The 144179-nt window shown below is 39.3% G+C and overlaps 4 protein-coding genes across 8 annotated transcripts in view; all 4 read left to right on the top strand.

Moving 5' to 3' along the window:
- YBX3 (Y-box binding protein 3) overlaps positions 1-24971 on the top strand; it is a 25950-nt gene extending 979 nt beyond the window's left edge. Inside the window, exons 2-10 of one of the 2 annotated variants that reach the window (XM_059402608.1) lie at positions 3505-3568; positions 4608-4641; positions 7299-7388; positions 10482-10604; positions 14566-14769; positions 20131-20228; positions 22079-22250; positions 22919-23018; positions 24401-24971. In XM_059402608.1, coding sequence (XP_059258591.1) covers positions 3505-3568; positions 4608-4641; positions 7299-7388; positions 10482-10604; positions 14566-14769; positions 20131-20228; positions 22079-22250; positions 22919-22984 — 851 coding nt within the window. In that variant the 3' untranslated portion in view covers positions 22985-23018; positions 24401-24971. The remainder of the gene's footprint in view (positions 1-3504; positions 3569-4607; positions 4642-7298; positions 7389-10481; positions 10605-14565; positions 14770-20130; positions 20229-22078; positions 22251-22918; positions 23019-24400) is intronic. The other variant, XM_059402609.1, reaches the window with a different exon arrangement.
- A 14153-nt stretch (positions 24972-39124) lies between these two features.
- Positions 39125-78868, top strand: STYK1 (serine/threonine/tyrosine kinase 1). Of its 3 annotated transcripts, none has more exons than XM_059404742.1 (11): positions 39125-39235; positions 60242-60395; positions 64124-64271; positions 64725-64859; positions 67601-67867; positions 68551-68732; positions 70328-70411; positions 72591-72799; positions 74335-74375; positions 74985-75081; positions 77668-78868. In XM_059404742.1, the coding sequence occupies exons 3-11, from the start codon at positions 64226-64228 to the stop codon at positions 77870-77872; spliced, it is 1266 nt and encodes a 421-aa protein (XP_059260725.1). In that variant the 5' UTR covers positions 39125-39235; positions 60242-60395; positions 64124-64225; the 3' UTR covers positions 77873-78868. The 3 variants fall into 3 exon arrangements, with proteins under 3 accessions (XP_059260725.1, XP_059260728.1, XP_059260726.1); XM_059404743.1 differs by lacking the exon at positions 39125-39235 and adding an exon at positions 42439-42491; XM_059404745.1 differs by lacking the exon at positions 60242-60395.
- Positions 78869-85939: 7071 nt separating this feature from the next.
- On the top strand, positions 85940-93708 carry MAGOHB (mago homolog B, exon junction complex subunit). 2 transcript variants are annotated; one of them, XM_059402607.1, is made up of 5 exons: positions 85940-86104; positions 88124-88182; positions 89117-89227; positions 91609-91691; positions 93360-93708. In XM_059402607.1, the coding sequence occupies exons 1-5, from the start codon at positions 86011-86013 to the stop codon at positions 93457-93459; spliced, it is 447 nt and encodes a 148-aa protein (XP_059258590.1). In that variant the 5' UTR covers positions 85940-86010; the 3' UTR covers positions 93460-93708. The 2 variants fall into 2 exon arrangements, with proteins under 2 accessions (XP_059258590.1, XP_059258589.1); XM_059402606.1 differs by having other exon boundaries at positions 88080-88182.
- A 9093-nt stretch (positions 93709-102801) lies between these two features.
- LOC132019487 (killer cell lectin-like receptor 2) lies at positions 102802-123286 on the top strand. Its single transcript, XM_059402605.1, has 8 exons — positions 102802-103021; positions 104491-104607; positions 106227-106316; positions 107422-107634; positions 109312-109454; positions 111252-111358; positions 120731-120888; positions 123039-123286. Exons 2-8 carry the CDS (start codon positions 104493-104495, stop codon positions 123044-123046), a joined length of 834 nt encoding a protein of 277 aa, XP_059258588.1. The 5' UTR covers positions 102802-103021; positions 104491-104492; the 3' UTR covers positions 123047-123286.
- Positions 123287-144179: the final 20893 nt, after the last annotated feature.

The raw sequence follows: 144179 nt of genomic DNA, 5'->3' as shown, positions 1-144179 counted from the left end.
TCAGGTGTCTGTCCCGGATGCCCTTCCCACATGGGCACGGGAAAGACGCCATGCTTCTGGCGGCCACATGCCGGCTCGGAGGTGTTGCAATCCTCTCCGGGAAACTTAGGTCTTGATCCTATGTCCTCCCTCTGCCCGTTGCTGCAAGAAAACCATTCTGTGTTTGCCAGTCGCTTACGCGTTTTCTTCTCCCCGGACTGTGGGAATGCGCTTGGGGCAGCAGCTGAAAAAACTTCGTCGATAGGGTGGGTATGACGTTTGTTCAGAATTTCCTTATCTAGGGACTTGTAACTTAGCAAAACAGATGGGAAGATGAGACGTTCGGGTTGGTGGGGCACAGCAGTGGAAAGGGTTTGTGCGGTCATTGTTGGTTTTGTCGCTTATTCAGCCTTCTGGAGGCTGAACGAACTCCCAGTGCAAGGCTTTAAGCAGGTGGGTGGTGAATAAACTGAAGGGTGTGTGCTTATGTCATTCACTCTTTTTTAAAACAGGAAAGTTAGGAGTTGGTGTAGGATGCTTCAGAGCAATTTCCAGTATTTTGGGGTGGGGCATGTTTGATCTCTCTGAGTCTTGCCTACCCAATTTCCTAGGAAGAAAATTGAAGGACTAAGGTGAAGAAAGTGTAATACAATTCCATGCCCCGCCTCCCCCCTCCCCCAGGCCCGTTTTCTTGTTCTTCCAGGGCTTTTACTCAGTTACTGGGGGACAACATGCTAAATGTAACCTGTGTAGGTTAAGAAACAAAATTGCCCTAGTTTTGCTGGACTGAAACTTAACTCCAGTCTAGTCACTGTTGTATTGAGATATTGTTTCCAACAAGTGTTTCTTGGAACATGTCCATGTACAATGTCTGAGACAGACAACCTTGGGGTTATACAAAGCAGTGTTAAGGTATATTCTTAATATTCACAACTTGTTTTTATATATAGGAACGTTTGCAGGTTTTCACTTGATCCTTGCATCCTTTTGAATCGAAACTAAACTGCTGGATTTCAGATGGAAGCAGTTATCTTTAAAGATGAAAGGAACAGATAAATTAATCGTTTTTTCTTAACTACCAACTGCTCAAGCCTCTACCACATCCCAGGTGATCATTCTGGAGGTTTTTCATGTTTCCATTGTAACTCCAACTCTTAAAATGAAGAACAGCCTTCCACATGACATTTCAGCACTGTTTGTCCCTGTCCAGTGTGTTCTGCCATCTCCTCTCCTTTGCCAGGCAAACACATGGGTGCCTAAAATGTGCCAGGCACAGTGCTGACTGAAATGGATTCTGGTTTTGGATTCTCTCATTCTACTTCCTGCAAACAGTCTTTAACTTCAGTGGATAGCCATCCATAGGCCAGAGAAAGTAGTTTACCTGAGTGAAAGAAAACTAATAAATATCCTGGAAGCCATATGGCCTTCCTCGGTACATGCCCCCCTCCCTGCCTTCTCTCTTTGGGTATGTGAAGTGAGTTTATGGTTATAAAGCAAGAGGTGTGCATGGATGTTGGATCCCATGATGTTGGGAATATTTGTGGAATTAGGACATTTTAAAAAACTACTTTGAGTAGTAAAAATGGCCTTCAGCTTGGATTGAAGTTAGATTTGAAAATTTCATCTTTTTTTCCCATAAACATTGCCTTTCTAATCAAGATCATTCCTTTGACAGTGTTAGACATTAAATACGAAAATGAATCAAACAGTTCCTGTCTTTATATTTTTCCAGGTCATTAATTTTTGGGCAAATGAAAGGAGGCACAAAAAGCCTATTATTTGAAATAATGTGGAACTTAAAAGCATATGATTTATCAAAAATGAGCCTCTTCTGTGTACAGTTAGATCTAATACATTTTTTTTCTTTGACCTGTTGCTCTAATTAGAATGCCCTAAAACTGAAGATTCCAATGGTTCAATCTCTGCATTGGAGAGATCTTTGTTACTTGGACATAGAGCTGGAGATTTCTCATCAGTGGTGGGCTGAATGACTTTGGAGGCATAATGAGTTTTTTTTTCTTTTCTGTTTCTTTCTTTCTTTCTTTCTTTCTTTTTTTTTTTTTTTTTTACAAAGAAAGCTGACATACTTCTTTAGGCAAATCAATATAGCAAAACTGGACAGCATTTGGCCCACAACAAAGCAAAGCACTAATTACTATTTTAGTCTTGAATTTAAAAACCAAATCCTTATTGTTTATCCTTGGAAATTATCAACTTTGTATCTCAGTGTAGATTGTTGTTACTTTCATTCTCTACTAAACTTTTTTTTTAACCATACTCTTATTGTCATATTTCCTGTTTCATTGAGTCTTGATAACTGCTCTATGTATTTCCTGAACGTAGGCGTTTCCTAGACATTCTGAATTTAGCATTCACAGTTGATTCAAAGGAGTCTTCTCAAATCGTGCTTGAGGGCTGACAGATGAATCTCTCTGAAGGACAAGTTATATGACCATAGTATTTGTTTAGATTCTCTTGAATTCTGTTGAGTTCTGGTGTGTTGTACAGAAGTTGTCCTCATGATGGAAAGTGGAGGTAATCAGGTTAAAGAGGGGGATTTTGTAAAAAATGCTGAGTTTGACTCTCACCAACTGCAGAGAGTAGGGTAAACAATGAAACAGAAGCCCAAATTCATCACTCTGGTTTGGAAAGGCCTGTTACATCATGTCTCGGGGTGGTGAGTACAGACTGGGATTGAGACAGCATTGGTTCTATTATTACTCTTGACTCCTCTGATAGGCCCCCAGCTGGCAACTACACGAGATACTTTCTATCTTTGTAGATTAGCTACAAAACAGTAGCTTTGTAGGAACTACCGGATTCACTTACTCAAGTTTGCTTTATATGTCAAAGCTTTATATGTCAAAATGTGAAAGTGCTGTGTTGGAGTCCTTGGTACTTACTTTAACCTTGTTCATCCGTCTGCCTTATCTTTCATTGTGACCTTCTTTTGCACTTAAAAAATTTTTTCAGCATTGGGGCGCCTGGGTGGTTCAGTGGGTTAAAGCCTCTCCCTTTGGCTTGGGTCATGCTCTCAGGGTCCTGGGATCGAGCCCCTGCATCGGGCTCTCCACTCTGCGGGGAGCCTGCTCCTTCCCTTTCTGCCTGCCTTTCTGCCTACTTGTGATCTCTCTCTGTCAAATAAATAAATAAAATCTTTAAAAAATTTTTTTCAGCATTAAAACTTGGAGTTTTAAAACTTAGAATATTTTTTGTTTGGGTTTTTCCCTTAAATAATGCTTTCCAGTTTTAATTACTACGGAATTGTATAGACTTATGACCACTCTTTATCTTATGACTTTACTGAAAAGTTTAACGAGGAAGAGAGGTTTAGTCTTCTAAAAAGTGTTTTCCTGTGGTAGCTTCCCTTGCTCCATTTTCTTTTCCAAATATATTTTAGATTTAAGCCTTTAATGGTTTCCTCAGGTATGTTTAGGCTTTATATAATGCTATCAAGACCTTAGTGATATGAGCTTTATCTCTTTGTAGGTCAGATACTAATTTATCTGCTTAATCTTATTTTAGCCACCAAAGTCCTTGGCACTGTCAAATGGTTCAACGTCAGAAATGGATATGGATTTATAAATCGGTATGTGTGTATATCTCCGTACATGTTTTAAATGCATGTTTACTTTATGGCACCAGGAGTTTATAAATCTTTACCATACTTTTTAAAAGGCTTATGTAAGTTTGTTTTGTTTTATTTTTAACTGATGTCTGGAGTAAGTTTTAAGATTTGTAAGTACTGTCAACATTCTCATTTGTAAGCTACTGGTGTTGAATATTAATTAAAATACATTTCCAGAATACTGATAAGTAACGTTTTATAAAATTCCGTCATTAAAAGAAAAAAGGTGAGGGAGATAAATGAGAAACAGGTAGGGACTTAGGATAATTGGGACCATATCCATAACTTCACAGCTGGAGAAATGGAGTCTTAGACTGGTTAAGCAACTTTCCTAAGGTCACACAACTAGTGAGTAATTGAGCTGGATCTGTAACTCAGGTCTGGCCTGAGTCCTGTGTAGAAAGCGTAGTGTTTTCTTTAAAGTGATTGTAGCTTCTAACCACATAAAAACGAGAACACAGCTGTAGGCTGTTGGGAGTATGAGGCTATTTTACATGATATTGTCATTTTTTTTTGCCCCTGCCCCCGCCCTTAAAAAATTCCTTAATTTCTTCCTTATCTGATTTGGTGGGGTGGGGGGTGAGTTAGGGCATGAAGGATGTAGGGGTGCTGTTTTAGGTTTCAGTGTAAGGAGAGCCTAGTTCACAGCTGTGCCCTGTCCTTTTAACTGTCTTACTTTGCTTTACTGGGAGGGAAATCGCAGGCTCTGATTACATTCCACGTGATTTAGGAGGAGATGAGAGGGAAGGGATGTTTCTGTAGAATCTGCACATTTGGATCTGAGCACTCTGGTAGTATGGAGGAGTAAGACAGGTATCTTGCAGGTTTGAAAGCTTTTCACAAGGGCTGATTCCAGGCATCTGAGTTAAGTTGAGAGATTAAACAAAAATTTATGTTGTCTTTTTGAAGTCTTGGAATCAAAACCCATAAAAACATCTGTTCTTTTAAGTATTTCCATATACCTAGTACTTTTATTTGTGAATTTTTTGTCTCCCAACAGAAATGACACCAAAGAAGATGTATTTGTACATCAGGTAAGAAGAATAATAAATGTTATATTTGCTGTGTGAGGGGAGGGGTGTCTGTGATCTGCCCTTGTCTTTTTTCCAAAATGAAGTCCTATAAACTATTATTCTACTCTAAACTCTTACTGTGACTTTTATTTTTTTCAAGGGAGCTCATTTCCACATTTTTAAGATTGGCAGGTAAACTCTTCTATCCCACAATATTAACTGTTTTTAGTTTTTATGTTTGCAGTAATATTCAAATGGAGTAATAATCAGTGAAGACCAGTTTCTAATTTTAAAGCCTTTGAGGCCTTAACAAAGTTGTTTCCATGTTAGCATCTTATTTTGCTGACTTTGTGGTTCCTCAGTGTTTGGCTGGAACTGATCTGACTTTTGCCTGGGTGGGTCTTGGTTAAAGCCCTTCTACCGGAGGAACTCTGACTTGAGGTAAATAAAAGCACAGTGAAGCAGATGGTTAGAGTGTGTGTATCCAAGACATGAGAAAACTCCCCAATTCCCAGAATAGTCCTCACTCCTGTTAAAATGAGGCATGGTTGGGGCACCTGGGTGGCTCAGTGGGTTAAAACCTCTACCTTCAGCTCCGGTCATGATCCCAGGGTCCTGGGATCAAGCCCCGCATCGGGCTCTCTGCTTAGCAGGGAGCCTGCTTCCTCCTCTCTCTTTGCCTGCCTCTCTGCCTACTTGTGATCTCTCTCTGTCAAATAAATAAATAAAATCTTAAAAAAAAAAATGAGGCATGGTTAGCACATCTCCAGGTCAAAAGTTCCACATTCCTTTGGATTCAAAGGAAATGTAGAAAACGGGTAAAATATGTGAGAACCGCAGGCTTCTCTCCTACTGGTATCTTTGTCTGTCCTTACATTCCTGGCCTGGGATGCTATTTATTTCATCATGTATCCTGGACTTGTTTTATAATGTTGGTTCAAAGAAGATATGCCTCCCCTTGTTCTTTTTATATATTTAATTTTCAGTGACTTGTTTCAAATATGTGGGAGCTCTTAGCATATAACAGGAAGGTATAGAGCCAGGTACCAGCACATGGACCCGCAGGGCTGTCAAGTGGCTGGTTTTCTGTTTTTGTTTCCTTCTGTTTGGTGTTGTGGGTGGCTTTGAGGTGGGTGTGGTGACGGGAGCTGGGGATATCTAAGATTAAGCTCTCTAGTTGTGGTTTCTCTTGTTTACATTTCTGCTTGACTGGATATGTATCAGTCGTACCTAGATAAGGTGAATAGATTTTGTTGTTGTTGAGATATAGTGACTTTTGAAATCATAACGGACTGAAAGTATTGCATTTAATACCTATAAGCTAATAAATAGACTCTTTGGGTAAAGAACTCTTGTGTCTGGTGACTGCTGTAGTAGAAGGACCTCCCAAGTTTCTGTACTGGTGGCCAGCATCACTAGCCTGCAAGCATCTGACCTGATTCCAGCCCCCATGAGGTTGTGTGAGTCACCTCAATGTGTTGAGGCCTGCCCAGTTTAACAGGAAAAAGGGAAGGAGCCGGCAGGGAGGGGCTGTTTTTGGAATGGCTGAATGTTCTAACCGCGGGTACATGTATCCTGTCCTGAGCTGCCTTTCTTCCTCTGTGGGTGAGGTCTCTGCCCTATTGGCTCAATTTTTTCCCTCCTCCCTCCCACTCGAGTAAGGGAAGGGCTGGATTACACATGCCTAATCGCTTTATAAAATAAGGTTGACCTAGTTCCACAGAAACTCCGAGCCCCTTTAACTATTTAGAGATACCAGCTAAAGAAATGGAAATTCATTGCAGAATTGTTCTCTCCCCTCCACGGACCTGAGATAGGGAGAAAGGGAGGCCTTTTAACAGGCAGGTGTCTCCTGCCGCAGAACAGCTTCGTGAACCTTTTAATGCATCATCAGGGAATATATGTGTAGGGATGAGTGAGAGATGAATGGTGTGATGGGGAAAATGCTGAATAAAGATCATACAGTACAGGGGTATGCATTTCCACCACCCACTCCCCCTATACTTTCCCCCACCAGGCTCTATCTTTTAGGCATTCTGCTAAATCACTAACCAGGCTTGTGTCTTCTTATCCATAAAGTGACGGGGGTGGGGGCGGGTGGGGGGGAAGGAAGAGGCCAGATTATGATGATTAGTAATGTTTCATTCTTGAGATAATTTTGTGTATTCTGTCAGAAAATGATCCCTTTGGCATTTTTAAATTCCTTTTTTCTATTCTTCATCATCCCTCCTTTCTTATGTTTTACAGTTCCTCTTGAAGTTAGCAGTATCTCTTGTCTGTAGAAACCTCTCTACCTGCAATATGTATTTGTGTGTTCCTCATCACAGCACCTACCCCACCCCCTGCCCCCAAATGATGGATGTTCAGTCTGAATCTTAGATGCTTAATAGTTTGAGGGAACTAATAGTATCCAGTATCACAATCGGGTTGTAACAGAAGTGTGTGGTAACTAAACACTCTGTTTAATCCATCTATCAAGAAAAATTTCAGAAGATAGCATGAATCCAGAAAATAATGTGTAACATAGTTTTATAATGCTTTTGTTGGTTTTGGAGATCCAGGTTAGTGGGAGAATAATTTTAAAAAATAATTAATAATACAAACAGTAAACTTGAAAGATGAAATCTGTGGCCAGTATTGATGTATACTTCATTTAGAATTTTATGTTCTCTTGACAGACTGCCATCAAGAAGAATAACCCACGGAAATATCTGCGCAGTGTAGGCGATGGAGAGACTGTAGAATTTGATGTGGTTGAAGGAGAGAAGGTGAGAAAATATTGTGGCTGGGTATCCCAGAGTGTGCAGGCCTGTGCTTTTCTTGCATAATAAATGGTGCCTCAGCTCCTTTTGAATTAACATTCCTTTGGATTTTTGACAGGAAGAAGTGACATTTAAGTAGAAAAAAATTTATTTTAAAGATTTTATTTATTTGACAGACAGAGATCACAAGTAGGCAGAGGCAGCCAGAGAGAAGGGGGGGCGGAATGCAGGCTTCCTACTGATCGGAGAGCCCAATGTGGGGCTCAATCCCTGGACCCGGAGATCATGACCTGAGCTGAAGGCAGGGGCTTAACCCACTGAGTCACCCAGGTGCCCCTAAGTAGAAAATTTTTGATTATTGAATATCATTATAAATGTTCTTTGACTTGTTATAAAAGGGCATTTTAATTTCTCATTTAATAAATGATGAACCCTGTTCAGTTATGGAGGGAGAAGCTAATTTTTCAAAATTTAAAGGAAATATTTTGTTTTGCTACCAAATACATACTCAAGTGTAGATTAAAATTTAACTTTAATCTCTGTACTCAACATGGGCTCAAACTGACAGCCCCAAGATCAAGAGTTGCATGCTTTGCCAGCAGAAACAGCCAGGTACTCATAATTTTCATAGTATTCAAAATAGATAAAAGTTGCTTTGGGGAGAAAGATTTCTTTTTTATAAGTATAAAATTTTCATACTCTGATTTATAAGCACTTCTGCAGAAATAGTACACATTCAAGAATGCTTTATCCTCAATAAAAGAAGATTCAAAAAGTTATTTTAAAGATTTATTTATTTGAGAGAGAGTGTGTGTGTGTGTATACACAGAAGGAAAGGGAGAAGCAGACTCCCAGCTAAGCAGGGAGTCTGATAGGGAGTTCGATCCCAGGACCCTGGGATCATCAGATCATGACCTGAGCCAAAGGCAGACACTTAAGTGGCTGAGCCACCCCAGCACCCCAAGAAGATTCAAATTTTTAAAAAAGATTTCTTTCTTTATTTGAGAGAGAGAGCATGTGCATGAACACACCTGGGGCTGGGGGCAGGACAGGGAGGGGGAGGGAAAGAATCTCAAGCAAGAGACTCCCCACTGAGTCTGGAGCCCGTTGTGGGTGGGGCTCGGTCTCATAAACCTGAGAGTGTGTCCTGAGCCCAAATCAAGAGTCAGACTCTTGACCAACTGAGCCACTCAGGCACCCCAAAAAAGATTCAAATTTAACGTAATCACTCTGTTTTCTCTTTGGCTTGGATTTTGGAAAGCCAGAAGCATCTCCGTAGACTGTGTAACAGTTTTGGTCAGATTAGGAACCATACGAGAAGCTAATGGATCATCTTGAAATGTATCTACAGAACTTTTTTTATACTGTTACATATTTGTTCCAATATTAGTAATGTCCTTTATGCTTTGTTTTTAATCAACAGTCTATTACAGATATCAGTAAAATAATCTAGAATCAGAAAATATTTTAAAACCATATGTGGGGGGCTCCTGGGTAGCTCAGTGGGTTAAAGCCTCTGCCTTCTGCTCAGGTCATGATCCCAGGGTCCTGGGATCGAGCCCCGCATCAGGCTCTCTGCTCGGCAGGGAGCTTGCTTCCCTCTCTCTCTGCCTACTTGTGATCTCTGTCCAAAAAAAAAAAAAAATAAAAAATAAAAAAAGAACCATATGTGGTATACCTGCCATGGTCGCTTGTGACAGCTGAATTAGAAACCGAGAGAATGACTAGTGAAGTACTGTGCAAGTGTTCTTTCCACTTACATGCACATCATTTTGTGGTCCACATTCTTAACAGCTCTCAAGCTGTTTTGCTGAAAGAGCAAAAGTTACTGCATTTAATAGAGAAATTTAAATGATTCAAGTCATCCACCAGTGAATGCTGACCTGTAGTGATTTCTGTTACCTCACTGAATCCTTAAAACTGTGTTGCCAGGTTATTTTTACCTTGTATGTTTTCAGAATGTGAGGTTTTACAAATTGATGTAGAGAGTGAAATAGACTGTTTTGAATAGCTTGTCTGAATTTTTTATGTTTTTGAAGCATTATTTTATCTGCCCATTTGAGAAGGAGAATGTTAAGTCTGTTTCAAGGATAATAAGGAGGGCTAAAGTGGCATTACATTTGTGGAAAACTATGTCTTGCTAAATCAAGGACCCTTTTCTGTTGCTGCCAAGATGGGAGAAGTTTCTCTCTCAAACACTCTGTGCTGGACAGAGCCATCTGAGCCCATGAATAGCTATTCTCCTAGTGCCTCTTAGAATCATGCAGGTTTCAACATTTTTCTTTTTTTCCTTTTTAAAATAAATACCTTTTTTATTTGAGACCGAGAGAGAGAGCGCGCGAGAGCACGTGCACGAGGCATGGGGAGGGGCAGAGAGAGAGGGAGAAGTAGACTCCTCACTCAGGGCTGGATCCCAGGACTCTGGGATAACGACCTGAGCCAAAGGCAGACAACTTAACTAACTGACTGAGCCACCCAGGCGTCTGGTTTCAATATTATTCTAAGAAGATAATGTTTCAGTTATTTTCCTTTGAGCAACATTCTTCCTGGCCTGGCATTATTTCTCTTATAATCGTATTATATTTACCAGTTTATGTTCTTAAAGAGGTACATCCTGTCTTGAACTTAGTATGCCGAACAGGAAGGAAAAGTTGAGGTTGTGTGAGCAAAGAAACTACATTCTAATTAGTACACCAAGCACCTTGCTCACCTTTTTAATACCTGGGTGTATTTTATTGAGGTTCTGATAGGAATTGTGAGTATGTTCTGCCAGTCTTTAACATTCTGACTGTCCCAGGCTGTTTTTTTGGGAGGTTGGAGGGGGATGGTGTTCAGCATCTTTTAATTTTGAGGCCATCTTTGTTTATTTTCTTTCCTTTTTTTTTTTTTTTTTAAAGATTTTATTTATTTGACAGAGATCACAAGCAGGCAGAGAGGCAGGCAGAGAGAGAGAGTGGAGGAAGCAGGCTCCCCGCTGAGCAGAGAGCCCGATGTGGGGCTCTATCCCAGGACCCTGAGATCATGACCTGAGCCGAAGGCAGAGGCTTTAACCCACTGAGCCACCCAGGCGCCCCCATCTTTGTTTATTTTCTTATGCAGGGTGCAGAAGCAGCCAATGTGACTGGACCAGATGGAGTTCCCGTGGAAGGGAGCCGTTATGCTGCTGATCGGCGCCGTTACAGACGCGGCTACTATGGCAGGCGCCGTGGACCTCCCCGTAATGTATGTTGTCTCTCCTCTTAAATGGTGATGAAAAAAATTTTCATGTCTGAAATTAAGTGTGCATCCTTGGAGCAGATAGATGTATCTTTTCTTGGAGGCACAAAATGATTTTTTTTTGGGGGGGGTGGGAAAATTTTTTTTTTTTTAAAGATTCTATTTATTTATTTATTTGACAGAGAGAGAGATCACAAGTAGACAGAGAGGCAGGCAGAGAGAGAGAGAGTGAGGGAAGCAGGCTCCCTGCTAAGCAGAGAGCCCGATGCGGGACTCAATCTCAGGACCCTGAGATCATGACCTGAACCGAAGGCAGCGGCTTAACCCACTGAGCCACCCAGGCGCCCCTGGGTGGGAAATTTTTAATGTCCAGCATTTTTCCATAGCCAAAGGTCTCTTTGGATACCTGCCATGCAGAAGTTGTATCAGTTTGTACAAATTTGGCTGCAAGTAACAGACAATTATCCTTTAACAAGAAGGCTTAATTAAGATAAGCTGTGCCAGGGTTGTCCAAAGGGCTTTCTCTTTATTTGGCTCTTTTATCTGGCCAGAACCTAGTCATGTGGCATTTACTGGCAAAGGGGAATGGGATTTCCATGATTGGTACAAACCTGTTGTTCATCTCTTGGCACTAGCACTGTTGACCTCTAAGAAAATAAGTGTTGGTTGGCAAGGGAGAATGACTGAATAGCTTGGGAATAGGCAAAAAAACTCTACTGACCACAGAAATACTAATTTGCTTTGACCAAGTAACTATTTTATTTAGCTTAGCATTTCCCCATTATTTTTAAGTGAAGAAGCAGTAAGTAATTCTCCAGATTTTTAATTCTTTAGATTGGTACCAATCCAGGTGAAAGGGTTTACAACCAAGTGTTGTCTGCAGTTTACCTTAGAAGGCTCTATTTAAAGTACTTTCAAGGATCTGAAAAGAATCCCATTCGTTTGTACTCAATGAGGATCCCATTAGATTTGAGTTATTTTTGATGTTTTAAAAATTATGACATGGGATTGGCACTACAGAATAAAACTGAAGATGCTTTGTGAGCACTAGATTGTGGCTGTGTATATTATCCAAGAAAAGCTTTTGAAAAATCTCACCAGAATAAAATGTCTGCAGAATGAGAATGATTTATCCCCATGCTTTGGTAGGTTTACAGCTTTCTGCTTACCTTAATGCTTTCCCCCTTCATTCTGTCATCTTAACACCCTGCCCAAATTGGTTTTTATCAGACACTTGTTACTTAGTTTTCTGTTTCTGTTTTCTTTTAAATTTTATTTTACTGTTCTCTAGGTTTTTTGTTCATTTGTTTGTTTTACGTTTTTAAATTCCAGTTAGTTAACATAGAGTGCTGCATAAGTTTCAGGTGTATAATACAGTTATTCAACACTTATACGTACATCCCCAGTGCTAAACCTGACCAGTACCCTCCTTAATCACCATCACCTGTTTCACCCACCCATCGCCCCCATCCTCCTGCCTAGTTCTGTTATTTTCTTACACATATCTTGCTTATCCTATTCAATTTTTAGTAAAAACCCGTGCAGGGGTAGAGATAGGAATGAGATTACTATAACATTGATTATATCGAGTTAACTCTGTCACGTTCATCAGATTCACAGAACTCTAGTTTTGATGGCAGTTGACCCTTGGATAACAAGTGTTTGAATTGTGTGGGTCCACTTACCTGCCAACTTTTTTGGTGAATACAGTACAGTAATGTAAATGTATTTCCCTTATGATTTTCTTAAAAATACTACTTATTCTCATCCATATAAAGTGGGTATTAATTGACTCTGTTATCATTAGGCTTCCAGGCAACCATAGGCCTTTAGTTAAGTTTTGGGGAAGTTAAAAGTTTTGGGGTTTTTGACTGCATGGGGTTGGCACCCCTAACCTTCACATTGTTCAAGGGCCAACTGTATTTTGATTAGTAGGTTAATTCAGAAGTAAAAATGGTAGACAAACTTTTTAGTGAGAAATTTTTGTTTTCTTTCTTTCTTTCTTTCTTTTTTTTTTAAGATTTTATTTATTTATTTGTCAGAGAGCAAGAGCCCAAGCAGGGGGAGTGGCAGGCAGAGGGAGAAGCAGGTTCCCTGCTGAGCAAGGAGCCAGATGTGAGGCTCTATCCCAGGACCTGGTGATTGTGCCCTGAGCCGATGGCAGCCGCTGAACCGACTGAGCCACCAGGTGTCCCAAGAAATTCTTCTTCAAAGACTTTTCTCCTTAGCTGGAAAGAACGTGTTTGGCAATGGCAGTGCCATTATTCTTATTTTATAAAACTCTTAATGAAAGATTTGGCTGTAATAAATAATGTTTTATGCAGTCTCACACTGAACTATTTTGGTGTATATTTTCTATGCTAGTATGTTCTTTTTTTTTTTTTTAAAGATTTTATTTATTTATTTGACAGAGAGAAATTACAAGTACACTGAGAGGCAGGCAGAGAGAGAGAGAGAAGGAAGCAGGCTCCCTGCTGAGCAGAGAGCCCCATGCGGGACTCGATCCCAGGACCCTGAGATCATGACCTGAGCCGAAGGCAGCGGCTTAACCCACTGAGCCACCCAGGCGCCCCTATGCTAGTATGTTCTTATATAGCTGGGCATTGTGTCTGATACAGGTTTTGCGAAGTGTAGAATGGCTTGATTTTTCTGAAATTAGACTACAGTTGAGACTTTTCCTCTTTGGGAATTTAGTTGCCCATGTGGTGGTTCTGGAGGGTTCTAAATCTTAAAAAAATGGGTCATTATTTTGTTAGTTTTTAATTTATTCATTTTTGAAAACTATAAATTTCTCTTGACTACCTTTGGCATTTGCATATCTTTATCCTTTAAGATTTGAGGTAAATTCTTTGAGGGATGTTTGGCTGTTTGTTTTTAAATATAAAACATTAGTATTTGATACGGTAGCTTAAATAATGGGAAAAAAATATAAGGTCTAGTTTCCTTTTTTAATAAGGTTTATATATAGAAACTGCCCATATCTGTTACTACTATAAAAGTACAATTAAAACTTTATTCCAAACACATGAAGAGAATCATGCCATAAGTCAGTGGTTCTCAAACTTTTTGGTTTTTAGACCCATTTATATGCTTAAATGTTATGGACAATCCCAGAGTTTTTGTTTATGTGTGTTTATATGTATCAATATTATATTAGCAATTAGAGCAGCTATTTCAAAGATATTTAATTGATTTAAACTCATTACACAAATATAAATAACATTTTTAATGAAAACTGTTCTTAAATTGAGTAAGAAGCGTGATGTTGCTTATATTTTTAAAAATCTCTGATATTTGGTTTAATAGAAGCCAGCTGGATTTTCATATCTCGTTCTGCATTTAGTCAGCTAAGAGGTTTTATGTCATTGTAGCTTTTTGGCACCCCTCCACATACCCATGAGAGAATAAGAGGGGAAAAGGCAAATATTGTCTTAGTAGTGTTATGAGAATGTTTGAATTCAGTGCCTGTCTCCCACTTGGGAAGGTTTCGAGACCCTGTGCACACTTTGAGAACTGCTGTGGGATGGTTAGACTCTTAGGACAAACCTATTGAGAACACCACAAAGTACTTTATTTCTTCTTGCTTTGTCCTGACTTCACCCCAGTGGATGGCAAATGTTGGGAAATACTCATTTGGCAGAGCTAATTAGTACCAACCTTGTAGTTGTTTTTTGGGGGGTGGTTGATCAACAAATAGTCAGTGACCAATTCTAATTAGATGACTGCTAAAGTCATTATAGATTGCTCTCGCTTCTCTGCTGCTTGGTATTTTATCTGCACAGACCTGCTTTGATCTCAATGTTTATCCCTGGTAATCCCTTGAAAACCTGGGTTAAATGAATAGAAGGAATTATTCTTTTGGGGGGGGATTTTTTTTTTTTCTTTTGGTGATACTCAACCTAAGTGGTATTCTGTGGTTCTGTCCTTGCCGAAACTTCTTCTGAATCTCTGTTTCTTTGCTTGCTAGTACGCTGGGGAGGAGGAGGAGGAAGGGAGCGGCAGCAGTGAAGGATTTGAGCCCCCTGCCACTGACGGGCAGTTCTCTGGGGCCCGGAGTCAGCTGCGCCGCCCCCAGTATCGCCCTCAGTACCGGAGGCGATTCCCGCCTTACCACGTGGGACAGACCTTTGACCGTCGCTCACGGGTCTTTCCCCATCCCAACAGAATGCAGGTAAAATGCACCTGGGACTTGTCTTCAGCAGTCCTCACCCCTCCGTCCTTCCTCTGCCTCCTCTTCCTCCTCCTCCTCCAACGTCAGCCGCCGGGAATCAAACCTTGCCTGTGGCTTCCTGATGCTGCAGAAGCTGGGGCAAGGCCTTTAGTGTACGTTTCCAGAGCAGCCGGGCTAGTAATGGTACCACAAGCATAGCCACGGGAGCCATGCCTGTACTTGGGCAGCCTGGTGAATAGCGTGTAGTAAAGTTAGAGACATAGATGGGAATGCATTAAGAGCTTGAAATCTGAAGTCGGCAGACCTGGATTGGAGTCTTGTCTCTGCTGTGAGAATCTGTGAGCTTTCAAGAAAACCAGTTTAATCCTCATCCATTAAATGGGGGTTAATAAGGTACCTCTTCCATGGATTTATGATGATTAAATCAAGGGTAAAGATTTTAGTGCACTGCCTCAGGATAGATAAAATCTCTAAATAAATATTAATATTGTGAGATGGCATTGATTATTAAGAAAATCTAATGTAGACGTGGAGATTGTTGATTAGTTATTGATTCTCCTTTTTTACTGAAAAATACTGATACAGCTATTGTGAACTTGACCTATAATTAATAAACTTGTACCAATTTCACAGTCCCCAGGAAATTTGGAAGACTTGGGATAGGATATCATTTTTGCTATCACTCATTATAACGTCTTCCTCTTCGTGTCCTTGTTTTTTGTTTTCTGTTTTTCCACTAAGTGTTTTGACTGAACACTATGTTCAGTCTGTTCTTTGCTGCCCATCTCCTATCCCATCACGCATGACTGTTCTTTCTACATTGCTTCTTGTTATTTCCCTTCCACTCTCTAACAGCTGTCCCTGACGAATGTGCTAAAAATAATGACTAGACTTGCATATATGGAGAGATTGGGTCCACGAGGCATAGTAGGTTTCTTTAGAGCAGCACTCAGGGCTTCTAGGAAATGAGAACAGGAAGAGTTAGTGAGATTGTAATACACATTTATTTTTAGGGCATTAGTTGTACTTTACTGAAATAATCTTTCTTAGTATTTAGCACGTCTGTATGTGTCATTTTTTTTTTAGAACATGTTGGTTCTTTTTTCTGTGTTTTTAAAATAAATCATATTTCATCTTAGGAATTGAAGATTGAGAGCAAAATGATTCTTCAGTGCTAGGGGGAGCAGCATTTGCACAAGCTGGCTGAAAATGAATTTTGAGAAATGTATGCTTATTCTGATAATTGCATGGAGTTGTTTTAACTTGAGCTGAACCTCTCATCCATTCCATATATGAAATAAAGACTGTGCTTAGATTCCTTTAACATCTTTTCCTTAACAGTCTTTCTAATACTAATCTGCTTAAGGCAATCAGCAGCATCAGATGAAAATCCCTAAAACTCTTCCATACAGCTAGGCTACCTCCAGGCTGTTAATGTAATGGCTTAAAAGTGTAGAAACCCCTCAAAAAAAAAAAAAAAAACAACTGTATCACCCCTCAAAAAAAAAAAAAAAGTGTAGAGAGATCTCTAGGGTGTTAAAATTCTTGAGGTCAGATAGAAAAGTGTTTGCAAACATTTTCTACTACATAAATACTGAAATTTATTGGATGCAACAGGGAAAAATGATAATATACAGGACAATAGTGTTTCCCTTATGTACAAAGGACATGTATAGCATGATACATCAGTGACTAAATGACTTCTGTTTTTTTTAAAGATAATATTCTAGCTTGATTTTAATTTAATTTGCACTTGGAAGTTAAGTAGGACTGGTTACTGAGCGAAGAGCAGCTATTTGTGGTCTTTGAGAAAAGAAGTGTATGAGGAAAGGGCATATAAATTATTTGGCCTTGACCAGGTGACAGATGTTTGAAATCAGTGCTCATTCAGTCTTCCCTGTAGCTTTATAAAATTGGCAGTGGTTTCCATATTTTTAACTGGTGGTGTTACAAATGAAGAGATTTGAGTATTTTTTAAAACTGGCAACTTTTACTTAAGGTTGCGTGGGCAAGAAGTTGTAGAGCTTGATTTAAACTCAGTTTCTGCTGATGCTCTTCCCATCTTACCATTCTAGTAAATTCTAATCCTTCATACATGTTAATTGCTGCTTCTGTCTGTTTTTTGTGAATCAGAGTTCCTGGGGGAGAAGCAGCTTGGCTTGTTAAGAGCACTACAGGGAGGCTTGTGTGGTTAGGACCGCTGTGAGGGAGGCTGCAGGGGGTGGCTGGGAGGGGAGATTAGGGTTGTGTTTTAGAGCAGCTCCAGCCTGCCAGGTAGACTGGTGAGGACTGCTGACCTGCTCTAGATGTGACAAAAAGCCAGTAAAGGGATATAGACAGGGAAGACCCATATTGAAGAGCTCATGGGACTATTTGTGGAAGCTAGACCACAGGAGGCGGGAGTGGAAGTAGGGAGGCCAGCTGCTGTAATCTCCCCGTGCTGAGCTGGTGACGGCATGGATAGGAATGCTAGCGGTGGAGGTGGGCTAAGGGGCCAGGTTTAGAAAATGTTTTAAACCCAGAAGCGACGGCATTTGATAATGGAGTGAATGTGTGTTGTAAAGAGTAAAGGATACCTCTGTGGCTTTTGATTTAAACAGATAGAGTAAGACCGAAGAAAGATCAGGTTTGGAGGAAAGGTAGAATTCATCTAGAGATCTCCCCCTACCATCCCTTCTCCGTATTAGTTTTCCCTGGAGATGTGAAGTAGGCAGAAAAGGAAAGCACAGTCAAGAGGGATAACGTGGCTTAAGTTAGGAAGGTGTCATTTTAGATTAGGTGTTTGTCAAAGCCTTTGGGGTCATAAATAAAGGGAGGGGATGAGTCTTTCAGGTATTGGGAAAGGCTGGGATTGGCAGGGACAGAGGCCTAAGGGAGTCCAGGAGTTGTGGGGGGTCTAGGTAGAACTTCAGAGACATAAGGACTTATTAAAAGGCCTGGCCTGGGATGGTATTAACTATCAAATGAGTGTTGGTTGAAAATTGATCCTTGGACTGAGTCCTGGGGCACACTGACAAGGCAAGACGAGGAAGATGAAGAAGAACCAGATAGGGAGCACATATTTCAAGGAGGAAATGCTGTGTTAAATGCTGTTAAGCATAGGAAGTTGGGCTGAGAATTGATTACTGGGTTTGGTAACTTGGAGGTTAGTGGTCTGGTAAGAGCAAAAGTCTGGTTAGAATGCATTGAAGAGTACAGAGGCTGAGGAAGAAAAGGTATTAGATTCTCCCTTGAGGTTTCTGTGGCGGTAGCGTTAATGGTTTTCTTTTGTGTGTGTGTCTGTAGAGGAACTCCAGTGGGGCAGCCGCTGGAGGAGGATATGGGATCACGGCAAGGTTTTGTTTGCTTTTTGTTTTGACATTTAGTGAATTCTTTCCTGGCCTCCCTAGCCCTTCCCTCCCCGACCGCTTACTCCTAAAGCCATTATAGAGGGGCGAGTCTAATGTGCTCTACATTGACGTCCCCGCACACACACGTATAGATGTGCAGCTCATACTGTGTATGTATCGGTATGTATTACCGTGTGTGTCCCTTGTTTCTGTCTACAGAGATGGCCTGAAAACACAGACTCCTTAATAACACTGAGCGTACCTGATCCCAATTTTTTCATTTCTAAGTACCATGCTGCAATAAAAAGAAGCTCTCTTGGAGAAATGGCTGATTTCAGAGCTGGGCCAGAGAAAGTACAATATGAGCCCGGAACATCTTGTTGTGCCAAAAAGCAAGAAAGTACTCAAAAGAATGTTGGAGACATGTCAGAGGGACATGAGCCAGCTTGAAAGGCTTCCCATTGGCCAGTAATGATAGTAACAGATATAACTCATTGAATAAAATAGAAAACCATGAGCCTATACAGATAGAAATACATAAATGAATATGTTGAGGATTTGATGAGGAGGGAAGTACTTAGAGACTTTGGAAGTACTTCTCCAAATCCTCATTAAGGACAAAGAGAGAAAGAGTAAATTTACCACGAAGTAGCCTTGGCAGATACGACCTTAACTACTTCTGAAAATGAACATTGTCAGTAACGGTACAAATTGAAACCATATGGCTTCCAGCAGGATGCAGTGAGAAGAATGCAGTATGACTTCTGTGGCTTCTCTGCCAAAGATGCACAAGCTAAATCATGAGGAAACACCAAACAGCCCCATATTGAATAAAATAACTGGCCTGTAATCTTTAAAAGTGTCAAGGTCATGAAAACCAAGTAAAAATGGAAGAACTGTTCCAGGCAAAGAGACAGCTAAATTCATTGCATGTCCTGCATGGGTCTTTTTTGCTGTCAAGGATGTTATTAGAACAACTCATGAAGCTTGAATGGGGCCTGGGGATTAGGTTCTGTCCTTCCAACTTTTCTGTAAGTTTGTGATTATTTTTTTAAGCATTGCCAAGTATGGGTGCTATTTTCAGCCTGTTTTGTGTGCCTGGATAAAATGAGGGTGTAGAGAAGAGGGAAAATTATACAGTGAAGGGGAGGAGGGATAGCGAGTCAGAGTGTTCGAGGTAAGAGAGGAGTTGGCTTTGGACCTCAGCATGGACCAGTCACCCAGGGTTGGGAGAGAGGAGAAAATTACAGCAAACGCAGGTTTGTGGGCAGATTGGAGAATGAAAGAATGTGGAAATTCTTTGCCAGCTGCTTCTCTTTTCTTAGTGAAATATGGAGCAGGAAGGGTTGTTAGTGTGGAGGAAAAGAAAGTGGAGATGTGGGTGTATTATAAAGAATTCCAGAGATGTCTCTTGGGTTTTGTTACTAGTTTTTAGTCATTCCTTTCTCTGGGAGTTCTACAGTAAACTAATTTTATATCCCCAACCTAAAATAAATTTACCATCAAGAAAGTGTAATTTTATTATTTTTTGAAGGGTATACTTAAATAACACAAAGAGATGAAAGGAGGAAATTAGAGGTGAAGGTGTAGTTAAGAGGTGTGGGAAAACCTTTGAATATAGAAACCATGAATGGTTGAAGGGATACCCTGTTCATAGAATCAGTGGGTCTGAATTGAAAAATGGAAAATGTTCTCATAGGTCAAATGTGGCGTATCATTGTCTTTCTTTTATAAAGTAGAGGGGGTTTTTTTGTAAGAGATGAATGGGGCACTTCAAAATGTTAAGTTAGTATTATAAAGTAAGGTGATCTGTGATAGGCAAAGGACTGTTCTAGTGGAAATAAGTTTTTCTTTGCTATCATTCATGAAGATCTAAATCAGTAAACAGTTCACTGGTAAAGTTGATGGTTCTTGGCTTTATAATGAAGCCTCTTTTTACTTAAAAAAAAAAATTCTGAATTAACTGGAGGCTCTATGTCTCTTATATCTGGTAGTATGATATTCATTTTCAGCTCTCACTGCCTTCTTGTAGGCTGGTGAGATTGGAGAGATGAAGGAGGGAGTTCCAGAGGGGGCACAGCTTCAGGGACCGGTTCATCGAAATCCAACTTACCGCCCGAGATACCGGAGGTATGTGACGTTTTTCACTAACGACCAGTTGAAGCACTTGTGAGTACGGTGGATGAGAGTGTTGTGGGTCTGTTTTATGGATCTCATATATCTAGAAGAAGTGGCTGCATCCTAACTTTTCGGGGAACTCTGCAATAAGCTTTCAGATGGCCGTGGGACATTTCCCCCTAATCTAACAAAGTATTTAGGTGCCTCTTTACCAAATGTTATTTGTATTTGTTAACCTTCATTGCTTCTTGGCCTTTTGGCTAAGATCAAGTGTTATTTGATAACTTTCATGTGGTATGAATTAATACTTAATTTTTTATTACATTTAATGATATAAGCAGTAAATTAATTGATGGGTAATTACTGGTAGAGCTACAAATGGAAGAAGAAGTGTGTGCCAGGAAAGTATTTGGGATGTTGAATTCAGATAACCAAGGCAGTGTAGGTATTAAGTCAGGCTACAGATCAGGCTGTGTTTAAATTCCCATCTTGCTGGCAATTAGGACCTGTGTCTCCTTTCGAGATTCCTGAACACTTCAGACTTATACCAGGTCTCTTAAGATGGAGATTTAAGAATATTTTACAATTTTTAAAAGTATGAATGAATCTCAGATAACGGTACCTGGTCTATAGTAAGCCCTCAGTGAGCACGAGACATTGTTACTACCAGTGATGTTCATATTAGTGAAGGAGTAGGTTGTTTGTGTTTTATCCCTTGTGAAGACTGAGTTGGGCTAGACTCCTTAAGATCCTTGTAAAGCTCTTTATATCAGAAGCCTTCCTGTTCCTCTCCCTGGTCCTTGATGTGAGTGAAAAAAGTAGACCTTCACTCCTGATCGACATTGACACCATCTTGAGGTTTGGCAATATGGGTTTATTGAAAGGAGAGTAAGTCTGTCATTTTGAGATAGGATTTGTACCACTGTGTGTCCTTTATCCTTGCAAGATTCATTCCCGTTTTAGAATAATCACTCCTAATGATTAATCACTAAGGACTTTCAAAAATAAGAGACTTAATGGAGGTGTCTTAAGGAAAACAGAAAGGAGACAGTGGTAATGTCGGCTCCAGCTCTGTTGATCCCTGGCTGTGTGTGATCTTGTGAAAATTCCATTTGACCTTTGTCGACCTATAAAAAGCAGCATTCCTTAGGGTTCAACCAAATACTTGCCCTCTCTACACTACTCTTGGTATTCTCACCATAAATCCAGTTTCAACTGCATTGAATCCACCTGGATTCAGTTGGCATTGAAATGAAATATTTAACACCAAATTATCCAGACCAGGGTCTGGCACATGGTCATATGAGTTTTCCTCCATGTGTAATTCCCATGCCTCCACTAAAGTGTTCAAGGAGGGCAGATACCAGACACCACTTTTCTTTATAAATCTTCTTGTCCTTGGGGCCTGGCCAGTGCCTGGTGGGGTCCTGGTATATGTCCAGTGTAGCTTTGGTCACTACAAATTGGTATTCAGAAGAAAAGGGAAAATAGTGGAAAAACAGGTTTTTTTTTCACAAAACTCTCAATTCTGTTTGCTGCATTAGCCTGTGTGTAATTCTTGCAATGAATACTGAATCATTGACTTAATCTTTTTTTTTTTTAAAGATTTTATTTATTTGACAGAGATCACAAGTAAGCAGAGAGGCAGGCAGAGAGAGGGTGAGCAGAGAGCCCAATGTGGGGCTCGATCCCAGGACCCTGAGATCGTGACCTGAGCCGAAGGCAGAGGCTTTAACCCACTGAGCCACCAAGGCGCCTCTCATTGACTTAATCTTAATTTAATCTTAAAAAAATAAAGATTGTACTCAAGGCCTCCTATCCTTCGCACCTGTGCTCTTTTCCTTTTGTGTTTTCTGCTGTAGAGGCCCTCCTCGGCCCCGACCTGCCCCAGCTGTTGGCGAGGCTGAAGACAAGGAGAACCAACAAGCAGCCAATGGGCCAAACCAGCCATCTGTTCGCCGTGGATACCGACGCCCATACAACTACCGGCGTCGCCCCCGTCCTCCTAATGCTCCTTCCCAAGATGGCAAAGAGGTAGATTGAGACAGCCGGAAGGGGTGGTGCCAGGTCATCCTTAATCACGTCAGACCCTAGTTTGTCTTCCAGCCTAACAGTGGTTTCATAACCTGGTAACTGATGATTAGCATTTTTTATAAAATGTTATTTCTAACAACATTTATAGGAATTTCATATCCAGCACTCTATATCTCATATAGATGATAATATATTGTTAATATATAATATTTTGCTTAAACCTATATCTATATAATATATGTTATGGAGAGAGAATGGCCTGTACATAACACAAACAAAATGGGATTTGAATTCAGCTAATTAACATTCTCTGAAACAATTATGCATACGAATGGAGAATCAGAATTAGTATGTTTAGGGCCCTCTGTACAAAGGACAGCATTTAGGGAAGAGCCTTTCTTAAGTATGGATTGAAAACAGTTGGGTATCAGGGACTTTTTGTTGTGGACAGTGGTGGTGCTCTGTTGTCATTTATGGGCCTTTCTTCTGTGGTACTGGTTTTTGACTCCTACTTAAGAACAGTTAATTTTGCATGGTGATTTACTCTCATAAGCAGCAAGATGCCAAATTTTGAGACCTTTTAGTCTTAAACTTTGTCATTGGACAAATTGTCCAGTTATCATGTGGACAGATTGATTCCTGACCTGTGGTTTTGTTTTGTGTTTGAGACCAAGGCAGGCGAAGCGCCGTCTGAGAACCCCGCTCCAGCCACCGAGCAGAGCAGTGCTGAGTGACACCAGGCTCCCCAAGCACCTTCACCATCACCAGGTAGGAGCCCCCAGGCTTCTGGCCTGGACCAGCTCTGTGGCTCCTCTGGGCCCACCTTTTGTCTCCTTGAGGGTTCTGGAGAAAGAGGATTTGTAGTGGTTAAATACGGGATTTGACCTTAATTTGCTAGGCCCTTGGGGGTGTTAGCATTCTGAGAGTTAGTGAGAATATATATATATAGGACAATTTTTAATACTAATACCTCTTAAGAAAACTTTGGAAGTTTTACCTTTGTGACACCTACTGGCCAGTTTGAACGAGACTGATTTGCAGAATAAACGTAGAGTGTTTTTTTCCTTCTCTTTCATAACCAACAGAATTTATTTTGAGGCTGTGCAGTAGACTGTGTGAGGGTCGGGGTTTCTGTACTCTATGCAGGATCTCCTACGCATTTACTGGATGCTACCGGGTGGTTTGTTTATCCTTTACCTCAGCAGTGTCTGCTGCTGATAAAACAGGGTGCCAGCTAGACTTACTATGGTTCTGTCGGGATTTAGCCAGAGAACAGGGCTTGAATAGGGTGTGGTAAAGCGCAGCCTCTGGGTGAAGGTCAATTTGCATCTTTATCGACATCTTCTGCTTTCCTATTTTCCTGGTGAAGACCTTGGAAACTTTATGTAGCAAGAAATATAACTGGAAAGACTAACCCAATTGTGAAGCCACTCTTAAAGGAATTTAGAAGCCATAATAGTAGTTCTCACTCTGGGTTTTTTACCTGGTAACTCCTGGGACTTAAATTTTGAGTATTTCTTGGTTGTTGCCCTTTTCATTAAATAAAGAATTAGTTTTTAGTTAAAAGAGATTGTTAAACTCGTAACGTTGTGTCAGACATTTGTTATGCTGGATTTGTTGTATTTTCTCTCTAGGTTCTGTTGGCAGTGTATCAGAATTAAGGTCCCTATTTAAATTTGCTTGCATTAACTGACTTAGAACTGTGTTTCCATCATTTGGCTGCATACTCCTACTTAGTAACATTATTTCTAGATCTTCTAAGGAAATAATTGAAAATATAGGGAAACAAATATTTCTACTCCCTGTAACTGAACCTTGGGAAAGGGCTTCGTTTGGGGGTACATTCATGTTAGGAAATACTATGCAGCTACTAAAATGATTATGAAGAATTGGTGATACTGTAGAATCATTTATTTGAAAAAGCTTCATGATGGTAATTTTCTCTTAAATAATTTTATAAAAATATTACTACCATGTGCTGAATGTTCTGGTTTATAAAAATTTTTACTAAATGTATACTTTACAAATCTATAAATGCAAGGATAGATTCCATTTAGAGCTTCTGAAACACTGTTTTTTGAATTACATTTTGCCTTTTTATTCTTGAACTTTTGGTCATTTTGTCACTCTTGGTTTTAATTTTTTTCCAGGTGACCTAAAGAATTAATAACCATTAAAAAAAATAAAGCAGAAAGCAGAACATGACTTTAACCAACACCAAAGAAACATCCAAGCAATAATGTGGAAGACTAATAACCAAGATGTGGACATTAGAATGTTTACTATTATTCTTTATGAAACAGACAACTACAAAAGGAAAACATCAGCCAATTTTTCTAGCAAGCTGAGATCCCGGGAATGCCTGCACAAAAGACAAGAGAGCAACCTCCCCAGTTTCAGCAACCACTAGGTTTATATTTTTTTCCTGGTTTTTACTGTTTTGGTAATATGAATTGAAAGAAGAAATATTAATACCACGTGGGGAGAACCCCAACCAAAGGAATCTGAAATATATAGTAAATGCTTTTTTTCCCTTTTTTGTTCATTTTGGATGCTGGTGCTAAACTTCCAAGTGTCGTGATTTAAAAAAGAAATTTTATGCCCTTCTTATTTATTTCTAGGATGAGGGGAGGATAACATTTTTGCTTTCTTATGTGACTCTTTAAAAATGTGCAGTATGAAGTTCCTCAAAAATAAAATTTTTACCCTTGAAAGGAAAAAGGTGTATGACTGGAGCATGCTTTCCTATCTTAGCATTTGTTTTGTCTTTTCACACTACTTAAATCACATAATAGTAAACTCAGAACCAAACGTAAAGGTGCCTGAATGCTATTTGATAAATGGAGGCATATGAGCTTGAGACCATGGGATTCCTCTTGGAAGGTACAGCTGGAAAGGAACACGTTCTTGTCTGAGTTCGGCAATAGGCATGCTTCATTCCTTTGCTCTTGCCTAATCTTCGCTGAGATGACATGATGGTGTTTAGATTAACAGTTTTCTTTATATGAAGGAAGGAGTTTGGAGTTCTGACCTTCTTGAACGTCCAGCCTCAGGTTTTCAGCACCAGCTGCCGTGTTGTATGTTTACATGTTGTATGTTTGCATATTTCAGAAAAGAGGAAGGGGGCTTCTTTCCAACCACGCGAGGAATTTCTTCCCCCAGCAAAGATGGTGCCCTCGAATTGAGAAATGTTACAGTATGTGTCAATGCTATGTGGTTACTTCTCAGATACACTGCACCTTTCACATTTACCCTTTAAATCAGGTACATTTGAGCCCTAGGTTTGTGCCAAGCATTATTCTGGTGATGAGGTGGGAACAAACCAACAAAAGACTCTAGTCCCACTGAGTTTACATTTTAGTAAGCAAATATTGGGAATAAATAAACATTAAATAAATGTGAAATTTAAATGTCAGATACTAATAGATACGATAAAAAAAGAAAAACAGTAAAGGGATAAAGATTGTCATAATTGTAGGAGGTTTACTTATTTTAAATGGGGGGGTGGTCTCTACATGATAACAATCTATAAATGGATTCATGAGGTGGGAAAGCTGTAAGAATATCTAGAGAGAAGAACGTTCCAGACAGAGAGAAAAGATGCAAAGACCACAGGGAGGGAAGGTGGGTGCTTGGCCTGTTTAAGAAATGGCAAGCAAGGGAAAGTGGATTGTTCAAGAACCTTATATTGCCTTGCAAGTTCAAAAAAAACCCCGAAGTTGGTTTTTTGCACAAGGCAAAAATACTCAAAGGTATAAAGTATTTTAAAGTATTTAAATACTTTATTTAAAGTATTTTAAGAAGAAATGTCATCTTAGTTCTGATTCCCTCAAGACCACCAGGAAGTCTTTTTCTGTTTTTTGTTTTGACCAGTCTCTTTCAGATCTTTTATGTTCATGGGTGTGTGTGTGTGTGTGTGTGTGTTTGGCAAACTGATGCACTTCAGGGAAGGGGAAGAGGTTTTAATTGTTATTCTTACAACAAACATTAGATCTGTTTCTAGAATCCTATGGGTGAGTTTACTGCCCAGCTGGTGTTCTAACTGTCCCTCACCCCTTCCTGCTCATTTAAAACAATTTTGTTGTGGTGTCTTTCAGATATTGTTGTGAAGTGTCCTAACAATATACATTTGGCAGTGACATTTTTTGCCCATCTGATTATCCTTACTGTTACGCATTATCAAGCATAGGTAGAGTCCTCCCCTCATTTGTACTGGCTGCACAACATTTCAGTTATAGAGCTGTCCATAGTTGTGTCTGCCCTCTTTCTGGATATTGAGACCTTTTTAAAAATTATAAACAGTACTTCACAGTTAAACATCCTTACCTCTAAATTCTATCCATCTGTTTCCAGGTTTACTGTTACTCTATTTCTAGAGAAAAAAAACAATGTCATGATGCATGCAAAGAGTTGGGGGAAAATCTTTGGGAGTGGGTAGAAGTACAACCCTAAAACACTGTAGGTACCAAAGAAAGAATGTGAATTGGGTGTGATGTGAGGATGGGCCTGAAATAAGTTGGTTTTGTTTTTGTTTTTGTGTTTTTGTTTCTTTTTACAACAAGGGATCAGGGACTTGTATTGCTTTATCAAGACACAGAGGCTGGATGGGTGGGAACCAAGCCGAGATAACTAGAAGGTTGTCATCCTGTCCTCAGTGATCCCACAGTAGCATAGGTGATGGAACAGCCCCCACAGAGAAACCCTACACAACTTGATATATTTGCATACCAACTATTTGCCAACAGTGATGCTTGGTGCTTTTTTTTTTTTATCACAAATAGCTCAATTGATGCAGTATTCTAAGGGGCTCCTGTGTTTATTGCAAAAGTGCCATTTCTGAAAGTATTTTCGCTCTTTAGTGGAATGGAATGGAAAAAGATATTTAAACAGGCTAATACTTTGAGATTTTGAATAATAGAGTTCTTTAAGTCTTAGAGTGGATGCAGATTGAAACTTCTGGGAAGGTGGTAGTTGGTTTCAGTTGAAAAGAGAAAATAAATGTAATCTCTTGACTCCAGAGGAGAGATTTTGTATATCATGGCATAGGAACCTTATTAAACAGGAGAAATCTAGAAAGGAAACAGGCTGTTAAAAATCTCTAAAAATTAGCTAATCTTGTCCCACAAGGGTGATACTACATTAGTTTTGTCATTATCTTAGGGTAAAAGCATTTCATTTGACACTCTAGCTCCAGAACCACCCAGATTTTCACAACGGGGTGGAAGGCTGGAATCACCACGGAGCTGAAATCCATGCTGGTCACGTGACAGGTTGCTTAGCTTGTCCATGCTGGTCACATGACAGGTTGCTTAGCTTGTCCGTGCCTCCCTACACCTCTGGAGTCTCCTCAGTATTCTGTTAAGAGAATTATGTAATGGAGGCATGTGACAGAAGAGATGAGAAATCACTTCTACGTTATTACCATAGTATCTTCTCGTGCCTCGATCTCACTGTTTAAAGAGGACTTCATGTGGGGTTCAAAACTTGACTCCTGTGCCTACTGCATGGACATGGCACCAGGGGTAAAAGTCCCTTTCATCAGTTGAGAACAGAACTCAAGTAATATAAATACTGGCAATAGTGTGTGTGTGTGTGTGTGAATTTTTTGTTTTTTATTTTTTAAGATTTAATTTATTAGAGATTGAGAGAATGAGTGGGAGGAGGGCTAGAGGGAGAAGCAGACTCCCTGTGAGCCCCACCCGGAACTTGATCCCAGGAACTCAGGATCATGAACTGAGATGAAGGCAGATGCTTAACCCATCAAGCCACTTAGGTGCCCTGAATCCGGTTGTTAGTTGGTGGTTAGAGCGAAGTCATTTCAGAATTATCCTCAGCCTTCCCTCCACTCTAATACACCGCTGTCCTTTGTGCGTTACTCTGCCTCTGGTCACACCTAGGGCTGGGACCGGAGAACTTTATTTCACTGGTTTAGATTCGTAATCTATATCTGTATATAATTACAGGGCAAAGGTTCGTGGAGGCAACAGCCAATGTAGGTTCCAGGTGTGTGGGAACAGCCTTGCACCGTGAGTGTTAACTCAGTTAAGTGAGAGGCTGAATGTGGATGGCATACTCTGCCCTCCGCTCACTTTGTGTCGGCTTAGAATAGTTTAAGTTGTTAATACTAGAGCTTTTGACAAGCATAGTTTGAGATAACCCTGAAGCTGTTCAAAGTAAAATAGACTAGTAATGGTTAAGAATTGACTGAAGTCATACTCTTTACAGAGCTGAACTTTCCAGGTCTTTCCCTACCTGTATCTCTGCTTCGCCCTCTCCCCTCTCTTCATAGACATTCAGTTACTGCTGGTGCTGTGTGCAGTTAATCATTTCCATCTCCCAGATAAGCAGCAATCGGTAGACATCAAGATAGTGGTTGTTAATCATCCCAGTGCCATCTTCCCTTACAGATACCAGGGCAGTTGAAAGAGAAAACCCAGGAAGAATTTTCCAGTGCCTTTGATTTGCATTTCCTTTCTCAATCTCACTCCTCACAACCCCCGTTTGTATATTTCTAACTTGGAGGGTGCAGGGGGCTTGTGTTTTTCTCCTGCCACCCCTCTCAGGAATAAATTCCCTGAAGTTAATAAGCGGAAAACTCCACCGTGCAGTTTTTCTCATGATACTTTGCTAATGATTCCATGTAAATTTATTTAAAATTTAGATAGCATTGGGCACCTGGGTGGCTTAGTGGTTAAAGCCTCTGCCTTCAGCTCAGGTCATGATCTCAGGGTCCTGGGATCGAGTCCCGCATCGGGCTCTCTGCTCAGCAGGGAGCCTGCTTCCTCCTCTCTCTCTCTGCCTGCCTCTCTGCCTACTTGTGATTTGTCTGTCAAATTAAAAAATAAAAAAATAAAATAAAATTTAGATAGCATCACTACCATTGAGAGCAGTCCTCTCCCTGTTCTTTGAATCATCCATTCTAATAAATCAATTTGAATAAATTTTTTAAAGTGAGCATGCACCTCGATACATCTATATTTTTTTATATAGACCCCATGTATGTATGTATATATGAGTATACACGCATAGCATATGTTATAAAAAATAAAGATGAAAGATGAAATACTGGGCAAAAAGTTTGTATTAATGTACCAAACGTCTTAACTAAAATATTTTAATAATAGTATGGTGATTTAAAATGTTTCAGTATTTGTAAAGGTATTGGCTTATTCTATTTCTTTGTTCAGTGTAACTTGATAGTTGGTTTCCATGGCTCTAAAAGCTGAAAAGAATATATGGGCTCGAATGGAAGAGAAGTATTTTGCTGCTGTCATATATAGTTTTTACTGCATCCACCAATTATTGAAATGTTTTTGTTGAAATTTGCATTGAAAATTTCCATTTACCTGGTATCAAAATACTTTATGTAAACCAGTTAGAAATCGTTATATACCAATAACTTTCAAAATAAATGGAAACTAGATAAAGAGGTTAGTAAATTCTTTTAAGTTTTATAGTATGTAAATGTGAGAGAATTCATAGATGGGCAGTACTTCACTTCAGGAACAAAAGACGAATAGGAACATTTCCAGAAACCTATTTTGAAAACCCACAGCAAAGGTTATTTAAAAAAAAAAATCCATTTTTGCTCACTGTGGACACTTTTACTCATTGTAAAGAAAATCACTTTTGCTTTGAAGATGTTATTTTTTTTTTTTAAACTATCTGCTAGGGGGCACCTGCCAGTCACGGATCACAGAAAAGATAGCAAATCTAGGAGACCCGCCTTTATAGAAAAGGAAAATGGATAACATTTTAAATGTGACAATTCTCTTAAGTACTTTGATGGTTGTTAAAACAGTAAGCATCTGAATAGGACAATTTTTTCCCTTTATTTTCCTTTATTTTTTCTTAACTTGTAATTTTTGTGAGTAGAGTTGACATACAATGTCACATCAGTGTTGGGCGTACAACATAGTGATTCGACTTCTTTGTGCTATGCTCACTCTAGGACAAATGGTTTTCAGGATTACTCCCCTTTGCTTTCTAAGTATTGCTATGTTTATACTACTTAATGGTTTTGGTGCTACAGGATAAACCACAGTGATATCATCATAGTTTGTATTATGTTAAACCTACGTGAACAAATACATCTTGCAAATGACCAACTCCTTTTTTGCATGTGATTGCCATTCTTTTCCCCAGGAACCCCATCTTCCATTTGTGATATGTGGACCCCCTGACAGAGTGTACCATTGTCACTTTTATATGAAAACAGTGAATTTTAATGAAAGTTCATTTTTACACATTTCAAGGGAAAAGTACAAGCATATCTTTGTACTTTTCTCTTGTTTATATAACTCTCACTCAAGTAACCTCAGTACCAAGCATTGTACATATATTATCTTCTACCTTTACTGTAAGACGTACTACTTTGCTTTTACTGACCAAAAACCAGTGGCTCTGAAAAATTAGGATGCCTGCATTTGTCAAGAGTAATTAATATGAGCTGCTGTAACAACCAATCTTAAATTTCAGTCACTTAATATATATATATATTTTTTTTCTTGCAGGCATATTGTGTTAGGTGGCTCTACTGGGCAGGTTTCCTCCCAGGAGCTACTTAAGAATAGTCTCCTTCCAGGCTGTGGCTCTGTCCTCTTTAATATGTGGTTCCAGCATTTCTTGCTGTTATCCAGCCAGAAGATGGAGCAATGAGACAGAGTCTGCTTCAGACCATGTGGGACATATCACTACTGCTCTTTCCATGGGCAAGAGCTAGTTACATGGCTGTACCTAGGTGTAAGGTGGCTGAGCAAGCCCTTAATAGCACCTGGAGAGAAGACATAGGTTAAATGAACAGAACCCACCACAGTCTGCCATGATTCCAAAGCATGAAGTGTTAAGAGATAAATCTGGTCTTCAATCATGGTCTGATTGGCTATAGGATCTGTGTTTTTCTCTTATGCCCCATTACAGTACAAGGCAAAGGAAAGACCTACAAAAAGACTAATTGGTTCTTCATGCTGCACATGGTGGGTGCATAGTCACGATGAAAACAGGTCCTCAGCTTTGCTCTCTCATAAACTTTCTATTTGTTAGCTCACCAAGGATTGTTTAGTGCTAGGTTTACCAAACAGGATTTGTTAGAAATGACATCTTAATAACCTAAACTTAAAAACTTTCCTGGGTTTATTGATAATTTTTCTCCTCCCTATTCTAGGGTGAATTACAGTGGTATAGGACACAAAAAGATCAAACGAGTGATAAATTGACAAGAGAATGGGGGAAAGGGCAAATAAAGCTGGAGTCAAAACAGAGGCAGAGTTCAGTCTGATAGCCAGGAAATCCTCTACAGAGCAGAGTGGGCAATGAATCTGGCTCTAAGATAGGTAGAAATATGGTTCTAGGATGCAAACATAAATAGCTATGAGGTGCACTACATCTATGAGAAGAATTAAATCGTCTGCTTCAAAAATATGTACAACCACAATACATATGTAAACCAGAAGAAAATATAACCCAACTCATGGACCATTGATTCATCCATTCATCATTTCATGAATACCTACTGAGTGACTGTTATGTGTCAGATGCTGTTTCAGCTCTGGTGTTACATCTGTGAATAAATCAAAATTCTGTGCCTATAGTTAGGGAAGAGAGATGATAAATAAATAACTTTTTAGTGTGTTACGGGCTGACAAGTCCTAAGGGGAAATTCAGTAAGGGTGATAGATGAACCAAGCAGGAGTGGAGGAGAACTTGGAGGAGAACCAAGCTTCACTGACCAGATGACATGGGAACAAAGAACCAAAGGGGTGGGTTTGGTGCTTAGCTGTGCTAAAATCTGGAATGTTCCAGAAGCACTAAGTGGCAAGGGCACTGGTCTGGAAACATCTTTAGAGCTTTTGAAAGACATTAGGAAGCCAGGGAGGTGAAGTCAGAGAGATACTGTAGTACTGTGATATTTCCGTGCAGTAACAATGACCGTACAACATGTTCACATCATCTGATCAAGGCATATATTCCCCTAGGCTATGTTGAACGCACTTGACAGATTTTGCTCTTTGGTTTTCTTTTTCTATGCTTTATTCAGACCACTGCATTATTATTATAACAAAAATGAGTTCTTAATAAGATTTGGATTTCCTATTCCTATCTGCAGTGCATTTCTTATTTTATTTTATTTATTTGACACAGAGAGAGAGAGAGATCACAAGTAGGCAGAGAAGCAGGCAGAGAGAGAGAGAGGGAAGCAGGCTCCCCGCTGAGCCGAGAGCCTGATGGATCTCTTTCTTCTATATAAATTGTGGTCTGCGCTCTTGGGGAGAATATAGCCTAATAGAAGAAACAGATCCTAGGACCCTGAGATCACGACCTGAGCTGAAGGCAGAGGTTTTAACCCACTGAGCCACCCATGTGCCCCTGCAGTGCATTTCTTTTTTTTTTTTTTTTTAAGATTTTATTTATTTGACAGACAGAGATCACAAGTAGGCAGAGAGACAGGCAGAGATAGAGAAGGAAGCAGGCTCCCTGCCGAGCAAAGAGCCTGATGTGGGGTTCGATCCCAGAACTCTGGGATCATGACCTGAGCCGAAGGCAGAGGCTTTAACCCACTGAGCCACCCAGGTGCCCCTGCAGTGCATTTCTTAATCATGTCTTAGAGACTGTAGTTATTTATAAATATTTTAAGGTTGATTTTTACTAATAGTGTTCAGATGTTTGAGTACAAACATGTATTTAATAAAGCATTTATCTTGGAAAGAGAAGATCTTGGTTCAAGTCCTGACCCTGAAGCATACTTTCTGTAATCACAGATAAGCCACAATCACTGAGTCTCAATTACCCTGCAGTACAATAAAGAAACACATGTTCTTCACAATATCTGTCTTCTCTGCCTCATAAAGCTGTTCTAGGTAGGGATCAAAAAAATGATCAGTCTGGAAGTATGTTGAGACTTCAGTTTAAGACCATTGCTTTCTCTGATCCATTTCCCATATTTGATAACCTTGTGCCAGATATTTCACTAGGGTCTAGCTACAGTGATAAATTGTGGTCTGTGCTCTCGGGGAGAATATAGCCTAATAGAAGAAACAAGACAAACTTCTACCAGGGAGAACCACTCTGGGTGCTGAGAAGTTGGAGAAGGGCAGACAGTCTATGTGGGAGGGAATTCAAAGTGAAGGTCAGAGACACTTCTTAGAAGTGAGCGGAACCCTAAAGAACGGGGAGGAATTGTTAGGAACATTAGGAGAGAAAGGGCATTGCAGGTATGTGGAACTGAACATACAAATGCTTGTAGAGTCAGAGGACTTAGTACTTATCGTTTACCTTTTCTTATTGTAGGGAATATGTATGGATGTATGACTGGAAGATATTGAAACATGGAAAGAGAAAGGCATTTATGGACATCATTAAAAGATTTAATTAATTAAATCATTAAAAGATTTAATTCTGTAATAGTTTAAAGATTCCAGATGGGAGGAGGTGTTCTGTGGCAAGACTTGCTTCTTGGAGATATTATTCTGGTGGCAATATAAAAGATGAGTGGATGGTTAGACTGAGAGATGGGGACCAGTTAGAAGACTTACAGAGATTCAGGCAAAAGAAGAGGGGATAAACTAGACAACAGAAAAGGGGAAGGATGGATGCTAGAATTGTATAAGGTAGAACTTTCTTTGATGCCGTTTGATGGGGTGGAACGGAGTGAAAAGAGTGATAAGCCATGCAGCATTTCTTTTTTTTTTTTTTTTTTAAAGATTTTATTTATTTGTCAGAGAGAGAGTGAGAGCGAGCACAGGCAGACAGAGTGGAAGGCAGAGGCAGAGGGAGAAGCAGGCTCCCTGCGGAGCAAGGAGCCCGATGTGGGACTCGATCCCAGGATGCTGGTATCATGACCTGAGCCGAAGGCAGCTGCTTAACCAACTGAGCCACCCAGGTGTCCCCATGCAGCATTTCTTCAATGTACTGATAAGCCTCAAAAGCTGCAAAAAAAAAAAAAAAAAAAAAAAAAAAAAAAGACTTGAAGCATATCTCCCCCTTAGGGAGACAGGGGAAAATCATATCCAGATAGTGTTTGCACCTAATTAGTATCAACCTTTAAGAATTATTTAATGGTATGTACTAAAATCCTGTTCCTTTGGGTGGCTCTGCCTTAGGCTCAGGTCATGATCCCAGGGTCTTGGGATCAAGTCCCACTCCTGTCAGGTTCCCTGCTCTGCAGGGAGCCTGCTTCTCCCTCTTCCTCTGCCCCTCCCTGCTGCTTGTACACACTCTCTCTCTACCTCTCTGTCTCAAATAAATAAAATCTAAAAAAACAAAACAAAACAAAAAAACAACCAGAGATAAAATCCTGTTCTTTTACTGTTATCAATGAGGGACATAGAAAAGAAAATTAAGTAGGTTATACACCCATTATGAACTCACAACCCAAAGATCAAGAGTTGCACATTCTACCAACTGAGCTAGCCTGGTCCCTCAGGAGATATGTAGAAATTTTTTAATAGGTTTTTTTTTTTTTTTAATCAACTTGTAGTTGAACATGTCTCAATAATATAGTCAGAAAACTGTAAGTCAGAAGTTGATTCAGGATTATCTTTAATGTTTTGCCTGAAGGGGACTGAAATAAACAAGATGAAATTAAAAAGATATAAATGTAACCCATCATAGATTGCACAGAGGTTAATAATAATCTAGATTGTTATTATCAGTAGTATCAGATAATAATATGGCCATTAATATTTATATAGTGCTTTTGATTTTTGAATACTTTCAAGTGTATTTTCTTACATGAACTACTCAACAACTTGATGAGATCAACATTTTTCACCTCCATTTTACGAATAAATAAATTGGGGGTTTGGTGAAGCTAAGTCACATTTTTTATTTAGTATGAGGAATAATGTTCTGGTAGTCAGAGCTTCCATAGATGGAATGAGGGGCCCAGTAGCAGCTCCTCATACTAAGGAAGTTTAGACAGAACTGGTCAGTTCCTGCCAGACAGGGCGTCCTGTGAGAAAGACATCAGTGGGCAAGAATTTGGGGCAGAGGAGTTTTTTGTGTTTAAGGGTTAGGGAATCATTGGATGCAAAACTTGACAAAAACTTGGAGCTAACTTTACTCCATCCTCTTCATTTCCTGAGTGAGAGGACTGACACCCAGAAAAGTCAACCTGTCCAAGTTGGCACAAGCCGTGGAAACTCTCTGTAGGTCACTGATCTCTAAGCTACACTCAATGATTCTATGAGAATCTTGGGAATCTCACAAGGGAAGGAAGGGAAGAAAGAAATGAGTGGAGCATATGGTTGGCATAAAGCCTCAAACCATCACATTTTCCCCCATGGGGATTATGAATATTCTTTCCCAGAACAAAAGTAGTTGGCAAGTAAGAGAGTTCTTTTGTGGTCAGCAACCCTTAACTGATCTTTCACTATATGCAGGACTATAAAGAGGTATGAGATATGGGCCTTATGCTAAAATCTCATCCAAGCAAGTTGTGGTAGGCAGAGTAATACCCCCCACCCCAGAGAGTTCATAATCTAATCCTCGAGAGTTGTGATTATGTTATCTTACACAACAGAAGGGACTCTACAGCTGTGACTAAGATTATAGACTTTTTTTTTTTAAAGATTTTATTTATTTATTTGACAGAGATCACAAGTAGGCAGAGAGGCAGGCAGAGAGAGAGAGAGAGAGAGAGAGGGAGAGAGAGGGAAGCAGGCTTCTTGCGGAGCAGAGAGCCCGATGTGGGGCTCGATCCCAGGACCATGAGATCATGACCCGAGCCAAAGGCAGCAGCCCAAACCACTGAGCCACCCAGGCGCCCCGATTATAGACTTTTTAGATGGGAAATTATCCTGTGGGCCCAATCTAAACATCACAGGAGTCCCTACAAGTACAGAACTTTCCAAGCTGTGGTCAGAGACAGAGAGATAATGACAGAATAGGGGTCAGAGAAACACACATGTGATGTAGGACGGACTAGACTGGCCACTGCTGGCTCAGCTGAGAAATGTGGGAGGTCTAGAAGCTGGGAAAGCCAAGGAAACAAGATTTTCTCTAAGAGTCTCCAGAAAGGAACACAGCCCTGCCAATACCTTGGTTTTAGCCTCGAGGGATAAGCGCTGGACTTCTTACCTAGAAAACTGTAAAATAATAATTTTGTATTGTTTTAGCCACTGGATTTGTGGTAATTTCTTACTTCAGCAACAGGAGAAGAAGCAATGTATGCATGCAAAGTTAAATACACATAATCCACATTCCCTAGGACATAGCTACCTAGGTTAAATGTGAGGCCAGACTGATAGGGCTAGCCCATGTTCTTTTGTCTTTGTCTTTAGTGAGTTGCAAGACCTCAGTATTATTTCTAAAAAGCAGGTTATCGGCTGGCCCTGGGAGCCCTCAGGGCAGTGGAATACCTCATAAATTTTTGCCAATCAAATCCCAGCTCCAGCATGGAGTCTCCTAGTTTCCTTCTCTGCCTTTGATTCACCCTGCTGATGTCTACTGTTCTCTTGAGGCCTGAGGTGCCAGGCATTGGGACTGGGGCTCTATGGCTGACTCCATTTACAACCCCCCACCAGGATTGCTCTGTTTCCCTGCGTTAGCCTTCCAGGTCTCCTTCAGCTTCCTGCCGCCCTCCTGTGGTGAAGCTGGGCTGCCTTTTCAGACCAAGTCTGAAATCTGCCTGCCTCACGTCTATGTTAAATGCCTTTGAAACAGTTCCAAAGCAATGCTACCCAAGGTCTAATGCCGTCTGTCGATGCTTTGTGCAGTAACTCTACCGCTTACTGTTCCAGTCTCCTTCAGCTGTAAGTCCCGCCTCGAGTCTCTTTTCTCCTTGTAATGAATGATTTCCTGGGGGTTTCTCCATGCCTCCTATAAATAGATTTCAGGAGTATCCACCGCACCAGATTGCAAGTGGGGATCCCTCACAATTGCAGGAATCGTACAAGAGAGAATGTGCTAAGTAATACGAAAATGGATGGCTGTTGCAGGAGTTCTGAGGAGAGCAGAATCTAGCATAGTCTGGTCTGGAGTAAACTGCAGGATGGAGAGGTCCCCGTGGGTATTCAGGGTGAATTCCTACCGTTCAACACTTCACTTGAGCCGCGCAGATAATGAGCACTGAAACCAACAATTATGAAGTAATTGCGATGCAGAAATAACCAGCTGGCAGGAATGGCTGGAGGGGAGCATAGCTGAAAATGAGTCAGAGGGCCAGACATTTGAGAAAGAGGCAATAATTGAAATTATAAGGGTATGAATACTTGGAGAGTACAAAAAAAAATAACAGATATCTAGACACTTTATTTATTCATGAGTATAAGCGTGGGACCTCTTGTTTATACCTTAACTAGCACTGTATCTAAAATGTACTTAGGTGTTTCTGTGTCTCAGCGTCACTATTTCCAGAATTTTCTCTATTTCAGAAAGTTAAAAAATTTCCATCTTTTGTTTGAACTGCTCAATAAAATTGGAGAGTAAATTCTGACCTCTTTCACTTGGTTGTATTTTGCTTTTAAAAAAATCCCTATGTATGGGGCACCTGGGTGGCTCAGTGGGTTAAAGCCTCTGCCTTCGGCTCAGGTCATGATCCCAGGGTCCTGGGACTGAGCCCCACATCGGGTTCTCTGCTCAACAGGGAGCCTGCTTCCTCCTCTCTCTTTCTCTGCCTGCCTCTCAGCCTACTTGTGATCTCTGTCTGTCAAATAAATAAATAAAATCTTTAAAAAAAAAATCCCTATGTCCTAGAGGGGCACTGTAATGGTTCCTTCACAGTAATGGGATTTTTAAATAAAATTTTGTAAATTAGAATGGGGATGTAGCAGTCTAGTAGGGTGCTGCATAAATTAAAAATATGAGCCATCTGCAGCCTCTGCCTCAGGAGATTCCGATGCTTGGGAAAGCAGAATCGGAGACTGCATAATATCTAATAGTCATAATAATAATGGCAATAATAATATTGCTCAGATCAGTTAAATAGGCTTTTTAAAATCAATCATGACCTAAAGGATGGGAAGAACAGTTGGCTGATGAGATTCCATCCTTTTTATCTAAAGAAAATTAATGTAATATTCATACACCATAAAGTTACACATTAACCATTTTAAATGTACAGTTCAGTGACCTTGAGTACAGTTCATCCGATTTTAAAAGAGCTCTGAAGGAAGAAAAATTTCCATAGAGAAGCTTCTAGCTCCACATTACATTGCACATGAAGTCTTTCTGTTTTAAATAGGTGTTTCTTTCTGTTTGGTATGCTATCAGTGCTGAGCAAACTGGTCACCTATTTAAGGTATCTGTGACCAGCATTTCTTTGAGAGAACTTGTATTAAGTGTTGGGTATCTGCTTTGGAATTCTTTCAGTCATGTATTTTCTGTGGTGTTTCCTCTGATTGTAAATTCCATGTGAGCAGGTTATATGGCTACTTTCGTTGATGCTATATCCCTAGAGGAGAGCCCAGAATGTATTTAGGAAGTATATGCTAATGACTGGTTACCTACTACTGATACTTTTATTTCCAATATTCCTTAGCGATTCCCCAGCAAAGGCTTGAGGTTGCCCGTATTTCAGGAGAGGACTCATAGAGCTAAATCCTGATCAACTAGGGACCTTTCAGAGCACCCATGAAGGCTGCTGCTACAAGGTCGGACATGAGGTGGCGCTGTTGCGCTTTATAATGACTTCCTCTTCTCCGCCAGGACTGACGTCTCCTTTATACCTGACCAGGCGGCAATCACTAAAGGAGGAACTCAGTAAGTAGATCAGTAACAAGTGCAGCTTTCACAGTTTCAGCAGAGGTTTCCTGCTGGCTAGTGTGTGGTGAGTCCCGGAAACCTCAGTGCCCACAGACTTCCCTTTGTGGGGAGCCCGCCCAGACTCCATCCTTTGCTGGCAGCCACGCCCCACCAGTGGGAAGGAGGGACTGAAAAGCATTTCCTTGAGGCTGGCACACCTTGTCGTTCCCAAATTGTTCATTTTTTTTTCTCCCTCTGGCTGGGCCAGTTGCATCTGAGAGCAGAGCGGCCGGAGAAGGGACACGGTAGTGGACGGGGATTGGGGGGCAGGAAGGGTGGGAGCTGGGTGCCAGTGATGCAGCAGGAGTGGACCTGGACACTTGGAAAGAAAAGAGGGAGGCCCAGAGTGGGACGGTTGTGAAGGGAAGTTCCAATTTTATGTGAACGAACAATAGTCATTATGTGAGTGAACATGTATTTCTTTGGAAGGAACATCTTGTGGGTTTTGACTTTTATGTATTTATGACTACACAGTATGATATACTCTTGGTGACCGAATTTCTCTAATTTGTCTTCCTTTTTCTGTGCCTCTTTTCCTTCTCCCTATCCGTCAACCCGGTCCCCATTTTGTCTCCTTTCCTCCCCTTTCATTTCGGTGACCGTGGACTCATTTTGTTAGGAATCCACCAGCCATGTGAGTTTCTCATACATTTCAGACCAAGCTTTCTTCCTGATAGTGAGAGCCATCAGCAGTTGTGGAAATAAAGCACTAGAGCTCTTGTAGGGTGCAGCACACACATACTGAAATGCACCTGGAGGTGTCCTTCACCTCACACTCCTCACCCCTGCAAGGGGCCAACCTGGTCTCTAGTGAGAGGAACAGGTGCCCCATGCCCTCAACCCGGGTTTGAGTTGTGTGCATCCAGTTATATATGGATTTTTAAAAATAAATTCAGAACAGCACTGTAAATGCATTTTCTCTTCCTTAGGATTTTAAAGTGTTTTCTCTAGCATACTTTATTATCAGAATACAGTATGTAATACATAGAATCTACAAAGTTAGTGTTGCTCGACTGTTTATGTTATTGGTAAGGCTTCCGGTCAACAGACTATTAGTAGTTAAGTTTTGGGGGAGTCAAAAGCTATATGCTTACTAGCTGCTGCTTGGAGGATCGGTGTCCCTAAACCCTGCATTGTTGAAGGGTCAACTGTGCAGGCAGACTTCAGAGATATTGCGGGTTTGGTCTCGGACCACTGATATAAAGTGAGTATTGTAATGGAGGGAGTCAAATGAAATGTTTGATTTCAGTGCAAACAAAAGTTATGTTTATACTGTACTGTAGTCCATTAAGTGTGCAATAGAATTATGTGTAAAATTTAAAAAAGTGCATCCTTTAGTTAGAATACTTTATTGCTCAGGCATCAGTTGGTTGAATTTTGCTTTCTTGTGCTGCAAAGACACTGTGTTTTTTATGGTCATTTAAAGTGCCAGGCTCTTGTTTTCCGCTCAGATCATGATCTCAGAGTCTTGAGAGAGAGCCCGGTTCCAGGCTCCATACTCAAGTGTGGAGTCTGCTTAAGGCTCTCTTTCCTGTACCCCTGCGTGGCTCAGTTGGTTAAGGGTCTGCCTTCAGCTCAGGTCATGATCTCAGAGTTGTAGGTCCCTCAGGTGGGAGCCTGCTTCTCCCTCTGCCCGCTGCTCCCCCTGCTTGTGATCTTTCTCTCTCCTGGACAATAAACAAAATTAAAAAAAAAATTATCAGAGGCATCTGGGTGGCTCAATCACTTGGAAACCTGCCTTTGGTTTGGTCATGATTCCCAGGTCCTAGGATCCAGTCCCACATCAGGCTCCCTATTCAGCCGGGAGCTTGCTTTCTCCCTCTCCTCCCCACCTGTGCTCTCTCTCACTATCTCTGTCACAATCTCTGTCTCTCTCTCTCTCTCTCTCTCAAATAAATAAATAAAATCTAAAAAAAATTATCATTATTTAAAAAAAAAAGACTTTCTTTCTCTAGGGGTGCCTGGGTGGCTCAGTGGGTCAAGCATCTGCCTTGGGCTCAGGTTGTGATCCTGGGGTCCTTGAATGGGGATCCAGCCCTTCCTCATGCTCCCTGCCAAGCAGGGAATCTGTTTATCCCTCTCTCTCTACCCCTTCCCACTGCTTGTGCTCTCTCACTGTATTAGTTTGCTGGGGCTGCTCTAACGAGGTACACAAGCTGAGTGGCTTGAGCAACAGAAATTTAGTGTCTCAAAGTTCTGGAGGCTAGAAGTCTGAAATCAAGCTGTTGGAAGGGTTGGTTCTTTCTGAGCACCAGGAGGGAAAGAGCTGTCCCAGGCCTTTTTCTTTGGCTTGTAGATGGCTGTTTTTTTGTTCGTATGGCTTCCCTCCTGCATATATGTTTTCAAATTTCCTTCCTTTTTTTTTTTTTTTTTTTTTAAAGATTTTATTTATTTATTTGACAGAGATCACAAGTAGGCAAAGAGGCAGGCGGGGAGTGAGAGAGAGAGAGGAGGAAGCAGGCTCCCTGCTGAGCAGAAAGCCCCATGCGGAGCTTGATTCCAGGATGCTGGGATCATGACCTGAGCGGAAGGCAGAGGCTTTAACCCACTGAGCCACCCAGGTGCCCCAAATTTCCTCCTTTTAACAGGATACTAGTTATCCTGGATTAGGGCCCCCTTGAATGACCTCCTTTTATCTCAATTACCTCTGCCAAGACTATTTTCAAATAACTTCACATTCTGTGGTACTGGAAGCTAGGACTTCAACATCTGAATTTTGGGGTGGCACATTTCAACTCATAATAGTACCTCCTTCTTGAATTATGTACGCATTCAAAGTTAGTTGAGCTCGTCTATTTCAGGTGTCTTCTGCAGAAACTTTGTTTCCACCTTTCCCAACCAGCTCCTGCAGGCATGTGCTTCAAACTCCTCTGGGGAGTTTTGTGATTCTGCAGCTCTGTTTTAAACTGAGCATGTTAGTTTCCTTTTGAAATTTTATTTTTTAAAGAAGAGAGAGAGAGAGAGAGAGAGAGAGAGAGAATGTGTGCTGAGCAGAGGGTGGGGTGAGGGGAAGGGCAGGGCAGAGGGAGAGGGAGAAGGAGAGAGAGAATTTTAAGCAGAAAGCCTGACACCAGGCTTGATCCTGCGACCCTGACATCGAGACCTGAGCCCCAAATCAAGAGTCAGACGCTTAACTGATGGAGCCACCCAGGCGCCCCAGGCAGGTTAGTTTCCTATTGTTGCTGTAATGAATCAGCACACATTTGTTGGTTTCAACCAACCCAGATTTTTATCTTACAGTTCTGGAAGTCAGAAGTCTCAAGTGGGTAGACAGGCCTGCATTCCTTCTGGAGGCTCAGGGCAGAGGCCTTTTCCTTGCCTTTTTTCAGCTTCTAAAGACTGCTTACATTGCTTGGCTTGTGATGCTTCCACCTACAAAGCCATTTCAAGTCATTCTCACATTCCCTATGCCGGCAGTGACACCTGTGCCTTTTTCTTCCACATTCAGGGTCTTTGTGGTGACATCAGAGTCACTGGATAACCCAGAATAAGGGTTTCAAGGTCAGTTGCCTAATTCTGTCTGCAATCTCTATTCCCTTTTGCTATTTTGACACTCTTAAAAAACTAACATATTCATAGTTCTGGAGAATTGGACATAGATGTCTTTGATGGTTACCTGCCAGCCACACTGAGCTTTCAATGACTGGGTTCCCTTTATTGGGTTTATTGTCCTATTTTCACTCTGGGGGATCAATGTTTTGCTTGCTATGTGTAGCAGAGAACTACATATCCTTGTTATAGAGACAACCAGCATCCTGCCTAATGATAGAACTAAAGATGTGTTCCCATTGAGCAGAGAGCTGGGCACCCTGATACTTCCTATCTAACACTGTCAGAAACCACTTCCCAGCCCTACTGTAATTTTAGCATTACAATTAAATTCTTTATACCCAATTTATTTGTGTAGGTTATTTTTCTCTAAATATTTTTCTTTTGGATCCAATGCTATTTTTATTTTTTAATTTGCCAAAGATTTAAATATTTAAATATTTTAAAGATTTAAAATTTGTTAAAGATTAAAGATAAAAGATTTATTTATTTATTTTAGAGAGACAGAGTGAGAAGGTAGTGCTAAGGGAGAGAGAGAATCCAGGTGCACTCTTTCCCAAGTGGGCTGCCTGATGAGGGGCTTGATCCCACAACCTTGGGATCATGACCTGAGCTGAAATCAAGAGTCGGACTCTTTTTTTTTTTTTTTTTTTTAAGAATTTATTTATTTATTTGACAGACAGAGATCACAAGTAGGCAGAGAGGCAGGCAGAGAGAGGGGCCGGGGGAAGCAGGCTCCCTGTCTAGCAGAAAGCCTGATGCAGGGCTCAATCCCAGGACTCTGGGATCATGACCCTGGCCGAAGCCAGAGGCTCAACCCACTGAGCCACCCGGGCGCCCCAGGAGTTGGACTCTTAACTGACTGATCTATCCCGGCGCACCCCCCCCCCCCCAGTGTTATAGGTGAAGTTAGCAACTTTTTTTTATTAAACAAACATATGAATTTTGTTATGTGTTATATGCTGGTCTAGATGGGAAGGATACAGTAATGAAAAAAGAAAGTAGATGAAGGCCTGAAATTCTTGTTCCATAAAGTTGTCTCTCTCTCGCTTCATTCTTGGCCTTCCCACCAGCCTAGGTTTAGCCAGTCTCAATGCCCCACCGTACTTCTGACTTCAGATGCCCTCTGCCTGATTCTTGGCTGTGTTAATGAACGGCCTAAAGAAGCTGACCATGCCCTCCAGGAAATTACCAGCTGGTTGGGAAGAAACAGATAATAGGCCAACCGAGTAAGCACTGAGTAAGCAGCTTGGGTACTCAGTACTCTGTATTAGCATATCATCTATTGGACACAGTTTCTTTCTTTCTTTCTTCCTTTTTTTTTTTTTTTTTTGGACACAGTTTCTAACAGGGAAAATGAAAGTGGAAGAGAATGAGCACACACCCACACCCACCCATGAAGCAGTTACTTTCACCAACAACTGTGTAGGATGCAAAGAGTCTGCTCCGGAATGCAGGGACCTGAAATCTGTTTTAAGCTCTGGCACTCTTTTTTGTGCTCACTTTTTTATGATTTACCTCATTGTTATTCATTATCTCCTATTTCCCCCCTACCCCTTAGCGAATGAAGGGTTCATGTAGACTGGGAAACCTCAGGGGAATCTTCCTGGGTTGGAAAAATGAGTCTCTTATTTTTGAAATTCTCACCATTTCTTTCAGGTTCCATCAGGATAATAATGAGGGGATAGGTTAGAATTTAGCTGGGGAGACAGTCACCTCTGGGCAAGAAAGGAAAGTGGGGGTGGGGTGAAGGGGTTCCCATCCATCCCCTGATTTCAGCCTCTTTTCCTGAGCTGACTACTCTTACCTCCTCAGCTCAGGTGGCCTTCATTACTTGCTCCTGCCTAGAACACCCACTGAGCTGGGCAGGGTAGATCCCAGCGAATGCGACTTCGGAAGGTTGAGTTTTCAAGGAACAGAAGGATCTCCCGATGCTCCTGCCTTCATTAGCCCTCATCAGTCTCTGTCATGTCCCAACTTCTAAGAATTGTCTCCACCCCGTAACTCAATCTGTTTCCTCCATTATAATTACAATCTTTCTGGCAGTAGCCATGTAACCATATAGCTAATTTTTAATAATGCCCGTGGTCAAATCAACTTGAAGATAGTGATAACATTTTTCAAATCTGCAGTTGTAGATTTTTAGGTACTAAATTATTGTCAAGAAGTATAAATGAAAAGGAAGCCTGTTTTAATTTTCCTGCTGTAGCTGTTAATCTCCTATAGCCCCACATAGTAAACTGTCCCATTTGTATATATTCAGCAGTGGTTTTTAACATTGTCAGGTAACAAAAGACAGAAATATGGTGCTATTTCTAGAACACTGGCCTAAATTAAATTTACTATATGCACATAATTCTAGGCAATGTTAGAATTCTACTAAGAACAAATTGTAGCAGATGCTAAAGGTTAAGAAGAAACTGTATCAAAATATATATTATGGCCATAGGTAAATCTCAGTAATGAACATATAATACTCATATTTTAAGCCAGTTTGCTTTCTGGAGAAAGCTTCAGAATTATTAACTTTTGTCTCAACAGTTTTGAATGATTTAAGCAAACATACTGTGTTGGGTAAATACAGAGTGTTGTGTTGAAGAACTCCAGGAGACAAAATGTATGTTTATATTCATATTATGCTGTTAACTGAATGATGAAAAACGAAATTGATCCTAAGCACGTTTTTCTTTTCTCTTTTTTGAAAATATTTTAAAAATTTATTTGAATTTATTTTAAAATGTATTTATTTAAAAGAGAGAGAGAGAGCGCGCATGAGCAGGGCAGAAGTAGAGGAGAGAAAGGGAGAAGCCAGCTCCCCACTGAGCAGGGAGCCCAATGCAGGACTCGATCCCAGGACCCTGGGATCATGACCCGAGCTCAAGGGAGATGCTTAACTGACTGAGCCACCCAGATGCCCCCTAAGCACATTTTTCTGATGGTACTGAGCTATTAGGGCCAGTCGTATGTTAAAGCCTCCCCTCCCCAGCCCCAGTTTGTATCCTTTGGGTCAACTTCTCCAAATCCCTCTTAAGTCAGTTGGGTCTGGCTTGGCCCAGGCAACAAAAGCTCCTGTTGGCTCTTACCACCATGCTCAGTTGGGGCCCCAGTGTAGTGCTCCTTCTGGCTGGTTGGAGGCTAAGGCAGCAGGAAAGGGCTTGTTGAGCTGAGTAGTAGAGGTGACAGACTTGCTTATAGTTCAAGGAAGGTGAAGGAAGTCTAAGAAAATGCTAAATATTTATCTTTATTGCCTTGTTTTTCATCAGATTTGTAAGCAGATTCCACAAATCCAGCCAGTCTGGTCTGTAGCTGTCCTGCTTCCTACTTTTGTGGTTTCTTCCTACAGGTTTCAATACTTGGTCCCTTTAGTTGTTCCGGGGGACTGATGTCTTATTATGAGTCAAAATGAGTTCTGGCAGAGGAAGAAGAAGGAAATAAAGCATCCACTAGAGTATTCTTAAAGCCCTGTAGTCCCCGCAATGAAAACACAGCTGGAATGTGAAGTCTCTAGTCTTCAACCTTGGACACGTAGGGCATAGATTTCCACAGGCTGGTCCAGACATACACAACCCAAGATCCATCAGGCAGAAGAAACTATGAAAGTATGTGCGCATTAGGAATTCTAAAAACTAGTATCCTTTTTCTTATCCTTGCTCCTACAAAACTTAACTGAATGACAAGGGGTCAAATCTCCAGTCAGCCTTATGAAGGGTGGAAAATGGTAGCAAAACAGAACCGGGGGGAGATTGAAGACACACAATAGAAGTCTGAGTTTAAGTGCTCATTGACTGTTGAAAGACATCTCTCTTGTGTGACGGAGTTTCCTCATTGGTAAGATGAGGAGGCAAGTTTTTCCTATTGCTTTTAGAGGGCTCTGCTGCTTGTTCAGCATTCTGTGGCATTTCTGGAGCGTGTGTTGCCCTCCATAGCATGCTCCTCAGGCAGAATAAGAGATGGAAGGCAGGGCTGCTCTTTTGTTACTTTAGTGGGGAGGTATGGCTATAGCAGCCCAGAAGGCCCAGCAGTGGTTACTTCCTTTTCAGCATGGAAATCGAATGGCTTGTTGATATTGAAAGTTGAACCTGTTGTATTTGCATCTGTTCTTGAAGCCCAAGCATCTCATGTATCACCAGCAGGTGACTCGGGTTTCACTGGCTGTGCTTCTCATCCTCACCCACATTCCATTTATAGGATGGTCCAATCTAGAATTCTAGATCAGGAGCATTCACATCTGATTAGATCTTTGATTTATCTTCTGACCTTGGGCCAGTCACCTTAACACTCAGACCTTCATTTCCACGGATGAAGTTGTTAAGAGAGCTGTAGAGTATTCGGAAGTGGCTTTCTATTATAAAAATGAAGAGGGACGCCAGGGTGGCTCAGTCAGTTAAGCGTCTGTCTTCGGCTCAGGTAACGATCACAGGTTTCTGGATCAAGTCCCGTGTCAGGCTCCCTGCTCATTGAGGAGTCTGCCTCTCCCTCTCTGTCTGCCACTCCACTAGTTCATGTTCTCTCCCCCCCTCTCTCTCTCTGTGTCAAATAAATAAATAAATAAAAATAAAATCTTAAATAAAAACAAATAAATAAGAATGGAAATATTACAATTCTGTAGGACTGGGGAAAAAGAAATATTAAATAAACCAAATGTGATCTTATAATGATCTATAAAGAACTACCCCTTCAACAACATTGCTTTTATCTTTCCAAGTCTGCTTTTCTTTGGCTGATATTAAAATTGACTATTTTTAACTCACTGAGTTAGCATTGGCTGGGGAATGGTGCCAAGCCGACTTAAAAATGGAAGCATGAGCTCATGTTAACTACAAACAGATGGCCCATAAAGATCTGATAGTATCATCATGGCCCCAGGTTGTGGGTTTATAGATATTCAGATAGCATATGAGATAAGTCCCTCACAAAAAGAAATTCACTGAACCTTGGGATAGAACTCTCTGTGCTAGATGGAAATCCTTATTATTTTTACTCTGAGTTATAGGATTTAACAGTGATATCGGGGTTGCTCCTTTGTGGCTTTTGTTTAAACTTTAGTAAAACATATTTTGGGTGTCCAGGGAGCAGTGTTCTCCATAGATTACATGTGCAGAAGTATCTATGTGGATAGAAATTTAGAGATGTCATTCTTTGAATACTGTCTCCAGTCCCACCAATACAGGGCAATCTGAGAAGCTAGGTGAACTCAGGCTCATCCAAGAAAATAAACTGAGTTCTGACAGTCAGAGCTACAGAATGTGATGTTCTGTGGTCTATGCATTTATCCAAACATAAGAAGGAACAGTAGTGGCCTTTTAGTATGCTATGGTATTAGATATAGATAGGATGTCTGGCCAGTCTCTACGAGGCAGATATTGTCCAACCTGTTCTAGAATGAATTTTCTCAGAGACAGAACATTCTGTGATAGCACCACTTCAGACACAAATTCTGGCTTAACTTTTAGAGGCCACAGAACTGTGAATGTTAGCGTTGACAACAAATGAGACTTGTCCACTGAAAACTACAAAATATCATTGAGGGAAATTAAAGATCTAAATAAGTGGAAAGACATCTTGTGTTCTTAGGTAGGCAGACTTAATATTAAGATGGCAGTACTCCCCAAGTTGATTTATATAGTCAATGTATTCTCTACCAAAATTCCAGAAAGCCTTTTTTACAGAAATGGCCAAGTGGATTCTAGAAGTAACGTTGGAATGTAAGGATCTTACAATATCCAAAACAACCATTGAAAAGATCAAACTTGGATGACACATATTTAATGATTTTAAGACTCACTGGAAAGCTAAGTAATTAAGACTGTATACTATTGGTATAAGGATAGACATATAGACAGATTTAAGAGTCTTGAAATAAACTCAGACCTATGGCCATTTGATTTACTACACAGTGCTGAAACAGTTTATTGTGCAGACACATTGGATGTTCATATGCAACACTAAGACACTGAAACTGTGCGGAAACAACTGGATATCCACATGCAAAAGAATGAAATGGAATGCTTACTTCACAACATATGTAGAAGTTGACTCCAAATAGGTCTTAGACCCAAATGTGAGAACTAAAACCATTATTCAGCCACAAGAAAGAATGAAGTACTGATTTATAGCTACAGCATGGATGATGGATGTGATGGTTAAGAAATGGGGTTCAGATGGTGGAGAAGTAGTGGGACCTGGGGCTTTCCTCATCCCTCAACACAGCAGTACTGAGGTCCGGTCACTTGGAACACCCAGGAAACCCATCTGAGGATTGGAAGAAGGATTTCCGTAGTTGGAGGGAAATGACATGGCAGGTGTGAGGTGTGTGGAACTGAATTGGGAGACAGAAAAGCTGCCATGCTGTGGAGGGGAAGGACCCCTTTCTGCAGGGAGAGAAGATGGAGAGAGGGAAAGACAGGTTGAGAGAGTGTGGCATCAGGTGTGCACAAGAAGAAAACTTCTCAGACCCAGACTGTGGTGGTTAATTTTAAATGTCTATTTGACTGGGCTGTTGAGTGTCCAGATAGCTGGGAAATGTTATTTCTGGGTGTGTCTGTGAGGATGTTTCTGGAAAGGATTAGCATTTGAATCAGCAGACTGAGTAAAGACCTGCCCTCATCAGTGTGGGTGGGCATCATCATATTTGGGGCAAATATGGTGGAGGAAGGGTGACTTCTTCTCTCTTGAGATGGGACTTCTGTCTTGTCCTGCCCTCCAACATTGGAGCTCCTGGTTCTCTGGCCTTCATGCTCTGGGACTTACACCAGTGGCCCCCAGTTCTCAGAACTTCAGCCTCATAATGAATTGTACCACCAGCTTTCCTGACTTTCCAGCTTGCAGACTGTGGGACTACTTGGCCTGCATAACTACATGAGCCAATTCCTATAATAAATCTCCTCTTACGTATCTGCATATCAGTGTATATCTATCTATCTACATCTATATATCTTATTGGTTCAATTCTCCAGAGAACCCTAATACAATGGGTGACCTTAAAAACATGGTAAGTGAAAGGAACCAGACACAAAGCTACAGATTGGATGATTCAGTTCATATGAAATGTTCAAAATAGGCACATCCACAGAGATAGCAAGTAGGTGAGTGATTGCCAGGGGCTGGGGGAGTGGGCATTGGGGTGTGACTGCTATTGGTACAGATTTCTTTTGGGAGATGATGAAAGTATTCTAAAATTATAAAGCAGTGATGGTTGTACAACTTTGTGAACATAAAAACCACTGAATTGAATACTTTAAGAAAGATGAGTTTTATGGTTATGTGAATTATATCTTGGTCAAAAAGAAAGCAATATTGAAGGTAATTCTAATTTTGCAAAAAAAAAAAAAGAAAAAAGAGAGAGAGAGAGAGCGAGAGAGAAAAGAAAAGAGCAAAGATTTTCAAAGCTCTGCTAGAAAGATGGCATAATGTAAGAAAACAAATTCCAAAGCCACACAACCTGGAAATTCCAAATCCCTGTTACTAGCTGTGTGATCTGGAACAAGTTACTTAATCTTTCTGTGACCCAGTTTCTTCATCTGTATGTGAAGTGCTTAGAACGGCACCTAACACATAGGGAGCACTGTATGAACGTTTGTCATTGTATCTATATGCCATCAAATGCACTAGGCTGGAGCAGGAAGCTGTGCTAACCCATAAATGACCATTAAGGAGGGGCACAGCAGGGCAAAGTCCAAAGCAGATGGCTTCACTTGGTTTATTGTTTGAACGCCGCTCCGTGTTGACTCATGGAAAGAAATGGAGTTTAGTGGGAGAGGAGGGAGAGAGAGTATGGGCCCAGGATACAGTATCTATATTTAACTTTTCCTGGGTCCTGGAAAAGATCTAAAACTATGTCAGGAGAGACATTCAGAGGAGGGAACCCGAGAAAGGTATGGTGAAAAGTACTTTAAAAATTTTTGTTGTTCAATTTAGATAAATATTAGGCAAAAATTTTGAGGGTTTTCCTCTGGATTTAGATAATAAACTTAGGATCTTTGTTCTTCCCTTCCTGTCTCTACTGGGATGTTGTTACCTCTTTCGTTACAAAATAAAATCAAACAGCTGTTTCAAGATTTTATTTATTTATTTATTTAGAATGTGGAGGGGAGGGGCAGAGAGAGAGGCAAGGAGAGAGAATCTCAAGCAGACTCTGTGCTGAGTGCAGAGCCTGTTGTGGGACTCGATTTGATAACCCTAAGATCATGAGCTGAGCCGAAATCACGAGTTGGATGCTTAGCGAACTGAGCCACCCAGGCACCCCCAAGCATATCTTTAAAGTTCATGCCACTCCCACATTTTTATTCCCAAGACGATCAAGAAGCCAGGGCCGTGTCAAGTATTTCTAACAATATTCGCGTCCCTTTGTTTTAAACTGCTTTCTGCATCCTTGTAGGGTGTATTTACTCTTCCTAACTTTTCTGTAAATCTGATTCTTTCTGTCAACATGTAGCAAAGAAGGACTAGATTACGCAGCCATATTGAAGGGATGGTAGAAGGTATTAGATTTCTTACTTAAAAGGATAGAGAAAAACTCAGTTGTCCATCTTTCCTTTGGTTCTACACTTCTGAATTCTCTTCTATGTGAATATATGTTACATAGCTTCAGATCATAATTTCGATTTCTTGGATACTAAATAAATAATTCTAATGCCTTATATTTTTACTTTATATGTTTCATGATGCTTTGTATACAAAGCTCTACAAAGAGATGTTAATTGGTTTATGTAAGGTCACACACAAGATGAGGCTAACCCAGGCGGTAACTGAGATCTCATATCCCCTTTGCCTGTATGAGCAGAGGATCCTTTTCTTTCTTTCTTTTTTTTTTTTTTTTTAATATTTTATCCATCTATTTGAGAGGAAGAGAGCACTCATACACAGAAGTAGAGGGAAAGGGAGAAGCAGAATCCCTGCTGAGCAGAAAGCCCTATGCGAGGCTCAATCCCAGGACTCTAGGATCATTACCTGTGCTGAAGGCAGATGCTTAACTGAGCCACCCAGGTGCCCTAAGGATACTTTCTTTTCATTCTACATTTCTCCTAGAACTTTCTATTAAGAATAATCTAGGTGAGAAAAACATGACCAGTTCTAGGGCAGAAGGCAGCTGAAGCCAAGGTGAAGATTAATGCCAGAGCCTCATTATACTTGTTAGTATATATCCATGCTAGTATAGAAATAGTATTATTTAATGTTCATATGATCCCAGGTTTTTCTCCAAAGGGCATCTCTTATATGCATTAATCTGTCTTCCTAAAAATTATTGGCATTAATATATGAGAGAAGGAAAAGTATGATCAACAAATGATGGAACAGTGGGTAGAATTGGCCTGAAATCTCTGAAATACCAAAGACTTAACCCTATTTCCCAAACATTTACTATTGAAAAGTTCTAACTGTGGGCTGCAAGGATACTTCAGACAAAAGAGCCCTAGGCATGTGGGGGGAGGGGGAAAGGGCTAACACGATAATTCTACCTTAGACCTCTGAAATCCATTAACTTTCTTCTATTCTAAAATTTTAAGTCCTGTTGTATGTTTTATCTTCTTTGTCTTGCCAGAACATCTCTGATTAGGTGGTTCAAGGATTATGATCCATTATTTTATGGATTAGAAGTTAAAACCCAGGGATGTGATAAAACTTGCCCAAAATGACAGAGTCAGAGAGAGACAGGGATAATGTTAAAACATGGATGCCAATTTAGAACTTTATTAAACTAGGGCCTGATAAATTTTAAATCTGACTACATTACTTTACCCACTAACTTAAAAAGCCATTTATTAAAAACTTCAGCTGAATATAAAATTGAGCATAAAATTAATGAACTTGAACATAAAATTAATATATTTATAGCAGTCCATTGTCCAGTTGTATGAAAATTTGACATCCCTCTTTGTATTCATTAAGGTTTTCCAGAAAAAATAGAATGAACAGAACATTTATATGTCATCTATGTATGTAGCTATCATCCATTGAGATTTATTTTAAAGACTTTGTGGATAGTTGGCAAGTCCAAAATCTTCAGGGTAGGTGAGCAGGCTGGAGACACAGTGAAGATATGCAGTTTAAGTGCAGCATGATGGCAGAATTTCCTCCTCTTTTGAGGAGGTCAAAGACCTTCAACTGTTTGGGTGAGGCATACCCAAATTATGGAGGGTAATCTCCTTTACTCAAATTTCACTGACTTAAATGTTAATCTCATTTAAAAATTCCTTCACAGAAAGATCACTGTTTGATGAATTATCTTGGTACCATGGCCTAGCCAAGCTGACACATAAAATTAACCATTATACTCTTTTTTTTTTTTTAATAAAGTCTTTTTTTTTTTTTAAGATTTTATTTATTTATTTGACAGAGAGAGATCACAAGTAGGCAGAGAGGCAGGCAGAGAGAGAGAGGAGGAAACAGGCTCCCTGCTGAGCAGAGAGCCCGATGTGGGACTCGATCCCAGGACCCTGAGATCATGACCTGAGCCGAAGGCAGCGGCCTAACCCACTGAGCCACCCAGGCGCCCACCATCATACTCTCCTTGATGAAAATTTTTATTTCTACTTTTAATTTTTTTATTGTAGAAAATTTCAAAATTATACAAAAGCAAATAGATAGGATGGTAAGATGACTACTTATGTATTTAATAACCCCAATTTAATGATTTTCAACACCTGGCCAATCACGTTTCATATTTATCTCTGCACACTTCCATTGCTTAAATCCTGGGATTGTTTTGAAGCACATGCCTATTTCTGCTTTCAAAAGAAATAAATAAAAGTACAATAATTTTTTTTTTTTTTGCATGTTCAGACTCATCTTCCATTAAAAAAAATCCTCTTAAGGGATGCCTGGCTGGCTCAGCTGGTGGATTGTGTGACTCTTGGTCTTAGGGTTGTGAGTTTGAGCTCCATGTTGGGTGTAGAGATTACTTAAAAATAAAATCTTAAAAAAAAATCCTTTTATAATTGACTCGGGAGAGAAATTCCTGGGTCAAAATTAGGAATGTCATTAAGGTTCTTTTCTTACATGTTGCCAAATTTGTTTCCAAAACTATAGAAATTTAGATTCCCTGTGGTTCTTCAGAGTATCAGAATTCTCTTTCATTTTTTTCTTCTTAAGCGGATAGGCAAAAATATTCGCATCTTGTTTTTACTTGAATGAGTATTATTTAATTACTAGTTAAGGTAAACATCTTTGATCTTACATTACCCTTCTTCCATATTTGTTAAATATTAACATTTTAGTTTGGTGTGTTGATTTTCTTTTCTTTTTTCTTTCTAATTTATTTTCAGCATAACAGTATTCATTATTTTTTCACCACACCCAGTGCTCCATGCAATCCGTGCCCTCTGTAATACTCACCACCTGGTACCCCAACCTCCCACCGCCCCCACCACTTCAAACCCCTCAGATTGTTTTTCAGAGTCCATACTCTCTCATGATTCACCTCCCCTTCCAATTTACCCTAACTCCCTTCTCCTCTCTAACTCCCCACATCCTCCATGCTATTTGTTATGCTCCACAAATAAGTGAAACCATATGATAATTGACTCTCTCTGCTTGACTTATTTCACTCAGCATAATCTTTTCTTGTCCCTTCCATGTTGCTACAAAAGTTGGGTATTCATCCTTTCTGATGGAGGCATAATACTCCATAGTGTATATGGACCACATTTTCCTTATCCATTCGTCTATTGAAGGGCATCTTGGTTCTTTCCACAGTTTGGTGACCATGGCCATTGCTGCTATAAACATTGGGGTACAGATGGCCCTTCTTTTCACTACATCTGTATCTTTGGGGTAAATGCCCAGGAGTGCAATTGCAGGGTCACAGTGAAGTTCTATTTTTAATTTATTGAGGGATCTCCACACTGTTCTCCAAAGAGGCTGCACCAACTTGCATTCCCACCAACAGTGTAAGAGGGTTCCCCTTTCTCCACATCCTCTCCAACACATGTTGTTTCCTGTCTTGTTAATTTTGGCCATTCTAACTGGTGTAAGGTGGTATCTCAATGTGGTTTTAATTTGAATCTCCCTGATGGCTAGTGATGATGAACATTTTTTCATGTGTTTGATAGGCATTTGTATGTCTTCATTGGAGAAGTGTCTGTTCATATCTTCTGCCCATTTTTTGATATGATTGCCTGTTTAGTGTGTGTTGAGTTTGAGGAGTTCTTTATAGATCCTGGATTTCAACCTTTTGTCTGTACTGTCATTTGCAAATATCTTCTCCCATTCCGTGGGTTGCCTCTTTGTTTTTTTGACTGTTTCTTTTGCTGTGCAGAAGCTTTTGATTTTGATGAAGTCCCAAAAGTTTATTTTCGCTTTTTGTTTCCTTTGCCTTTGGGGTGTGTTGATTTTTTTTTGTTTTTCACTTTTCATGACCATTTATTTATTGTCATCTTAGTAATTTTCTTACTATAGTTACTAAGTTATATAGAATTTCCTTGTTTTTATTCATTGGTTGATCCTTTGTGAGTTTTTTTCCCTATTGGAAGGTGTCTTCTCACTCTCTCTTTATTTAAAAATATTTATTTATTTGAGGGAGAGCGAGCACACAAGCAGGGGAAGGGAGAAAGACAGGTGGACTCTGGGCTGAGCCTGGAGCCTAGTGGGGGCTCAATTCCATGGGGAGGGGTCACTACTGGAGCTGAAATCCCAATTCGGGCGCTCAACCAATTGAGCCACTCAGGTGCTCTAGGAGTCTTCTCTTTTAGACTTATCAAATCCTCACCAATCCAATATAACTTACACTGTTATTTCTTAAAACATATAATCATTTTTACAACTAAAATTTAATTTTGCATAGGAATGAAGGATGGAAATTAAAATTGCCAAACGAGTAACCATAATATACATATTATGCATAATCCACATAATGATAATCAATCTTAATAGTTCTCAATCTAGCTGTAATTTAGTATCTCCTGGGAAACAGTCCCTTTTTTCAGGGGTGATAGAAATCATAATTATGGGATTCATAATCATCACAATCTCTTCCAAGATCCACATATATAAATGTTATGATAATAGGTGTTTTGTTTTCTTATTCAGAGTTATGGATGCTTACTGATTGGTACAGCTACTCCCCAGCCTGGGAGATAGGTGAAGGAGGGAGGAAGGGAGGAGAGACTGCGACGGATTGACTGTCATGGGTTGGGCACCATACTAGACTTTTTACATAACGTATTCCGTAGAGCTTTCAAATGCTTTGACAGATATTATGGTCTCTACTTACAAGTGGAAAAAACAGGCTCAGAAAGGTGACAATGACTTATATGCAGTTATGATGAATGGTGGACCTGAGATTCAAATAGTCTGATTCCAAATCTCCTTCTCTTACCACGATCCCATAGGGAATTATAGGCAGGGTAGGGATAGGGATGAAACTTGGGAGTTTCTGGGCCTTCTGTGATATGGGTCAGAAGATGCCAGTCTGAAGGAGTCTTCAGAATTTGAGAGGCAAGGCGGTAGAGCTGCTTGAGGGGACTTGCTGGTTGCCCTGCCCCTTTACTGGTGGGATTCATTTCTTGCTGCTCTCTGTGGTTCTTCGCTGCCCTCAGGAGAGAAAGAGGCGTCCTGCTCCCTAAATGAGGAAGGGAAGGCATGGCAAGTTCTGGTGTTATGTCTCTGGATGCTTGTTGAATAATCTATCAAGCCAGGCCAGGACCTCAGACTTCCGACTCTGTTATCATAGCACCAACTCTTTGCTGATTCCACGTCTCATAATTTCCAGAATGCTTAGCTCTGCAGCATGCTGACTCACTCCTGAAGAGGGACTCTGCTGTTTGCTCCTCGAGGTGCCAAATGACATTCCCAGAGGCATCTTTTTTATCTTGCCAGGCCTTTGTTGTTGTTTACCTAGGATTACTTTCTATGTATAGAATCTTTAGAGGGACACACCCTGGATGACATGGCCTTGAGGTAAACAGCAGTTGAGCTGATTTCCTGATTGTGAAATCCCCTGCCCATTTTTCTCTCTGCCTGCCTGGGTCTGGGACTCTTTTATTAGACTATGAGAAAGTGTGTGTGTGTGTGTGTGTGTGTGTGTGTGTGTGCGCGCGCGCGCGCACGTATTCCTTCAGTCTTTCACAAAATATCTTCCTTCTGTCCTGTTCAGTGTGGCTCTCCTCTCTGCCAGAGGGCAATGTACTAGGATAGGCTGGGGAAGTGGCAGAGCAACAAAGGGCTTCTCATTTATGGGGGAAACTGCCAAGATTTTAAAAGTACCAGAAGTCTCCCCACCACCCTGAAAGAAAAGTCTAGCAGAGTGAGGGGGACTGATCCTTGGAAACACACTGTGACTGAAGACAGTTGCAGAGATGTGTTTGAGAGAAGCCCCCAGCAGGTGTCTTCTGGTGTGTCCATCAGGTAGGACGAAGGGGACGCAGATGGAACAGAAGCGATTCTGTGTTTGGGGCGGGCCGTAGCTGTGTGTCCTTGGCTTTTCCCTGATTGAGAAGTCTTATCCTGGATTGGGGACATGGTTGTTTATTAGTGATCTCGGGAACAGAAAACAGTCAGTGGGAGAATATCTAATTTGAAATATATATGTTATTTCTGGGCTTTTGAGGTTCAAACATGGTAGATGGAGAATAATGGAATCAAGAATGTGCAAAATAGAATGATCCTTATAATAAAAATAAAATGTCTTGAATTTGTACAACACCTCAAAGGAAATAAAATGTAATCTCTGTAATCATATTTAAAATCTGATGGGGCATGTAGGGTTACTGTAATTCTTACCTAGATGTTAGGGAGCCTGTCTTGCAATCACATTGCTCCTCTATAAAGCAAATTTTTGGGGCTATACCAGAATGGAAGTTAAGCTTTCTTGTCTCTACCTGTGTAGCACATGCTTTAGGAATTCCTGTAGATATGTAAAAATAAGAAAAGTTGATAACACTCAGGCCCATTGTTAAAAGAAGGTCAGGACCTTTTTTTTTTTTTTTTAAAGATTTTATTTATTTGACAGAGGGAGATCACAAGTAGGCAGAGAGGCAGGCAGGGAGAGAGGAAAGGAAGCAGGCTCCCCGCTGAGCAGAGAGCCCTATGTGGGGCTTGATTCCAGGACCCTGGGATCATGACCTGAACCGAAGGCAGAGGCTTTAACCTACTGAGCCACCCAGGCGCCCCAGAACCTTGGTTTAAACAAGGCCAGGATTCCCAGACACATAGAAGACTCTCTTCCAACCATTTGTAAGTGCATTTCAAACTCCGGGTTTCTAGGAAAGCAGGGGAGGCTGAAGATCAGAACAGCCACAGTCCTTCAGCATCTGAGAAGAACAGGAGGACAAGGGATTCCTTCTGGGTAACCTCCCTCTCTCTTTGTCTCATCCACACTATGTGGTATCATGCTGCACAAGGCAAGTTACCTACACTGGTCAGGTTTTCTGGATTGCAAGAGGGTCTTTCAATGTGCCTTTCTCTTTACTCTTTGTCCTCTGACCAGTGTGCTTCAAGAGAAAGGTGGAGGCTTGGGTGCTGCGTGGTGATTCTACCCCTGAGGCCAGTGACCTGTCTCCTGGTAGTTCTAGCCCCTTCCTGACCCTCATGCTCTCAGTGAAAGATTGCTAGTTCTGGAAGCTAGACCCTTTTTCTCAAAAAGCAGAAGGTAGAAAAATGATTAAGATGAGATCCAGGAAGGTGAGCAAACAAAGAAAATGATCCAGGATTCTATGATCTGGTGAGTACTGGGAAAAGTTTCTGATACTACTTTTATTTTCTGAATACGTTTTGAAGACAGACATGCAGACATTGTCTGTGCCCCTGTAAGATCTTGGAGAACTACTCACCCGCCCTTCCCAAATTATGTTGTATTTGTTGGTGAAGTTTGGTTTCAGCATTATTCTTTCTGTGATTTTCTTGGATTCTGACATAATTCTTTTTTGACGCTGTTGGTCTTGTCCATTTGAATGACAAGTACAGATGCGTAGTAAAGTAGTTTAAGGAATATTGGGTCTGTAATTAAAAGACGGGGGCATGAAACCTTGCTGTGTCATTTACTTGCTTTTTTGTGTTAAAGGTTTTATGTATTTATTTGACAGAAAGAAAGAGAGCGAGCACATGAGCAGGGGAAGCGTTAGGCAGAGGGAGAAGCAGATTCCCTGATGAGCAAGGAGCCAGATACGGGCCTTGATCCCAGGACTCTGGGATTGTGACCGGAGCCAAAGGCAGACGTTTAACCTACTAAGCCATCCAGGCACCCCTGTTTTAACTTTTTTTTTTTTTTTTTTAAACCCTGGCTTATTCAAAACATGATCTTGCTGAACTGCAGTTTCCTCATTTCTGAGAAAATGCCTAACATATACCTGGGACATTGTAGTTGCTCAGCATATGTTTATAAGAGCTGAAAATAGGAAGGACAGCTTGCTTTTCAGAATGTTCAAGATTAAGTCATTTTGGAATCCTGTAGATAGAGCTGAGAAGTTCTTTTCTATCTCATTTCCAATTTAAGATGTTTATTCCAGAAGCACTTGGGTGGCCCAGTGGGTTAAGCCTCTGCCTTTGGCTCAGGTCATGATCCCAGGGCCCTGGGATCAAGCCCCATATCCTGCTCTCTGCTCAGCGGGGAGCCTGCTTCTCCCTCTCTCTCTGCCTGCCTCTCTGCCTACTTGTGATCTCTCTCTGTCAGATAAATAAATATTAAAAAAAAAAATCTTGTGGCAAATTACAACCTAAATATTAAAAGAAAAATGTTAATTCCAGTAAATGGTTTTTGGTTTTGGTTTTGTTTTGTTTTGTTTTGCTAGACAGCTCAAGGGTGGGGATGAAGGGGGAGGGGAAGAGAAGGTGAGTGAGGTAGAAGGTGGGCTGCCTCAGTCTGGGGGCTGCCACTTCCATATATTTTACCCTCCTCACCTGAGGCCTTTGAGCTGTCTGCCTCATAGCCCACAGCTATTAATAGCTCCCTTACCCAGCGTGGCATTCATCTGGGCGGATGGGTTGCTTGTCTTCATTAAAAACATGGCTGGTAGACCCACTTGTGTTGACACACAGATGAAAAGTTTGAGGGTGAGGCTGGTGTAACATTAATCATATCTTATGGGAACGGGGCCAGGTGTTATACAGAGGTCAGCTGAGGAATTTCTCATAACACGTAGGCAGAACGTGAATACAGAAGAATGGATCTAATTCTTAAAGTCTATTTGTAGATGTATTTGGTAAGAATTTCTTCTGGACACTTCTGAGTAAATTGCTGACTATATCTGGGAGATTATATTGTGCTCACTGGATAGAAGTGTTGCTAGTAGGAGTTGTTCTTCTTGCAAATAGAACTGTGTTTGTGTATAATGAAGCAGGTACAAATATGTGGCATAGTGTTATGCTTGCATTGTGCCTACGTATAAGAGTTTGGAGAGTTTGGGGCGCCTGGGTGGCTCAGTGGGTTAAAGCCTCTGCCTTCGGCTCAGGTCGTGATCCCAGCCAGGGTCCTGGGATCGAGTCCCACATCAGGCTCTCTGCTCAGCAGGGAGCCTGCTTCCCCCTCTCTCTGCCTGCCTCTTTGCCTACATGTGATCTCTGACTGTCAAATAAATAAATAAAATCTTAAAAAAAAAAGAGTTTGGAGAGTTTATGTTCATAGTTAGCTTAATTTCAGTTATAACCATTCACTTGTCTGGTCTCCAGACGGTAATCTTGCAAAGATTTGGGCTGAACTTTACCCCCCATTTCACTCTCATTTTCTTCCTATTGAATCTCCTTCTTCGTTGTGCTATTTCCTCTTCTAGATTCTCAATTCAAGAAGGGAGCTGAACTTTGCAGTATGCCAACAGAAAGCCAGAAGTGGTTGAGAAGAAAGAAAATAAGGAATGATAACCACAAATGAGGCGATAACATTGTTTTAATTGGAGCCCTACCTGAGGAGATTTGGCACTGTTAGATGTAGGTATATGTAAACTATAGGCAAGCTGTGTACATATTTTCCAACCATTAAATGGAATTATCAGAATAAACAAGTTCCCAACTTTACTGGATCCTTGATTCTAATGACTTGAATCTAGTAATACAGGGCATAGGGAGAGAACTGTGGGATAATGTTTCATATATGTAAGGACTTCTCTTACAGTCTAGGTAAGAGAAGGAGTAGCCAACATACATTTTTTCTTTTCAAAGATTTATTTTATTTTAATTTTTAAAAGATTTTATTTATTTATTTGACACAGAGAGAGAGATCACAAGTAGGCAGAGCAGCAGGCAGAGAGAGGGGGACGTAGTTTCCCTGCTGAGCAGAGAGGCTGATGTGGGGCTCGATCCTAGGACCCTGAGATCACGACCTGCGCTGGAGGCAGAGGCCCAACCCACTGAGCCACCCAGGTGCCCCTCAAAGATTTTATTTTTAACTAATTTCTACACCCAACATGAGGCTCAAACTCACAACCTTGAGATCAAGAGTCACATGGTCTGTGGACTGAGCCAGCAGGGTGCCCCTACATTTTTGTCTTAACACAAGGAGAAAACTGTCTAGACGTTATCAAAGGGGATAGAGTATTAGCCACATGCACATAAATGTTGGTCAAGAACACTGATAAGTTAGAATCTAACCAAGAGGAAGAGTCATCCTAGAAGGTTCTGGCATGAAGGCATGTCTTTTCTCAGGTTGACACAGGGGGCACGCAAAGTGGTGTGGTAACTGAATATTTTGTTGTAGAGAGGAAAGTGATGTGGAGAGGAATATTGTTGCTACAAGTGAATATGAGCATCTTCTAATAGAAGTGCTTTGGTGGGCTCTAAAGGTGGTAAGGTTTCCTGTGTAGGCTTCCATGCCCCTGGGGGCGGGAATGCCTGGTGTGTTTACTTTAAAAAATTCTAGACTCGTTTTGTATATTCCATATGCCCGTAGCCAAACTGTAACAGTTGGAAAGAGCTTATTGTACAAATGCCTGGAAAGCAGTCTACGAGTGGCCCTCACCATAGCACCCCCCCGCCCCCTGCCACGTTTGTTTCCCTGCTCCAGCATCCAATTACATTGGGCTTCTAGTTGTTAACTACACCCAGGTTCTTCAAAATATCCATGCCCAAATAAAACTACACAAATGAACCTTGTTCGGGAAATGTCATAGAAGGTCATAGTGTATCCAGATGACCACCCTGTGCTCTGTAATAAGTATGACATGCCGGTGCAAGGGGATAAGCATGAGTCACTGGGTGTGGGTGGGTATGTTTGGCCGCATGCTTGTAGTTGTGTTTGGCCTGCCATGAGCCATTCTAGCAGGATACGTGTGCACACAGGCCTTTACATTTCTTCCTGCGGTAGGTAGCAGTGGGTGTATAGTTTGGTTTCTGGGCGGAGCTGGCAAGTTGGAGCTAGCTGCCGACCGACTTTTTTTTCTACTTGTACTGTGGTTAAGAGAGATTATGTTCACGAACACTCCTGGGAGAACCAAACTCGTTAAACTGGCTGCTCCCTAAATGAACACAGTTACATCTGATAGTGCACTAAAGGGAAGTAAGAGCAAAGGAAAACCAAATGAGAACGGCTGTGAGAAATTTCCAAGCAGCTTTGGAATTCTCCTGACCGTGCTAATGTCTTGTCATTTAAGATCCTCTCCTTCTCTACCATCTCAAAGCTCCCTGATTCCTGCCCTAGCACCAGTGCTATGTGGTCTTGTGGGATGTGGAAACTTTCCCAAATGACTTTCACCTTGCCTTCTTGGGTTATAAACTAGAAGAAGATGGACATCGTTATCTTCTAATTCACCGACTTTGGAGATCTCTTGTCCTGCACAAACCCACAAGGTGCCTCTCCTCTCCCAGGTCACTCCTCTGTATATATGAGCTTCTGTCAACCAGCCACACACCTGTCTTTCTTCTGAGTTTTAAGAAAATTGTCTACTTCTCATTTCACAGTACAAGCTCATGGAGCTCCAAGAAGAGTGAGAATGGGGGTGAGGCTGAAACTGGAAGACTTTATGTATGTGTTTCAGGCACTAAACGACTCTGCCTCAATAAGTCGTATTGTGGTTCCTAGTATCAACAATAAAGCACAACATGTAAATAGAAAACCACATATATGGTATAGAGCACATATGTACAATATAGTGTTCTGTAATTCTGATTTGTAAAATTTTTCTTATTAGCAAATCACTATAAAACTAGATCACATATGGGGCACCTGGGTGGCTCCGTGGTTTAAACCCTCTGCCTTCGGCTCGGGTCATGATCTCAGGGTCCTGGGATTGAGCCCTGCGTCAGGCTCTCGGCTCAGCAGGGAGCCTGCTTCCCCCCACCTCTCTCTGCCTACTTGTGATCTCTGTCTGTCAAATAAATAAATAAAAATCTTAAAAAAAAAAAAAACAACTAGATCATATACTTAGGATGCCCTGGACAGTTTAAAAAAATCACTTTTTTTTCAGATTAGTCAGAATTAATTGGAACCAGGGAAGACTTTTGTTAACCAAAAGCAAAATAAAGTTTGCGGACATCTATAATATATCTATCTACAAGTTTACATATATGTGTGTATGTGTGTGTATACGTATGTATGTATAGACACCAGTTCTCTTCAGAAAGAGCGAACTGGGTTTTGGGAGATGTAATTTCATATATATGCTGACCATACAGTTAAAAGTGATGCACCTGAAAAATCTGTGGCCCAGTAAGCAAGAAGCTAGTTTCCTTGGAGGATAGTTCGGAACTGAATAAAAGGAGAAGGATGGGGTGGGAGAAAGATTTTTATGGTATATCACTTTAGTTTTTTTTTCTTTTTAGTTTCAAAACTTATATATTATATATATAAAATATATATTTATATATTTATTATAATATTTAATATCATTAAATATTATTATATTTAATATTATTAAATATATTAAAATATATTTATATATATTATATATTATATATATATAAATATATATATAATATATTATATATATATATATTTTTTTTTAAAGAGAGAGACACAGAAGATGGCTTGGTTCTGAAACTCCCTTTAATCTACATACTAGTAGGAATGAATGCCTGTGTCTGTCTAAATATAATGACCAGAGGAAGATCCAATTAAAAAATAAGGGATACACACACAATAAAATTAAACCTGCTTAGGAGTATAGGGGACGTAGATCAATCCTGCCGACCACAAATGCTCACACAGGTGCTGGGAACGGTGAATTTGAGCATTGGAGCGGGGGTCTTGGGTAGGAGGGGAAACTTTAAAATAATTTGAGAAACAATGGCACGAAGAGATAAGGCCATATTAGGGCTATATTTGCTGTACAATAAGAAAGACAAAAATGCTAGGAAAGAACAAAGTTCTTCACACTTCAATATCAGGTAGATGGACAGAGATGAAAGGGTGACTCAAAAAGTTCCAGGTAGCCATGTACTTAATACCTAATGATTTTTGAAATTTAATTTTTAAAAAAATTTTATTCATTTATTTGATAGACAGAGACACAGAGAGAGGGGGAACACAAGCAGGGGGAGTGGGAGAGGGTGAAGCAGCCTCCCGGCAGAGCAGGGAGCCCAATGCGAGGGGCTTGATCCCACGATTCTGGGATCATGACCTGACCTGAAGGCAGAAGCTTAACAACTGAGCCACCCAGTAGCTCCCCTAATGACCTTTTGAGGGGCCTTAAAATTATCTGCATGCTCCGATTTATTTTTTTCAGAATAACTCCATTCTTGGGAATTATTCTCAGTGGTGCTCTGTGCATTCTCTGAGGGCCAAGCAAAGGAGTGGACAGCTGTGTGGCCTGGGAGATGAGAGGGGCATGGCACGAATACTACTGGAATGCAGTCTCAGTGACAAGCTGTGTGGTAAGGACAGACACCAGAGATGCCTATCTTCTGATTCCAGGATGACAGAGACTAAGGTCTGCATAGATTCCAGAAGGAAGATGAGTTTACTACTAGTAGAAATGAAGACAGTGTCCATAAAGGAATGGGCACTAGGGGTCATTGTCTTTGAAGAGGGACAAGTGCCAGTCAGAGATCCAGAGGCTACATCCTTCATCCTACATCACCTTAGCAGGAAAAATGAGAGATAAGACACAGAGCACACTTGATAGACTGAGATGTGGGGACACTGGGGTTTCTGATTAGAGAGCTGCTCCCAATAATGGTTCCATTGTATGGAAGTGAAGGGGAAGAAGGAAGGGATGATTATTTCAGGAATGAGGAGCTGAGGACTGGTGGGTAGGGGAAGTTGTGTGGATGTGAGATTGGGGTTCTTCTGCAATCTCTCCTCTCCCTGCCTGATTTCCTACCCAGTTGTCCGGGAGCAGCAGTACGAGATTATCATCATCCCAACCATCCTGGTTGGCATCTTCCTTATCCTTCTTGCCGTCATCCTGTGGCTTTTTATCAGAGGTCAAAGAGCTCAGCAACAGTCTCCTGGACTCCGAGGTAAAACTCAAACTGGGGCTGGGAGGAGGGCCAGGGAAGATGGAGATTACAAAAAGGAAGACCCAAGTCTCAGTAAGCCCAAGTCTAGAAGGTGAGGTCCTTGCTATGGGAGACGAAGTATGGGTCCTGTCTCGTGGAGTTGAGGAAAGGTGAGCTCTTCTCTAGGAATTCATGAGTAGAAACTCTGTAATGCTTGTTAGTTGAAACAACAGTGGGCAGAAGAGACTTCATGTGACTTGTTTCTATCTTTTTTGTCTTATTGCTCTATCAAATATTTGGCCATAGAAGTGTCTACATATTGGGGAAGAAGTTTAGTAGGTAAAGCCCTAGGCTTTTTTTTTTTTTTTACCAGCCTTGAAAGATGATATTTTACTCTGTAATACATCCCAGCTCTGCTCTGTGTTCTGGACTGTATGATGAGAGGGGGTGGCCTTTATAGCAGTCTTTGGAGCATTAAGTAGGAGACAATGTCCTGTTCTGATGTACCACTGGGTATACCACTGGGTGTATAATGAAAATGAATTAGTTTACATGAAATTAGGAGTAAAAAGAAGAAAAAAAACATCCTGACAGGGATCAGAAACTGTTTGGTGGCTGATCCCTATTCCCTCTCTAAATGGGAATTGGGTGATGGGCATTAAGGAGGGCACTTGATGTCATGAACACTGGGTATTATAAGCAACTAATGAATCACCAGATTCTACCCTTAAACTAATAATGCACTGTATGGGAACTAAATTGAATTTCAATAAAAATTTAAGAAATTAACCCAATTCTCTTCTAATTCATTTACAGAAAAACTTCTCAGAGAAGTGGTCTAACTTCACTCCCATGACTTCTACTTGTCACATTCTCTTTCGAACATACTAAAATAAGGCTTTTATCCCCACCACTCCACCAAAACAGTTCTTTCTGAGATTGCAAATGACAGCTATAACTGAGTCTTCTTCTCAACCTGTCAAAAGCATTTGGAACAAATTTGCACCTTCTCCTTCTTGAAACACTTTTCTTTTTAAATCTATAGTCACTCCCCCCCCTTTTTTTTTTTAAAGATTTTATTTATTTGTCAGAGAGAGAGAGAGAGAGCGCGCACAGGCAGACAGAGTGGCAGGCAGAGTTAGAGGGAGAAGTAGGCTCCCTGCTGAGCAAGGAGCCCGATGTGGGACTCGATCCCATGACACTGGGATCATGACCTGAACCGAAGGCAGCTGCCTAACCAACTGAGCCATCCAGGTGTCCCTATAGTCACTCCCTTAATGGTCTCATTTTCAGTACGGATTCAAACACTTTCTCTCTTCTAATTGTAGTCCCCCCAAACTTCAGATTCCTCTGTTCAACAACTAATTTCACAGTTTGGATCCAATACACATCTTGTATGTAATATGCCTCACAGCAAAGGTCCTGAAATTCCCTCAGAAATGTCCTCTGATTTTCGATGTGTTCAGTCTAAATCTTGCAGATGTCCTTGACTCCTTTTTCTCTCATACTTTGTATCCAATCCTTAAGCAAATCCTGTTAACTCTTATCTTCAAAAGAAATGCAAGCCTCTCTCATGTCTCATAGATCACTGCAATACCCTTCTAACTGGTTTCCCTCATTCTCTCCCTATCCCTTCAACCACTGTTCTCCACAGAGCGGTAGAATGATTCTTTTAAGGCCTAAGTCCTGGCCATTCTCTGCTTGGAATAAAATGTAATATTTTTTAGAATAAAAAAAGACAAAATTCTTTCAAGGCCTTCTAGAATCTGGGCCCACTCAGGCCTCATCTCATGTAATTCTCCAATTATCCCACATGGCTCCAGCTGTACTAATTTCATTCCTCTTCCTCAGATATGCCAAGCATGTTTCTTCCTCAATACATCTGCTCTTCCTGTTCCCTCTGTCTGTAATATCCTTCCTGGTACCAGTGTGGTTTGGTCTCTAATTGCTTCCAGGCACTTCTCAAATGTCATCCCATCAGAAAGGCCTGTCTTGGCCTTGAAATACAGAATGGCATCACAGATAGCCTCTGATTCTCCTGTTTTCCTTTATAGCACTCATTCCCTGGTATGATAACATCTACTTCCTCTAGCCTACCACAAGAAAGTAATCATAAGAATCTGGACTTTGCCTATTCCCAACACCTAGAATAGTTCCTGGCATGCAGGATGTGATATCTGTCACATAAATGGGTAGATTAATGAGTGAATGGTGGTTTAATGAGAAGAATGAATTTCTCTTTCCAACGGAGAAAAATTGACTAAGAAGAAGGGAAAGTACCAAAAAATTTTTCTTTTTTTCTTCTTTTTTTTTTTTTTTTTGGCTAAGACTCTAGGAAATACGTAATTAATTTGACTTTGGGGACATCTTAAGGGAGGAAGAATAACCATGCCTTCGAGTTGATTGACTTAAGCATTAGTCCCTAGTGGTAGTTACCATCACTTTATAGATATCAGCAGTTTGAGTACCTATTCAGGAGCGTCCTAAATTGTTTCTATACTAATGCTGAGCTGTAATCCTGAGAAAGGTAGAAAGAAAATGACATTACCACTTTTCAGAGGTCCATCTTGAGAAGTAGTAGGGTTATTATAAATGTTTTCCAAGGTTCGTGTTGATGCTGGTTCACACAAGGTAACACCACAACGCGTAGAGAGAAAATTGCTAAAGGAATTTCCTGGTTATCTGTCTGTGTGTTCCAGGCTCTGCTCTCCTGGAGCCCCTAGGGTAGGGTAAAGATGATTAGTATCATCTCTTTGTTCTAGGCATTGGCCCTGAACCTCCATCTAGGGGCCTAAGCTGGGAGGCGGCAGGGCATGGAGGAAGTGTGTTTGTGCCACTTAAAGAGACCTCGGTGGAGAGCCTCCTACGGACGACCACTCATGCTCTGGCTAAGCTGCAGGTGCCCCGGGAGCAACTCTCTGAAGTTCTGGAGCAGATCCACAATGGTAGTTGTGGAGCCATCTACCGAACCAAGATGTACACGGGGGACCCTGCTAAGCCAAAGAGTGTTGTCCTCAAGGCTTTGGAAGGTAAAAGGAGAAGTGTTTGACTTCCCTATCTCTTTTTTACTTTCCCACAGTGAGCCCCCAGCCCTGAATGCTGACAAGCTTATGGACATTAAGATGTTAATCAATGGATAGCTGTGATCACAGTTGTGTGCAGAGGAAGAAAAGGATAGAAAGTGAAAACTGGAGGCAGAAATATTTTTCTTGGGGTCTTTTCCTAGCTCAGTGTTGCCTATTGAGGCTGCTGGAACTGATTTTTTCATACTGAATCTTAGTGCATGAGGATTTTGAGGTGGTTCCTTCATTTGTCTGCACTATCACTTTCCCTAATATTGTTTCCTTCCTTCCTTCCCCACTTCCTTTCTCTCTCTTTATATGGACCAGTAGTAATGGATACATAAAACAGAACAAGAATAAGGTAAGCAAGAATACTAATTGAAAGGCCTAGGCAGTGATAATATTTGAATGTGAACACTTGTCTATTTAGGCAGATGAAAGTCTATCCAGTTCTAAAGCCTATGATTGTTTGCTTTGACAAAATATCAGTGATATTGAGAATTATCTTCTAATTAGTTCCCCTTTCTCTTTAACTTTTGTCAGTATTTCTTCTCCTGTGGAGTCTTGAAAATTACCATAGTCTTCCCTCATACCTCCCGTTGTATTGATCATGTTCTGACCACTTCCCATGGCTCATCTGTCCTCCACAGAACCAACTGGGCTCCAGGAGGTACAGGATTTCTTAGGGCGAGTCCAATTCTATCAGTACCTGGGGAAGCACAGGAACCTGGTGCAGCTGGAGGGCTGCTGCACGGAGAAGCTGCCGCTCTATATGGTGCTGGAGGATGTGGCCCAAGGGGACCTGCTCAGCTTTCTCTGGACCTGTCGGCGGGTGAGCAGCAGGGTAGAGGTGTTGGGAAGGAAAGGCTTGACCTGGCTGATGAGCTGTTCACATGTCAAGTAGCCTGGCCAATGACAAAGCAGAAAGATCTTATAGCAACATAATAGTGATTGAGTATTACCATCCAATAGAACTTTCTACGATGACAGAAAAATTCTCTTATCTTCTCTGTTCAAAATGGTAGCCACTAATCACATTTGAAGCCCCTGAAATGTGGCTGATGTGATTGAGAGACTGAATTTTTAAAATTTTATTTAATTTTAAATGATAAACACTTAAATAGCCATATGTGGCTAATGGCTATCATATTGGATAGTGTAGATTTGGAGTATGAACTTTGCACTTTATATCCTATGAGCTATGTGACTTTGGGCAAGTCGCCCCTCTGAGCCTGAATTTTCTGCATCTGTAAAATGGGAATAATAATAGGTTATTAATAAAGTTAACAGAAATTATGTATGTAAAAACTATTGTTAGTATGGATTGTAATTTTACTGTTGTTAGTCTTAAATGTGTCTTCTGTTCTATACCATCACTCCAATGTGCCAGGGTCGACAAGGAGAAATCCAGCCTGAACGTTACTGTACTTCATATTCATATTTAAATTTGTTTAAATACAAATTTAAATGTTCAGAAATTTCCAGAGTAAAGTGCAAGTCGCTTTCCTTGCAGTTTTTCTGCTTCTCTACATATTCCTCTATCTGAAGTACTGCATGTTTCCCTAGTTAGTTCCTCACTTACAAGTTTAATATTAACCAAGCCTCCTCCAAAGACTGATTACTTTACTACTAAATGTGTATGATAAAGGGACCCTGTTAATACCTTACATCTGGTGGTGCAAATAGGACAATGTGCAAGTCTTGAGGCATTAAAACCTTTGTAAGAGATTATTCGTCTGTAACTTGTTCTCTGCTCTAACTTCGCTATTCTGTTTTTCAAAACGATTATGCTTCTCTAATTTAGACCATCTACACATGCTTCTCGCATTACACCAAATGTCTCCCCTTTCCTTTTTTTACTTTTTTGCATAGTCATTGTCCGCTCATCCTTCAGATCTTTTTTTGTCACCATCATCTGCTCTCTTTTCCATGTCCTTCATGGATCTTATAGATATGTAACCATATGTTTATATATGGTTATATACTTTGAGTTCCAGAAGGCAGCAGACGTGTTAAATAACTCACTCTTGTGTTCTGAGTTCCCAAGATGGAACCTGGCACATAGTAGGCATTCAGTAATGTGCTGAGTTAATGTGCTTAATTAATCACACACATACACAGTGCCCCAGGAAAACTGTTGCTTTATCCGGGGGACAGTCTTATGCATATCAGACTTTCTTAACTGCTATTTTGTTATTCCTTCCTTCTGTTGTTTATCTATACTCTTTATTGTTTATCTAAGTTGATATATCATTCTAGTTCTTTGCGTATCTGAGAATCTCTCATAGTAACCTCTCCTTGAATCTTCATCCTTATGTTTTGGTATCTTTTCCTTAGCCTTGACATCTGAATATCTCTGCCCTTATTTTATTTTTTTCAAATCTGTTCATGTCATTTTGATATCATGCTTTTTCTTTGTCTCTTTAGGATGTAATGACCATGGATGGCCTTCTCTATGATCTCACAGAAAAACAAGTCTATCACATTGGGAGGCAGGTTCTCCTGGCTTTGGTAAGGCTTGGCAAAGTGACAACAGTTGGTATGGATTTTTCTTGTTAGCCTGATATTTGACATCATATTTCTCATATTTATATTTCCAAATGGTATAGATGATTAAGAAAACTGGATGGAAGTTAAGGGGCAGAAACTCAAGCGCTGATAAATTGTTTTCAGTTCTTTCTTTATGAAATTATTTAGATAATGTACCACAGGATTGGTAATTCTAGGCATAAAGTCGTAGGGTTTGTAGAAGGAACAGGAAGGATTATAAAAGGTGGTTAACAACCAAGGCCAAGAACTATATGCTTGACACTCTTACTTCCCCATATATACTAATATTAATATATGTAAAATGAAAAAAAAAGATATGTAAAATGGCAAATAGTGAGCGAGTTGGGAAAAGAAACCAAATGGGTGAAACTCTACAGAGCTAAAAGAAGCGCACAATTTTATGCCTGAAAAACAAGAAAGACAAGTTCAGAACATGTTTGGCTGGAGACATGCTTTGATGCTGAATGTGATAGGAAATACACATACTTTAAAAAGAACAACAAACAAATGGAAAAGAAGAAATAAAAAGGGGCAACAGTGAGATCAAGCCTTCATTCTAAACCAACTTAATTAAATAAAGAGGTAAGAGAAAAATAGGGTTTAAAGGGTTTAAGAGAAAAAATAATGTACCTTTACCAGAATTAGGAAATTTAGATGACTATTTCTATGAAGTTATTTAGATAACTGTGCTTAAAATTAGCATTTACTATACAGAAAATCAGGCTCTGTGAAACTACTATTTTAGGTAGTTGATATATCTTGCCTCCTTGAGGTGTGAAATGTATCAGGGATCTAAATGGAATCTGGGAAAGCTTAGAAAAGAAGCCATGAGATGAGAAGGAGGAGTAGTTAACAGCAGAAGTTCCCATGGCATAGGAGAGAGCACATCGTAGAAATGAATATTATCCACAGAGGTTGGAGGGCCTAGTTAGTTTGCTCCCCTGATAAAGTTAGGGTGTCAGGATATAGACTATCTCATATTCTGAGCCACAATTGCAGTGGTTCCCCAAAGGGATGCACTGATCATGGGTCTGGGTTACTAGTTACAAGGCATTGTCATACTATTTTTTTTCTTACTTGGACAACCTCAAAGTCACTACATTCTTTAATTCTTCTCATGACAGTACAATCTCTTTGTCCTAAAACCTCACCTCACCAGGGACAGAAAGCTGCTAGGTACTGTTTTCTTTCACATCAGTGACTGGAAATGACCATCTTAACCTTTTATGTATGTATGTATGTATGTATGTATGTATGTATGTATGTTATTCTTGTTTAGCAATCATAGACCTCAATCTCTAGCTCTTTGGTCATGTATAGCTTTTCAGGTTCGTACGCCTTGAATAGCCTCCTGTTTGGGGAAATGATTGCAGCAAATCTGTGCCATCCAGGCGCAATGGCTTTCAAATGCTTTGGCTACTCTAGAATCATTGTGATACTTCTTAAAAATAGAGATTACCAGGTCCTTCTTCCTAGATTTTGGTTAGGTAAACCTGGGCCAAAAATCATATGTTTTAAAAAAGCTCTCAGGAAATTCTGATTTGTAAGCTGACTAGAGAATTATTAGCAGAATTTGTAGTACTTCCTATGAATTAGAATACCCAGATCTGTTCACTACCACTTGAAACTGCGTGACCTTATGTAATTATTTAGATTTATCTGAAAGATACTTCCCTAACTCATCTGACCTACTTATTTTAGGGGCAGAATGAGATGATATAAAGCTCTGTATAAATTCAATATTATAACACTCAATTTCACTTTGTATGTATTACCTTATTTGCAGGACTGCTGCTAGATACTTGAAACCTGTTTCCTTTTCCAGGATCTAGCTGGAACCCATCCAAGAGAAATGTAAACTCAGTCAGGGGTCAGACCTTGACACAGAATGAGTGATCATACGGTCCAAACCCAGTATTAATGCTATTTGGATTATTTGCTCAGTTTGGTAATCCTAACCATAATGCAAAAATGTCTGATCCATTATGGTGATTTGGAAGTAATCTGTCATTATCAACAAGACTTGTTCAAAGTTGAAAAGTCCTGGTCTTTTTTGAGGATTCCTAGGACTGCTTCTCCTTGTCTTTGACTGGAGCCATGACCTCAGACAGCTGATCCATTTTTGATCTTATGCTGACAGGAATTTCTCCAGGATAAGCATCTGTTCCATGGGGATGTAGCAGCTAGGAATATCCTGATCCAAAGTGATCTTACTGCCAAGCTCTGTGGACTGGGCCTGGCTTATGAAGTCCATGCCCGAGGGGCCATCCCAGCTACTCACTCTGTACCTCTCAAGTGGCTTGCCCCAGAACGGCTTCTGCTGAGACCAGCTGGCATCAGAGGAGATGTGTACGGTTTGTCCCTGCCCTTTGGACTTCTTCCCTTCTTGACCTAGGTGTCCTTCAGTTCCTGACCATGACTACATCTGTTGTCAATTATGTCTACCTGTGAAATCTCTACTAAGTCGTCAGACAGACTCTCCAGGAGAAATGTGTGTTTTGTGACAGAGCTCATACTTGGCATCTGACTGCAATCTTTTCTACTGCCTTTTAAAGTATTCCTTCTGTATTAGATTAGCAGTTTTAATTAGGAAAGAGAAAAGAAATGTGAAAAGGTTCTTCATACCAATATCCAAGGACTTAATCTAGTAGAGTCCCTCTTCTCTGAAGGAGGTGGGTCCACTTAATCAAAAGTTCCTTTAAATCAGGAATTATTAAAATGAAAAGAAAATACATATTTATTGATCGATCTTTTGAGGGAAGGCCGAAGCCTTTTTTAGAGAATTGATCTGTTAAATGAAGTTATATATTGTACTTTGTATATAAATAACATCCATAACACATTAATTTTGAGGTTCAGCTTGGGATGATTCTGAGTGAAAAATCTGAAAAAAAAATGGTAAAGCAATTTGACTGCAGATGATTATTATTTTTTTCCAATTTTCTACTGTTGGCTCACCCACACAATTTGGAAACCCTTTCTTTTTAGCAGTGTATTTTTATAGTGTACTTTCAAAGCATTCAGCCTAGTTTTCAGGAGCTAATACTTTTTTGCATTTATATTTAATTGGTTACATAATTACATTGATATATCTGATGGTATAGTACTGTAAAGAATAACAATTGACTTTAGGTAACCATATAATTCAGCAGCTTGGAGAAGCACATAGATGTAACATATAATATCTTACTAGCGTGAATGTCATGAGAAGCAGAGGAAATTTAGAACATCAGTTAATATGGTGAGTCAATTAAGAGATTTCCATTGCTGCTTCACTGACATCTGCTTTTCAGTAGAGATCTGGGAATAATAAGCTTACCTGGGAAATATTGCTTGTTTAATGGCGATATTATAGAATAGTGAAATTAACATGTCTCAAGTCATATTGCTCTGACAAATATCTATTTCTGTTATGTGTAAGCTTGTTCTGTTAATATTTTTCCTAGGTTTGGGCAGTTAGATCTATGGAGGAAATAGTAGATAAATGATAAACCTCACTGGGACTTGTGCTAAGAATAAAGGCTAGAATTTCAGCAGGGATGAATGGAAAGGATTAAAAAGATGCAGAAAGTAGTTTCTTTAAGTTTGAGTAGATGTGTTTGTGTGTTTGCATAAACACACACACCCACAATTTAGCAATTGATAATAAACATCCATTAATGTGAAATATAGAAGAAAGGAGACATACAACCACTCTGAAAAGAGATTAGACTTGATGGGGATTGAACAGAAATACTTTTTAATGATTTCTAATTATGTTATGAGACACCTTCAGTTCCCCTGTTTGCCTTTATATGGTTCTTACGAAGGCCCTGATAGTTTAAGTACTCTCTTTAGGAAAGGAAGAAATAGAAATTAAGTAAATGGCTTTGTTTCTTTCACAGCTGGTCCTTTGGGATCCTGCTTTATGAGATGGTGACTCTAGGTAAGGAGCATCCCTAAAGTACTGCCTGTATGCAAATATAAAGTATGTTTACTGGGATGGGGGATGACATATGCTATGGGAAGAGGTTTCAGTATGATCTCTGAGGTTTGAACTGGGCTGACATGAAATCCCTTTACTCCTTTTAACTTTATTTGCTTTCATTTTCTTTCTTTCCCTCGACACTTTACCAATTCCAAAAGAGGTTTGAAAATCCAAAGAATAATTCCAACAATAACTTTGCATGAACATAAATATGTTGTCCTTAAATTTATTAACCCATTTGATAGAGAAAATGCAGTACTTTCCCACATTTGGGGAGTGGAGGGCAGGTCTCATTTCTCACTTCTCTCTGTTACTTTTATAAAGACTCAACATTTTCCTAAATTACCAGTTTTTTCACCCTTCTAAACACTTCTTTTTAAACCCCCAAACTCTCTACACTACATTCTTACTTGTTCACAGGGGAGCAACTATATTGTATCTAACACTTTTCCTTTGGCTCTACCATTTGCAGGCAGTTAGCCCAGGTGGATAAAGAGTCATGTTATAGTTCATATTATAGAGGACCTAAAGTTCCCTTGCTACTCTCATTTTTTCCCATACCAACAGGGGCACCACCATATCCTGAAGTCCCTCCTACGAGCATCTTACAGTATCTCCAAAGAAGGAAGATCATGAAGAGACCCAGTAGTTGCACACATACCATGTAAGTGGCTTTTAGGGTCTACTCTTCTCTCATTACAACTCATTTTTGATCATCATCAACTGCACCCTTTTATTTTATTTTATTTATTTATTTTTAAAAGATTTTATTTATTTATTTGACAGACAGAGATCACAAGTAGGCAGAGAGGCAGGCAGAGAGAGAGAGAGGAGGAAGCAGGCTCCTGGCCAAGCAGAGAGCCCGACACGGGGCTCGATCCCACGACCCTGGGATCATGACGCAAGCTGAAGGCAGAGGCTTTAATCCACTGAGCCACCCAGGCGCCCCCAACTGCGCCCTTTTAAAGTGGCTCAGATAATCCCTAGCTGCCCCTTTATGTGCTAATATACAGCCTAATAGACTACATACAAACCTAGGTAGTAACATACATCTGCTCATATGTCATATACATATATATGTATATGTGTGTGTATACACACATGCACGCACAGTGTTGAGGCAACGACTGAAGACTATATTAGGAATCTAAGCTGATAAAGTTTAGTTCTTCCAGAAGCTTCTAAAATAGGTAAGAAGTGGACCAGATCCAATGTAAATACAGTAGTGTTTTGCTTGTCTAAATGTCAGTATCAGAGACTGCCAGTCTCGGTTCTGATAGAGCTGCCATAAAATCCATTGCTCTACAGTTACTCACTGGCTCCTATTTAGTATTTAACTTTTAAAAAATATTGACTGTTTTTCCAGTTCTGAGCAAATTAGAAGCCAACAAGAAGAAGGTGGGTAGCAAGAAATTAGAAAGATGGGAGAAGGAGTATCTAATAATGTCAGCAGAAGGGGAACAGCTGACGAGCCAGTGCAGAGGCAGAAAATGGGAAAATTAAAAAGCAAATTGGAAGGGGAGGTGAACCATGAGAGATTATGGACTCTGAAAAACAATCTGAGGGTTTTGAACGGGCGGGGGGTGGGAGGTTGGGGGAACCAGGTGGTGGGTATTAGAGAGGGCACGGATTGCATGGAGCACTGGGTGTGGTGCAAAAACAATGAATACTGTTACGCTGAAAAAAAAAATAAATAAATTAAAAAAAAGTATACACAGAGTTTTATAACCTATAATTTACAAAAAGGGAATTTTATAGACTATAAGAAAAGGTTAAAATATTTGTAAGAAGTCAGGGGAGAATATATTACTATAAGTTTCTGATAAAATTATTGCTATTTTTAAAATTCTTCAGCATTGAAAGGGTAAATTTCCATCACCAGAGTTCCTTACCAATAAAGTTATTGTATCGAGCAGATTATAAATGTTAAATACCAAAACTGTGTATATATATATATATATATATATATACACACACAACACACAAACACACACACAAGCATGGATACAGTATAATCATACTATCTGGGTATACTGGAATGATTATTGAAAAATATTTCTTATAGGTTTTTTTCTATGTGTAAAAATCTGTCCTTTATATATATATACCAATAAAGTAATTAGAAACTAAACTAGTCTTGCTACTTTACTGAGCATCGTTTACTTATCTTAAAATAGGTATAATGATAATCCTACCTCAAAGTTACTGTGAGGGTAAAATAAAATAATGCATTTCAAGTTCTACTACCATGCCTTATAAATAAAACAAGTAAGTTCTTGCTAAATGTTTCCAAGTGTTATTAAATTAGCATCTTTTATACAGTCTCATTGTACAACAATAAAGAGTATGGGAGACTCCGTGTGAGCTGAGGCTTATCATGGAAGGTTGCCTAGAAGAACTGTAGGAAATGATGACCATCAACAGGATGCTCAAGGAACTGGGCATTAACATGAGCAAAGACAGAGTTAGATGGGGTGAAGAAAGATGGTGTGTTAACATCTAAGGGATAACAAGACACTGACTTGTCTGGAGGAGAGGTGTTCAGTTAGGCAATGTTAGGTCTCTGAGGAAGAGAAGCTAGCAGGTAGGATGTCAGTTTTACATAGCAGACAGTGGGACACCCCTGTGGGTCCCTGAGAAGGATAAGACACCTGGATTGTAAACTGGATTGAAGAAAAGACAGCTTAAAGGTGGGTACATACTTTAGATTAAGGCAATTTCTTGGAGAAACAAAGTAATAAAGGAGGTCAATGACCTGGATTAATGAAAGGAAACATCTAATTAATTAGATTATTCAAAATTTGTGTGAATCATATTATTCCATAGTTTCTTATTTTGTTGGCTGTGAGGTAACTTGTACTGGGAGATACCTTATAGCTATGGTCTGCCATGCTACAAGTTAGTAACATCTAAAGGATAAGAACACTTCAGTTCTCAGAGTTTTGGGCAATAGAATGAAAAAAAAAAAAACAACAACGACAACACTGTTCTGTCATACTGATTCTAGTTTGAGAAAACTTCATTCGTTCTTCTTATAAAAAGGACCCTGATAAGAAGATGGTATTAAGCGATTTAATACTAAGAGGAGGAGAGGGAATATTATTCTCCAGGGAGAACAGGAGAGGACAATGAGAAGGAGATGAAAACTGCAGAGTTTGTTGCTCCTGTCGTTAAGGTTTGTAAGGAGAAGAGACACGTTCCTCAAACATCTGCCTTGTCAAGGAAGCCAGTTTCTCTTATCTCCTTTCAGGTATGGTCTTATGAAGTCTTGCTGGCGCTGGAATGAGGAGAGCCGCCCCTCACTGAGAGAGCTGCACTCACGCGTAGAAATCGCCACTCGAACTGCAGATGACAAAGCTGTGTTGCAAGTACCTGAGTTAGTGGTGCCTGAACTGTATGCAGCTGTGGCGGGAATCAGTGTGGACAGCCTCTCCTACAGCTACAGCATCCTCTAAAGATCCTGGGGAAAGAAACATTTATGGGTGATCACATGCTATTGGGATGGATTCATCCAAGAATTGGAGAATAGCTTTCTTAGTGGGACATAAAGGGAGAAATAGGATATTCCTCTACACATTTCCCTAGATACCTGAAATGATCCTAGATGAGGCTCTACACTCCATTTACCCTGGAGACTGAGAAGGAGAGTTTCATTTCTGCTGTCCCAACCCTGGAGTCCCAACCCTGGAGACCCATGGTAGATGAGGTGGATGGTCCCATTACAAAGCAAGTCTTAGGGATCTACAATGTTTGTCTGGCACTTGCACAAATAAGCTGGTCCTCCCACCACAGGCCGATGTCCACCTGAAGCATGCTTTTATCTAGATTATTTTAGGGTCCAGAGAAGTTGGAGTCAACTTAGGGAATAGAGAGTCAATAAAGAAGATGATGAAAAATAAAATCAAAGGTTCTCTTTGTTCAAGTGTACAGACATGGACCAGGGTCATCCTTCAAACAGAGGGTGGAGGAAGGAGATGAAGTTCCTCAGCCCTGGTCTGTTCATGTAGGACTGGAGGAGGACCACGAAGGAAAATTTCCAAGTTTCTTTGTGGGTATAGATAAGAGAGAGATGGCTTCTTTTGATCTACGAGACAAGTGAACTCTGCTGGGACTACTTTTAATTAGAAGCTGGAGGGGTCCTTTCATGATTAACAACATTCACCAGTTATTGTTCATCAGACTAGCTTCCTGGTCCCCATAAAACTAGGGAAATTGAGCCAAGAGAGTCCATTAGGCTGTTAGGAATACACAGTGGACCCTTGAACAACATAGGTTTAAACTATGTGGGTCCACTTATACATGGAGTTTTTTTCTTGATAAATACAGTGCAGGCTTATCAATGTATTTCTCTTCCTTATGATTTTTTTCTAGCTTACTTTATTATAAGAATACATTATATAATATATAGAACATACAAAATATGTGTTGACTGTTTTTGGTAAGGTTTCTGGTCAACAGTGGCTATTACTAGTTAAGTTTTGGGGGATTCAAAAGTCATACAGAGATTTCTGACTGTGCAGGGGTCGGCACACTTAATTGCTGTGTTGTTCAATGTACTATGTACTATATGTGTGTTTAATAAGTAAGAAATGTGAAAGCCAAGAAAGAATGCTTAGTTGTCCAGAAGGTCTTTGAAAGGATTATAAAAGGGTGCAATCTGAGACAGAAGGATAGTAGTTTCTGATTCAATCATTTATTGATGTACTGTGAAGTTTATTTAGTTAAATTAATATGTATTGAGTAAAGGAGGATTTTTCTTGTACACAGCTGCCAAAATCTCTACAATAGGGAGGATAAAAGTAAATAAATTAAAAAAGTAAATAAATGGAAGTTAATGTCAACAGAAAAATTCAAGAGACAGTCTACATTGTCAGAAAACTGATTCCTCATGTGTGAAGTGGGGATAATACCTACACATAAGGTTGTTGTGAGGACTGAACAAGAATATACATTTGTAGAGTATTGGGCTCATATGTGCTCAATAAATGGTAGTTTCCTTTCTTTTTCCATTCCTGTCCTAGAATCTTTCATCTCTTTTTCATATAAAATCTGCGGTAGCCAGAAAGAGAAGCTCAATGTGTCAGTCACACTGCACAGAAGGACATACTGAAGGATGGTATGGTACAAGTACCACGTGACTAAAATCATGAGCTCATCATTTTTGTATGAGTTTCTAGATGATGCTAGTAGCCTCAAACAATTTAAAAATACTGAAAATAACAGGGTGATGACAATGTACTTGAACATGTGATCTATGGTTTTAAAGAACACTCTGGGTGCTTCGGGAGGGACACTGAAGGCTACTGTAGGAAAGATTGGCAGTTGACAATTCTGTAGAAGTTGGAATCCTTATGAGGTCATGATTAGTCATCCAACTGAATAATGATTCTTGCCCCCGCAGAATACCACATGACGAGTAAGGATGCGAGTGAGTGTTAAGTTGCAATAGGGAGAAGGGAGGTAGAGGGCTTGGCACGTCATGATCAAGTCCTATGGAACCTCATTTTTGTCACTTGCCTGTTCATTTAAGTCAAATTTACAAAATATTTATGTATTAATTCAACTATTTAAAAAAAGGTGAGTGCTAGGTTCAACTGTGCAAGGCACTGTTGTACGTGTTGGATAAAACCGAGAGCTTTCGATTACAGTCTAGAAAGTAAGAGACTTTAGGTATATCTTTGTGTGGGTATAATTACAAATTGTAAGTGCTATGAAGAAAACCTGTAGGATAGTAGAATGAAATGTAAAATGACTTCCTGAAGAAATGGCATTCAAACGCAAACCTTAGGGGCAGGTAGGTAAACCTGACAAAGAGTGAGGAGAAGAGCCATCCGGGAGGGGAGTGGGGCTATAAGTATGTAAGTATATCTTGGGCAAGGAAAAAGGCAGGATTTGTTTGAGGAACTGCAAGTAGGCAGTGGATGGGGGCATAGTGAGGTTAGGAGGAAAGTGGTGCGTAATTCATCAGAGCACCGCTCTTTCATACTGTATGTTAATAGTTGTTTTGGTAGGAGGGGAAGCAGCAGACAATTCCTATTTAAAATTTTTACCCTTAATTTTATTTGTATTTCTGAATATAGGTTTAGAAAAATGGATAAAATAATTGTTTATTCTAAGAAAACTGGGTTTTCCCCCTCCCTCGGCCAGGCTTCCTCCAAAAGGGGGTTTATATTTTTGGCATTTTATCTGGACAGCCAATTCAGGCATTTCTGAACTAATGAGTGAAAAAGAGAATTAGAATATTTACCATTCAATTAACTTGAATCTGGGCTAGGATTTGTTTTATTGTTTTGATTCCACCCTCCTCTTGTTTTTCCAGTTTATGTTTTATTGTTTAAAAAGCCTCTAACAGCCAGGAACTAACCAAACGCCCACCTAGATACAGAGTCTAATTGAAAGTTGAAAATGTAGTTTAACTTAGAATAGTCTGAACCAGTAGTTTCAAATGACGCTCATGCAGAACACTAGTGTTTTTCAGGGTGGATTAAGGTGTTATTAAAATTGAATGACTTTTTTTTTTACCATTTTTAAAGAAAAAGTAAGGTAATGGATAGAATTTTCTTAACCTTGCTGTAATAATTTTTATTAAATTTTTTCTTTATCATAGCTCATTTAAAAAAGTATGGCAAATACAATGGAAACTGGGAGGATAGCCTTAATTTAGAGACTGTTTTTTTCTTGTTTTGGAAATAAGAGTTAGTGGTCATGCTATGTGTTGGAAGCATATGATATTGTCATATACTGGAAAAATTATTAGTCTGAATACTGGAATTAAATATATCTTCATGTCATAATAATCTAGCAATAGTGCCTACCACATAGGAACATAGATCTGAGAAACAATGGTATGAAGCTTTTGGTGTTTCTGCGTAATGGTATTTCTCTTATTAAAAATGTAATACCACTAAGTGGTTGCAAAGATATTTATTAATGTTCAAAACCCATAGAGAAGTCTATTTTATTTTTTTAAAGATTTTATTTATTGATTGATACATTTATTTATTTGATACTTTTATTTATTTGAAAGCAAGAGACTGCATGCATGTTTGCAGCAGAGGAGGCATAAAGGGAGAGGGACAAGCAGTCTCTGTGCTGATTGTGGAGCCCCACGCAGGGCTCCATGTGGGGCTCAATCCCATGACCCTGAAACCATGACCTGACCTGAAATTGGGTCAGAGGTTTAAGTGACTGAGCTACTTAGGCACCCCAAGTAGTCTGTTTTAGAAGAGAGAAGAGAAAGGTGGGTGAATGGCACACAAAGGCTGAAATAGACCATTTCATTCTGTCATTAAAAGTTTTTTGATTACCTTAGAATGTTGTTTTAGATTATGTAATATTCTTGATTTATTACTCTGATCCATTTAAGGGAATGAGATAGCCCTGGCAGCTTTTGTTCTGTAAATACAAATTCAAACTATTCAAAAGCTACTGATAAAGAAAACAAATGAAAACAACAACAACCAACAACAACACCTCTCCTCTTTAGTGGTTATCTCAGGAAATTCAGGACATAATTGTGAAAATTTTAAGTAAGAATGATTTGATAATTTTAAATAGGCAAAAGGCAAAAGAAATGTGTGAGGACAGAGCAGACTCGAGAGATCAAAAGAAGAGAGAATCTGAGATGCAGGAAAAATCAGAACATTTTAAAAATTAACACTTCTAAGAAATAATCATCTCTGACCATAGCCCTCTGACTTGATACATCACTGTGAAGCTGAAAGCAGTAAAGTTAAAATATCAGGGGAAAATCATTATTCTATCAATGAATATTGTGTATTTGATTAAATCATTAAGCCTTAATTTTGGCTGGAGTTGGAAATAAAATGTGTATTTCTTAACTACTTCAGAAGGATATTTTAAAGCTAATCACAGATAGGTTGCTTTGGCAAAGGCAGAAATAGTTTTTTATTTGGCTTCATTTAAGCTGCCCAAACATTTGTTTTCATAAATAAACTCTGGTGATCCCGGTAAGTATGCTCTAATTTGAACCCTACAGCAATTGAGATTGAGATTTCTCAGTGTTTGAAAAATATTTTCACTATTTCCAGCCCATGTAAAAGTATATGAAGTGGTTCTTAGGTAACTTCACTGTCCAACACAGTAGTCAAAACACACATGTAGCTAGTTAAATATTAATGTAAGTTCATACAAATGAAATAAAATTTAAAAAAATTTTCACTTCCTGGTCTCATCACTCATATTTTAAGTGCTCAAGAGCCGTTCAGAACATTTCCACATCTCTGTTGTATAACATCCAAGAAAAGACCACAAACCACAAAAACTTTATCACTCTGCAATCCTTATCAGATAGAAGAGAGAGTGAGGCTTATTTTTTTCATATAGATAAAGGATTAAATACATAATATTTTCACATTTCATCCTAAAAAGAGATAGGGTTAGAGCGGATTAGTCTCTACCTCAGAAGGGGATAAAGACAGTAATTGGCCTATAGATAAATATCTTAACACTGTGGATTCCACACTCACTGCTTACATCGTACTAAGTTCTGGTACCGGTACCGGTAGCTCGCTCTCTTACATAAGCATGAACATGAACACTGGCATGTGTGCCAGAAATCTGAAGGACATGCACTAGGGAATCTAAAGATATTGAATGAGTCTCCCTTCCAAAAACAAACCAAATGGATTACTTCTTATATTTTCAGAGCTACTATGGGATATTGTAGCCAAATTTCTGTGGGTTATTCTTGTAGTAAGTACACTGACCAACTCATCCCTGTTTGCCTGGGACTTTGCAGGTTTTAAAACTGAAAGTTCCACATCCCAGGGAACTCCCCAATCCTGGTCGAACTGGAACAGTCACCTTAGTAGTAAGGGATAGTGCTTTATGTCTTTTGAATGTTTTCCATAATGGCAGAATAATCTTTATATATTAACATTTATGCAATGGTCAATATAGATTGCTATATTGACAGTTATAGAAGTATTAATATAGACTCTACATAATCTGGCCCAGTCTGCCTTTCTAGTTATTCTACTTGCATGAACCTTATCTTCTAACTATAGTGATTTCTTCGCTTTCCCAAATCACACACTTTCATAACACTGTGCCTTTGCTAAGACTGTTTTCTGCCTGGAATTCTTTCCCTCCCTTTGAACATATACTGAACTTATTCAGTGAGGTCTAATTCAAAATGTACCCCTTGTCACAAACCTTTCTTGATACTTCCCTTTCTACAGTTTCCCCGATTCCCCAATAAAATGACTTGCTGCTTCTGCTGTCCTACCAGCATTTTAAAAATATTCTTTCCTTTACTTAACAATTGATAATTTATTAAAATGGCTGATTTAAGCATCTGCAATGGTGACTTCAACCTCACCTCCCAGCTCAATAATGATGGATGTAATCTGCTTAACAATTTCAGGAGGACTGTGCAAATCAAGGAGTATCCTGTGGATCCTCAGCTGAAAATGATCCCAAGTCTTAGACGTTTTTCTTGTAGTGATTCTCAAAGCCTTGACAGGCATCTGAACTGGTCTTTCACTTTGAGATTCTTTTCCTCAAGTCAGCACATACCTTCTCCAAAAATTTATCTTGTGGCTGGTTAGAGTAATTCTTTTTTTTTTTAAATTTTTTTCATTTATTTATTTTCAGCATAACAGTATCATTATTTTTTCACCACACCGTGCTCCATGCAATCCGTGCCCTCTATAATACCCACCACCTGGTACCCCGACCTCCCACCCCCCGCCACTTCAAACCCCTCAGATTGATTAAGTGAATTGCTACCTCTGATTCTATGGGTATCTTCCAAGTGTCTTTAAAAAAAGTCATGGCTGCAGTGTGGCTTCCTGACTGACTTGTTCCTCTGTGAGAGGGGAACAGTGATGAGTCAAGAGCAGGAGCGGGATATCCAAAGCTCCACTGATGCTGTGACTGCATCTTCCTCAAGGAACTAAAAGTATTCTTTCTTCTAACATTTGCTTCATTATGTTAATTTTCTACTGTTTGCTTTCTTCTTTGGACTAAAAGTGTAAAGGGCTCTATCATTACCAGCGTCCATGCATTTCTGGCACATAAGAAATACCTGTTTTGGACCGCCTGGGTGGCTCAGGGGGTTAAAGCCTCCAGCTTCGGCTCAGGTTATGATCCCAGGGTCCTGGGATCGAGCCCCGCATCAGGCTCTCTGCTTGGCCTGGAGCCTGCTTCCCTTCCTCTCTCTCTGCCTGTCTCTCTGCCTACTTGTGATCTCTGTCAAATAAATAAAATAAAATAAAATAAAATAAAATGCCTGTTAAAATCATTAGGTGTTTTATAAATTTTAAAGCTTATTATATATTTATTATCTCATTTGGTCTTCTCAACAATTCTGGAGGTTCACAAAGTCGATTGCAGGATATTGTAGGATATTCATTTGGCTGGTGAACAAAACCAGATGTAGACAGTGAATAAATAACCAAGGTTAGTAGATGGTGTAGTATGTGGTGGGAATGAATCCAGGTCTTCTGACTGACACTCTTCTAAATCTTGCTGAAGGTTAAAGGTCACCCAACAGAATTACTCTGCTGGTAAAAATGAAAAAAAGGGTGATCAATATTTCAAAAGTAGATTTTGTATAAAAGTTCACCTAGTCTTTCTACTTCCCCTTCAAAACCCATTCCACATTGCAGCGTTTTGTCATCTCCCCAATTTAATTCTTTCTGGTAAGAAACGTGGGTTGGGGCGCCTGAGTGGCCGAGTCCCTTGGGCCTCTGCCTTCAGCTCAAGTCATGATGGGGGGGGGCGAGTCCACAATGGAGCCCCACATGGGGCTTCCTGCTCCGCGGGGAGTCTGCTTCTCTCTGCCCCTCTCCCTGCTCACACACTCTCTCTCAAATAAATAAAATCTTAAAAAAAGAAAAAAAAAATAAGAAACGCGGGCTAAATCATTTGATCTTAAGTCAAACTGTCAAACTCCGTAGGCTACTAAAGATTAACCCTTACTGAATGATTCAAGTTTTACTATTAAGAGGAACTCTTAATGCCGTGACTGTCAGAGAGCTTCAGTTCTCCAATGTGCCTTTCAAATTTCAGACCTCTTGTCTGATGGATTCTTTCTACTTCATCTCTATTCCAGGCTTCTAGCTGCCGGATAACTAGCAGTCACTGCCCAAACGGGAAAGCTCCGGTCAGGAATCTAACTGGAGGCAAGGGTGATATTCCAGGTCAACCATTCGGATTCTGGGCTTTCTCTTTCTCCTTCCACCAGTTAAAGGGGACCGAGGCCACACCCACCTCGTGAGGACAGGATGCCGCGAGAATGAGACCCGAAAAGTAAGCGACTTGAAAACCTTAATTCTAAACCCATAAAAAATGCGCTCACATTTTCACACTTCTGTGTTTTACTAATATAATCGGACCTGTTTAATTTTGGGGGGAAAAATGTTCTTCCAACCCCAGTAAAGCAACATTCCTCTCGCCCTGGCGCCTCCAACCCTCTATAATGGGAAACTACCTTCCCGCTTTCCTTTGGTGACCTGGGACCCGAAAGGCGCGCCCGCAGTGACGCATTAATCCCGGGCGATGACGTCACTACCAGGCGCCCGGCGGCAAGTTGGCCGGGCCTTGGGCTGGCTTCAGCGGGGCAAAAATGTCGATGGCCAGCGATTTCTACCTGCGCTACTATGTAGGGCACAAGGGCAAGTTTGGACACGAGTTTCTGGAGTTCGAGTTTCGGCCAGACGGTGAGCAGAGGAGGGGTGCTGCGGCCGCAGTCTAGCGCGGTGCGCGGCTAGGGGAAGCGGGGCGGAGCGGACGCGGAGAAGGCGGGTGGAGTGAACCCGTTTCAGTGGCTTGCAGGTGTACAGTGGGGACTGAGGTCACTGCTAGAGCCAAAGTAAATCCGAACCGAAGACTATCAGAAGCATAAGTTGGTTGTAAGTGAATTCAGAAAATCGAATCCTGCCAGATCCTGGAAACTTGAACATAGGGTAATCAGAATCCTACTTTCAGCACACCGTCTGGGTTACTTGACGTCATTCTTGAACACTTTAAAGAACGTCCCACCCCGCTGTTGCGCAATGGATGCTTAAAGTCTTCCGGTGACCGGTAATTTTCGGACTCCCATTCAATCATTGTATTCAGGCAGACGCTCTATGTAAGGCCACGTGTCTAGGAAAAGGAGTGATACCTACTCTGCAGGAGGGAGCTCCGCGTGTAGAAAAATAAGTGTAGGGTGCTTAAATATAGTCGTTCCCCATAGGATGCAATAAGAATAAAAAGGGGAAAATAGTTAGGGGTACATGTAGGAGTCAAAGAAAGCTTCCTAGGGAAGGTAGCAGTTGAAATTGTAGCTGGTGCGCAGGGATGCTCTGGGGTTCTCAAACACCGTACTGGGGGCTCACAGCTGACAAAATCCAAAGGCAGAAAATCTACTGGTGGTGAGACAAGAAAGGAATTTATTTCGGAGAGGCCAGCATCGGGAAGACGGTGGACTAGCATCTCAAAGACTGTCTCCAAAATGCCAAAAATAGGTGCCAAAAAAAATGTGGGGCAAAGGTGGGTTTGAGATCATCATAATGTAAGTAGTGAAAGCCCTCTTTCAAGGTGAGCCTTGAAATGAGAATAGGTATTTTCTTGGCCTTCGAGGGGGAAAAAAAACATTCAGACTGCTGAAAGCATCATGAGCAAAGGGTGAGGTGGAACTGTGTGTTGACAAGTAGGTGCAGGATATTCTATCATTTGAGAGCCCTAATTCTCTTTAGAGAGTTACTGTAGATTGAACTCTGCTTATAATAAGGACAGTTCACCTGCATAGACTTTTGAGAGCTTTGTGAGCATTCTTTGAGTGTGTGTTATGTGCAGGGCAACACATAAGTACAAAAATTGAGGGTACAATAATGAGTAAGTCTCTTTAATTTCTCTGAAGGAGTTATGTCTTGGAGGGTGATGCAGACATGAACCTAGTCATAAAAACAGTGTGGATGTTAACTGGTGTATTAAGCTTTGGACAAAGTTCTGTGAAAGTGAAAAAAAAAAAAAAAGTAGAGAAGCATCACATTAGGCCAACTAGAAGCAGTACATAGTTCGTGTGCATCTTAGTCACAGTGCTAAAATAGTGGCATTGCTGTATTGTATACATATATTAATTTGAAGGAAGTAATTAAAAGAACATTTTGAAGTATTGGGGAAAACACGAGTATTGGAAGAAAGTAGACCTAGAGATGAATCTTTTTGACCCTGAGCAAGTTACTTAACTTTGTTCTCTCAAGTGTGAGTAGATGAGAGAATAAAACATTTTAAGGGTTGTTTTACCGATTAAATTAATTTTCTGGGTAAATCACTTAGGGCCAATACAGATATATAACATAGGCTTTAAAAGAAATGTTAGTTCCTTTTCAGGTTCCCTGTCTAGTTCATGACATAGCTTAAGCAAATGTGCCTTAAAAATGACCTTCCTCTTATACTAAATTATATTGAAGGTATGAAATATTTAAAAATTATGTTGAATATTTAAAAATTCTATTGAAAGCATGAAAGTTTTGAAAATGACTGACTTCAGTTGTAGCCAACTTCTTACCAACAAATATTTGAGTGTTTACAGGTCTAGCTAACATTGATCTTATGTTAAAAGGTGGAAATATTAATAAAAGTAGTACTGTAAAACAGTCTTTACCTTTGAAATTGCTTACAATGTCATATCTTTATTATTTTTTTTAGCAGTTTTTGCTGTTATAGAGTGAATTTTTTTCCGCTCCCCACAGGAAAGCTTAGATATGCCAACAACAGCAATTACAAAAATGATGTCATGATCAGAAAGGAGGTAAGTTCTTTTCAATTGTTTTATTTTTTTACACTTAGACCATTTTCTTCATGTCTTAAGAATTTACAAAAGTACATCTAAGGTTGTATTGCTGTAAAGAAGCCAATTTATAGATAGAAAAAGGAGTCCATTTAAATTAGATCTAAATGTAGCATGTGTAATTCCAAAGAAGCAATCTGAATATATTAAGTTGTCCCACCTTTGAACATATAATTTCATTCATTTCCTCCTTAGTTTTGTCTTTTTATCCCAATCCCTGCTTACATTAATTGATAGTCAAGATTATTTATTTATTAAAAAAAGATTTTATTTATTTATTTATTTGAGAGAATGAGAGAGGGAGAGGGAGAACACGAGAAGGGGGAGGGTCAGAGGGTAAACCAGTTCCCCTGCTGAGCAGGTAGCCTGAGGTGGGACTTAATCCTGGTTCTCCAGGATCATGACCTGGGCTGAAGGCAGTCACTTAACCAGCTGAACCATCCAGGTGCCCAATAATCAAGATTTAAACACAGTATGAATTTTAAATGAAAGGCTCAAAAGTTAGGGGTAAGAAAAAGTTCAGAGCAGTCACTGTAATGTCTACTTGTATCTGTTTGCCTCACAGATTTTCTGATATCATTGTTAACTATTCAGAGGTATTTGAGTCCCATGTTATAAAGGCAAAATCCAGGGTTTTAAAAGGGGCTATTTAACTTATCTTTTTTTTTTTTTTTTTAAATTTGGAGACAAATACATATTAAAGGAGAGGGAAAGCGAGTTAATAAAATCTTAAGGATGAGTGATTCTCTCCCATCTTGTATTTTGGTATCAGTATTAGATTTTTCTGTGGCAGTCTCTTTGAATATTTAGGGTTTGTCACTTTGTATGTTATTTCATTCGAGGAATTGTGGGAAGTAATATACATTGCAGAATTTTTATTGTAATTTATTCTCAGGCTTATGTGCACAAGAGTGTAATGGAGGAACTGAAGAGGATTATTGATGACAGTGAAATTACAAAAGAAGATGATGCATTGTGGCCTCCCCCTGACAGAGTTGGCCGACAGGTTTGTATTCAGTGGTTCTTCATGTGCACACATGGTAGAAATTGGTGATATAATTTTTATGTTTCTCCTTATTTATTTAGCATAGATCCTCACTGATTCTTTGGTTTTTCATTTAGTAGGCACCCAATTAAATACTCTTTAATTTTATTTTACTTAGTCTCATTTTCTGTACTGCCTCTGAATAGGAAAAGAGTCAGTACAGAGCTCTAAATTTAGACTTCTCTCTGACCAGTCTTCTCTGTAGCCTCACCAGTTAAAGTTAGGATGTTTTCCTGTTATGGATAATTGCTATTGAATATTAATTACTTCTATTAGGAATAACTACAGCTGTTTGTGAAATTCAAGAGAGGATTATTATTTATTTATTTTTTAAAAGATTTTATTTATTTATCAGAGAGAGAGAGAGAGCACAGGCAGACAGAATGACAGGCAGAGGCAGAGGGAGAAGCAGGCTCCCTGCCGAGCAAGGAGCCCGATGTGGGACTCGATCCTAGGATGCTGGGATCATGACCTGAGCCGAAGGCAGCTGCCCAACCAACTGAGCCACCCAGGAATCCCGAAAGGATTCTTATTGACTGTAGAATTTCACCTTCTTGGTTTTCATAATGTTGAGAACTCTTTACTTGCACCCTTATGCCCAGAGAAGGATTTGATTGGTTTCTCTGTTCAAACTGACCATTACTTTTGCCTCCTATTCCCTATGGAGTAATTAATGTTTCTCAAAGGGCTTTTGGAGAAGTTTGAAGGCTTAATTTCACTTTGTAGAGAGACAGTTTGATTGGGTTTTTTCCAACTCTTAAAGAAATGAGATATATCTCCTGGAGGAAGAAACACTTAATTTCACTTTTGTATATTCCTGAGGATTATACTTAATATCCCCTTTGACTCGGCAAAAATGTGGAGAAATCAAATAAATGGTGACATCCTGTAGCAGTCACTTAACTCCTCTTCTGTTTGAGGAAGCATTTAGGAAAGCAAAGGTAGAGTTAACAGAATTTATGTTCTGCATTGTAAATACTTCTAAAAAGTAAATTTAAATCTCGGTTTGTTTGTTGCAATAAGTACATACATACTAAAAAACAGATAACAGCAGTAAACCTTTAATCTCTTTTAGACTCAGGGAGAACCCAGTATTTTCATCTAGTTTTTGATATGTTCATGTGTCTTAGTGGGGAGGGGTAGGTATGTTCCAGAAATCATCTATTGGATCTTTGAGTCAAAGATTTTTTGATCCTTTGAGAGCGTTAGTTAGTCTCTGTTTTTTATGTGCCAAAAACTGTACATAATTAGGTCTCGTAATGAAGTACAGAGCTAAGATCATCTTTATTGGCATTTGTTATTTAACTCGGTAAATCACTGTAGACATAGACACTTAATTATTGGTTTTAGATTTGCAAATAAAATCTAGAAAAATATTTCTTCAATAATTATGGCACACTAGGAATGACTACAGTGTGTCATATTTGTTTTACTAGGTCTTAATTTTCTTTTTTTTAATTTGACAGACAGAGATCACAAGAAGGCAGAGAGGCAGGCAGAGAGAGAGGGGAAAGCAGGCTCCCTGCTAGCAGAGAGCCCAATGCGGGGCTTGATCCCAGGACTCTGAGATCATGACCTGGGCCGAAGGCAGAGGCTTAACCCATTGAGCCACCCAGGTGCCCCTAGGTCTTAATTTTCAGTGCTTTGTGAAGTCAAACCAAGGTGTCTTTCAGTCTTAACAGCCGAGGATTCAAATACCAATACCTTTGCTTACTCATGGTTGTAAATACATCATTGTTTTTTCCCTATGCTTTATGCGTCTGGTATTGTGCATTTATAAAATACTCTGAGAAGGATGTCTTAGGGCTTACAGAGTATGTTTGTAAAGTCCTTAATGGCAGGATCTCCTACCTAGTAGATGCCAAAGCGATGCTGTTAGTATTACACATTTTATTTATAAAGTCTGATAGAAAGATTAAATGTGCTTGTATTTATTTATTAAAAATAGGTTTATACCCATATTTACACAATTGTGCTTCAAAGTTGTATCTTTAGTTTTTACTGATTTAAGAAATATTTGTGTGTACTCTTACATATATCATTCATATTTATGGTGTCTTCTTTCTGAGATTTCTGGAAAGCTATTCTTGGTTGATCCTAATACTGGGGACTCCTGAGCAGTTGATGAGGTTTTTATTTTACAGACAAAGTTTATGTCTATCATTCTTTTCCATTTGTTTCCTTCTCCTTTTCTTTTCTTTCCTTTTTTTTTTTTTTTTTTTCCCCTCCTCTCTGACTGCTGGAAAACTTGCAGCTAAATTGGGACCTCTTGGTAACAAGGATTAGACACCATTGAGGTGGAGTTTTACATTAACTACAGCAATCTATTTTATTTTTTTCAGGAGCTGGAAATTGTAATTGGAGATGAACACATTTCTTTTACCACATCCAAAATAGGTTCTCTTATTGATGTAAATCAGTCAAAGTAAGTATGCTAAAGTATTTTAACTAATTGATGTAATTTAGAGATGTCTGTATGGCTCAGTCAGTTAAGCTTCTGCCTTCGGCTCAGGTCATGATCCAAGGGTCCTGGGATTGAATCCCACATCCAGCTCCCTGCTCAGTGGGGTAGCGGGGAGCCTGCTCCCTTTGCCTGCCGCTCCCCTGCTTGTGCTCTTTCTTTGACAAATAAATAAAATCTAAAAAAAAAATTGACATAATTGATTTGAGAGGCTCATTTTAGAACAGTAGCCAGTTTTCTAGGATTATTTCAGTGGCCACTTAATCAGTTTATTCTGCAGATATAATTCTGACTTTTATGTCATTAAAGACTTCCTGTCAAAGTGATTAGCAGTTTATTTTTCTGATTGTCAAAAAAATTTAATCTGACCACTTCATAACAAGTGGGCAAATTTTAATAGCTGTTTTTGGTAAAAATCTGGGTAGGGTTTCATAAAATTTAAAAGAAATCCTTATTGGATTATATCAGCCTCATTAGCCTAATATTGCATCATTCTCCTCCTTGAGTTTAATGTGCGAAATTGAAGGAAATCAGTATAACTTAAATGTGCTTTTAGCTTCTTCTGTCTTCCCAAGTTTGTTTCCTTTGGGCCTTTGTAGGACATACTATTGTTTTTGCCCCCCAAATTTCTGTGCTTCCACTTCTTACTCGTGTGCCTCAAAATGTTTTCTTAGTGCTCTGTCATTTTAAATTGTAAGAACTTACTTGTTTGCTTTTCTGGTTTAAATGTGAATTTCGTGAGAACCTTGTTATGTCACCAAAGTTAGCACAGTGCCTGGCACACAAGAAGTGCTTTGTAAATATTTATTAGAGGAAGGAAAAAAGGAATGAATGCATAGTAACTATTGGATACAAAAGACTGTGTTTCTAAAAGATCAGTCAGATACTTTTGAATTATCAAGATGATTTTCCCACAGTTGATGAGGATGTGGTGTTCATACCCTAACTGGGATTTAAAATTGGTACAGGGTTTTTTGGGAAGCGGTTTGGTAATTATGCATCAAAAACTGCTAACATTTCATTTTTTAAAATTTATTTTTATTTAAATTAAATTAATTAACATATAATATATTATTAGTTTCAGAGGTAGACTGATTCATCAGTCTTCTATAATACCCAGTGTTCTTTCCATCATGAAGCTGCTAACATTTTAAATTCATGGTTGCTGGGGGTGGGGGAGGGGTAACTGGGTGATGGACATGGGGGAAGATGTGTGTTATAAAGAGGGGAAAATAATGTTAAAAAGGGCACAGGGAATGATTTTATGTATGAAAATAGAGAAATGCCAAAATATTTATAGTTATCCTGTGGGGAATGACATTTTATAGTATTATGAGGATTATTTTTTTCTATCTTTATAATTTTACCTGCTTTATACATTCTTACTATGTATAGCTATTTTTTTATAAGGAAATAAATACTAATATAAAATTATTATTACTAGTGAAGAGATTTATATATTTTTTAGAAAAGACAAATGGTGATCAGTATGTTCATTTTAGTTTCAGCAGATCCTTCCTTTCTCCTGAATTCTTTTGTTTTGGTGTGTGTTTTGTTTTTGGGAATTGACTTTAAAATTATGTTTCATCTTAGGAACAAAAAAAAGTAACTTTTACCTTTTTTAAATTTTAGGGATCCTGAAGGCCTTCGAGTATTTTACTATTTGGTGCAGGACCTGAAATGTTTAGTTTTTAGTCTTATTGGATTACATTTCAAGATTAAACCAATCTAAATTGTATGTTTTTGAAGCTGTTTTTATATTTAATTAAGGGATGGGTTTGTCATAAACACTCTTGGGATTTTTATAAATGTGAAGGTTTTTTTTTTGTATGCCAACTAACAATAAGAAAATACATAAACAGGCTTAATGGTTATTCTCAGCTTGGGTCCAAGTGGTCTGGATAGTTCTCACACATGAAATTCTGTAAATAAAAGCAACCTTTTGTTGAAAGTTTGCTGTAATAAAACATATCAAAGCCTGGATGGAGAGTGGGTTTTTTGTTTTCTTTTTTTTCAGAAGGCTAAGTCTTTTTATTCACTTTAAGGTAATAAAGAATTGTTCTAGTAGGTACATCCTATGGTAGAAGTTCTTTCAGGCAGAAATGTGATGCCAGATTTTCATCATTTAAAGGCAATTGCAGATGTCTTCTTACCTAATGGTCTGTAATTTTTTTGGTGCCTATAGAAGTTGTTTACAGAAGATTCTGGATTTTTCACATGTATCCCAAACCCCTCAGGAATTCTTAAAATTTAAATATTTTTGGTATAATAAGTAATTGTCTAAAGAGTTATGAGTCAGGTCAGCACCCCAGTTGAAATACATCTTCTATTATACCCTTATTCCTTATTTGACAGTAGATTTTTGTCTATAAGATATTTCAGAATATATTTTGTGTTTCTGTAGGAATTAAATGAGTTCTCAGCATTACAAGTTATTTAAAATCGAGACTTTAATGCATGTGTGTGTGTATCTGCACTATTAAGAGCATGGCTCAACTTATGATTCTCAGTTTCCTGCAACCTCTTTCATTAACTTCCCCTGGTAGTAACTATGGCCCTGGGATTGTTAATCTCCCATCTCTTAGTAGTGATAGTTCACTTGCCCTGGGATGTCAGGACTGACCTTATTGGGAAGAATTGATCTCTGAAGGTTTGCCAGTTTCCTGAGCTTGGTTCTAGAGTGGGTCTGTCCAATAAACTTCTTTGACATAATAGAGATGTTCTATATCTGTCGACCAATAAGGTAGCCACTAACTACTACACGTGGCAACTTAAGTACTTGAGATGTGGCTAGTATAACTGAATTTATAGTCCTATTAAACTTTTTTCAAGATTTTATTATGAAAAATTTCAAGCATAGAAGTTATAAGAATGTAAAATGAATACCCATCTGTCAATTCAGTTCTTTAACTATTTTTACTGAAGTAAGTCTATTCTAGATCATGTCCTGTTAATTTTTTTTTTTATTTTTTTTTAAAGATTTTATTTATTTATTTGACAGACAGAGATCACAGGTAGGCAGAGAGGCAGGCAGAGAGAGAAGAGAGAGGAGGAAGCAGGCTCCCTGCTGAGCAGAGAGCCCGATGCGGGACTCGATCCCAGGACCCTGAGATCATGACCTGAGCCGAAGGCAGCGGCTTAACCACTGAGCCACCCAGGCGCCCCTGTTAATTTTTCACGTAAGAATAAAATGGTGTAATTGCTGTTAACCAACCACTATTTTTTTTATTGCTATTTAATTTGATTAAATTTTGATAGTCAGTGTGCCCTGTGTCTACCCTTCAGATATTGTAGCTCTAGAGCTTGTCTTGGCAGCCTGTTTGCCATGGAGTCCTGTCTGATCTTTGACACTGCATGAACATCCATGGCCATCCTCAAGATTTGTCCTAAAAAGTCACCTGATCTCACTGTGCAAGACTATACTGGTTATCACCTCCAGGTCTCTTCAGGAAATAAACATTTCTCTTCAAGTTGTAGACCTTGATGGATATGCAATGTCAAATCACATTGTAATTTTCTTACACTTAGATGTCAACCTCAAGGAGAAAGGGAGAAATGTTTACTCTTTGATCTTGTGGGCCCACAATTTTGTTTTGTTTTGTTTTTTGTTTTAAATAACCCATATTATTTATTTTTAACCATATATTTGCCCTTTACTGTTTACTACTTCCTCCATTTACATTCTTCCACCTAGGATTTTTTCCTTCTGCATGAAGAACTCCTTCGGTGGATATCTACAGGATAGGCACCAACTTCTCTTAGGTTTTGATTAGCTGAAAATGGTGTTTTTTTTTTTTAATTTTTAATTTTTTAATGAACATATAATGTATTTTTATCCCCAGGGGTATAGGTCTGTGAATCGCCAGGTTTACACACTTCACAGCACTCATCATAGCACATACCCTCCCCAGTGTCCATAACCCCAGCCCCCGTTCCTGACCCCCCTCCCCCCAGCAACCCTCAGTTTGTTTTGTGAGATTAAGAGTCACTTATGGTTTGTCTCCCTCCCAATCCCATCTTGTTTCATTTATTCTTCTCCTCCCCTCTTAACCCCCCCATGTTGCATCTCCACTTCCTCATATCAGGGAGATCATATGATAGTTTTCTTTCTCTGATTGACTTATTTCACTAAGCATAATGCCCTCTAGTTATATCCACATCATTGCAAATAGCAAGATTTCATTTCTTTTGATGGCTGCATAGTATTTCATTGTGTATATATACCACATCTTCTTTATCCATTCATCTGTTGATGGACATCTAGGTTCTTTCCATAGTTTGGCTATTGTAGACATTGCTGCTATAAACACTCGGGTGCACGTGCCCCTTCGGATCACTACGTTAGTATTTTTAGGGTAAATACCCAATAGTGCAATTGCTGGGTCATAAGGTAGCTCTGTTTTCAACTTTTTGAGGAACCTCTATGCTGTTTTCCAGGGTGGTTGCACCAGCTTGCATTCCCACCAACAGTGTAGGAAGGTTCCCCTTTCTCTGCATCCTCACCAGCATCTGTCATTTCCTGACTTGTTAATTTTAGCTATTCTGACTGGTGTGAAGTGGTATCTCATTGTGGTTTTGATTTGTATTTCCCTGATGCCAAGTGACGTGGAGCACTTTTTCATGTGTCTCTTGTGGGGCCACAATTTTTGGTTGCTCCTCCAAATAACCATTCTGTGGCTCCTCAGTAAGACATTGAGTGAGTAAGATGATCAAGATGGAGCAAAGTTGGGAGAAAGTTCTTCATTCTCTGATGTGTCTTCATTCTCTGACTTCTCTTTCATGCTGACTTGTTTTGTCTGTCTCCACTGTCTACTGAGTTTCTTAGATTCAAACCAAGATTGGAGGCTACATCATCAAGATAAATATTTTATATTGTCTCTGATTTTCTAATATCTTGTTTGAACTGGCTCTTAATTGATTATAAGCCGTTGGTGGACAATGACCACTAAAATTTTGTATAATACTAGTTTTATATGAAACTGGAAGGTTATAGCACTCAGGTCAACAGATACACATTCCCTTCCCCCTCACCCTGTAAGCAATAATCAAAACTTATTTTCCAGGTATTGGTTTTGTGCCCATCGTTCCTTTGGCCCCTTTATGGGATGGAGTGTTGTTTCCTAGCATCTAGCACAATATTTTTCATAGAGTCAGTGCTTTGTAAAAGTATTGAGGTGGTTGTCTTTTGTACTTACTGCCATCAGATTATTTTGTCTCTGTAAATTAGTGTGAAGGGGAAGAGGTTCATTTCTGCTGCTATGGAAAGCCTTTCAGTCACCATGAACTTTGCATAGGCCCATACTCCTGCCAGAGTTGTATATTCAGACACCTTGGATAAAGATGTGTCTTTTGGATGTGGTCCAGCTGTGATCCTAATTTCTCAAGTAGAGCACTGTAACTTTGCTCAAACAAAGCAGTAGCTAATGGGACAGCAGAGAGGACTGTTGAGAATCCGGATGATCTGCCTGCCTCCACCATTTAATTTAATTTATTTTATTTTGAGTTTCTGAGGTTTGTGCCTCTGCTTCTTATAGTTAAGAGTGCAGATGGGTAGAGCACCTGGGTGGCTTAATCATTAGGCATCTGTTTTCGGTTCAGGTCAGGATCCCAGGGTCCTGGGATCGAGCCCATATTGGGCTCCCTGCTCCTTGGAAAGCCTGCTTCTCCTTCTCCCACTCCCCCTGCGGGTGTTCCCTGTCTTACTGTCTGTCTCTGTCAAATAAATAAATAAAATCTTAAAAAAAAAAAGTACAGGCAGGTATTTTACCAAATGATGCTGGCTTTATATTCATATGGACAGTTTTAATATAAATTGAATGATAGCTGAGATTCTTTATTTTGTATATCCTGTTATTAGATTATTCTGTTTTGAAATATATGAGACTTGTGAACATGGATTGTGCTGTAAGTTCAAGTACTGATTCCTGTAGTTTTTTAAAAGACTTTCTTGGGAGCAATTTTAGGTTCACAGAGAAAGGAGAGGAAGGTACAGAGATTTCCCATATATTCCAGCCTGCACACATGCTTAGCCTCCACCAGAATAGTACATTTGTTGTATTTGATGAGCCTCCATTGACACATCATTGCCTAAAGCCCAGAGTTTCCATTAGGGTTCGCTCTTGGCAGTGTTTGTTCTGTGGGTTTAGGCAAATGTATAATGACATATATCCTTTTTTATAGTATCACAGCTAGTATTTTCACTACCCTAAAACTCCTCTGCGCTCTATCCATATCTCCCTACCCTCATCACCAACCCTTAGCATCACTGCTACTCTTTGTATTGTCTCCACAGTTTTTTTCCCATAATGTCATATAGTTGGAGTTATACAATATATAGCCTTTTCAGATTGACTTCTTTTACTTCTTTCACTTACATATTTAAATTTCCTTCATGTCTTTTATGACTTAATAGCTCATTTCTTCTTAGTACTGAGTAATATTCCATTGCTTGGGTGGACCTCTGCTTATCCACTTATCTAGTAAAAGACATCTTGGTTGCTTCCAGGTTTTGGCAATTATATAAAGCTCCTGTAAAAATCTATGTGTAGGTTTTGGGTGATCATCAAGTTTTTTGATTATTTTAATAATTGGCTTCCTATCATATGGTAATGAGCTAGAATAGAATGTCCACAAAATTTAATGAAAAAATAAACAACAGGTAAATGAATGATTTGAGGGTAAGTTCAGAGTCTAAACCATGTAAAATAGTGGAGGGAACACTAACTGAAACATCAGAAATCTCAATTATGCCCCTACTTTGCAGACTTAACTTTCCTTTTCCACCTGTGAGTAGACAGGTTACCTTTAGTGGCAGAGAGTCCATGTGGCCCCTGAAGTCCTTTTTTTGCCATAATTTTTTCAAGCTTATTTCCTGAGTTGGTCTTCTCATTTAGTTATTTAGAAATTGGAGGAAGGATGGGTATTGTTTGATAGACTGCTAGAGGGAAGTTGGGCCCTTATAAAGGATTTTACCTCCAGAACATTAGAGCCGATTTTATTGTAAAGACAAGGGCAGATGAGGTAGCTAGTTAGAGGAACAAGAAACCTCAAATGAGGTCTTTTGAGTTTTTTTTACATCAAAGACCAGAGAATTAGCATTGCTCAGTGCCCTAAAGTTTAGGTATGAAGTCTAACTGTGGAGGTGGGAACCTGGTGAGGTGAGGTACTGCTCTTAGAGGGATGCAGACCATCCTTCCGTAGAGGCTGATGTTGCCTCTAGATATCTTTCACTTTGGTCTGAAGTGGAAGAACAGCATGCTGCTGTGAAGTGATAAGCCACTGAGGTTTGAGGTGTTACCAGAAAGTTTGAAGGTGTGACTAGAAGCTGTGAGCTAAGCTAGTTGACAACGTTAATAATTGGTCAATAATGGTTGGGGTACAATGTGTGGTTTCCCAAATGAAAACAGGCTTTTACAGCAAAACAGCTAAGAAGTAAATAACTACATGCTTTATATATTCGTAGTGTGTATGTGTTATGTGTGTCTTGCACATAAAGTGAATTTAGACGACGAAGTACAGGAACATTGAAAATATTTTTCAAATTTTTCATCTTTCTGTTTCATGAACCAGTGGTTTTTCAGATGAAGTTTGGTGCTTCCCATTTTGTGCTGCTTTGATCAAAGGGCCATGCTAGGAGTTTCAGTTAGTGCCACCTGAAGTCAGTGCAACCACTATCTGATGCTGCTTGTCTTCTTTAAGAAGAGTTTTGCCTCTTCAGAAATTCGAGATTAGTAACAAAGAAACCAAATAACTAGAGCTTGGAGGGAGCTGCTACACAATTTGCTTACCCAATCATTCATCTCCATTGCTTTTCTCTAAAACTGAAAAATCAGATTTTCTAGTCAGTTCCTTTTTTTAAAAAATTTCAGAAATTATAGTTTATTTCATTTTATTTTTATTATGTTCAGTTAGCCAGCATATAGTAAGTGTTCCATTAGTTTTTGATGTAGTGTTCAACAATTCATTAGTTGGGTATAACAACCAGGGCTCAACCCAACACATGCCTTCTTTAATACCCATCACCTGGGCATCCCATCCCTCCACCCCCACTCCTCCCTGTAACCCTGTTTGTTTCCGTGTGTCCAGAGTCTCTCACGGGTTGTCACATTCTCTGATTTCTTCCCATTCAGTTTTCCCTCCCTTCCTCTGTGGTCCTCTGCGCTATTCCTTATGGTCTACATAAGAGTGAAACCAATTCCTCTTCACTTGCTCCATCTTGTTCATTGAGTGCACATGTCAGCATCCCATGTCTTGTCTGTGCTGCAGTTACGAATAAACCAGACAGACGTGGTATTCAGCTTACAGAGGATAGACAGCTATGGTGGCGTAAAACAGTGTTCTGTACCTGGCCAGCGTGCGTCATGGGAACTGACTCCCTCGCTCCCATCAGCTCTAAGGATGGAAATCAAAACAGAATAAAGGCTCAGCATTACTAGTGACTGCATTGGACAGTAAGGTGTGAGTAACGGGGTCTGAGGTCACAGAATGAAGGTGGCACTATGCTGCCACATATTTCCAGCTCCTCAACTGTATTCATGTGCCCCCTGCCCCTCCCCACCCCTCTCTTCCAAGCCTGACATGAGGACAGAGAAACCAGCTCAGCCTGTCAGGATTTCTACTTTGCTGTCCTAGCACTTGCACTATTTATAGAACCTTGGGAGAAAGAGGGAAAAAAATGAATATTTGTGTATTTTGAAGTCTGAGAAATCCTATCTATTGCTACTCTCATTGAATTCTCCCAAGCTTATGAAGTGAGTGATATTCTTATTGAACACATGAGGAAGGGGTCTCAATCGGGAGTGACTTGTTGACATTTTTACATCTAGGGAAGATTTGAACCTTGGACCTCAATAATACTCAATATTTAATGAGCCTGATTTAAACATGGATCAAGAACTAGCAATAATATATCTTTGGGCAAGTCAATGAACTTCTTAACATTAGTTTCTTCATATATAAAATGGGGGCAATACTAAATAGCTATCAGCGTGGGGAGGTTTTGATAAGGTTATACATACAGTGGGTCCTTCAATAAATGACAATGTCTCTCTCTGCCACCTTTCCGATCACCATTAATACTGCTCACATCCCTACTCCCTGATTCTCTCAGCAGTTGTTTTATCTACCTATCATCTGTCTGTCTATCTATCATCTATCAATTTATTTATATTCGGCATTAGGATAGAGGGCTAGGATCTTTCTCTGTTTTGAGATTAACAAAGCCAATCCAGGATTGGAGTAAAGAAAAAAAAATGTCCAGCAGCTGGTATTCTTGAGGTGTCCAGATCCAACCCATGAAGCTCTGCTTATATTATTGAATTAAATTAGCATCTGGGAGGTATTTCAGCTGACTGCCTGCACATGAAGACAAAGTGGTGATCAGAGATTAAGGTTGCTTTGTGTGTGTCGGGGGCGCCTGGGTGGCTCCGTGGGTTAAGCCTCTGCCTTCTGCTCAGGTCATGATCTCGGGGTCCTGGGATCGAGCCCTGAATCTGGCTCTCTGCTTGGTGGGGAGTCTGCTCCCCACCCCCCCGCCTGCCTCTCTGCCTACTTGTGATTTCTCTCTGTCCAATAAATAAATAAAATCTTAAAAAAAAAAAAAGGTTGCTTTGGGGACTGAAGGGCATCAGCTGAGGGCCAAACCACAGCAGGGTAACCTAGCCTGGTCCTAGTGGTCAGAACACTCAGTAGCTGTGTTTGTACAGTGGTTTGTAAGAGAGGGGGGATGCATGAGCAAACTGAAGAATGGGAAATCCATCCGAAGTATGATGGTTTAGTTGCAGCTGGAGTTTGGTAAGGAAAGAAAAGAATGAGTAAGGAGCTTGGTCAGAGTCTGGTGAAGTAAGGGTGAGCTGTCTCTGCATGACCTCCCTCCTCTTCTGCTATAGTCCATATTAACCATAATCATCTCCTTCGAAGAACAGCTTCAGTTGGTTTCATAGACCTGTATGTCAGAAGACTGACAAGCCATATTAAATGAAAATGAACTTTAGTGAGGTTCGGGTAAGGTCTGGCTCATAGAAACAGTTACAGAAGCGCATTTCTTTCAGCTGGAAGTTTGTAGGTCTTCGTGAAGTAAGATTCATGCACAAAACTCAAGGAATAATTCAGCAACATCTCTTGAAAAAAATCAAACGTGAACATTTTCACATACCACTGGTGGTATATAAATGGGAGCAGCTTCTCTGGAAGGCATTGGGCAGTATGTGTCAAAGTGCTTTCATGTATTGATCCCCTAATTTCATATTTAAACATTTTTCCTCAGACAGCATTATTTGTGAGTGATATTCTTGTAATGTAAGGGCAAATATTTTTTATACTAGGAATAAATTGGAAAACAACCCAAATGTTCAACAGTAGAGGATGGCTTAAATAAATTGTGGCATAATCTATATGGGTAATGACTATATATGGGTTTTTAAATAACATTTTTGATATTTTTTAAGTGAAGAAACATTTGTTAAAAATAATAATAAAAATTATGTATGGAATAATGCCAATTTTCATAGTAATCATAATGTGTGGATAAAAAATGGGAAGAATATACACCAAAATTTTTTATAGTGGAATTATGGATGTTGTAAAATAGTTTCTTTCTTTTTTTTTAAAAAAAGATTTTATTTATTTATTTGACAGACAGAGATCACAAGTAAGCAGAGAGGCAGGCAGAGGGAGAGAGGGGAAAGCAGGCTCCCTGCTGAGCAGAGAGCCAATCCCAGGACCCTGAGATCATGATCTGAGCCGAATGCAGAGGCTTAACCCACTGAGCTACCCAGGCGCCCCTGTAAAATTATTTCTAAAATACATTTACCTGTAGTTCACATAAATGGGAACCCCCCCTTTTTTTTTTCAAATAGCAGCATGCAAGAGAAAGTTTCTAACAGACTCTTTAAGACTTCAAGAATTTAGTTATGCTATTTCTTAGGTATATGTATACTTATACATAAACATTTTAATATTTTGTTTTGCTAGTAGTTTCTTTTAAATATGTGAGTTTTTTTGACAATATTGGTTCTTATTTTTTTTCAAAGCTGTGTTTGTTTATATTTTCAGTCCTCAAATATGATTTTGAATGTTATTTTGCAAAGTGTATGAAGTGGTTGGTTAGCAGAAATGGAGGAAGATGCACCTCAACAGCAGCCTTTGCGTACAGTTTCCTTTCAGCACTTTGGTCAAGAGGAGGGGCAGTAAATTTCTGAGTAGGAGTACCCTTCAGAGACGATCTTTGTTATCTGAGTGTCCTACTAGTGCCACTGATAAGGAAGAGATACTGCGGAAAGAAAGATTCTAGGAAGGTAACATTTTATTATAAATGGCTTGGCGTGAATAGGGGACTGATCGCATTTAGACCTGCATTAACTCTTAAGCATGTGAAAACTGTAGTGCAACATTCATGGGAGGTTATTTTCTTTTTTTTTTTTAATTTTTTTTTTTTTTTTTTTTTTTTAAGATTTTATTTATTTGAACAGACAGAGATCACAAGTAGGCAGAGAGGCAGGCAGAGAGAGAGGAGGAAGCAGGCTCCCTGCTGAGCAGAGAGCCCGATGCGGGACTCGATCCCAGGACCCTGAGATCATGACCTGAGCCGAAGGCAGCGGCTTAACCCACTGAGCCACCCAGGCGCCCTGTTATTTTCTTTTTCTCGATACATTGTGACTCTTGCTTTGTGTCTGAATGATGTACATATTATCCGCCCTAAAAACTGTGTAATAGAAAAGACTCCTTTCCTTACGAAATTAGGGAAAATGTGATTAAGTTTAGGACATTTTGTAAATTAATAAATTTAAAGAGAATATAGTTACATGTGCAATTTGTTTTCCATATTTTCTGTTTCTTTTCACACCGACTCATAAAAGAACCAAGGTAAATTTTAAAGGTTTACTATTTAGTAATTTTTTTATATTGATATCCATTAAGAGATTGAATCCTTTATGGATATTAACCAATGACTGCCTGCTGACAATTTTATTTTCACAGAGGCTTCTCTTGCAACATCTTACACTAGAAAATTATGTCTAAATTTCAAATACAGACGGAATCTTTTGAGATTAAAAATATGGGCAACTGTGCTTCAACTGAGAGATTTTTCTCAGCACATCTTGCACAGGGCATTGGAGTCTGGATTGTTGGCCAATCTGTGATGTTAACCTTTAATAATTCTTTTGCAGATGGTGTATGGATTGTACGTTGAGAAACGCTCTGGTAGACTCATGTCATAATTGAAAAGAATGCAAGAACTTTTAAATATTTATATGTAGATATGAACATGTGTACTAAGGCCTTTTAAAGGCAAGATATTTATATTTTTTCAGAATTTCAGAAACAGAATTTACATTTTTTGAATTGATAGTTTAAAAATGTCTTAGTAATTTATACTGGTGACAATTTTGCCCAACATTTTTATATGTATGTTGAACATTTTGAGCTAAATTGGCTGGGTGAATAGGACCCAACCTATTCAATCTATTGGGAGATTAAAAAAAGAAAATTCTTTCTGCATATTCTAATAATTTTGGCAGTAATCACTAGGAGTATTTTAACAGAAATATTAAGGGGTTTTCCATTTCTTATATAATTCAGGCTCAGTCCACGTGCTTTATGCACTTGAAGGAGTTAAACCCACATTCACACATACACATACATACACAGACCTCTATGAATGTCCCCGGTATATTTCTACAGCCCGACATTTTAATTGTTCTTTTGACAGAAATCATCCTTTTGTGAGGTTTTAATGCAAAACATAGTTCCCTTCTTACTGTAGATATGAGCAATCAGCAAGTGATTTATTCTACCCTGAGATTTCTTCAGTCTCCTTCAGAGTCACCAAATAGATTGAGGCCAGATGGGAATCAAAAGTCTGGGAACACTGATGGCAAAGGTATGTCTTAAGCATCTCTTACGGATTGTCAAACTTTGACATTTGAAAAAAAGTTTCTGTCTGTCCTTCAGGTTGTCAAATGGTAATAAGAAACCATAATGGTGTAGAGAGCAGAACAAGTCTTCTTCTTTTTTTTTTTTTTTAAAGTTTGGAACAAATTGTTCCAAATTTGCAAAGCTAATGGTGTTTTTATTCAGATTTGGTTAAGAGGAATTTGTGAGGGCTTTAAAATGTAAAGGACAGATTGGAGTCTCAAGAGAGCACTGCATTTCCTAGAGAAATACAGCTCTTAGAGAATGTTTGAGAAATGAAAATATTTGTTAGAAACAATGTTTTTATTCAGACAAAAATTTTTAGGTGTCTTAAATATTTACCAATCTTATTTTTTCTTTATATTTTAAAGTTTTTTTTTTTCAGATTTTATTTATATATTTGTCAGAGAAAGAGAGGGAGAGAGAAAGAGAGAGAGAGAGAAAGAGAGAGCAGAAGCAGGGGGAGTGGCAGGCAGAGGAAGAAGCAAGCTCCCCAGTGAGCAAGAGGCCTGATGCAGAACTCAGTCCCAGGACCCTGGGATCATGACCTGAGCTGAAAGCAGATGCTTAACTGACTGATCCACCCAGGTGCCCCAATATTTACCAATCCTTAATTAGCAATGGAGAAACAGAAAGGAGCATTTACTTTTTGCTGCTGTCTTTATTGTTTATTTATTTATTTATTTGACAGAGAGAGCACATTAGCAGGGGAGGGACAGGCAGAGGGAGAGGGAGAAGCAGACTCCCCATTGAGCAGAGAGCCCGATGTGGGGGGCTCCTTCCTAGGACCCTGGGATCATGACCTGAGCTGGAGTCAGATGCTTAACTAACTGAGCAACCCAGGCGCCCCTTCTGTTCTTTTTTCTGTTCTTACCTTCTACCTTCAAATATTGTTACAGACTCTAAATTGAGAATAATTTTTACTGTCTTAATTAGTGATGGAGATAGAATTCTTAGACACAGGGCCTCAAAAGGAGGATAAAGGTAATATTGTCTAGGGAAAAATAGAACTGATGAAAAAAAAAGGACAGTTGATTTCTAGAAACTCTTTTAAGAATGGACCCTCATCACATTTCCAGCCTCATAATATACTCTGTTGGCTACCAATTCCTCAAGAAAAATGACTGCTTTATCCTTCTTTTTCATCATTTGTTGTGGTTACAGGAAGGAGTATACATGTCAGTGTGGATTCTTATACATTTTTATTATATTTGTTGCCCTCTGCTTTTTTCTTAAAATTTTTTGAAATTTTTAAAATTGAATTATAGTTGACATACAATGTATGTGAGTTTCGGGTATACAGTATAGTGATTGGACAACTCTATATGTTATGCCATCTGTAGGGGAAGTGCTTTTAAGATCCTAGAGGACTGTTCTTTTGTGTAGGATTTATACAATGGTGTATATCATCAGAAATATGAGACCTTAAAAACTGTAGTTCCTAGGTCAAAAATTAAATCAATTTGTATGATACATTTTTCTAAAATTTTTAGATAAGATTGTCTCTTTGTTTCAGATAGTATCCCAGGTTAAGGTTAGCAGTGAGCAAGACACTTCCTGATGATTATCTTTCTTCTTTATTTAAAGGGTTTTCAGTGCCCTGGTATCTCATTGCAGTAATTCTTGGGATCCTGTGTTTACTACTATTGGCGACAGTTGCTGTGTTGGGGACAAAGAGTGAGTAATTAAAATACATGCTTCAAGTTTGAGTAATAGTGACCACTATTTACACAAATATTAAGTGTGCTTCATTAATTGTTCCCTGGCTATCATTAGGGAATGTCCCACATATGTCACAGTGTCATTTTCATTGTGCTTAGCTCTTCCAATGGCTGTGTAGTTTAATGAGCTGTATGATATATCGCATTCTTTCAGATACAGAACTTCCTCATGCCTTCTGAGTTTAATCATTGTGAATCTTAGATACATATTCCCATAAAACAACTGTTGCAAATAAAGTATGACTTTCTCTTCATTTTTTCCCGTTATGTAATGAGGATATAGTTTAGTAAAAATACTGATTTTTTATGTGGATATTAGATGATCTTGAGTTCAACTTTTATCTTTTATTTGGATTTCTTGACATCTTTAGAGAAAATCACTAACATGTGACACTCAGATAAATGTACATATTTACGTCTTCCTCTCTTTTCTCCTGTGGATATTCGATGTACTCCAATAATAATGGTGCTGTTACTTTATGTTTCTTAGTGCAAATTTTCATGCTCAGGTGATGTGTTGCTAAGTGTTGTCTGATTGGATTTTCCTCTGGTACCTATTTAAAATTATGTGCTGACTGTTTCAAAGAAACTGAACTGGGGGCACCTGGGTGGCTCAGTGAGTTAAAGCCTCTGCTTTCGACTCAGGTCATGATCCCAGGGTCCGGGGATCAAGTCCCACTTTGGGCTTTCTGCTCAGCAGGGAACCTGCTTCCTCCTCTCTGCCTGCCTCTCTGCCTACTTGTGATCTCTGTCTGTCAAATGAATAAATAAAATCTTAAAAAAAAAAAAAAGAAACTGAACTAAATGGTAAGGTGTTGCCATCATGATTTTATTCAGATATCTTATTTTATTTATTCTATGTGCAAGTTGCTAATAGCAGGAAGTTTGATGTTTCCATTTGTATGGTTAGTTTATTGAGGTGTTACTTTCTAAATGTCACATTAACCATTTAAAGTAATGAAATGGGTTGGTTGTCAAAGTGAGATCTTTTCTTTTGTCTTAAATTTTAATATTCAAGCATTATGAGTACTTTTGTATTATATCTATGTTATTAACTTTAGTTTTTCAGTATACTCAAGAAAACCGTCGGCAGAGGGAAATGATAGGAAACCTGACTCAAGAGCACCACATTTTGCAAAATGACAGCTACTTAAAGGAGAAACTTTTGACATATAAGACTTTAGAATATAACATTCTCAAAAATGAATTGCTTCAGCAAAAAAAGAAACAGGATTTACTCTTTACAAATAGGACATGTCAGAGAGAAAATAAAGGTATGAAGGGCATCTTGAATGAAAGATTGCATGATTTGCCATTATTTCTTCCCCTTCCAGAAGCTTTGAGGCCTAATAGGCAGGCTTATGATATGCTAGTGATCTAGGTCTACTAGACATCTTTTCATTTGTACTTCAAGCTGTAATATGAGTGTTTGGATTTGCCCGTGTAACATGTGAGACTGAGGACCCAGGAGTTGTGTTGGGATTAATAGAGTTCTGTATCTCCCCAAATTCAGTGGAAGTTCCTACATTCCTATTGGATTTCACCTAGAAGATGAAATAATATGTCAGCTTCCATGAAAACGTGGATCATTTTGGATCTGGGGGCAAATTAGACACTCCACTTTGTGGTTCACATAAAAAATGGAGGCTATTACTAAAAATATATTTAGGCTAAAATGGGTGCAAGGCCTTTTGTTTGGATGTTCTCATAAAGGTAATTGTGTGTGTGTTTCCATTCTGCATTGACCTCACATGTTGGGTCTATACACTCTCTGTAGTACTTCAAGTTTTGCCAAGGTGTTGGTGTTTGTATAACTGTGTGATAACACCCTTAAAAACATCTAACAGATAAGAATATTAAATCTCATATAATACAATCTGTTATGTAAATGATGGAACAAACTGACCCAGTTAATCAATAAGTATTAAATATTTGTTTAGGATTTGGAGTTTGCAAAACAATTTTGCTTACTTAATATCTTTTAGACATGGCAGCAGGAATTTATATTTTCTGTTATTAAAGAAATAATAGTACTTTAAAAATTTGGTATATTATAAAATGTGTGAGGAAAAGAAAAATTCCAAAAAATTGTGTTTCTTTTATTTACAAGGCATCCCAGAATCTTTTTAAAAATTTACTTTTATTATTTAAAAAACAGTTTTATTTAGGTATGATGAATGTGTGAAAAATTGCTCATATCTAATGTATATAATTTGACAAGTTTGGACATATGCATGTTTCTATAAAATCATCCACAATTAGGGTAGTAGACATGTCCAGTACCTCCAAAAGTTTTCCCATGTCACTTTTTCTTGGGGAGTGGTTAAGAGCACTTAACATGACATTTACCCTTTTAACAAGTTTTTAAGTAACAATTCAGTATTGTTAACCATAGGCCCTATATTGTACACCAGACTTTAGAACTTACTCATTTTGCATAACTGAAGCTATATACCCATGAACAAAAGCTCCTTATTTCCACCTCCCCTAGCCACTGGCAATCACCCTTCACTCTCTGTTTTTCTGAATTTGACAATTTTCTTGTGTCTCATATAAGTGGAGTCTCCCAGTATTTGTCCTTCTGTGACTGGCTTATTTCACTTAGTATAATATCCTCAAGGTTAATCCATGCTGTTAAATATGACAAGATTTCCTTCTTTATAAGGATGAGTAGTATTTATATGTATATAACCACATTTTCTTTATCCACTCATCCATCAATGGATTCTTGGGTTGTTTCCATATCTTAGCTGTTGTGAATGATGCTGCAATGAGTATTAGAGATATCACTTGGCATTCTAGAATCTTGGTGAACCTGATATTATCATTATTGATAGCTATTTAGATTTTATTTATTAGATTTATTAGATTTTATTTAATTATGGAGGGCTGATAAGTATATTGCATTATTTAACAGAATGCCAAATAATGTTTCACCTTATATGTTGTAGGCAAAGTCTATGGAAACTGCTGGTCCTGTTATGGAATAAAGTGTTATTATTTTATTCCTGAAAGTAAAAACTGGAGCAGATGTAAACAGACTTGCCAAAGTTATAATTCATCCCTTTTGAAGATAAGTGATGAAGATGAACTGGTATCGTGGACTGTTACATCCATTTTTATTTTCCTAACTATGTCTCTCATGCTTGGGTCCAAGATAGTGAGGATGGGGAAGTCCAGAAAGAGGCACCTTCAGTTATTCTCTGTGTTGTGTCTGTTGAGTCAGCAAAAATTATGTAGGTGAGAAAGGTAAGGGTTCTAGAAAACCCTGCCTACTGATAAGCATATATAATCTTGCTACTTTCTAAGCATCCAGTATATATTATTTATCATGATGACCATTATTATTTCCAAAATGGAAACCCCTTTGAAGATTCAGTTTGGGTCTTTGCATTCATTTCCTTTTGTAAGGTGTGTGCAGGACAACAACTCACTGAAAAGTATGCCTCTCCTTCTGATGGAGCCCTTAACCCTTTAGTATTTATAGCCTGGAGGCAGTGGTTACTTACCGTTGCAGGGTGGCAACTAAGAACCTGGAGGAACCTAATCCACTAGGTGCTGTTAGGAATCTAGGAGCCAGATTGCCTGGGATCCTGCAAATCCGGTTCTGCCACCTATTACCTGGGTGACCCTGGGTGAATTACTTAACCTCTGGATCTCAGTTTTTCCATCTGCAAAAAGGAGATAATAATGAGGAATATAAAAGTGATAACAGTTTTACAAATTAACCTCGTGGTGATTTTCATGACATTTATAGGTAACATTTTCTTGATCAGTATTCTAATATATTGTATAGTGATGTATATCTTTCAAAAGGAATTGCAAAAGAAAATAGACAACAATATCAAAATTATCTTTTAAATTTATTACTACTAAAAACTATCCACACACACAAAATGTTTTTTACAGAGAAATATTTTTCAAAGATCAGCCTATACCTCTAATTATCTCTTAAGAAAACAGCACATTTATATGCAAATCTAATAGATGTTTTATCATCATAGCATAAAAAATTTATGATATCAAGTCATAAAATAATGTTTGTTGCAGTAAAATTCACTTAATTTAAACCTATATTTTAAAATATCTTCAGTCATTTAGTTAGACATTATGTAAAATGTCACTTTGCCGTATTACATTTTTTGACATAGGAAATATTTCCAAATACTGTCCCTTTTCCCTTCACCCCTTCCAACTACTAAACTATAGCAAAACTTTCTCCTGTGAGGCTGAGGGTTTTGGTGCACAACTTCCCACATATAGTTGTTATTTTAATAAATTTGTTGTGAAGATTACTATTTTCATTAATAATAAGTAATGATCAGGACACCTGGGTGGCTCAGTCAGTTAAGCTGCTGCCTTCGGTTTAGGTCATAATCCCAGGGTCCTGGGATTGAGTCCTGCATCGGGCTCCTTGTCCAGCAGGGAGCCTGCTTCTCTCTCTGCCTCTGCCTGCCACTCTGCCTGCTTGTGCTCTCTCTATGACAAATATATAAAATCTTAAAAAAACAACAACAACAATAAGTAATGATTAGTTTCCATACCATTAAATATTTTTCTGGAGCATGATTTTGGGTAGTTTCATAGTGACAGACATTATTTAACAAATACTTAGATTAAAAATTTTTTTATATTTTAAGTAATCCATGAGAGTGGCAGGCATTTTTAACATTAAGTAAATAATCTTTGAGGAAAAACTTACTTCGGAAAAAAAGGCACGAGGATGGTGGAGGGGAGGGAAGGTTTTCTAGGAAGTAGAGATGAAGGGTGGTGTGGTGTGTAGCAGAGTAGCAGAGTACTGTCCCAAGAAACAGCTGGGACCTTGACCTTCCTCCTTTTCATTCAGCTAACAGATGGGGCTAGTCACATGATATGTTTTGTTTCCTTACAGGCCTTTATTCAATCCCAAACTTATAGGAATAACTACTGGATTGGATTATCATATGATGACAGAGAACAAAAATGGAAATGGATTAACACTGGCCCACCTTTTGGGATGTAAGTCTCTGGAATGCATTCAGGCTCCAAACGTTTGTGCTGGGGTTGGGAAGACTGTATCTAAAAAGAATCTCTTATATCACATGGTTTTCACACAGAGGTCATTGGTAAGAATAAGTAGAATGATGAAGAAAATGTTTTAGGAAGTATAATGAAAAAGAAAGAGAAATGTACAAATTATGAACAAAATTTTGATGCTAAACACATGCTCAGAAGTATGCCTTATGAGGTTCACAAACCAAACCCAAATAATAAAGTGATATGATGGTATTGGACCATCCTGACTCAGCTATAGTGATCCCTCCCACAGTTACAAATTAAGAACTTTAGGATCCCTAAAGTTCATTTGAAACTTCTTTATAGCTGGTCCCTAACTAACAATGGCTTGACTTACAGTTTTTCTAATTTACAATAGTGAAGTCAATATGCATTCAGTAGAAGCTGTACTTTGAATTTTTAATTTGATCTTTCTTTGGGTTGATGTGCGGTATGATCTTCTGTTGTGATGCTGGGTGGTGGCAGCTGGAGCTCACGGGGAGCCACATGATCACAAGGATCAGCAGCCCAGTACACTTAAAACCATCCTATACCCATTCAGCCACTCTGGTTTTCACTTTCAGTGTAGTATTCAGTAAATCACATGAGATACTCAGTACGTTATTATAAAATGGGCTTTGTGTGAGATGATTTTGCCTAATTATAGGCTAACACAAGTGTTCTGATCATATTTAAGGTACAGTAGGCTAAGCTAGTAAGGTGGGTTTATTACATGTGTTTTTGACTTACGGTATTTTTAATTTGTTTGGGGTTTATCAGGGCATAACACGGTCATACAATCTGTATATTACTAGTTTATATTACTTATAAATATAAGTGTGTGTTCACACACATACATACATATGCCTTCACTATAGTTTTTTTTTGTTTTGTGGTTTGTTTCTCTGTTTGTTTAGCTAATCACTACACCCAGTGTGGGGCTCAAAGTTATGACCTTGAGATCAAGAGTCACCTGCTGTCCAGCTGAGCCATCCACGCATCCCCATAGTTTTATTCTGAAGTGCAGCATTTTGTAAACTCTTGGGTTTCCATTTAGTTATAATATTCTGTTAGAGTGTTCAATGATTTTTTAAAAATCTTAACTTTTATACTTTTTATTTCTAGGGATTCTGGTTTAAGTTTTTAAATCTTGCTAGTTAATTTTCAAGGTGTCTTTTATTTCTTGAAAGATATCAAACGTACTTATTTTAAATTTGGTATCTGATAATTCTAATCTTTGAAGTTTTTTTTTTTTTTTAAATTTTTTATTTTTTATAAACATATATTTTTATCCCCAGGGGTACAGGTCTGTGAATCACCAGGTTTACACACTTCACAGCACTCACCAAATCACATACCCTCCCCAATGTCCATAATCCCACCCCCTTCTCCCAAACCCCCTCCCCCCGGCAACCCTCAGTTTGTTTTGTGAGATTAAGAGTCACTTATGGTTTGTCTCCCTCCCAATCCCATCTTGTTTCATTTATTCTTCTTCTACCCACTTAAGCCTCCATGTTGCATCACCACTTCCTCATATCAGGGAGATCATATGATAGTTGTCTTTCTCTGCTTGACTTATTTCGCTAAGCATGATACGCTCTAGTTCCATCCATGTTGTTGCAAATGGCAAGATTTCATTTCTTTTGATGGCTGCATAGTATTCCATTGTGTATATATACCACATCTTCTTGATCCATTCATCTGTTGATGGACATCTAGGTTCTTTCCATAGTTTGGCTATTGTGGACATTGCTGCTATAAACATTCGGGTGCATGTGTCCCTTTGGATCACTACATTTGTATCTTTAGGGTAAATACCCAATAGGGCAATTGCTGGGTCATAGGGCAGTTCTATTTTCAACATTTTGAGGAACCTCCATGCTGTTTTCCAGAGTGGCTGCACCAGCTTGCATTCCCACCAACAGTGTAGGAGGGTTCCCCTTTCTCCGCATCCTCGCCAGCATCTGTCATTTCCTGACTTGTTGATTTTAGCCATTCTGACTGGTGTGAGGTGATATCTCATTGTGGTTTTGATTTGTATTTCCCTGATGCCGAGTGATATGGAGCACTTTTTCATGTGTCTGTTGGCCATCTGGATGTCTTCTTTGCAGAAATGTCTGTTCATGTCTTCTGCCCATTTCTTGATTGGATTATTTGTTCTTTGGGTGTTGAGTTTGCTAAGTTCTTTATAGATTCTGGACACTAGTCCTTTATCTGATATGTCGTTTGCAAATATCTTCTCCCATTCTGTCAGTTGTCTTTTGATTTTGTTAACTGTTTCCTTTGCTGTGCAAAAGCTTTTGATCTTGATGAAATCCCAGTAGTTCATTTTTTCCCTTGCTTCCCTTGCCTTTTGCGTTGTTCCTAGGAAGCTGTTGCTGCGGCAGAGGTCGAAGAGGTTGCTGCCCGTGTTCTCCTCAAGGATTTTGATGGATTCCTTTCGTACATTGAGGTCCTTCATCCATTTTGAGTCTATTTTTGTGTGTGGTGTAAGGAAATGGTCCAATTTCATTTTTCTGCATGTGGCTGTCCAATTTTCCCAGCACCATTTATTGAAAAGGCGGTCTTTTTTCCATTGGACATTCTTTCCTGCTTTGTCGAAGATGAGTTGACCATAGATTTGAGGGTCTATTTCTGGGCTCTCTATTCTGTTCCATTGATCTATGTGTCTGTTTTTGTGCCAGTACCATGCTGTCTTGATGATGAAAGCTTTGTAATAGAGCTTGAAGTCCGGAATTGTGATGCCACCAACGTTAGCTTTCTTTTTCAATATCCCTTTGGCTATTCGAGGTCTTTTCTGGTTCCATATAAATTTTAGAATTATTTGTTCCATTTCTTTGAAAAAAATGGATGGTACTTTGATAGGAATTGCATTAAATGTGTAGATTGCTTTAGGTAGCATAGACATTTTCACAATATTTATTCTTCCAATCCAGGAGCATGGAACATTTTTCCATTTCTTTGTGTCTTCCTCAATTTCTTTCATGAGTACTTTATAGTTTTCTGAGTATAGATTCTGTGTCTCTTTGGTTAGGTTTATTCCTAGGTATCTTATGGTTTTGGATGCAATTGTAAATGGGATTGACTCCTTAATATCTCTTTCTTCTGTCTTGCTGTTGGTGTAGAGAAATGCAACTGATTTCTGTGCATTGATTTTATATCCTGACACTTTACTGAATTCCTGTATAAGTTCTAGCAGTTTTGGAGTGGAGTCTTTTGGGTTTTCCACATATAGTATCATATCATCTGCGAAGAGTGATAATTTGACTTCTTCTTTGCCGATTTGGATGCCTTTAATTTCCTTTTGTTGTCTGATTGCTGAGGCTAGGACCTCTAGTACGATGTTGAATAGCAGTGGTGATAATGGACATCCCTGCCGTGTTCCTGACCTTAGCGGAAAAGCTTTCAGTTTTTCTCCATTGAGAATGATATTTGCGGTGGGTTTTTCATAGATGGCTTTGATGATATTGAGGTATGTGCCCTCTATCCCTACACTTTGAAGAGTTTTGATCAGGAAGGGATGTTGTACTTTGTCAAATGCTTTTTCAGCATCTATTGAGAGTATCATATGGTTCTTGTTCTTTCTTTTATTGATGTGTTGTATCACATTGACTGATTTGCGGATGTTGAACCAACCTTGCAGCCCTGGAATAAATCCCACTTGGTCGTGGTGAATAATCTTTTTAATGTACTGTTGAACCTATTGGCTAGTATTTTGTTGAGTATTTTCGCATCTGTGTTCATCAAGGATATCGGTCTATAGCTCTCTTTTTTGGTGGGATCCTTGTCTGGTTTTGGGATCAAGGTGATGCTGGCCTCATAAAATGAGTTTGGAAGTTTTCCTTCCATTTCTATTTTTTGGAACAGTTTCAGGAGAATAGGAATTAGTTCTTCTTTAAATGTTTGGTAGAATTCCCCCGGGAAGCCGTCTGGCCCTGGGCTTTTGTTTGTTTGGAGATTTTTAATGACTGTTTCAATCTCCTTACTGGTTATGGGTCTGTTCAGGCTTTCTATTTCTTCCTGGTTCAGTTGTGGTAGTTTATATGTTTCTAGGAATGCATCCATTTCTTCCAGATTGTCAAATTTATTGCCGTAGAGTTGCTCATAGTATGTTCTTATAATAGTTTGTATTTCTTTGGTGTTAGTTGTGATCTCTCCTCTTTCATTCATGATTTTATTTATTTGGGTCCTTTCTCTTTTCTTTTTGATAAGTCGGGCCAGGGGTTTATCAATTTTATTAATTCTTTCAAAGAACCAGCTCCTACTTTCGTTGATTTGTTCTATTGTTTTTTTGGTTTCTATTTCATTGATTTCTGCTCTGATCTTTATGATTTCTCTTCTCCTGCTGGGCTTAGGGTTTCTTTCTTGTTCTTTCTCCAGCTCCTTTAGGTGTAGGGTTAGGTTGTGTACCTGAGACCTTTCTTGTTTCTTGAGAAAGGCTTGTACCGCTATATATTTTCCTCTCAGGACTGCCTTTGTTGTGTCCCACAGATTTTGAACCGTTGTATTTTCATTATCATTTGTTTCCATGATTTTTTTCAATTCTTCTTTAATTTCCCGGTTGACCCATTCATTCTTTAGAAGGATACTGTTTAGTCTCCATGTATTTGGGTTCTTTCCAAACTTCCTTTTGTGGTTGAGTTCTAGCTTTAGAGCATTGTGGTCTGAAAATATGCAGGGAATGATCCCAATCTTTTGATACCGGTTGAGTCCTGATTTAGGACCGAGGATGTGATCTATTCTGGAGAATGTTCCATGTGCACTAGAGAAGAATGTGTATTCTGTTGCTTTGGGATGAAATATTCTGAATATATCTGTGATGTCCATCTGGTCCAGTGTGTCGTTTAAGGCCTTTATTTCCTTGCTGCTCTTTTGCTTGGATGACCTGTCCATTTCAGTGAGGGGAGTGTTAAAGTCCCCTACTATTATTGTATTATTGTTGATGTGTTTCTTTGATTTTGTTATTAATTGGTTTATATAGTTGGCTGCTCCCACGTTGGGGGCATAGATATTTAAAATTGTTAGATCTTCTTGTTGGACAGACCCTTTGAGTATGATATAGTGTCCTTCCTCATCTCTTATTATAGTCTTTGGCTTTAAATCTAATTGATCTGATATAAGGATTGCCACTCCTGCTTTCTTCTGATGTCCATTAGCATCGTAAATTCTTTTCCACCCCCTCACTTTAAATCTGGAGGTGTCTTCGGGCTTAAAATGTGTTTCTTGGAGGCAACATATAGATATGTTTTGTTTTTGTATCCATTCTGATACCCTGTGTCTTTTGACAGGGGCATTTAGCCCATTCACATTCAGGGTAACTATTGAGAGATATGAATTTAATGCCATTGTATTGCCTGTAAGGTGACTGTTACTGTATATGGTCTCTGTTCCTTTCTGATCTACCACTTGTAGGCTCTCTCTTTGGTTAGAGGACCCCTTTCAATATTTCCTGTAGAGCTGGTTTGGTATTTGCAAATTCTTTCAGTTGTTGTTTGTCCTGGAAGCTTTTAATCTCTCCTTCTATTTTCAATGATAGCCTAGCTGGATATAGTATTCTTGGCTGCATGTTTTTCTCGTTTAGTGCTCTGAAAATATCATGCCAGCTCTTTCTGGCCTGCCAGGTCTCTGTGGATAAGTCAGCTGCCAATCTAATATTTTTACCATTGTATGTTACAGACTTCTTTTCCCGGGCTGCTTTCAGGATTTTCTCTTTGTCATTGAGACTTGTAAATTTTACTATTAGGTGACGGGGTGTGGGCCTATTCTTATTGATTTTGAGGGGCATTCTCTGAACCTCCTGAATTTTGATGCTCATTCCCTTTGCCATATTGGGGAAATTCTCCCCAATAATTCTCTCCAGTATACCTTCTGCTCCCCTCTCACTTTCTTCTTCTTCTGGAATCCCAATTATTCTAATGTTGTTTCGTCTTATGGTGTCACTTATCTCTCGAATTCTCCCCTCGTGGTCCAGTAGCTGTTTGTCCCTCTTTTGCTCAGCTTCTTTATTCTCTGTCATTTGGTCTTCTATATCACTAATTCTTTCTTCTGCCTCATTTATCCTAGCAGTGAGAGCCTCCATTTTTGATTGCACCTCATTAATAGCTTTTTTGATTTCAACTTGGTTAGATTTTAGTTCTTTTATTTCTCCAGAAAGGGCTTTTATATCTCTCGAGAGGGTTTCTCTAATATCTTCCATGCCTTTTTCGAGCCCGGCTAGAACCTTGAGAATTGTCATTCTGAACTCTAGATCTGACATATTACCGATGTCTGTATTGATTAGGTCCCTAGCCTTCGGTACTGCCTCTTGTTCTTTTTTTTGTGTTGAATTTTTACGTCTTGTCATTTTGTCCAGATAAGAGTAAATGAAGGGGCAAGTAAAATACTAAAAGGGTGGCAACAACCCCAGGAAAATATGCTTTAACCAAATTAGAAGAGATCCAAAATCGTGAGTGGGGAGAAAGGGGATAAAAAGAGGTTCAAAAAGGAAGAAAGAAAAAAAAAAAACAAAAAGAAAAGAAAAAGAAAAAAAAAAAGAAAAGAAAAGAAAAGAATTTTTAAAAAAAGAAAACACCTAAGAAAAATGTAAAAAATATATATATATATTAGATAAACTAGTAAAAAATCGTTAAAAAAAGAAAAAGGTAACAGTTAAAAAAAAATTTACCCGAAGGCGAGAAAAAAAAAATGAAAAAGAAAAAAATAAATTAACTGCAAGACTAAAAAAAATCACAGGAAAAAAGCCATGAGTTCCGTGCTTGGCTTTCTCCTCCTCTGGAATTCTGCTGCTCTCCTTGGTATTGAAACCGCACTCCTTGGTAGGTGAACTTGGTCTCTGCTGGATTTCTTGTTGATCTTCTGGGGGAGGGGCCTGTTGTAGTGATTCTCAAGTGTCTTTGCCCCAGGCGGAATTACACCGCCCTTACCCGGGGCCCGGGGTGAGTAATCCGCTCGGGTTTGCTTTCAGGAGCTTTTGTTCCCTGAGCGCTTTCCGTAGAGTTCCAGAGGACGGGAATACAAATGGCGGCCTCCTGGTCTCTGGCCCGGAGGAGCCGAGAGCCCAGGGCCCCACTCCTCAGTGCGCCCTCAGAGAACCGCGCCCAGTTACTCCCGTCTGCCTGACCTCCGGCCGCGCTCCGAGCTCACCGAGCCTGCGACCGGTTCAAGGTAACACGGAGCTGCGAGCTTACTGTCAGCTCTGTCTCTGTAGCCGGCTTTCCCGTTCCAGTAACCGCAAGCTCTGCGACACTCAGACACCCCCGATCCTTCTGTGACCCTGCGGGACCTGAGGCCACGCTGACCCCGCGTGGGCTTCGCCCCGGTTTAGCCTCTGGAGCGATGTCCCTCAGCGGATCAGACTTTTAAAAGTCCTGATTTTGTGCGCGGTTGCTCCGCCGCTTGCCGGGAGCCGGCCCCTCCCCCCGGGGTCTATCTTCCCGTCGCTTTGGATTCACTTCTCCGCCGGTCCTACCTTTCAGAAAGTGGTTGATTTTCTGTTTCCAGAATTGCTGTTCTTCTTCTCTTCGATCTGCCGATGGATTTTCAGGTGTTTGCAATCTTTAGATAAGCTATCTAGCTGATCTCCGGCTAGCTGAAGCAGTCTCAGCTTGCTACTTCTCCGCCATCTTGACTCCTCCCCCTAATCTTTGAAGTTTTGTGGGTCTGCTCTATGGTTTCTGCTGGCTTTTGTACATGGTGTCATTTTCTTTGTAGTGTTTAGGGATTTTTTTCTTTTTGAGCTGCTGTGGGAATTATTTGAGGACCGAGATGAAGGTGGCAGCAAACTTACAAGAGTTGTCATGCAGGAAGTTATCTTGATGCAGTCCTGGCCTGTGAGTCACTTCCAGGAAAACAGCTCAGAGGCCCAGAACAGAAACGCCAGGCCAAATTAAGATGCTCAAATTATATAGTTAATTAAATCAACTTAGAACAAGTAGCCTGATGCAAGGGGAAAGAAATGGGATAGCGTATCAGAATGGGTTGGGATAGCATCAGTCATCACACTCAGGATAAGGAGCAAATGGGTGAAAAGATCACCTGAATCCTGGTTACATAGTCTTCAGATGGCCTGACTCTTCTGCATCCCCCTTGCCTGACAGTGGTGTGGTTTCTAGGCTATCACTTGAGTTTGAGCAATGGGGCTCACAAACAGAAGGTTCTATGACTAGCATGCACATTTGCTCTAGTAGGGAGATGTGGGAGCATGTAAGGGTGGGGACAGCTGCAGCTTTTCAGTGATCCTGATGAACAAGCTAAGGATTTTTTTTTTTTTTTGAGTTTGTTAGGCAGAGGGCCAGTATGAGTGTCACCAGTAAGAGGTGAAGTAAGACCTCATGGATGTTCCTATGTGTATAATGTGTATTTTGAGTGAGACATGTAGTGCTGCTTGGTTCTTTCTTCTTTTCCTGTGTTCAGCAAGCACATGCTCTCCTTACAGTATCTATACCTGATAAGTCTCACTTCCTCATCTGTTACATATTGAACACATCTCATGCTTTCTGCCCATGCCTCCCAAGCTACCTAGTTTTATTTATATTATCTATCTATCTATCTATCTATCTATCATCTATCTATTTATCTATTTCTGTAGGAGATTTGGATATTCAAATAATAGAGCAAATACAAATTGCATGTGGGATAGTTGGTAATTTTGGATTCTTAGGTGGGATTATTCATTTTCTCCTCTGCTTAAGTCCAAGTTTCAAGACTTTTCAAGACTTTTCGTGTATGCTGAAGATACATTTTCAGGGTCTCAACTCTTTGTAGGTTGTCTTCCGTATGGAAACCTGAGTGGAATTCATATTTAATCTAGCATATAAATGAAGGGAAAAAATGACTTCAGTCCTTCACTTACACTTCTGGGTTCCCACCTTTACTTAACCTCAGCCTGAGCATGAATTTGCTTCTTGCCAGCTCATAAATTTATTCAAGAAGGTTTTAGTTTTTTTATTTTTTATTTTTTTATTTTTTAAAGATTTTATTTATTTGACAGACAGAGATCACAAGTAGGCAGAGAGGCAGGCAGAGAGAGAGGAGGAAGCAGGCTCCCTGCCGAGCAGAGAGCCCGATGCGGGGCTTGATCCCAGGACTCCAGGATCATGACCTGAGCCGAAGGCAGAGGCTTTAACCCACTGAGCCACCCAGGCGCCCCGGTTTTAGTTTTTTTAAAGATTTTATTTAGAGATACAGCAAGAGTGAGTGAGAAAGGGAGAAAGAGAGAGAAGCAGGCTGTCCACTGAGCAGGGAACCAATCACACCTGAGCCGAGGGCACACGCTTAACTGACTGAGCCACCTAGACATCCCTAAACAGCTAACCATGTGTGTTTTCTATTCTACAGTAACTATACATTCATGAGTTCTTCTGGAAGAGGACAATGTGCATTTTTAAGCTCAACAAGAACAGCAACTATTGAGTGCTCTAAGACCTACAATTGTATCTGTGAGGAGAGATTCATGATGTTTTCTCTGCCTACTTTGATAGGTACAAGAAGAAAAGGTGCAATGGAACCTGTCATTTGTTTGTTTGTTTGTTTCTGTGATAATTTGTGAATACTTACATACTAATGTTTTTGCTAGTAAGACTTAGTTTACTGGGGAAACAGAGATGAATAGGAAAAGGAAGGAAATGTTCTTTTGGACTATGATTTAAGAGATTAGATGCCATCTGTCTTCTTGAGGGAGAGTGCATGCTTTTATCTTTGGAGAGGTTTTCCCTCTCTTTAATGGCCCTGAGAAATTCCCTTTCTCTCTCCTTAAACCACCCATAGAACCACTTAGACAACTCTGGTAGCCTGTTCTTTTTCTTATTAATAGCCTGGGTCTTTTCCTTATTAATAGAATAGATTGGATAAGTAATTTCAGTAGCCTCCAGGTTTGAGAGATGGCACAATTAAGAATTAAAAAATAGCTATTTTGCCTCCCTTCCCCCATCTAGATAATCATCTTGCATTAAAATGTTTTTACTTTGCTATAATTTCATTCCTCCTTAATAGTTGAAACAATAGTATAAAAACTCCCATATAGTTACTATTTGTTAATATTTTGTTCTTTCTGTGCTTTACAGTTCTCTCTCCCCTACTCCCTTGCTGTTCCATTTGATAATTAATTGTGGATTTTATGTCCCTTTGTCTAAATATTTTATAAGAACAAATACTTTGTCTTGTATAACCATGGTGGAATTATCAAAATCAGGATATTTAGCATTGATAGAGTACTGTGATTTTTTAAAAAAGATTTTATTTATTTATTTGACAAATACAGAGATCACAAGCTGGCAGAGAGGCAGGCAGAGAGAGAGAGGGAGAAGATGTGGGGCTCGATCCCAGAACCCTGAGATCATGACCTGAGCCAAAGACAGAGGCTTACCCCACTGAGCCGCCCAGGTGCCCCAAGTACTGTGATTTTGTCTATAACCCGTATTCAGATTTTGTCAACTGTCCTGATAATGTGCAGGATCATGGGATACATTTAGTTGTGATGTCACTTTCGTCTTTTTTAATCTCGGAGAATTCCTCAGGTTCCTTTGTCTTCTTGACCTTGACATTTTGTTTTGTTTTACTTTATAAGTACATATTTATTTATTTATTTAGAGAAAGTGTGAGAGGTGGGAGGGGCAGAAGTTGAGGAGAGAGAATCTCAACCAGACTCCATGCTGAGGGCAGAACCCTACCCTGGGCTCCATCTCAGGATACTGAGCCAAAACCAAGAGTTGGTCACTTAATAGGCTGAGCCACCCAGGTGCCTCCTACCCTCGACATTTTAAAAATCAACTTTATTTAGTAATTCTTTCATGCAATAAAACGCACACATTGTAAGTCGTGAGGTCAGTGGGTTTTTAGCAAATGTATACATTTCTGAAACACCATCAGGTCAAAGATACAGGACATTTCTATTGCCTATAAAAGCTCCTTTCTTCCCCCTCACTATCCACCTGGCCCCAGACAACCAGTGTTACACTTTCTGTCACTATGAATTAGTTTTGCCCCTTCTGGAATTTTGTAATCATGGACTCTTTTGTATCTGACTTCTTTTGCTCAGCATGTTTTTGAAATTAATCTGTATTCTTTCATGTGTCAGTAGTTTGTTCCTTATGTTGCTGAGTTGTATCCCATTGTACTGATATACCACAATTTGTTCATCCACCTGTGGACATTTCATGTCTTTCCTATTTTTGGCTATTGTGAAAAAACCTGTCATCAGTACTTACATGCAGGTTTCAGTGTGGACAGGTGTTTTCATTTCTTTTTGTTTATTAAATACCTATGAATTTGATAGCTGAGTCCTAAAGTAAGTGCATGTTTAATTTGATAAGAAACTTCTAGTTTGTTTTCCAGAGTGATTGCAACGTTTTGCATTCCTGGTAGCAACATATGAGAGTTTTAGTTGTTCTATATCATTGCCAGTTCTTGATATTGTCTGTTTATTAAAACTTAGCCATTATGGTGTGTATGTAATGGTATCTCATTGTTTTTTAGGTTTGCATTTTCCTGAAAAGTAATGACATTGAGCACCTTCTCATGTGTTTATTGGCCATTTGTGTATTTTCTTTTGAGAAGTGTCTGTTTAGTTTTTTTGCCCATTGAAGTGTCCATTCAGTCTTTTTTACTTTTTTAAAATTTTTTAAAGAAGATTTTATTTATTTTACAGAGATATAAAAGTGAGAGAACACAAGCAGGGGGAGCAGCAGAAGCAGGCTCCCCACTGAGCAGGGAGTCCGACACAGGGCTTGAATCCAGGACTCCAGGACTGGGGGATCTTGGCCTGAGCTGAAGGAAGATGCTTAACCAGCTGAGCCACCCAGGCACCCCTGTTCAATCTTTTTTAAAACTGGGTTTGCCTGTACCCCTGGGGATAAAAATATAAGTTTATAAAAAATAAAAAATAAAAAAAATAAAACTGGGTTTGTCTGTCTTCTTATGGAGTTGTAAATGTACCCACATAAATAAATAAGTAAATGAAATCTTAAAAAAAAGATATAGAAAGATTTACTTCCTTTCCTTCATTTTTTCCTCTTGCTTTATGGTACTGCTTAGGGCCTCTGGTACAATGTTGGAGAGAGTGATAAGAGTCATCCTTGTCTTGTTTTCCGTGTTACAAAAAAAAGGTATTTAGTTTTTCCACTCATATGTGAGGTCTGCTGCAGGTTTTTGGAGATCTATCAGGTTGAGGAAATCCCCTTCTATTCCTGTTGATTGAGACTTTTACCATGAGTGAAAATTGAATTTTCTTATATAAATTTTCTGTATCTCTTGAGATGTTTATATAGATATTCTTTTATATTCATTAATATGATAGATGGCAGTATGATTTTTCAGTGTTAAACAAAACTTGTACTCTTTGGGTAATTCCCATGTGATCATGTTGTATTTATTATCATTTTTCATAAGTTGATAGATTTGCTTCTGTAATATTTTGTTAAAAATTGTGTATTAATGTTCGTGGTGGATATTTAATTAATTTATTTATTTTAAAAAATCATTTATTTATGAGAGAGAGCACATGTGAGCTGGGGAAGGGGCAGAGGGAGAGGATAATGGACAGAGACAGAGTTCCTGCTGAGCCAGCAGCCCAAGGCAGGGCCCCATCTCATGACTCAGAGATTATGTCCTGAGCTGAAATCACGAGTTGGATGCTTAGCTGAGCCACCCAGACCCCTAATTTGTTTAAGTATCTTTTTCTGTTTATGGTATTGGAGAAATACTGGCTTTATGTGTTCATTTGGGATCTTTCTGAATATCTGTCTATTTTGTGGGGTACCATTTGAATTTTCACTCCTGAAGTGTTTCCTCAAATGTACTAGAGAAAGAATTTGTGTCTGAAGTTTTCTTTGGGAGAGTCTGTTTCATTAGGGTTACCATTTCTTTAATAGAGGCTCTTTAGACATTCTGTTTCCTGTCCATTTTGGTTATCTTTCAAGGAATTTGTTGATTTTGCTTAAATTGTCAAAGGTATAGTTTTAGTGTTTTTCACAGTTGTATTAATTTCCTAGGGTTGCCATAACAAAGTACCACAAATTCACCAGCTTAAAGCCATCACAATTTATTCTCTCACTGTTCTGGAAGACCGAAGTCCAAACCAAAGTGTCAGTATGCTTCCTCAGACTTGGGTGGAATCTTTCTTTGCTTCTTCCTGGCTTTTCACTTTGGCTATTGCTTCCTGGCATTACTTGGCTTGCAGTTGCCTATCTCACTTTCTGCCTCTGTTATCACATGGCATCCTTTATGTGTGTCTCTGTCTTTGCATACAGTTTCCTCTTCATGTAAGGGTGCCACCCATATTGGATTAGAGCTCACCTCTAATGGCCTCATCTCAACTCGACTGCATCTACAGAGACCTTATTTCCAAAAGGGTCATATTCACAGGTGCAGGGGTTAGGACTTAGCATATCTTTTCAGAGGATATAATTAAACCCATAATAATGATATTCTCCAATTATCTGTTTACTGTTTATAGGATTTATAACCCTGTCATTTTTTTCCGTGATATTGTTTATGTTTCTGATATTGTTTTATTTGTATTCTTCTATTTTGATGAGTCTAGTTAGAGATTATCAATTTTTTTCTTTTTTTTTTAAAGTTTTATTTATTTATTTGACAGAGAGAGATCACAAGTAGGCAGAGAGAGAGAGAGGAGGAAGCAGGCTCCCGCTGAGCAGAGAGCCCGATGCGGGGCTCGATCCCAGAACCCTGGGATCATGACTGGAGTCGAAGGCAGAGGCTTTAACCCGCTGAGCCACACAGGCGCCCCAGAGATTATCAATTTTATTTATCTTGTCAAGAACCAGATTTTTGCTTCATTGATTTGCTTATATTTGTCCATTTTTCATCTTACTTATTTCATCTTTTATCTTTTTTATTGTGTTATGTTTGTCTTTACTTCTTCTCTTTATTATTTTCTCTCTTCTATTTATTTTGAATATGACTGCTTTTATTTTCTTGCCTTCTTCAGTGAAAGCATTTTTATTTATTTACTTATTTGAGAGAAAGAAAGAAAGAAAGAAAGAAAGAGAAAGCAAGCAAGCGAGCTCGAGCTGGGGGATGGGCAGAGGGAGAAAGAGAAGCAGATTTTCTGCTTATAGCAGAGCTTGACACAGGACTCCACCCCAGGACACTGCATTCATGACCTGACCCAAAGTCAGACCATTAACTGACTGAACCACCCAGGTACCCCTTAAGCGAAAGCTTTTAATCCTGTTGTCACACATAGATCTTTACTTATATGAGACCTAAAAAGTTTGTGAAGGCCGAGTTAAGATGCTTTGTCATTGATCATTGTCTGAAGCTAAGGGGCCAAGTCTCACAAATGACCTCCTAAACTTTACCTAGTACAAAGGTCACAAGATGGAGGAATTGTACAGAGATGGGACAGCTGTAATGGAGATGTCCCTCAGCGCAGCTGAGTGCTAACGCCTTAGTGCACCTCACACACAGCCTCAGCTGTAGGTGATCATTGCAGGGATGATGGTGCAAGGCCAGGGTTTAACACCCTGAGAGATGTGTGAAGCGGAGGCTGAGAATCTGAGAAGGAACATAACGTACCTTTTTTGCAAAACCCAGGTTCCGGGATTTAAGGTGGGTATTGTCCATAGGAGACAGGGATAGAAAGCTGGAGGATCGGAGAGAGGGAGAAGCCAGGGTAGTTTTAAGCCCCGTGGACCTGAGGCTGCACCTCTAGCAACAGCTACCTTACTTCTATGTTCCTGCCTCCTATTGGACGCCTCTTCTGTGCTCCTAGGTTCTGCACAGGTGGCTCAGGGAAACCACCTCCTTTCCTCCCTAGGATAGGATAGGGGCTTCCCAGTGTTAAACTCTGAGTGTCTGTCCTTCTTGATTCCTGGTTGGTTTCAGAGCATCTTTGTCTCCTCATTGAATTCCCTAGATTTAATTCCCTTTGTTTTAAATGCTCAGAGACATTTCTATTTTCCTTGTGGACACTTACTAATATACATGTATCTTCTCACTTTACCACTGTAACCATCCCGTGAGACAATACATCATCCTCATTTTATAGATGAGGAAACTGAAGCTTAGTAAGATCAGTCAATTAATTAATCATGGTGTTGGGGTTTGAGCCCTGGCTGCTTGCCTCTCCTCTGACAATGATATAGCTCTGATCTTTAGCTTTAGCTCGGATATCTTTGCATTATCTTAATAGGTCAAGAATAATGATTGATAATAATAATTAGTGATAATAATGGATATGTTCCTGGGTACCAAGGCAGATGTATATGTTCTCATAGGCGTTTAAAAACAGTAGGCGCAATGCTTCCATGCAAATCATATGCTAATTACTTATAATAGGCCTTTCAGTCTATTATAGGAGCAGTAAGAACAGGTGTAGATACAAATTGAATTTGATAAAAGAAACAAAACAAAATCAGCAGTTGGACCTGATATTAAGTTCCCTGGGCAGATGCCTACTCATGATGTAAAAAAGATACAGCAGATCAACTGTGGCAGAGAGCTGTTTTCAATTTTCTCCTTTTGCCTTTATCAGCCATGTCTGTGTTCACATCTCCAAGTAAAATCTAGATTTTATTTAAAAATTTAAAAAATTAACATATAATGTGTTATTAGCCCCAGGGGTACAGGTCTGTGAATCGTCAGACTTACAGACTTCACAGCACTCACCATAGCACATACCCTCCCCAATGTCTATAACCCAATCACCCTCTCCCTACCTAACTCCCCCCGCAACCCTCAGTTTGTTTTGTGAGATTAAGAGTCTCTTATGGTTTGTCTCCCTTCTGATCCCATCTTGTTTCATTTTTTTCTTCCCTACCCCCCAAACTCCCCACTATGCCTCTCAAATTCCTCATATCAGGGAGATCATATGATAATTGTCTTTCTCTGATTGAGTTATTTCACTCAGCCTAATATCCTCTAGTTCCATCCACATTGCAAATGGCAAGATTTCATTTCTTTTGATGGCTGCATAGTATTCCATTGTATATATATACACCACATCTTCTTTATCCATTCATCTGTTGATGAACATCTAGGCTCTTTCCATAGTTTGGCTCTTGTGGACATTGCTGCTATAAACATGTGCATGTGCCCCTTTGGATCACTACATTTGTATCTTTAGGGTGAATACCCAGTAGTGTGATTGCTGGGTCATAGGGGAGTTCTATTTTCAACTTTTTGAGGAACCTCCATATTGTTTTTCAGAGTGGTTGCACCAGCTTGCATTCCCACCCATAGTGTAGGAAGGTCCCCCTTTCTCCGCATCCTCGCTTGCATGTGTCATTTCCTGATGAATCTAGATATTTTACACCTAAATCCCTAATGTAATTCATTCTCTATGTTACATGCTGGTTGTTTCACCCTTAACATGCTCTAGAATGAGTTTCATTTGGCCAGCTGTGCTTTTTCCTTTTTAGCTTCTCTGGGGAGTCAGCTCACATGGGACCTTTGTCCTGTCGCTGAGACTCCAGCCCTGTCAGCATTAACTGCTACTTTCCCACTCTGTGAAACTCCTTTGTCTCCTCTTCTGTCACTTTGGATCACATTAAGTAAATATTTGTTAATACGAATTGCATTGGGAAGTATTTTTAAACCTTCTGTCATAATTAATGTTAATTTAAAACAGGTTTTCCTGTTTATTTCCTTACTTAGTAGCAGTTTGCTTTTGTTATTGAAGCAATACAAAAACAGAACATCAGTGGCTTTTATAGGGATATCTTAAAAGAGCAGTGAGCATTTAAAAAAAGAAGAAATTTCTTTGGTTGACTATGAAGAAAATTATTTTCCAGTGGTGAAAATTATAAGCAGAAAATTGGTAGCTCTAAGACTACTTCTGAAAAATTCTTTCAGAATATTTATGATGATAAAACCGTCAGAGGACATGGGGCTCTGGAGAGTGTGTACTTGGTGTCAGGTATCCAAAATGTACTTCAAAGGTTAAAAAAAAGACATTTTTAGAGTTTATTTTTATTCAAGAAATATTAATTAAACAAACTACTGTATATAGGAAACTATGGTAAGTATAAGCTATTTAAAGTTAATATGCATGTACATCACTGCCTAATCTAGACTGAATGGCGAAGCGATTATTAATTAACAAACAAATACCCACAATAGGAAATAAATTATTAATGATAAATGAATATTATAACTAGGGAGAGGTACAGAATGTAAATAACATCAAATACAGGGCTGCTAAAGCTTATATTTTCTTTTACTTTTTACACACTAACCCACTTGATTACTAAATGTGCTAAGGTGAAGATTAATACACTGAAAATCAGAGACAAAAATAATGAGAAGCAACTCTTCACAGAAACATGTTTAGGGACTGGTGTAAATGTTACATTAATGTAGGACGTTTATTCCTATTTTGCATAATGTATAGCTAATGAGGAACAACACAGTGGCCATATCATGTAATGTCATGTTTGGAAGTGAGAGCAGCAAACCCTTATTCTTTAACTTTGTTTTTGTTTCCAGATGTGGTGGCAATGCTATACATATAATATAATACATATCTTATAATTTAAATATTGGACCATTATTCTTTTATTCTTTCATTGAAGGAAAAGAAAGTTTTGCTGTTTTCTACCCAATAATTGAACAAAGCTAAAACATAAGAACAGTTATCAAATGACAATATTTCATGATTTATAATCTTTCCTCTGGCAAATTAAAAGATAATTTTTCTACTTCCCGTATTCCCACAGTTTGAATCTGTAATATTCTCTAAACAGAGAATTCTCTTGTGCATTTTCTTCTTAACTCTGTCTGCCCCAAAGTGGGAGGTGCTGTAAGAATACTCTTGTATCCTCAGTTCTTCTTGGATTCCTCTGCCATCATGCAAACATCAGGGAAAGATGAGAGCTCTGTATGGAAACTACATGCAAAATGATTACAGAGATTCCTATCTAAGTAGGCACAATTTTGACCTGATTATTTCCCATTTCCCTGTCTTTTCTTTTTTTCCTCTCTCCTCTCTTTCTTTCCTTCCTTGCTTTCATTGTCTTGTCATCTACATTATTATTTTTTCCTCCAGTTATGAGTAAAAAATATGTATTCATAGATACTTGTTTTTGACCCTATGCCCTGGGTAAAGAGAGGAGCAAGAGGCTTTTGAGAAAAATATAAACATGGGGCATCTGGGTGGCTCAGCTGATTAAGCATCTGCCTTTGGCTCAGGTCATGATCCTTGAGTCCCAGGATCAAACCCCAAGTTGGGCTTCCTGCTTAGCAGAGAGTCTGCCCCTCCCCTCAATCCTGCTCTGTCTGGTTCTCTCTCTCTTTCAAATAAATAAATAAATCTTAACAAAAAAAATGTAAACGTATGTAAAAATTAGAAACTTGCAGAGTGTTTCTGAAAGATCAAGATCCCCTGTCCTACTCCTGGGAATATTTTCAGTTGTTCTGTACATCAGATCTTTTCTTTCTTTTCAGCCTGTATTAGGGAAAGTGAACCCCTATCACCTCTATTTCTGACCAAACTGTGTGTGGCCCTTTCTGATAAGGTCAAAGATGTGATCAGCTACTGTTTCTAGAGATTTTATTAACATCCCTAATTCTGTCTGATGGGAATTGATATTTGAAATTCAAGAACAGGAGGAGAAACTCAGAACAATAAAACTTTAGAGAAGAGGAGTAAACCTCCTGGAGTACAATATTTTCATGTAGAATTCTATTAAATTAAGAGGAAGTCATTAAGTAGAAGAATTTGTATTCTGGTGATGGAATAATGCTGGGTCCTCTAGAGTTTCTTTCCTTTGGAAGTGCATTTCAAAGACCAAGAAGAGTGAAGATGCATGTTTACCTTTGTTCTTTAGAAGTAGTATTTTCGTGAATGCTTTGTGTCATCCTTTCTAGTTGGCCTTTATTCTTAATTATAAACTATCATGCAGACAGGGCATGTTTTATTCTCTAGAGGCATACAGATAAACAACTCTGTGAGATTTCTTTTTTCCTTATAAGTTGAAAACTTGTTGAAGATGAGTACTTTGTATATTAGCTGAGACAAACCCATTTAAGGTAATCAAATTGTTCTTTTTTAGATATTTTAAAAACTAATGGCTCCTTCTTTTTAGTTTTGTTTATAATTATCTTCCTCAAAAAGAACATTCATTTGTTCCTTTATTCACTTGTTCAGGAGTTGCTTAACACTATGTGTAAAGCATGATACTTAGTACTGAAATGATACTGCGATTAAATCCCAGAGCTCAAACCTCAGGCACTATGTGAAAGCATATGCAGTTGGGTTATAATTAAGATGATCTGAGAACCCACAGGAAGGTTGGAATTAACTCTGCTCAGGCACAGGGAGGACTTTTTCAAAGAAATGTGGTGGGTATTAAGGAGGGCACGTATTGCATGGAGCACTGGGGGTTATATGTAAACAATGAATCTTGGAACACTACATCAAAAACTAATGATGTACAGTTATGGTGACTAACATAGCATAAAAAAAAAGAAATCCATACAGTTGTATTTACAGGATGAGTATGTGTTTTGCCAGTTGGACAAGACAGAAGAATGAATTTCACTCAGAGCAATTATAGGCCAAGTGTGAAACTCTGCACAGACCATTGCACTGCTGGAAGGTAGGATATGGGACATTGTTGGGGGAGCTGTGACTAGGGACAAACCAGCATGGTGTTCAGCCAGAGCAGACAAATACAGGGTAGTTAAATAAAGAACAGATGTGAGAATGGATAATGCAGAAAGATCAAAATGTATCTGAAGATTTCTACTGAGGCCCAAACTGTTTCTCTTTTCTTCTTTGATTCAGGTCCAGTAACTCATCCCTCTTTGCTTTTCTATTAAAGGTTTTCTTTCCTGTGCTATTCTTTGGCATCACCACTTCCCTGGACACATACCTCAGGTGGGATCCTTCTAAATGCATTGTGTTTATATCCTCAAAGGCAAAGATTTAGATTCTTTTGCTTTTAAGGTTTGTCTTTTATTCATTCATTTATTTTTATTTTTACTGATGATTGCTACAGATAAACTAGCAGAGGCTAATGATGCAAGTAGCACAGTAGAAGGTTTTTTTTTTTTTTACTCCCTGTATTCTGTGGTATATAGTTTCTAGTTTCTTTTCTGTAAAGTAAAAAATGCCCTCTGGACCCATTACTTCTACATTATTTTGGGGGATAAGTAATAAGGAAATAAAAAATGTGTTGATGCCTGGTTAAATCTTGTGTTAGCCTTAGTCTAGCATGGCAGAGACTATTGGCCAATCCATGAGACTTTCCTTTCAAAAAAATTTTTTTATTGAATATTTTATTTATGTATTTGACAGAGAGACAGTGAGAGAGGAATCACAAGTAGCGGGAGTGGGAGAAAGAGAAGCAGGCTTCCCACTGAGAGGGAGCCCGATGTAGGGCTTGATTTCAGGATCCTGAGATCATGACCTGAGCCGAAGGCAAATGCTTAACAACTGAGCCACCCAGGTGTCCCTATGAGCCTTTCCAATCACCTTTTCTCCTGCCATTCCCACAAGTTATTCCCTTTCCTGGCTCCCCTTGCAGTGAGAGTGGCCACCCAGCCTACCTTTGGCCATTGAAATGTAAGACAAAGTTCGCTAGAAGATTTCTAAAATGGCTTTCATTGCCTTTATTCTCTTTGTTTTCCTGAATACTGACAGTAACCTGGAGCTGTAGCAGCTGTTTTGTGGCAGTGAGGTTGTCAACATGCCGAAGGAATGTTAGGAAGATTTTGAGAGCTAATGGCATTGATGATGTTTTTGAGCTGTTGGATCAGTGCTTAGTCACTCGATCTCTAGGTTTCTTTGATATCTATGTCCAGATATATGCCTAAGAACTACCTCCTGTGGTTGTCAATTTCAGCTGGTTCCTTTTCTCACAGAAGAAGGAGCACACAGTGAATTAAAAGCATAAACTAGGTAATTTGACAAGCGGGAAAAACAGGACAGAGAAATCAGAAGAATTTTGTATTTACTATTAGAGCTATAAACTGTGTTCTTATAATCTGATATTATAATATACAGAGGATGTGCTATGCTGTAAAGCAAGATGGTTTAAGGTTAAAAACAAACCAGGGCAACACAAATGGAAAACCTTGTGATTTGTGGCTTAGAAATAAAAGGGCCTTCAACCTCTCAGGCAGCCAAAGCCACAAATTCTCCCCCTACTAATATTCTCTGACAGCTCTGCTCTTATGTATTTTAGTTCCTGGCCTGTTATTTTATTATTATTTTTTTCTGATTATAGATTACATTTTGTCTTAACACCTAATGGTTTCACTCTCCTCTCCTTGACACAGCAGTATCCCTCGGATCTATAGAAGATCACAAATGGGAAATCCCAATGTAAGCTTTACTTAGAAAGGCCCTTCAAGGGAACTTTCACACAAAAGGAAGAAAATATACTCTTACATTATTTTTTATTGACTGCTAAACCCCATATGTCATATGGGATGTAGGAATTGTTTGTAATGATTTTTTTTTTTTTTTCTCGAGCCATTATGGAGGAAGTTCGTTTCCCATATTTTATCTCAATATGTTTCTCTACTATCCAGAAATGACTGAGAAGGATATTTAGACAAAGAGAAATCTCATAACAAAAGGAAGAAAATACAATCCAGAACTTCTTTTTTTAGAAAAATTTATTTATTTTTTAAATTTCTTTTCAGTTCCAGAATTCACTGTGCACTACACCCAGTGCTCCATGCAATATGTGCCCTCCACAATACCCACCACCAGGCTCACCCAACCTCCCACCCCGCTCCCCTCCAAAACCCTCAGTTTCTCAGAGTCCACAGTCTCCCATGGTTTGTCTCCCCCTCCAATTTCCCCCAACTCCCTTCTCCATCTCCCCATGTCCTCCATATTATTCCTTATGCTCCGCAAATAAGCAAAAGCATATGATAATTGACTCTCTCTGCTTGACTTATTTCACTCAGCATAATCTCTTCCAGTCCCATCCATGCTGAGAAAAAAATTGGGTATTCATCCTTTCTGATGGAGGCGTAGTACTCCATAGTGTATACAGGCCACATCTTTATCCATTCATCCATTGAAGGGCATCTTGGTTCTTTCCACAGTTTGGCGACTGTGGCCATTGCTGCTATGAACATTGGGGTACAGATGGCCCTTCTTTTCACTACATCTGTATCTTTGGGGCAAATGCCCAGTAGTGTAATTACAGGGTCATAGGGTAGCTCTATTTTTAATTTCTTAGGGAATCTCCACACTGTTTTCCAAAGTGGCTGCACCGACTTGCATTCCCACCAACAGTGGAAGAGGGTTCCCCTTTCTCCACATCCTCTTCAATACTTGTTGTTTCCTGTCTTGTTAATTTTGGCCATTCTAACTGGTGTAAGGTGGTTTCTCAATGTGGTTTTAATTTGAATCTCCCTGATGGCTAGTGATGATGAACATTTTTTCATGTGTCTGTTAGCCATTTGTATGTCTTCTTTGGAGAAGTGTCTGTTCATGTCTTCTGCCCATTTTTTGACATGATTATCTGTTTTGTGTGTGTTGATTTTGAGGAGTTCTTTATAGATGTTGGATATCAGCCCTGTGTCTGTCCTGTCATTTGCAAATATTTTCTGCCATTCTGTGGGTTGTCTCTTTGTTTTGTTGACTGTTTCCTTTGATGTGCAGAAGGTTTTGATCTTGATGAAGTCCCAAAAGTTCATTTTCATTTTTGTTTCCTTTGCCTTTGGAGACATATCTTGAAAGAAGTTGCCGTGGCCAATGTTGAAGAGGTTACTGCCTTGTGTTCTCCTCCAGGATTTTGATGGATTCCTGCCTCACATTGAGATCTTTTATCCATTTCGAGTTTATCTTTGTGTATGGTGTAAGAGAATGGTTGAGTTTCATTCTTCTACACATAGCTGTCCAATATTCCCAGCATGATTTATTGAAGAGACTGTCTTTTTTCCACTGTATATTTTTTCCTGCTTTGTCAAAGATTAGTTGACCATAAAGTTAAGGGTCCATATCTGGGCTCTCTACTCTGTTCCACTGGTCTAAGTGTCTGTTTTTGTGTCAGTACCATGCTGTCTTGGTGATCACAGCTTTGTAGTAAAGCTTGAAATCAGGTGACGTGATGCCCCCAGTTTTTTTCTTTTTCAACACTTCTTTAGCAATTTATTTTTTTTTTACCCGAAGTTTCACAGGGATTTATTTTGAAATTACATTTTTGGCATTTATGCAAAAATAGGCAAGTGTATTAAAATACAGAGTAAAACAAATAATATATACTTTTGACTGTAGGAGAGATATAGTCAGAATCCAGAATAACAATTTAAATAGTTTGTCATAATACACAAACCCCTCAGATATTAACAGACTTTTCTGGAATCTATGCTAAAAATTAACTGCCTTGTAATGATTCCATTCTTCTTCCCTGCTCAATTGCTAGTATATACAATGACATTTCTTAGCAAAATATAATTCAGAGGCACCATCCAATCTGAGATCTCAGATTCTAACATGTTATGACTTTTAATATGAACACCAGTATAACCAGAATTTAAACAAATTAGGGCAAATATATTAAAACATTTATACTTTAACATCTCTGATTCCATACAAATTTTAGGATTGTTTGCTCCAGCTCTTTAAAAATGCACAATTTTTCAAATTTCGAAAAGGTGGAATTTTGGTTAGAATGGCATTGAAAGTATAGATTGCTCTAGGCAGTATAGACATTTAACTATGTTTATTCTTTTGATCCATGAGCATAATCCAGAACTTCTGACAGGAAATATGATTATGCCAGCACTTATTTTTATAGAATCGTAGTGTTTGAACAGGATCTTATATGTCTAAAAGTCGCTGCTAAGTGGCAATCTACCCTGTTTGAACACCCCCTGGAGAAATTGAACTCATTTTTCCCCAAGGTAGTCAGTCACAGATTTTAACTGCTCCTAGAATATTTTTCTTTATTCTGGCTCAAAAATTTTTCTTCTTGCATCTGATCCGCATAAACACAACTTCTGAGCATTTTAATGGCAAAGAAGAAATAATACTTGTTAACATGCTTCATGACTTCTAAAGCTGAGTCCAGCATCTCAGAAAACAGGTCATCATCTCTCCCTGGATCCATGAATTCATCACAGTGCAGAAAATATAGAAAAGATTGTCTTATTTTATTTGAACATAGAGTCAGTGTGTCTTTGCTATTTGAGGGTTTTTGTCATTTTGGAAGAAAAATAAATACTAATGTCAGGAATTGTGTTCAAGTGATTGTTGCCTTAGTTTAAGAAACTGCCACAGTCATCCCAGCCTTTAGCAACCCCCATCCTAGTCATTCAGCAGCTATGGACATGGGGGCCGCCCCCTCCCCCCCGCCCACACCAGTAAAAAGGTGATGCCTCACTGAAAGCTTACAAGATGGTTAGCATTCTTTTAGCAATAAAATATATTTTTTTAAGATTTTATTTATTTATTTGACAGACAGAGACCACAAGTAAGCAGAGAGGCAGGCAGAGAGAGAGGAGGAAGCAGGCTCCCTGCTGAGCAGAGAACCCGATGTGGGGCTCGATCCCAGGACGCTGGGATCATGACCCGAGCCGAAGGCAGAGGCTTTAACCCACTGAGCCACCCAGGTGCCCCAGCAATAAAATATTTTTAAAATAAGGCGTGCACATTTTTAAAATTGACATATAATGTATTATTTGTTTCAGGGGTACAGGTGTGTGATTCATCAGTCTTACACAATTCACAGCACTCACCATAGCACATATTCTCCTCAGTGTCCACCACCCAGCTACCCCATTCCTCCTACCTTCCTCCCCTCCAGCAAGCCTCTGTTTCCTGAGATTAAGAGTGTCTTATGTTTTGTCTTCCTCTTTGGTTTCATCTTGTTTCATTTTTTCCTCCCTTCTCCTATGATCCTCTGTCTTATTTCTCAAATTCCTTGTATCAGTGAGATCATATGATAATTGTCTTTCTCTGATTAACTTCTTTCACTTAGCACAATTCCCTCCAGTTCCATTCAGGTCATTGCAAATGACAAGAGTTTTTTTTTTTTTTTTAAATTTATTTATTTGTCAGAGAGAGAGCATGAGAGAGCACAAGCAGGCAGAGTGTCAGGCAGAGGCAGAGGGAGAAGCAGCCTCCCTCCTGAGAAAGGAGCCTGATGTAGGACTCAATCCCAGAACCCCGGGATCATGACCTGAGCCAAAGGCAGCTGCTTAACTGACTGAGCCACCCAGGCATCCCAAGAGTTCGTTTTTTTTATGGTTGCATAATATTCCGTTGTGTATATATACCACATCATCTTAATCCATTCATCTGTTGATAAACATCTAAACTCTTTCCATAGTTTGGCTATTGTGGACATTGCTGCTATAAACATTCAGGTGCACGTGCCCCTTCGGATCACTACATTAGTATCTTTGGGGTAAATATAGTAGTGCAATTTTTGGGTCATAGAGTAGCTCTATTTTCAACTTTTTGAGGAACCTCCATATTGTTTTCCAGAGTGGCTGCACCAGCTTGCATTCCCACCAAGAGTGTAGGAGGGCTCCCCTTTCTCTGCATCCTTACCAGCATCTGTCATTTCCTGACTTGTTAATTTTAGTCAATCTGACTGGTGTGAGGTGGTATCTCACTGTAGTTTTGTTTTTTATTTCCCTGATGCCAAGTGATGCTGAACACTTCTTCATATGTCTGTTGGCCATTTGGATGTCTTCTTCTTTTTTTTTTATTTTTAAGACTTTATTTATTTATTTATCAGAGAGAGAGAGAGAGAGTGAGCACACAAGCAGGCAGAGGGCAGGCAGAGGCAGAGAAGTAGGCTCCCTGCTGAACAAGGAACCTGATGTGGCACTTGATCCCAGAACCCTGGGATCATGACCCGAGTCGAGGGCAGTGGCTTAACCGACTGAGCCACCCAGGCATCCCTGGATGTCTTCTTTGCAGAAATGTCCGTTTGTGTCTTCTAGCCATTTCTTGATTGGATTATTTATTTTTTGGGTGCTGAGTTTGATAAATTCTTTATAGATTTTGGATATTAGGCCTTTATCTGTTTGTTACTTGCAAATATGTTCTCCCATTCTGTTAATTGTCTATTGGTTTTGTTGACTGCTTCCTTTGCTGTGCAAAAGGTTTTTATCTTGATGAAGTCGCAATAGCTGATTTTTGCCCTTGTTTCCCTTGCCTTTGATGGTGTTTCTAGGAAGAAACAAGAAGCTGCTGCAGCTGAGGTCAGAGAGGTTGGTGCCTGTGTTCTCTTCAAGGATTTTGATGGATTCCTGTCTCACACTGAGGTCTTTCATCCATTTTGAGTCTATTTTTGTGTGTGGTGTCAGAAAATGGCCCAGTTTCATTCTTCTGTTTATAGCTGTCCAATTTTCCCAACACCATTTATTGAAGATACTGTCTTTTTTCCATTGGACATTCATTGCTGCTATGTCGAAGATTAGTTGACTATAGAGTTGAGGGGCCTTTTTTTTGGCTCTCAATTCTGTTTCATTGATCTATGTGTCTGTTTTTGTGCCAGTACCATACTGTCTTGATGATTACAGCTTTGTAATAAAGCTTAAAGTCTGGAATTGTGATGCCACCAACTTTGGTTTTCTTTTTCAACATTCCTCTGGCTATTTGGGGTCTTTTCTTGTTCCATATAAATTTTAGGATTATTCATTTCATTTCTTTGAAAAACATTGATGGTATTTTGATAGGGACTGCATTAAATGTGTAGATTGCTGTAGGTACTATAGACATTTTCACAATATTTGTTCTTCCAATCCATGAGCATGGAACGTTTTTCCATTTCTTTATGTCTTCCTCAATTTCTTTCATGAGTTTTCTGAGTACAGATTCTTTGCCTCTTTGGTTAGATTTATTCCTAGGTATCTTATGGTTTTGGGTGTAATTGTAAATGGGATCAACTCCTTAATTTCTCTTTCTTTTGTCTTGTTGTTGGTATATACAAATGCAACTAATTACTGTGCATTGATTGTATACCCTAACAATTTACTTAATTCCTGTATGAGTTCTAGCAGTTTTGGGATGGAGTCTTTTGGGTTTTTCACATAAAGAATCATATCATCTGCAGAGAGTGAGAGTCTGACTTCTTCTTTGCTGATTCAGATGCCTTTTATTTCTTTTTGTTGTCTGATTGCCGAGAATAGGAATTCTAGTACTATATTGAATAGCAGTGGTGATAGTGGACAGGCTTGTCATGTTCCTGACCTTAGGAGCGAAGTTCTCAGTTTCTCCCCATTGAGAACTGTTGGGCTTTTCATAGATGGCTTTTAGGATATTGAGGTGTGTACCCTCTATCCCTACATTGTGAATAGTTTTGATCAAGAAAGGATGCTGTACTTTGTCAAATGCTTTTTCTGCATCTATCAAGAGTATCTTATGGTTCTTATTCTTGTTAATGTATTGTATCACATTGATTGATTTGTGGATATTGAACAAATCTTACAGCCCAGGAATAAATTCCACTTGGTTGTGATTACCAATCCTTTTAATGTACTGTTGGCTCCTATTGGCTAGTATTTTGGTGAGAATTTTTGCACCCATGTTCATCAGGGATGTTGGTTTGTAATTCTCCTGTTTGATGCGGTCTTTGTCTCATTTTGTGATCAAGGTAATTCTGGCCCCATAGACTGACTTTGGAAGTTTTCTTCTCATTTCTATTTTTTCAGAACAGTTTCAGGAGAACAGGTATTCTTCTTTAAATGTTTGGTAGAATTCTCCTGGGAAGCCATCTGGCACTGGGCTCTTGTTTGTTGGGAGATTTTTGATTACTCCTTCAATTTCCTTGCTGTTTATGGGTCTGTTCCGGTTTTCTATTTCTTCCTGGCTCAGTTTTGGTAGTTTGTATGACTCTAGGAATGCATCCATTTCTTCCAGATTGTCTCATTTGCTGGCATATAGTTGCTCATAATATGTTCTTATAATTGTTCTTTGGTGTTGGTTGTAATCTCTCATCTTTCTTTCACGATTTTATTAATTTGGGTCCTTTCACTTTTCTTTTTGGTAAGTTTGACTGGGGGTTTATCAATCTTATTAATTCTTTCAAAGAACCAGCTCCTAGTTTCATTGCTCTGTTCTATTGTTCTTTTGGTTTCTATTTCATTGATTTCTCCTCTTATCTTTATTATCTCTCCCCCTGCTGGGTTTAGGCTTTCTTTGCTGTTCTTTCTCCAGCTCCTTTAGGTGTAGGGTTAGGTTGTGAATTTGAGACCTTTCTTTTTTCTTGCGAAAGGCTTGTGTTGCTATATACTTTCCTTTCAGGACTGCCTTTGGTGTGTCCCAAATATTTTGAACAGTTGTGTTTTCATTTAATTTGTTTCCATTAATTTTTTTCAATTCTTACTGAATCTCCTGGTTGACCCATTCATTCTCTAGTAGGATGCTCTTTAGTCTCCATGTATTTGAGTTCTTTCCAGCTTTCCTCTTGTGATTGAGTTCTAGCTTCAGAGAACTGTGGTCTGAAAATATGTAGGGAATGATCCCAATCTTTTGGTACCGGGTGAGACCTGATTTGTGACCCAGGATGTGATCTATTCTGGAGAATGTTCCCTGTGCACTAGAGAAGAATGTGTATTGTGTTGCTTTGGGATGGGATGTTCTGAACATATCTGTGAAGTCCCTTTCATCCAGTATGTCATTTAAAGCCTTTGTTTCCTTGTTGATCTTTTGCTTAGATGATGTGTCCATTTCAGTGAGGGGGGTGTTAAAGTCCCCTACTATTATTGTATTATTGTTGATGTTTTTCCTTGATTTTGTTATTAACTTATTTATATAATTGACTGCTCCCATGTTAGGGGCATAGATATTTAAAATTGTTGGATCTTCCTGTTGAATAAGATCTTTAAGTGTGATATAGTGTCCTTCCTCCTCTCTTATTATAGTCTTTGGTTTAAAATCTAATTTATCTGATATAAGGATTGCTACCCCAGCTTTCTTTTGATGTCCATTAGCATGGTAAATGGTTTTCCACCCCCTCACTTTAAATCTGGAGGTGTCTTTGGATCTAAAATGAGTCTCCTGTAGACAGCATTTTAATAGGTCTTATTTTTTTAAATCCATTCTGATACCCTGTGTCTTTTGATTGGGGGTTGTAGCCTGTATACATTGAGGGCAGCTATTGAAAGATATGAATTTAGTGCCATTGTGTTGCCTGTGAGGTTACTATTACTCTGTTCCTTTCTGGTGTATGTCACTTCTAGACTCTCTCTTTGCTTAGAGGACCCCTTTTAATATTTCCTGTAGGGCTGGTTTGGTATTTACAAATTATTTAAGTTTTTGTTTGTCCTGGAAGGTTTTTGTTTTTTGTTTTTTTAATCTTTACTTCTATTTTCAATGATAGCCTAGCTGGATATAGTATTCTTGGCTTCATATTTTTCTTATTTAGTGCTCTGAATATATCATGCTCATTCTTTCTGGTCTTTAAGGTCTCTGTGGATACGTCTACTGCCAGTCTAATATTTCTTCCTTTGTAGGTTATAGACCGCTTGTCCTGGGCTGTTTTCAGGATTTTCTCTTTGTCTCTGAGACTTTAGGTTTTACTATTAGATGGTGGGGTGTTGGCCTGTTTTTATTGATTTTCAGGGGTTTCTCTGTGCCTCCTGGATTTTTTTTTTAAAAGATTTTATTTATTTATTTGACAGAGAGAAATCACAAGTAGGCAGAGAGGCAGGCAGAGAGAGAGAGAAGAGGATGCAGGCTCCCTGCTGAGCAGAGAGCCTGACGTGGGACTCGATCCCAGGACCCTGAGATCATGACCCGAGCGAAGGCAGCGGCTTAACCACTGAGCCACCCAGGCGCCCTGCCTCCTGGATTTTGAGGCTTGTTCCCTTTGTCAAATTAGGGAAACTCTCTGCCATAATTTGCTCCAATATACCTTCTGCCCCTCTGTCTTTCTTCTTCTTCTGGGGTCCTAATTATTCTAGTATTGTTCCATCTTATGGTGTCAGTTATCTCTCGAATTCTCCCCTGCAGTCCAGTAGTTGTTTACTTCTGTTTTTCTCAGTTTCGGTATTCTCCATCTTTTGTTCTTCTGTATCACTAATTCTCTCTTCTGCCTAATTTATCCTAGCAGTAAGAGCCTCCATTTTTTTATTGTACCTCATTAATAGCCTGTTTTATTTTGACTTGGTTAGATTTTACTTCTTTTATTTCTCCAGAAAGGATTCTCTAGTATCTTCTATGCTTTTTTCAAGCCCAGCTAGAATCTTTATAATTGTCATTCTGAACTCTAGTTTTGACATCTTACTAATGTATATATTGATTAGGTCTCTGGCAGTCAGTACTGTCTCTTGTTCTTTTTTTTTGAGATGAGTTTCCGTTTTGTCATTTTGTCCAGAGAAGAACAGATGAATGAGAGAACAAAATGCTAAAATGTTAGCAACAACCACAGAAAAAATATACACTAACCAAATTGGAAGAGACCTGAAACTGGGTGGAAAAGAAATGGAGGGGGAAGAAAAAAAGAGAGAAGAAAGAGAGAAAAAAAGAATATGGTCAGGCCAGTGAATAGAATAGTACCACACCCTAGATTTGGGATATATTTTGGTCAGTTAGATGAAACTGTCTCCCAAAATTTTAGAGAAAGAAAAACTTTATACACACACATACACAAATAAGGGTAAATACAATGAAGGGATGGAATATGACTGTAAAGATGAAATTTAAAAAATAGTCTAAAAAAGGACTTGATAAGAAGTTCATTGAGAAAAAGAGAGGACTAAAATTAAAAAAAAAAAGGAGATAATATGATCAGGCAGAAGACTAAAACAATGCCATACACCAGATTTTGGTTATATTTTCGTCTGTTAGAAGGAATTGTATCACAAAATTTTGAAGAAAGATATATATATATATACACACATAAAATGAAGGGATAGAACATGATGTTAAAATGAAAATTAAAAAAGATTTTAAAAAAGGAATTGATAAAGTGTGGTTGAAAAAGGAAAGAAGAAAAATTAAAAAATAATAAAACAGAAAGAAAATTAGAAAAAAAATTAATTCCAAAAGTCTAAAGTATCATGGGAAAGAAGCCATGAATTCTATGTGCTGTATTCCCGTAGCTCTGAAGTTTTTCAATTCTCATTGATCAGAGAGCTTGGTCTTGGCTGGATATTCTTGCTGATCTTCTGGGGGAAGGGTCTGTTGCAGTGATTCTCAAATGTCCTTGCCCAAGGCAGAATTGCACTACCCTTGCAAGAGGCCAGGCTAAGTAATCTTCTTGGGAGCTTTTGTTCCCTGAACACTTTCCATACTGCTTTGGAGGACAGGAATGAAAATGGCAGCCTCCCAATTTCTGGCCCTGAGAGAGCTTAGAGCTCATGTCCCCACTCCTCAGTGCACCCTTAGAGAAAAACAGTCAATCCCTCCTGTCTCCTGGTCTCCAGCCGTGCTTTGTGCTCACCTGGCCTGTGACTAAGCATTTCTATCTCTGGTGCATGGCTCCCTTTGGAGTCTCCAAACCCAGCAGATTCCTGCAGCGTGCTTCCATGCCACTCCTCCTGGAGGAGGAAGGTGAGCATCCCCGGATCTGCCACTTGTGATATCCCTGCTCGAAGAACAGTGGTACGACTGTGCCAGATATCATGGTTTAAGGTAACTCTGAGCTAAGAGTCCCTCCTTGGCTCAGTCTTTGCAGTCAGCTTCCCAGCTCTGATACCTGGGAGCTCTGCCACACTCAGTCACCCCCAGTTTTTCTGTGACTCTGACTATGACCACACTGTCCCAGTGAGGGTTCCACTCCCTGCTTAGCCACTGGAGTGATGTCCCTCTGTGGAGTAGACTTCTAAATGCTGTGTGGCTTTATCACTTGCTGGGAGCCAGCTGATGGAGGCTCCCTCCCACCATGGTCTATCTTCCCTTGTATCATCTTGGATTCACTTCTCTGTACATCCTACCTTCGAGAAAGTGGTTACTTTTCTTGGTATGCACATTTTTTTTAGAATACATAATGCCATTACACACTTAAAAGATTACAGTATAGTGTAAACATGATTTTCTAGGCATTGGGAAATCAAAATATTCATTTACTCACCCTATTATTGAGGTGGTCTGGAACTGAACTTGCAATATCTCTGAAATATGCCTGTACCTAATTTGTAGTAGTGTAACACATGATATTAGTATATAATAATAATAGGATAATGTATAATGAAATGTTGGCTAATTTATTTGTTTTTAAAGATTTTATTTATTTATTTGATAGAGATTACAAGTAGTCAGAGAGGCAGGCAGGGAGAGAAGAGGAAGCAGGCTCCCCACTGAGCTGAGAGCCCAATGCGGAGCTTGATCCCAGGACCCTGAGATCATGACCTGAGCCGAAGGCAGAGGCTTTAACCCACTGAGCCACCCACGTGCCCTGGCTAAGTTATATTTAAAACATATTATTTATAGTAAATATTTTAGGTTATAAAAATCCAAAGCCTTTGTAAAGGTAATAATTTAAAATGTACTATTTTGGGGATTCCTGGGTGGCTCAGTCAGTTAAGTGTCTGCCTTTGGCTTAGGTCATGATCTCATAGTCTTGGGATAGAGCCTCACCTCAGGCTCTCTGCTCATCCAGGAGCCTGCTTCTCCCTCTGTCTGCTCTGCCTGCCCTCCCCTTGCTTGTGCTGTCTCTGAAAAATAAATTAATATGGTCTTTTAAAAAAATAAATTAAAATGTGCCACTTTTGAAAGAACTGAAATTTAACCTGAAAACAATAAGGAAATTAATGGTCTGTAGTTTCAGTTAGATCACAGTGGGAAAAGCAAACAGGTCCCAAACTTTGACTAAACAGCAGTTGTTTGACAAAACATTTTCTGAAATATTTTGCCTTTTGGTGTAAGGATATCACTGTAAGCCCAGGAAGGTACAAAGGATGTAGT

The sequence above is a fragment of the Mustela nigripes genome, chromosome 6 (assembly GCF_022355385.1).
Source record: "Mustela nigripes isolate SB6536 chromosome 6, MUSNIG.SB6536, whole genome shotgun sequence".
In the NCBI taxonomy this organism is placed as follows: domain Eukaryota; kingdom Metazoa; phylum Chordata; class Mammalia; order Carnivora; family Mustelidae; genus Mustela; species Mustela nigripes.
The sequence above is the reverse complement of the archived record's forward strand: the minus strand, read 5'-3'. Positions and strand labels throughout refer to the sequence as shown.

Coding starts and splice junctions, on each gene's coding strand:
- MAGOHB (XM_059402606.1), top strand. CDS start 85,944: ATGACGTCACTACCAGGCGCCCGGCGGCAAGTTGGCCGGGCCTTGGGC. Junction 86,105..88,079: donor GTTCGAGTTTCGGCCAGACG/GTGAGCAGAGGA, acceptor TATTTTTTTTAG/CAGTTTTTGCTGTTATAGAG. Junction 91,692..93,359: donor ATTGATGTAAATCAGTCAAA/GTAAGTATGCTA, acceptor TTTAAATTTTAG/GGATCCTGAAGGCCTTCGAG.
- LOC132019487 (XM_059402605.1), top strand. CDS start 104,493: ATGAGCAATCAGCAAGTGATTTATTCTACCCTGAGATTTCTTCAGTCT. Junction 104,608..106,226: donor TGGGAACACTGATGGCAAAG/GTATGTCTTAAG, acceptor CTTTATTTAAAG/GGTTTTCAGTGCCCTGGTAT. Junction 111,359..120,730: donor ACTGGCCCACCTTTTGGGAT/GTAAGTCTCTGG, acceptor TCTATTCTACAG/TAACTATACATTCATGAGTT.
- STYK1 (XM_059404745.1), top strand. CDS start 64,226: ATGGCACGAATACTACTGGAATGCAGTCTCAGTGACAAGCTGTGTG. Junction 64,860..67,600: donor ACAGTCTCCTGGACTCCGAG/GTAAAACTCAAA, acceptor TCTTTGTTCTAG/GCATTGGCCCTGAACCTCCA. Junction 68,733..70,327: donor TTCTCTGGACCTGTCGGCGG/GTGAGCAGCAGG, acceptor TTGTCTCTTTAG/GATGTAATGACCATGGATGG.